Source organism: Myxocyprinus asiaticus, chromosome 10 (assembly GCF_019703515.2).
Source record: "Myxocyprinus asiaticus isolate MX2 ecotype Aquarium Trade chromosome 10, UBuf_Myxa_2, whole genome shotgun sequence".
NCBI classification, from domain to species: Eukaryota; Metazoa; Chordata; class Actinopteri; order Cypriniformes; family Catostomidae; genus Myxocyprinus; species Myxocyprinus asiaticus.
The window spans coordinates 30,625,127-30,769,305 of NC_059353.1; the positions used below are offsets into that span (position 1 = coordinate 30,625,127).

At 39.4% G+C, this 144,179-nt stretch overlaps 5 protein-coding genes and 1 pseudogene across 6 annotated transcripts; 2 read left to right on the plus strand and 4 right to left on the minus strand.

The window, feature by feature from the left end:
- Positions 1 to 5,688: 5,688 nt before the first annotated feature.
- On the minus strand, positions 5,689 to 67,866 carry sytl5 (synaptotagmin-like 5). The gene is made up of 17 exons (XM_051709625.1): positions 67,746 to 67,866; positions 40,036 to 40,402; positions 37,309 to 37,518; positions 36,325 to 36,440; positions 35,387 to 35,504; positions 34,701 to 34,803; positions 33,866 to 33,995; positions 31,587 to 31,687; positions 31,123 to 31,200; positions 28,576 to 28,641; positions 28,226 to 28,404; positions 27,249 to 27,351; positions 26,980 to 27,141; positions 25,992 to 26,100; positions 19,206 to 19,338; positions 18,916 to 19,124; positions 5,689 to 11,115 (listed from the first exon to the last, which is right to left on the minus strand). Exons 2-17 carry the CDS (start codon positions 40,158 to 40,160, stop codon positions 10,973 to 10,975), a joined length of 2,085 nt encoding a protein of 694 aa, XP_051565585.1. The 5' UTR covers positions 40,161 to 40,402; positions 67,746 to 67,866; the 3' UTR covers positions 5,689 to 10,972.
- A 2,715-nt stretch (positions 67,867 to 70,581) lies between these two features.
- asb11 (ankyrin repeat and SOCS box containing 11) lies at positions 70,582 to 76,967 on the minus strand. Its single transcript, XM_051709646.1, has 7 exons — positions 76,868 to 76,967; positions 75,986 to 76,065; positions 73,036 to 73,143; positions 72,788 to 72,938; positions 72,538 to 72,672; positions 71,377 to 71,562; positions 70,582 to 71,262 (listed from the first exon to the last, which is right to left on the minus strand). Exons 1-7 carry the CDS (start codon positions 76,962 to 76,964, stop codon positions 71,138 to 71,140), a joined length of 882 nt encoding a protein of 293 aa, XP_051565606.1. The 5' UTR covers positions 76,965 to 76,967; the 3' UTR covers positions 70,582 to 71,137.
- Positions 76,968 to 77,960: 993 nt separating this feature from the next.
- LOC127447667 (phosphatidylinositol N-acetylglucosaminyltransferase subunit A-like) lies at positions 77,961 to 93,984 on the minus strand (annotated as a pseudogene).
- Positions 93,985 to 94,139: 155 nt separating this feature from the next.
- si:dkey-18p12.4 (SPRY_PRY_C-I_1 domain-containing protein) lies at positions 94,140 to 98,220 on the plus strand. Its single transcript, XM_051709630.1, has 11 exons — positions 94,140 to 94,300; positions 94,626 to 94,744; positions 95,130 to 95,174; positions 95,260 to 95,361; positions 95,464 to 95,601; positions 95,790 to 95,897; positions 96,299 to 96,433; positions 96,806 to 96,857; positions 96,972 to 96,995; positions 97,144 to 97,170; positions 97,434 to 98,220. The coding sequence occupies exons 1-11, from the start codon at positions 94,279 to 94,281 to the stop codon at positions 97,952 to 97,954; spliced, it is 1,293 nt and encodes a 430-aa protein (XP_051565590.1). The 5' UTR covers positions 94,140 to 94,278; the 3' UTR covers positions 97,955 to 98,220.
- Positions 98,221 to 107,514: 9,294 nt separating this feature from the next.
- zgc:113314 (uncharacterized protein LOC619272 homolog) lies at positions 107,515 to 110,276 on the plus strand (the record flags this gene model as incomplete). Its single annotated transcript, XM_051709526.1, is given in 5 exon segments — positions 107,515 to 107,596; positions 107,709 to 107,770; positions 108,995 to 109,132; positions 109,260 to 109,388; positions 110,205 to 110,276. Coding segments are annotated over 5 exon segments (432 nt in total), but the record flags the coding sequence as incomplete, so codon positions are not given.
- A 628-nt stretch (positions 110,277 to 110,904) lies between these two features.
- Positions 110,905 to 114,777, minus strand: gja8a (gap junction protein alpha 8 paralog a). Of its 2 annotated transcripts, none has more exons than XM_051709622.1 (2): positions 114,654 to 114,777; positions 110,905 to 113,954 (listed from the first exon to the last, which is right to left on the minus strand). In XM_051709622.1, exon 2 carries the CDS (start codon positions 113,892 to 113,894, stop codon positions 111,603 to 111,605), a length of 2,292 nt encoding a protein of 763 aa, XP_051565582.1. In that variant the 5' UTR covers positions 113,895 to 113,954; positions 114,654 to 114,777; the 3' UTR covers positions 110,905 to 111,602. The 2 variants fall into 2 exon arrangements, with proteins under 2 accessions (XP_051565582.1, XP_051565581.1); XM_051709621.1 differs by having other exon boundaries at positions 110,905 to 114,210; positions 114,654 to 114,769.
- Between the last annotated feature and the right edge of the window lie 29,402 nt (positions 114,778 to 144,179).

Genomic DNA, 144,179 nt, shown 5'->3' on the forward strand with positions numbered 1-144,179 from the left:
ATATATGACCATATCATCAGCATACATCAGACAATTTACAATAGGTGGACAAACTTCAGGAAGGTCATTAATATACAAACTAAATAACAAAGGACCCAATGTTGAACCTTGAGGTACGCCAATGAATTTATCAACCATTTGTGAGGTTTTATGGTCTACCCGAACACTATCGGTAAGGTATGATTTTATCCATTTAATTATATTAGGTGAAAATTTTAACTTTGATAACTGTTAATTAGAACCTCATGATTAACTGTATCAAAGGCTTTCCTTAATCCAGGTAGCCAGCTCCTACCACACCTCCCTTGTCCAATTTAGCTTTAATATTTTCCAGAAGAAAACAATTTGCAGTTTATGTGGAATTATGTTTTTGAAACCCAAATTGCATTGGATGCAATGAGAATGAAGTACTATTCAAATGTGATATTCGTTCAGAGATCCAATTTTTGATACTGCCGGAAGGATACTGATGGGTCTGTAATTACTAATAAACTTGTGTTCACCTGATTTGAACACTGGTATAATTATTGTAGTTTTCCAAGCACTTGGAAACACTCCTTCATTAATGGACCAATTATCAATTTTTGAAATAGGAGGAATGAGTGCCTCCTTATGGGTTTTGATAGATACTGTATCCATCCCATATACATCCTATGCCCTTGAACAGTTGAGAGAGGAAATAATCATAAGTATTTTAGAGTTGTCACTTCTCTAAAAGTCATAATGGGAACATCAGTATTTAGGGGAGTGACTGAATAATTTGATATAAGGAACTTCTGAGTCAGAGATTTTGTAGAATCAATAAAATAATTATTAAATGCTGTTGCCAACTTACTTGGATTTTGGGCCACATTCCCCTCTATATTTAATTCTATTGTTTTATTTATGGTATTAGATTTCCCTGTCAATTTCTTTAAATTCTGCCAGATTTATTTGGAATTTCCCTTTGCTCCTCTAATAGCCTTAATGAAAAATGTTGCTTTTGCCTTTCTGAGCTCTTTTACAACCTTATTTCTTTGTGTGGTAAATAAATGTCTCTCATGTTCCATCTTATTCTTGAGAGCTATCTTGAGAGTGTGATCCCTTTGTTTCATGAGTAATCACATTTTTTCATTTAACCATGGTAGATAGTCTCTTTGACATGGTTTACGTTTCACTTTCCTCATAAAAATATGTATAGTTATTTGGAGTTCTGCCACAAAAGAATTGCAGTTATCATCCATACTTTTATGTACAAAGTGCTCATTCCAGTTTATTTCTTTAACTGCATTTTCAAACTTGGTTAACTAACTATTAGGAATTTTATACTCTTCTAGCTTCTTGTAGGCTGATAGATTAAATCTCCGTTTAGTGAGGTTTCTTACAAACAGAATCATACTTTCTGGTCTATTAGTGAAAGCCAAATCAATAACCGTATCTGAGGAACTAGTTATCCTAGTTGGTCCTCAATAATCTGTTGAAAATCAAAATTACTTTTTACACATTTTAGCTCTTTTTGCTTTGCCATTCCAATTTATATTAAAATCTCCTAGTAAAATGACCCCATTGTTAGTATCACACTCTTTCATAAGGGTATTTAATTTATCATAAAACACGGTTTTTGTAGATGGTAGTCTATAAATTCCAGTCACAGTGAATGACATTTGGACTGAAAGAGTTATTTTGAGACCAATATATTCAAAGTCATTAACATATATATATATATATATATATATATATATATATATATATATATATCCAAGTCATTAACACACACACACACACACACACACACACATATATATATATATATATTATAGCCATGCACATTTTCATGTAGTCATGTTTCAGCCATTCTTTCAAATTTGATTCATATAAAAGGTGCTGTAGTTGTTCACTTTGATGTCCACCTAACCCACTTGGATTTGCCCGGGATTCCCAGACCCTGGTTTACTGTTCTGAGAAGTCTAAAGCCACGGTGCTTTACAATTTCAAGATTTATCTTGCGTTTTGACTTGTTTGGTGATGCACTGTTAATCATTTGCACATGATTTGCCATGAAAGGTGGCATATTGCTTGGCAAGATAACTGCTTGTGATGTAGTTATTGGTATTGAATTAGTTGAAAGCTCACCCAGTCTGCTAGCTTCGATCTTAAGCAGATTGCTGTTAACAGAAAGTTCGTACCCCGGTGTAATATCATCCAATCCAGGATAGTGATGCACATTCTCTGCCAGTGCTGCTGGATGATGTCGAATTTGGGCCCATCACCAGCAGTTGGCCCGGGATTAATATGCACATCCCCCGCAAGCAGGTGTGTGACAAACAGGTATTCAGAAAGTTTCCTCAGCATTTTGGGAGACTTGCGTTTGGTCGTTTTGTTTTTGAAAGTTACTTTTAGGATAATCGCATTTCCATTATTAAGAACACTGCAGTATGAAAAAAATGTAGGTATATCCATAGAACAAAGGAAGCACTCGATGTTTGGGACAGGTGTTTTCATTCCCCGTGAGTTGAGCTCGATTAAATGTATTGGCCATACATGTCAGCACTGAGTTAGCAACAAGAATCACAATTAGGGGTGTAACGGTATGACGGTATGATGGTATACCGTGGTACTAAAAACAGACGGTTTCCATATCGTTGACTTTTCCTTAATGACGGTATTGTGTGAAAAAAATAATTTATATAAATTTAAAAAATCCCAAGTAAATTAATTATATTTCCATTTACTAATGGTTCATTTAATAATAAAAAAAATAAAATAAAAATCAATCAAAAAATGTTTAAATGAAAGATGAGAAAGTCGCATTCAACAGTTCATGTCACTCTGTCAGACCAACGGGGACTCGGAGGAGCCTCTTTACCCCTCACCTAAGCGGTTAAAGTCCGCTGTTTGGGAGTATTTCGGTTATTTAAAAGACACAAGAGGCAACATCAGTGTTAACGGACACCCTGTTTGCAAAATATGTCGGAGAAAATCTCGGCTCAGTCGGGAAGCACTTCAAACAGGAAGCACCATCTCCGAGAGCACCATCCCACAGAATTTGTGGACATGAATGTTAGCGAAAAACTCTGTGAATTGTCTGGTAATCAAATAAAAAATATAGATCCCCTTTCATAGAATACATAAGCAGATGCAATACACGTTTACAAGACTAGTTACCCATTATTTGGAATTGGTTTATAAGCTTACGTTGCGTTAGTACTTCTGCTTTTTAAGCGCTTATCTGTAACATTTTGAAAGACTAAGGCAATGATATATTTACAAAATAATAAAACCAACAGAAAGTCACATTTACTGTGGTAAAACATTAATATATTACCTACAAATGTGACCTGATCCATCATTTTGGGTTATTGTGCTCCCAAAACGCATTTTGAATGAACGAGAAAAGTCTCAGCCATCAATAACAGATTAAGAAAAAATATATAATTCACATATGCAAATTAATGCACAAATGTAATATTATATTTAACATTTTGGCAATATACTCCTCTCGAATGTATTGCTCTAGTCAAATAATGAACTACGGGCATTAGATGAGGTAAATGTCGCGCGATAGATGACAAGCTGACTCTCCGCGGTTGAAACACAGATTTGGCATGCAAATTAAACATTTTTGTAATGTATACTGTATCTTTTAAAATCTCTGATATTTTCCATTTTGTGCTACTTGTAATAATGTACATACAACAATACACCCGCGGGCCGCGAGTGTTGCTTAGTGACGCTGCTCGAACTTGAGTCAAAAACAGTGACTGGTGGTCATGACAAAGACTGTCAAAATAACATTTATTTTGTGAATTTCATGGTTTAAAAATAAAATGAAAATCCTTATGTCTCATTTTGTTGGAGCAGGTCACAAATGTATCTTGTTTGGCTCAATTTGATTTCATAAACTTTTTAAAATTACATCCATCATTATACACTGCAAAAAAAAAAAAAAAAAAAAAAAAAAAAAAAAATTCTCAAGATATATTAACTTGATTTCATTTACACAATATATTTCCACAATATAATATAATCTTGTGTTTTCAGGGCAATTTATCAAAATTCAACTAGGTTTATGTTTAAAACAAGGCTCCTGCCTCAGCACAGATAACATAAATATGCTTACTTTTTTTGCATCACAACCTACCCTGACTTGATATAGATATAGAGTATGAATCTGATTTGACATATTTTACATTTTTCAATTATATTAAAAACCATTTGACTTATTGCAAAAAAAAATTTTTTAACTTTTTTTTTTTAAACTTGTTTTATATGATTATCTTATGTTTGTCATGTGATTAAGAAATAAAAAATAAGGTTAAAGAACTTGTTATAACTAAAAAAAATGTTTCTGTGTGTTTATCAGACATGTGCCAAACCTAAAATTAAAGGTTTATATGATAAGCACCATAATACCGTGATTTTGTACCTTTTGTAGGCCAAATCAAAGTGCAGAACCAACATGCAGGAAGCCATTTTGTTGACAATATACCCATCAAATAGGAAATTATATACAGAGGACCCAGGTAGACCCTCACAACTGTGAGTCAAGGTCAGTAAGGCAAAGTACCTCATAATTTGAACTTTTATGCCATTGCAACGTTAGATGTCAAATGGTTTAACCCCAAGAAAATGTAATATTTGTGCAAAAAAAAAAAAAAAAAAAAAAAAAAATTGGGAAAAAAATGCAATGTAATTATTGAGTACACTCACATGTATTGAAGGTCTAAGTACTTTACCACATTTTTGTGGCCTTTCTACATTTTTAGAATCATTAAGGTCAAAACTTTTGTTTAAAATGTTATGAAAAGTTTTTCTAAATGTATGTAGCCAATGTGAAAACAAATTTCTATTGACTTTCTATGACTAAAATGCATTTTAAACGGTTTTCTTGGACATTCTTAATTGTCATTGACACAACTATATCTACAGTGCACACTTAACCCTATATATACACTACTGGTCAAAAGTTTTGAAACACTTGACTGAAATGTTTCTCATGATCTTAAAAATCTTTTGATCTGAAGGTGTATGCCTAAATGTTTTAAATTAGTTTTGTAGAAAAAAATATAATTGTGCCACCATATTAATTTATTTCATTATAAAACTAAAATTTAATTAAAAAAAAATAAATAAAAATAAAACATTTTTGAAATTGATGACTTGGACCAAATAATAAAGAAAAGCAGCCAATAAGTGTCCAACATAGATGGGAACTCCTTCAATACTGTTTAAAAAGCATCCCAGGGTGATACCTCAAGAAGTTGGTAGAGAAAATGTCAAGAGTACATGTCTGCAAATTCTAGGCAAAGGGTGACTACTTTGAAGATGCTAAAATATAACACAGTTTTGATTTATTTAGGATTTTGTTTAGTCACAACATAATTCCCATAGTTCCATTTATGTTATTCCATAGTTTTGATGACTTTACTATTATTCTAAAATGTGAAGAAAAAAAATTATAATAAAGAATGAGTAAGTGTTTCAAAACTTTTGACCGGCAGTGTGTATATAGTATATATATATATATATATATATATATATATATATATATATATATATATATATATTCTGTGAAAATGTTGTATACAGTCATCAGACAAAGCTTGGCACATAAAACATTTGTGCAATGTAGCCACAACACAAAATGTATATTCTGTTTTGTGGCCAGCCACACACACACACGGAAGAAAGGAATCTTTGTTAGCAACAACAGTAAATAATATTTATTCTATTTCTGAAGATGATAAAGTACAGTACAGAACAGTACATGTTTGGTAATCCTAAGCACAGTCTTCCTGATGCGAGTGGAAATGGCACACATACACTGAACTTGCTTTTGACAATACTGGACATTGTTTACAACAAGTAACACATGGAGGTCACACTTTGACATTGATAAAGCCGAATACGTGCCACAAAATATGTTATCACACCTGTTATTTATTTAAAAATGTCATATAATGTCTATTACACTTGATTGTAACTGATTCTAACAACAGTAATGGGTACAAAGAGGGGATGCACAAATTATTCATAGAGACCTCACAGTAACATAAGGCTTAGTATTGGGACTCTTGGTGTTGTGCTTCTATAGTCCCTGCGCATATGTACTGTACATATGTGCGTTGCGAGCACTGTATGCAGAGGCACAAAAAACATATATGCAAGGTATGCAATGCATAGGGGAGTGCCAGCGGCTCACTAAAGGTGGTGCAGTCATCACCCAACCCCCCCCACCCCCAAGCTTGACAGATACATGGGGCACAAACTGTAGTTTTGCATACCCACTCGGAAATGTGTAGTTGCGCCCCTGACTGTATGTATAATGATTCCAATACATACATTCATGTTCTATCCATTTTTCTGCAATAGATTCAGCTCCAACTACTATCCATACTTTTTTAGCAGACTATTTTAGTTTTAGGTCTGCTGTGTATTTTTTGGCTTTTTTAAAATTATAAATGTTACAAAATTTTGTAACATTAACTTTGACTATCTACCATTGTCTGAATTTTTGTCAATAGCATCTAACTGCCAGCGATGATGTCATAGTAATATCTGCATGCTGAATTGTGATTGTTCTTTATTTTAAACATCCAGGTAACATGTTTTGTTAATGGAAAGTGAAGTCAAATGAGAAAATGAGTTAATCGCTCTACAATTTTACCAAAAATATTATTCTTTTACTCGATTGCAAGCACTGGTATTTTCTGGAGGAACTGCAAATCTAGTTAAGGTAATGAACCACAGTGTCCATTAAAATGTTCTGTCACACCTTTTTCACATTGATTCGTAAGACTAGCTTAGAAATTTAACAGCCAGTCTCTCTTCAGCCAAAGTACATAATTACACACCAGGATATCTTCACACTTTTGTGCATGTCTGTATACATGTGCTTATAGAAAGCCAGAATGTGCTGTTCTGCATGAGTTTGCTATGTGTGCTAGGGTTGTGTGCAGATGCTATGGAGCTGTTCACTCATTATGTAAATTTGTAGACTAACCCAGAAGGCTAATTCAGCATGATTTCTCTCAGGAATATATAAAGGGTTTTTAGAATAGCGGTTTTCAATATATACAGTGCATTCAGAAAATATTCAGACCCCTTAATTTTTTCACATTTTGATAAGTTGCAGCCTTATGTTAAAATGCTTTAAATTATTTTTTTCCCACATAATGACAAAGCAAAAACCTGATTTTTGATAATTTTGCAAATTTATTACAAAAAAACCCTGAAATATCACATTGACAAAATTATTCAGACCCTTTGCTGTGACACTTGAAATTTAGCTCAGGTGCATCCCATTTCTTTGGATCATCTTTGAGATTTTTCTACACATTGATTGGAGTCCACCTGTGGCAAATTCAATTGATTGGACATGATTTGGAAAGGCACACACCTGTCTATATAAGGTCTCACAGCTGAAAATGCATATTAGAGCAAAAACCAAGTCATGAGGTCAAAGTAACTGCCTGCAGAGCTCAGAGACAGGATTGTGTCGAGGCACAGATCTGGGGAAGGCTACAAAACTATTTTGGCTGCATTCAAGAGCACAGTGGCCTCTATAACTCTTAAATGGAACAAGTTTGGAACAACCAGGACTCTTCCTAGAGCTGGCCGCCTGGCCAAACTCAGCAATTGGGGTAGAAGGACCTTGGTAATAGAGGTGACCAAGAACCCGATGGTCACTCTGGCTGAGCTCCAGAGATCATGTGTGGAGATGGGAGAAACTTGCAGAAGGACAACCATCACTGCAACACTCCACCGATCTGGGCTTTATGGCAGAGTGGCCAGACGGAAGCCTCTCCTCAGTGCAAGACACATAAAAATGCACCTAAATGACCCTCAGACTGTGAGAAACAAGATTCTCTGGTCTGATAAAATGAACATTGAATTGTTTGGCCTCAATTCCATTCCTCAATTCCTCATCACCTGTGCAATACCATCTCAACGGTGAAGCATGGTGGTGGTAGCATCATGCTGTAGGGGTGTTTATCAGCGGCAGGGACTGGGGGACTGGTCAGGGTTGAAGGAAAGCTGAATGCAGCAAAATACAGAGATATCCTTAACGTAAACCTGGTCCAGAACATTCAGGACCTCAGACTTGGCCGAAGGTTTACATTCTAACAGGACAATGACCCTAAGCACACAGCCAAGACAACGCAAGAGTGGCTTAGGGACAACTCTGTGAATGTCTTTGAGTGGCCCAGCCAGAGCCCGGACTTGAACCCAATTGAACATCTCTGGAGAGACCTTAAAACGGCTGTCCACCAACAGTCCCCATCAAACCTGACAGAGCTTGAGAGGAACTGCAGAGAAGGATGGATGAAAGTCCCCAAATCCAGGTGTGCAAGCTTGTCACATCATACCCGAAATGACTTGAGGCTGTAATTCAAAGGTGCTTCAACTAAGTACTGAGTTCAGGGTCTGACTACTTATGTCAATGAGATATTTTAATTTTTTCTCTTTAATACATTTGCAAAGTTATAAAAAATCTGTTTTTTGCTTTGTCATTATGTGGTATGGAGTGTAGATTGATGTAAAAAAATGATAATTTAAAGCATTTAACATAAGGCTGCAACATAACAAAATATGAAACAAATGAAGGGGTCTGAATAGTTTCTGAATGCGCTATAAGTCAAATAAGGTCTGTAAGGTTAACATTTCTTGAAGAATTTTTCATTTTTTTAAAATTAATATATAACATACTGTATAGCAGGGGTGTAAAGTAATTGAGTAAAAATACAGTACTTAAGTATTATCCTTAAGTATTATTTTTTGGTTTTGTACTTTACTTGAGTGAAATTTAAATGGAATACTTGTACTTTTACTTAATTACATTTCCAAAGAAAAAATAGTACGTTTTACTCCTTACAATTTTATTTAAACTTGATAATTTCTCTAAATTTTTGCAGATAATTTTCTTTCGACTTAATGGACTGAAGCCGCATTTTCACTGCATCCGACAAACGCATGGTGGCTGTGTGGAGTTCTGACCATCTGCAGAGGCGGAATTTTAAGCTTCTAATACATTTAAATATTTGTGCGACTAGACCGTATGTGACGGCCTGACTGAATGTGATGAACTCATTTAAAATTATGAGCACGAAGTGAGAAACACTGACGGTTTTTGTCCTAAACTCTATTGTAAACACATGCTACTTCTACAGACTGGACAGTTAAGAAGTAAGAAATTATCATTCATGTTGCAAATATATATATATATATATATATATATATATATATATATATATATATATATATACACACACACACAAAAGTCTTTTGTAATTAAATGTGCACGTTATTTATTTCTACAATTGCCATATTTAAATCATATCTATGAATTTTTACTTCCTATTTGCTGAATTATTGTTGTTGTTAGGCAACTATTAATTATAATAATAACTATAAAACCAGCAATGATAATGATGATAATAATGATAATAAAAATAATGGAATCTAAGTTAATATTAAATATGAATTATATTGAATTCATCCATCTGCTCAACAGCAAGGTTTGGTAGCAAACCTCAGAAAACAATTCACAAAACCAACAACATTACTAACTTTCTCCAAAGCTTATTTTGATTTTTTTTTTTATCTTTCTCTATGTCTCAAGGAGCTGGGTGCTCTGACATCACAATTCGTGAGTGTCTTCTCCCATGCGTGACTGTGACAACATTTTTGCTAAATAAAATTATGTGGTTCATTACATGTAATGCGCCAGTTCCAAAGTGAAATGTCCACTGTGTGACACTTAAAGTGAGTGAAATATTATCCCGAAAAGACTCATACCCCAGTTCTTTATGTCAAAAGTGCAACACTCTATCAGTTGAGCTACCACGCAGTTTGATCACACTTAAACAAGCTTGTAAATGTAGTTGGTTATGTAATGCAAACATTAAAATTAGTCATGTGCAATAGTTAAGGTGTTATATGTCATAAGATTGCATTATGTGAGGAACAGAGCAAAAAGTAAGTGTTTATGAAATGACAATCTGCCGTTTTACTCGTGATTTGAGTGAAAGGGGATAAAAGTCGTTGTTTTAGCACCTCTAGTGTACATTCCACCAGGAAATTGCCGTGTTACGTACAACAGACCACATAAAAATAATTTTTGCAAAAATGTTGTTATTGTAACAATTCTTTGACCAGGTTGCGAATGCCACTGGGGGAGAAGTCGTCAGAGACAGTAAAAAGGCGACTTTCAAACCAATCGAATTTAACAACATCCTCTCTTGCGTAATCTCCTCTCTTAATTTCATTCTAACTAGGAAAAGTTGCTTTTTACTTTTTTATTACTGAAGTACAATTTAATGTGAATACTTGTATATTTTGGCTAGATACTTGGACTTTTAATTGAGTACAATTTTCACTCAGTATCCATACATTCACTTAAGTATAATTTCTGAGTGCTTTTTACACCCCTGCTGTATAGTAAAAAAAACATTAACAATAACTAATACTAACAGTACATTTTTATTACAATAATTAAAAAAAAATCCATTGGAAATTCCAGAGGGAACCCACGACTCAAAAATGTTCTTCTGGATTCTTCTGGATTTTAAGCTCTATTTTTGCAAATTAAATTTAATATTTTATTTTTCAGTTTTTGCAGAGGAAGTGCTTTGTGCTTTGTTCTTTGTGGACAAAATTTGATCTTGGATTGTTGATACAGTAATGTTCACTGTGCTCTTTTTAGTTCTCATGTGCTATTCACAGTTATTGCCAATGTTTATATGTTTTTGAGTGTCTAACACACAGTTGCCTGTCACACCTGGGTTTGAGTCGAGTATGTTACAGGCTTTAATGCGTGTACATTTCTATGTAACACATGTGTTCGAAGAATTTAGCGTGCAGATGCACATTAGAATGGGCATGTGGGTAACACCAAAGCACATAAAGGGCACATGAAAGTGGCTAGAGGAGATCAGAATTTCAAAGGAAACACCCTCTTCTTCATTTTTTTTTTTTTTTTGTATCTTTTTCTCTATGTCTTTCTCTTGGCCATGCTGGATCGCAGCATCAGTGTGCACTCTTGCGGGACTTCGGGGTTGTCAACCATGCGCCGCCATAGCCTCTGCTCATCTCCATAGGAATCGTTCCAATCAACTTCCTTCCCATAACTCAGACCTGCAGGTCACAAACAGGTCAGTTACCTGCTCTGTGTGCAAGACCCAAACTTGGAGTTCCTAGCTATGTTACTTAAAGGGGCCACATTGTGGAAAACAGGATCTTTCTTGGTCTTTTAAAATAAAAGAGGTCAGTCTACTATGTAAACATTGTCTTATAGTTCACAACGCAAAGCTCCCACCTCATTGCACCCAGACCATTATTGAAACTAGCCTGCAAAAACGGCACAAAAATACATGACTGTCTAGATTCTGAAATGTTAGAATATACAAATAAAAACAGTAAAATGGACTAGAAATTTTAATACACAGTAAGTAACTATTTTCACATGTGAAGAGGTAAGCCAATCACAACAGAGGTAATTTCATATATAAGTGCTTAAAGTAAAGTAGAGTGGCAAAAACAGTCTGTTTAATTCTAAAACAAATGGGGTATTTACACTTGGTCACTTCATGCATTTTTACTGATCGGATTGCTATCCGATTGATTAAGCACATTCCAATTCCACATTCCATTCCACCAAACGGATATAAATCCTATCTTCAATTCCTGCGCTATATGCAAATAAAACAGGCTTCATATGTGATTATGCTCATTTCGGGCAGTGAATTTAAAAGATGTGTTCCCTATCTGTCACTCACTCGAAGTTGTGTCGATGTAGTGACACTAGGGGTCACTCTTGGGAGCCCGAGACACCTCTGGTCTTTGATAAAAGGCCAATGAAAATTGCCGAGTGGTATTTGCATGCCACTCCCCCGGACATACGGGTATAAAAGGAGCTGGTATGCAACCACTCATTCAGATTTTCTCTTTGGAGCTGAACGGTCATGCTCACTGAGCTGAATTCCCACAACTGTTCATTCACCTCTGCTGGATCTGATGCTGCATTTCAGCGGCTTCTCCCTCCTCTGCACTGGTGCACTGCAGAGAATGCCCCTGGGCCCTTCGGCAGAAATAAGAGTATATTTCTCTAAAAGAGCGGCACACACGGAACATCTTTTTAAAGACACGTCTTTTTAAAGATGCCTTTCCTTTGTGTGTTATTCCTGGTTGCGCTCGTTATCTCTCGCCTTCTGACGGTCACGATCACTGTCTTTCATGTCTGGGCACTGCTCATGCGGAGACAGCATTCGTGGATGGGTCATGTACTCATTGCGAGAACATGTCCATGGCAATAATGCGGTCACGGCTTACCTTCGAAAGAAAGCAGGCCACCCCAGAGGCTCCCCGCCTTGGTCCTTCTACCCACGGGTATGAGGCCAGCGCAGCTAGCACTGGGGGCGATTTGGGGACCCCAATGGGACAGCCTCCGCCGGGTAACCCTCCGCGGACCTCCCATTCCCCAGCACACTCGTCTGCCCCGATCGGGCTTCCGGATGAGTCCGCCGGCTCGTCTCGTTCGACCTCTTATTCGGAGCCCGCGAAAGTGATGAGCTCTCGAGCACAGCATCGGAGAGCGGGCTCATCCAGTCGGACGCAGAAGCCTCAGCTGGGCTCCTCCCTTTGGGTGTGGTCGCCCAGTCACAGGCTGACGCGGAGATGACGACATGCTTTCCCGGGCAGCCGCAAGCGTCGGGCTAGAGTGGAACCCTCTGCTCTCCCCTGAACCCTCGCGGCTCAATGATTGGTTCCTGGGCTCACCGCGCCACTCAAAGCCACGCCCCCATTCCTTTCTTTCCGGAAGTGCATGAAGAACTGACAAGGTCGTGGGAGGCACTTTTTACTGCCCGGTCCCGATCATTCAGCTTCCAAGGGCTATTCGGCAATCCCCCCGGTGGATAAAGGCGCTATGCCCGCAGAGCGCCGCCACCTGGCACGTGTGCCCAAAGCTCCCGTCCAAGGCCTGCAGGTTTACGTCATCTCTGATGGCCAAGGCCTACGGTGCCGCTGGACAAGCCGCCTCTGCCCTGCACTCCATGGCTCTCCTGCAAGTCCGCCAAGGCGCTAAAGGAACTACACAAGGGTAGTTCCGCCCCGGGATTGATGCAGGAGCTGCACTCTGTGACCGACCTCGTTCTCCGGGTGACGAAGGTCACGGTGCGGTCTCTCGGGCGGGCGATGTCCACCTTGGTGGTCCAGGAGTGCCACGTTTGTCTCAACCTGGTCGAGATGGGAGAGGCCGACAAGGCACGGTTCCTTGCTGCCCCCATTTCCCAAGTTGGCCAGTCCGACGACACCGAGGACTTTGCAGAGCAGTTCTCAGCAGCAGACGGAGGGTATCCGGCACATGCTGCCCCGGCGCGGCTCAAGATCCCAACCCCGTCTGCTCATCGCCAAGGGCGTCCCCCTGTGGTGACTGCACTGGCTCCGCCTCAGCCCGCCCCTGCGGCCCAGCCCCAGCGTGAAGCCCACCGCAGGAAGCAGACGCCACCCGTCTCGCGGCCACCAAGAACCGGCGAAAGGCTTCGAAGCGCCCCTGAGATGGGCGACCCAGGGACGATGAAACCTGCTGCTCTGGAGCTGGTAAGCAGACCACTCCATCCCCCGGTCGAGGGCCAGGAGGAGAATCTTTTGTTACCTTTGCATTTAATTGCGCTGCATGCTCAAGTGGCTGCAGTACCCAAGAGTTCAGCAAGAGCGGTTTCCTTGTTCCCTGGGTCACGTATTCGGTGTGCACAGCCATCATCATGACCACGTCCACCACTCTATTTGGCAGGTTTGGCGCTCCAGTGGCGGTCTCCCCGCCCCTGAACGCCCAGCTGTGGCACAAATCTGCCCCTGATGTGACAGTCTCTATAGGTCACGAGGACAGGCCTCTTCCTCCCCCATCCCAGGCTGTTCCAGGGGTGTCCACAAGGAGCCAGGTAAGTACTTCGATGTCCATGAACTCAACACGGCCACGCCATAGTGTGACACCTCAAGCTCCGCCCCGCCACGAGGCTCCACCTGCCGGTACGTCCTCCGACGTTGTCCCTTTGGTCCCCCTTGTGCGGAACTTGGATGCGTGGCTTGTGCTTTCCAATCCGTCGCGATGGCTGGTCCGGACCGTCCAACTCGGCTACGCGATTCAGTTCACCAGGCGTCCGCCCAGGTTCAACGGTATCCACTTCACCTTGGTGAAGGACGAAAACGCTGCTACCTTGCACGCGGAGATCGCCACCCTCCTACGGAATGGTGTGATAGAACCTGTCCCTCCGGCCGAGATGAAGAAGGGGTTTTACAGCCCTTACTTCATCATACCGAAAAAAGGCGGTGGGTTGCGGCCAATCATGGACCTGTGAGTACTGAGCCGGGCTTTTCACAGATTCCCGTTCAAGATGCTGACGCAAAAACGCATTTTGGCGAGCATCTGGCATCAAGATTGGTTTGCGGCAGTAGACCTGAAGGACGTGTACTTTCATGTCTCGATTCTACCTCGACACAGACCCTTCCTGCGGTTTGCTTCCTGCGAGGGTCAGGCGTATCAGTACAAGGTCCTCCCTTTCGGCCTGTCCTTGTCCCCTCGCGTCTTCACGAAGGTCGCAGAGGCAGCTCTTGCCCCATTAAGGGAAGTGGGCATTCGCATTCTCAACTATCTCGACGATTGGCTAATCCTAGCTCACTCTCGAGACATGTTGTGTGCACACAGGGACTTGGTGCTCTCGCACCTCAGCCGATTAGGGCTTCAGGTCAACTGGGAAAAGAGCAAGCTCCTCCTGGTTCAGAGCATCTCTTTTCTCGGTTTGGAGTTGGCCTCAGTCTCATTGACAGTGCACCTCACAAACAAGCACGCACAGTCGGTGCTGACCTGTTTGAAGGCATTCAAACAGAAAACAGTGGTTCCACTGAAACTCTTTCAGAGGCTCCTGGGGCATATGGCATCCTCAGCGGTGGCCACCCCACTCGGGTTGATGCATATGAGACTGCTTCAGCACTGGCTTCAGACTCGAGTCCCAAGATTGGCATGGCGCCACGGGACACATCGCTTGGCCATCACGCCGGTCTGTCACTGTCTCTTCAGCCCTTGGACCGACCTCTTGTTTCTATGGGCAGGTGTTCCCCTAGAGCAGGTCTCCAGGCGCGTCGTGGTCATGACAGATGCCTCCAAAACAGGCTGAGGCGCTGTTTGCAATGGGCCACCGGCTTATGGATGGGCCCGCGGCTGCGTTGACACATCAACTGCCTCGAGTTGTTGGCAATTCTGCTCACCCTGCGGAGGTTCCAGCCGTTGATCCAGGGTAAGCACGTGTTAGTTCGGATAGACAACACGGCAAGGGTAGCATATGTCAACTGCCAAGGCAGTCTGCTCTCTCCCAACTTGCCTGCCGTCTCCTCCTCTGGAGTAAGCAGCACTTCAAGTCGCTGTGAGCCACTCATATCCTGGGCGACCTCAACACTGCAGCGGACTCGCTGTCACGGCAGGTTACCCTCAGGGGAGAGTGGAGACTCCACCCTCAGGTGGTCCAGCTGATTTGGAGTGATTCGGACAGGCACAGGTAGACCTGTTCGCCTCCCAAGAATCCTCCCACTGCCCACTCTGGTACGCCCTGACCGAGGCAGCACTCGGCATAGATGCGCTGGCACACAGCTGGCCCCCTGCCCTGTGCAAATATGCATTTCCACCAGTGAGACTACATGCACAGACTCTGCACAAGGTCAGGGAGGACTGGTAGCACCCTACTGGCCCACCCAGATGTGGTTCTCGGACCTCACGCTCCTCGCGACAGCCCCCCCGGCGAATTCCCCTGAGGAAGGACCTTCTTTCTCAGGGACGGGGCACCATCTGGCACCCGCAACCAGACCTCTGGAAGCTCCATGTCTGGCCCCTGGATGGGACGCGAAAGACCTAAGCGGTCTGCCACCCGCGGTAGTAGACATGATCACTCAGGCTATGGCCCCCTCTACGAGGCGCCTGTATGCCTTTAAGTGGCATCTGTTCGCTAAGTGGTGTTCTTCCCAACGGGAAGACCCCCAGAGATGCGCAGTCGGATCGGTGCTTTCCTTCCTACAGGAGAGGTTGGAAGGGCAGCTGTCCCCTTCCACCTTGAAGGTGTACGTTGCTGCTAGAGCAGCACACCACGACACAGTGGACGGTAAGTCCTTAGGGAAGCACGACCTGATCATCAGGTTCCTGAGAGGCGCCAGGAGGCTGAACCCCTCCAGACCACGCCTTGCTCCCTCATGGGACCTCTCTGTAGTTCTTCAGGGTCTACAGAGAGCCCCCTTTGAGCCTTTGCAGTCAGCTGAGCTTAAGGAACTCTCCTTGAAGACTGCCCTCCTGACAGCGCTCACTTCCATCAAGAGAGTAGGAGACCTGCAAGCATTCTCTGTCAGCGAAACGTGCCTGGAGTTCGGTCCGAGCTACTCTCACGTGATCTTGAGACCCCGACCGGGCTATGTGTCCAAGGTTCCCACGACCACTTTTTAGGGACCAGGTGGTGAACCTGCGAGCGCTGCCCCAGGAGAAGGCAGACCCAGCCCTGTCGTTGCTGTGTCCGGTGCGTGCTTTACGCATCTATTTGGATCGCACGCAGAGCTTTAGGATCTCTGAGCAGCTCTTTGTCTGCTTTGGTGCACAGCAGAAAGGAAGCGCTGTCTCCAAGCAGAGGATCGCCCACTGGCTCATTGACGCCATAGCTATGGCATATCATGCCCAGGACGTGCCGCCCCCGGTAGGGCTAAGAGCCCATTCTACCAGGGGTGTAGCGGCCTCCTGGGCCCTGGCCAGGGGTGCCTCTCTAACAGACATTTGCAAAGCAGCGGGCTGGGCAACACCCAACACCTTTGCAAGGTTCTACAACCTCCGGGTGGAACCGGTTTCATCCCAGCTAGTGGCATGCAATACAAGCAGATAAGCCCGTGATAGCCGGCCGGGTGTATTGCTTGCACATAGTGCCTTTCACCTCTTCTGAGCTGAAGACGTGCACCATTAATTCCCAGTAGTGTTCACAAACTATGTTCCCTGGTTGACTTCCTCCGAGCCCTGTGGCAGTCAAGATTTTGGAGAGACTCGCTGCTGGCCCAATACATATGCTAACTAAGAGCCCTGTTCTGGGGTAGGTGCTCCGCATGTGGCGGTTCCCTGTAAGGTAACCCCATGCGATGTAAATCTTCCGCTAATTCGTTTCCCTGTTGGCAAACTACTTCCTTGGGCAGAGCCCCCTCTGCCACAGTCTCCATGTTTGTAGTAACTCCACCCCCGTTGGGTAGGATCTACCATGAGACTTCTCCACATGGTCGGCAAGACCATGTAACATATTTTCCACTTGAATATCCCCCAGTGTATGTTCTATGTTCCCTGGTTGACTTCCTCCGAGCCCTGTGGCAGTCGAGTTTTTGGAGAGACTCGCTGCTGGCCCAGTACACGTGCTAACTAAGAGCCCTGTTCTGGGGTAGTTGTCTGCCCGTCACACACCACCAGTTCATGTAACACAGTTCAGCCAGTTGCGGCGTTTTGTATAGGGACCCCTAGTGTCACTACATCGACACAATGTCGAGTGAGTGACAGATAGGGAACGTCATGGTTACCTGCTTAACCTCTGTTCCCTGATGGAGGGAAGGAGACGTTGTGTCCCTCCTGCCACAATGTTGAACTACCCGCTGAAATGGCCGGACCTTGTCTCGGCTCCTCAGCATAAAACCTGAATGAGTGGTTGCATACCAGCTCCTTTTATACCCGTATGTCCGGGGGAGTAGCATGCAAATACCACTTGCCAATTTTCATTGGCCTTTTATCAAAGACCAGAGGTGTCTCGGGCTCCCAAGAGTGACCCCTAGTGTCACTACATCGACACAACGTCTCGTTCCCTCCATCAGGGAATGGAGGTTACGCAAGTAACCATGACGTTGCCCCGTGCGGTTATCTGTGTGTGTGTGTGTGTGTGAGTGCATTTCCCCCTCTGGGCTTCTCGTAGTAGGTAAGGCATGAAGAGCTTCAGCTGCGCTTATTGTCAGTGTTTAGTTTCAGTTTCAGTCTCAAACCACCTCCGGAGGTAAGGGGTTTGAGTGATCGGATTTAAATTCATCTCGCTTCTATCTTGGAAGACATTTACACTTGGTCTTTTCATGATCGGATAGCTATCCGATCAGTGAAAACGCATGAAGTGACCAAGTGTAAATACCCCCAAAAGTATAACTGTTTTGGTCCAAGAAACCTTGACTAACATTATAAGTGAAAAATAAAAAAAAAATAAAATATATATATATATATATATATAAGTGTAGAACACGGCCCTTTTAAAGTGAAACAAATGACTTTGAGTTTTTCTTTATTTTCATTAAAGAAATTAATGAAAGGAGGAAAAAAGAAAAAAAGAGCTAATCATTCAGTGTATTTGTAATGGTAAATTAGTTTAGCCTGAATATAAAATCCTTTGTGCTGCACCAAATAATGCTTCGTGCATCATTGATGATTGTTTAAGGGAACAATTAAAAAGAACATTACAGTGGAAATAATATTCAAGTGCAATTGGGACAGAACGATTATCTTAATTTGATTTAAAGAACATTTAATTGTGAAGCACTGTGTCAGATCTTTCCTAGTAATGTGGAAATAAAATGTAAAATATATCTGCAAGCTGCAATTAGCGTAGTCCAGCGAGTACAGGAATTTACCCTAAAGAAGTAGATGAGATGGACATAGTGACTTCTGTGTTAATAATTGAAAGCTCATCCTCCAGCTTTTGCTTTGCTTTCTCTGTATTCTCACTACAATTTATCAGTAGACTTATCCCTGCTATAACTTGAGGATTATGTGTGGTTGACTTTTGTCAATTCATATTCCTTGGCCATTTTTCCCAGAGAAATATCTAGATTTGTAATGTGTAAGGGATGTCCTAACATGAACTGACAAACAGTAGAGAGAGAAAGAGAGGAGCTCACCTGTCCCTGCGCCAAGACGCACCCCACCTAGGAAGACATTGCTGGTGAATGGTTCTCTGTCCCACACGGTCAGTTCCAGACATACGCTGTCTAGATCGCTGTGCTGCAGGCCACAGTATGTGAAGGTGTGATTCCAGTGAGGGTTCACTGTGCGCTTCACCACAGCTGTCTTGTGCTTTGTGCTTTTCTTGTCATCAGGCAGCAGGTATCTGATGTGCAAACAGAAAACCAGGAGTGTGAGTCTGTTTTGTGTGTATGAATGAGCAATCCAAGCAAAGCAATCTGCTGACCCTTTGACAAACGAATCAGAAGACCCTCCTTTGACGGCCGTCAGGTTTTTGGCCTCTTTCACCAGCAGCTCCACCATTCCTCCATTAGGAAGAGTGATGGTCTTCTTCTTTCCTTTCAGAAAACCCTTCTTCACTAAGATGGACATAAGACCAGAGAGAGAGAGAGAGAGAGAGAGACAGAGAGAGAGAGAGAGAGAGAGCGCTTGATCATATGCTTCATTTGTTGATTTAGTCAAGTCATTTTTATTTGTATAGCGCCTTTCTCAACACACATCGTTTCAAGGCAGCTTTACAGAAAATCATGCATTAACAGTAAGCAGAAACAAGAAGCTTAAAAAAGCCTTTGTTGATATTCTGCACTTGACATTCTTGCGTTATAGTGACTTTATGGTGATTTTAGTGTGGTTCCAAACCCGTACAATTTTCTTTCTGCTGTGGAACACAAAAAGAGATAAAAAAAAAAATGAGATTATGGCAAGATGGCCAGTGAATAACAACTTAAATTTAGTTCTGTTTCTCACACAAAGCTATCTTATGGCTGGTCAAAAGATGTGGAATATAGTGCACAGGTCATAGGACTACATTTATGGTGTTTTTTTGTACATCTTGAAGCTTGACAACCACTGGTCACTATATGCTTTCATTAAGAGAGGAAAAGCAGTGTGAACATTTTTCTTAATTTCTCCTTTTTTGCCACAGAACAAAGCCATACAGGTTTGGAAAGACAAGAGGATAAGTAAATGATGACAGAATTTTATTTCTTCCTCAAAGTAAAATAGGAAATTAACCTAACTGTAAGCTGTTTACAGTTTCCAAGCAACATAATGGTCAAAGATTATTCAATAAATATTAGAATGTATATATATATATATATGACATATACAGTGATGTGAAAAAGTATTTGCTAATTTCTTGATTAACATTTTTATTGATTCATATATATAACAAAGAAAAGCAAAACATATATACACAGAATCAACATTTAACCCCCACTATTACCCCTCCCCCACCCAATCCCCAACCCCACCCTGACCCTCAACATCATCCCTGTGGTCACACATGATTATAGACACACAAAAAAACTAAAATATAAAAAACAAAAATATTATAATAATCACACATAATTAAAACTACTCTCTCAAGAGCCCTCCAAAAATGCCAAATAGCTGCCCCATTTCCCATCAAATGAATCCCAATTCTCCAGCCTTCTACATGACACTTCTTCGAAAGCTGCCACCCTCCCCATCTCCGTGCACCATTCTTGAAATGAGGGTGCTCCAGCGCACTTCCATCCCCTTAAAACAATTTGTCTGCCGATCATAACACTGGTTAGGACCCAATTTTTTATGTGTTTATCCCCTATATTGATGACCGCCTCATTGCCTAAAATACAGAGTCTGGGGCAAAATGAAATCTGAGTGCCCAATACATCACACATAAAACTCTTAACCTAAACCAAAATTCTTGGATCTTAACACACCACCAAAAAACATGGGTTGTGTCTCCATCTTCTGATTGGCATCGCCAGCAGGTGGGTGTGCCTTTAAGACCAAGCCTATACAATCTAGAGGGGGTCCAATAGAATCAATGTAAAATCTTGAATTGCATAAGGTGCACCCTTGCATCTCTAGATGCAGACTTGACATTTTTTAGAATCCTAGCCCACACTCCCTCCTCCAATACCAACTTTAAACCTTTCTCCCATAATCTCTTGACAGAAGTTAAAGCTCCGTCCCCCAGACACTGAATTAGCAGGGAGTAATACACTGATTCCTCATGACCTTTTCCAAAAGCTGTAATCACCACTCCAAGTATCTGCCGCTTTAGGGGGGTGTATGCTACTCCCAAAAATAGTACAGAGCAGGTGGCACAGCTGTAAATACCTAAAGAACTGAGATCTGGGAAACACAAAATGTTGAACCAAATTTCCAAAGGATCTCAACACTCCACTCTCATATAGGTCACAGAGTGTATTAACCTCCCTCACAATCCACTCTGACCAGCAGAAAGGGGACTTATTAATACATAATTTTGGGTTCCGCCATATGCTCGAGGAGATTTAAATAAATGTACGAATTAAACACTCTGGACACTTTTGTCCATACCGAATGCAAATGCGAGATAACGGGGTGTAACTTAACTTCTCCAATTAGTTTGATAGAAAGGCTTTGCAATGGCGAAATAGGGGCAAGAACTTCCTGTTCAATACAAAACCAGGGAGGGGCTCTCTCAGGTGAAAGCGACCAATGAGCCAAATGTCTGAGACCGAATGCATAATAATAAAACAAAATCTTGCGTAGGCCTATCCCACCTATGTCAATCGGCCTATGCAACTTACTGAAATGTAATCTGGGACGTTTACCATTCCAAATGAAGGGCTTCACTATGCTATCAAATTACTTGAAATAAGAGAGGGGGACATCTATAGGGAGAGACTGTAGCAGGTAGCTGAATTTTGGAATACAATTAATTTTAATAACATTAACCTTCTCAATCATAGATAAATGTAAACCGAAACGAAAACCTTTTTATTAAAATTTGCTGGGAATAAAATACCCAAATACTTAATGCCCTGTTTGGGCCACTGGAAGGCGCCCGGCTGAAAAGCCGTTACAGGCAGTACGCTGTCTTCGGATTTAGACCAATTAACTCTGTATCCTGAGAATTTAGAAAAGGAATTAATATTTCTGTGGAGGCAAGGCATAGATCTAGTAGGGTCAGAGACGAATAATAAAATATCATCTGCATAAAGCAAAAGCTTATGTGCAACACCTCCCGCCACCACCCCTGGAAAATCATCCTCATTTCTTATCGTGGCTGCTAATGGTTCCAGGCAAGACAGAACAATAATGGGGAAAGAGGGCAAACCTGCCGGGTGCCCCTATCCAGAGTAAAATAATCTGAAATTAATCCATTCATTGTACCGCCGCTACCGGGTGTCTATAAAGTAACTTAATCCAACCAATAAAAGTATTCCCGAACCCATACATTTCCAAAATCTTAAAAATACCATATCAAACGCCTTTTCAGCATCAAGTGAGATGGCAGCGACCGGAGTCTGATCATTCGGCACTGACCACATGATATTTATGAAACGCCTCATGTTATCAGAAGAGCTATGGCCCGAATAAACCCCACCTGATCTATATGTATAAGAAATGTCATAACTTTACTAAATTGGTTAGCCAAAATTTGACAATATTTTAACTTCTAGCTGGATCAGGGAAATTGGATGGACACTCGCTTGGATCTTTGTCCTTTTTAAGAATCAGACTGATCCGGGCTTGCGCCATGGTTGGCGGAAGCTTTCCATTCTTTTTTATTTGTATTTTTTTAAATAAATTGTTTTGCTTTAGGGGGCTTACACACTTTTGCTTCACTATGATCAAGGACTGAGTCCATCAAAAGATTAAAGTCTCCTCCCAATATTATATCATGAGGGGTGCCAGCAGCTTGCAACATCCCTTCGAGATCTATAAAACAGCCCTGATCATCAACGTTAGGTGTGTAAATATTAGCCAAAATAAGACTTTGCCCCTGAATTTCTGCTAAAACAATAATGACTCTTCCTAATTTACCTATAATCTGTTTGAGACATTTGAATTGTAGATGCTTATTGATATGCTTATCAGTGTAATGACTCCCCTGCTCTTACTTGAGCCAGCACTAAAGAAAACATGTCCACTCCATATCTTCCCAAATTTTTCAGCTTCCTGCGGGGAAAGATGTGTTTCTTGAAGAAACACTATATCATATTTCTTACGCTTAAGAAGAGAAATAGCCTTCCTTCTTTTTATAACAAACAGAAAAAAAAAACGTGCACATTAACCCTGCGCACGACAGCGCCAACTGGCGTCCATACCTCTAAACTCAAACAGTCCATGTACGCCTACGAGAGCCCCCGCAACAACTTTGCCGTCAGATTGCTCAAGTCCGGTGTTTCTATACAAATTTTGTGAGACTGAATTACACAATAAAAGATAATCTATAAAACAAACTCCAGCCAATAGGAGGCATAAGCACAAAGAACATGCAGATTCATCCACAAAACTGTCCTGAAGGAGTGTTACTCCTCAAAACAAACTCCAGCCGCTAGGCGGAACCAGCACAAAAAGAAACAAAAAAGGTGCTCAGTTTCCTTGTACAGTCAAGTGAATGTTCAGTGAGTCGGTCCACTTGGCTGCAATGTGAGTACCACAAAATTACTTACTCCATTGACTTTATGAAGGACATCGCTTGCTGGGGACATGTGAATGTTTTACGGCCATCCTTAGCATCTATTCTCAGTTTGGCTGGGAACATCAGTGCAAAAGCGAACTTCCGTTGATGTAAGAGTTTCTTGCATTCCTTGAATCGATCACGTTTCTCTCTTGTTGAATTCACAAATACTGGGAACAATAAAATGCTGTGGTTCTTCCAAGAAAGCCTTCCTTTACTCCTCGCCTCGCGTAACACGAGATCTTTATCGGATGATCTCAGGAATTTGGCCAGAATTTATCGGGGCCTGTCTCCCTCAGCGGATCGCCGAGCCAGAACCCTGTGAGCTCGCTTGATTTCTAGCTTATGGCCTGTTATGTCGAGCAGACTCGGAAAGAGCCCATCCAGGAATTTCACCATATCCTGACCCTCTTCGGCCTCAGAAATTCCAACAATACAGACGTTATTCCGCCGACTATGGTTCTCCAAGTCCTCCAACTTCTCCCAAACAAGCTCCAAATCCCCCTTAGTTGCTAGCGGATTAGCAGATAATACCCTTTCCGATGACTCCAGATAATCGATCCGTTTCTCAACATCCCCCAGTCTTGTAACCACCTCAGTGAATTTTACATCAATGGGAGTGATCGATCGACGTATTACAGCAAGATCCTCCAAGTCGTCAATGACCTTCATCAGCATTGCCGACATGTTCAACATTTCTCACCAAATTTCCCTAATTTCTCCGACCAAATCGACTCCCAGGCTCTGGGCCTCCACTGGGGTGTCAACTTGAGCACGTAAGTGTCTTTTAATGTCTCCAGAACCTGAGGATTTTGAATTCTTGGACATATTGTCCTCCTAGAACAGTTATGGAACAGAGTGTATCGAATCTCACCGGTTTATGATATTAATAGTGTTAAAACTAGCAAAGTGCGCAGAGCTCGCCATTCACATGACTGAACCTCGCATGACGTCACGTGACTCCCTCGATTTCTTCTATTTTTGTATATTTTTCATACTAAATTGTTTTAAATCTTCAAATGAGATATGACATAAAACAAAGCCAACCTGAGTAAACACAGAATACAGTTTGCAAATCTATATTTTTTTTATTGAAGCAAAAAAGTTAACCAACACCTATATCACCCATGTGAAAAACTAACTGGCCCCTTAAACTTAATAGCTGGTTGTGCCACCTTTAGCAGCAACAACTGCAACCAAATGCTTCCAATAACTGGAGATTAGTTGCTTTAGTTAAGCCATATTGGAGGGTTTTCAAGCATGAACTGCCCGTTTAAGGTCCTGCCACAGCATCTCAATCGGGTTCAAGTCAGGACATTGACTAGGCCACTCCAAAACTTTAATTTTCTTCTTTTGAGCCATTCAGAGATGGACTTACTCCTATGCTTTGGATCATTGACTTGCTGCATAATCCAGTTGCGCTTAAGCTTCAACTCATGGACTGATGACCAGACATTCTCCCTTAGGATTTTCTTGTAAAGAGCAGAATTAATGTTTCCCTCAATTATTGCAAGTTGCCCTGGCCCTGAAGCAGCAAAGCATCCCCATACCATCATACTACCACCACCATGCTTGACCGTAGGTATGATGTTCTTTTTGTGGAATTCTGTGTTTGATGTATGCCAGATGAACAGTTCCACTTTTGACTCATCAGTCCACAGAACATTCTCCCAAAAGGATTGGGGATCATCAAGGTGCGTTTTGGCAAAATTCAGACATGCCTTTATGTTTTTCTGGGTTAGCAGTGGTTTTTGCCTTGCCACTCTTGCATGGATGTCATTTTTGGCCATTGTCTTTCTGATAGTGGAGTCAGGAACAGTGACCTTTATTGATGTGAGAGAGGCCCGCAGTTCCTTGGATGTTGTCCTTGGCTTTTTTGTGACTTCCTGGATGAGTCGTCACTGTGCTCTTGGAGGAATTTGGAAGGTCAGCCACTTCTGGGAAGGTTCACTAATGTGCAGAGTTTTCTCCATTTGGAGATAATGGCTCTCACTGTGGTTCTTTGGATTCCAAGAGCCTTTGAAATAGCTTTGTAACCCTTCCCAGACTGATGTATTTCAATCATCTTTTTCCTCATCATTTCTGGAATTCTTTTGACCTTGGCATAATGTGCTACTGGGTGAGACCTTTTAGCCAACTTCATGCTGCTGAAAAAGTTATATTTAAGTGTTGATTTGATTGAACAGGGCTGGCAGTAGTCAGGCCTGTGTCTAGTATAGCTGAACCCCATTATGAAGGCAGTTTCATAGATTTGGGGATTTAGTAACTAAATACTTTTTCACACAGGCCCAGTTTTTGCTTCAATAAATAACATTATCATTTAAAAAGTGTAGTTTGGGTTTACTCTGATTGCCTTTGTTATATGTTAGATTTTGTTTGAATTTTGGAAACAATTTTGTATGATAAACAGGAGAATTCAGGATATATATATATATATTATAATTACCATAACAAATAAAAGTGTAAAATTAATTTCATTTAAAAAAAAAATTATTAATTAAAAATGGATTTTTTTAAGCTGTTTTTCAGTGTCTTTCCAATAGTTCTGATCATTTATATAAATCATACCTTGCACTTGGTCCAGAGGAAGGGAGACATTTCTCTCTGCAGGAATGTACTTCAAAACCACCGTCAGTTCCCCTTTATAATGCATCACTGAATCTTCACAAGACTCATTCTGACACACACACGCACACACACACATTTCAGAATAATTGTACACACATCAGCACATTTCTTAATCTCACTTATCGTAACTGTGTAAAAAATTGTGAAATACTTCTCTGTGTAAGCTGTTTTAGGTTGTTTACAGCATATGGAAAAGAAGTGGTTACCTCTATCCATAGTGATGTGTGAACTGTCATTTTATTAGAGGTAAGCTGATATTCACAATGTGATTATATTCTCTAGATGTACACTCACTGAGCACTTAATTAGGACTATGGTCCTAATAAAGTGCCTGACGTGGTCTTCTGCTGTTGTAGCCCAGCTGCCTCAAGTTTCGATGTGTTGTGCATTTTGAGATGCTATTCTACTCACTACAATTGTACAGAATGGTTATATGAGTCACTGTAGCCTTTCTGTCAGCTTGAACCAGTCTTGCTATTCTCCGTTGACCTCTCTCATCAACAAGGTGTTTCTGTCTGCAGAACTGCCACTCACTGGATGTTTTTTGTATTTGGCACAATTCTCAGTAAACACTACAGACTGTTGTGTGTAAAATCCCAGAAGATCACCAGTTACAGAAATACTCAAACCAGCCCGTCTGGCACCAACAATCATGCCATGGTCGAAATCACTGAGATCCCATTTTTCCCCATGCTGATGGTTGATGTGAACATTAACTGAAGCTCCTGACCCAAATATGCAGGATTTTATGCATTGCACTGCTGCCACACGATTGGATCATTAGATAATCGCATGAATATGTAGGTGTACAGGTGTTCCTAATAAAGTGCTCAGTGAGTATTTAATATTCCCAAAACAAATTTATCATGTCATATAATTGTAGTTCAAAATAAAGTATTTAAAATATATGCCTGTGTGTTCAGCTCACCCTGGGCTGCAGGGCGAACCACTCCTCAATCTGATTGTCAAACTCCCAGGAGTCAAATGTGAGCTCTGTCTCCCCCAGGAACTTATTGTGTCCAAAGCGATCATGATGCCAAACAGACACCTGCAGTGTGCGTGTCTCCAGCTGAGAGTGACTGACCACATACTGCATAAAAACAGAGAGAGACAAATGAGTGCCTTCTGAATCAATATCTAATTTGCAGATTTATCCTGATACAAATGCTTGTTATGCAGAGAGACGCCTCCTCTTACCCTCAGCTTTTCATTAAACACTGGGTTAGTGGTGTTGTTTTTGATGCTGGTTTTCCTCTTGCTTTGACGGGATTTGTCTGGCAGGAGATAGGTTTTAACATAGCTGCAAAACACACATATGTACACAAAGCCTAGTATTATTATAAGGGCTGTCAAAATAACCACGCTGAATTCAAAATATGAGATTAATTGCATTAAAGGAATAGTTCACCCAAAACAAAAACAAAATTATGGAAATCACCAGGTGGCTGTCAAGCTCTAAAAATTGACAAAGAATTGGCATCATGACTCATGAGCTATATTCGAAGTCTTCAGAAGCCACAGCTTTGTGTGAGCAATAGAGCTAAAATTGTAGCAGTTATTCACTGAAACACTTTGCCTCCACACCTCATTTACACATTTGCATATTAAAAATCCTGCCGCATCACGATCACAAATGCTGTTTGGCATAAAGGATGTCAGACCTGGTTCAAGACTGCAAGTTTGAATATGCACAAGCGCAAATAAGATTTGAAATCTATGGCAGAGGGAAAGATTTCAGAATTCATGTTCAGCCTGTTCCTCACACAAAGATATCATATGGCTTCAGAGGACTTGGAATATATTGCATGAGTTGTATGGACAAATGTTATTGTGCCTTTTGTCCTTTTTGAGCTTGATACCCCCTGGACATTTTCATTGAATGGAAAAAAGCAACATGAACATTCTCACAAAAGGACACAAAATCTCCTTTTGTGTTCCAAGAAGGAAATAAAGTCATAAAGGTTTGGAACAGCATGAGGATGAATTAAGGTTGACAGAATTTGTATTTTGGGTTAATTATTCCTTTAAACCAAAAATAAAAATATTAAGTACAATTAATTATTTTAATCTGCCCTAATAGTTATACAGCTAAGCATCTAATGCTCTGCCAGGGCTCCAAGTGAAGTGTAAAGTAGAGTGGATGTATCGTATGTGTATGTGGTGTGTGGTCTTACGAATCTGTGCGCTGTCTCCTCTCATCTCCGGTTGCTAGGCAGCGGCACTCACAGACTAGCACGTTGAGTGCTCCTGTTTTATAGCAGTAGGAAATGTTGAGCAGGATCTCCCCAGAAACCCGCACGCTGCCATAGTCCCCTGTCTCACTGTACACACTCGTCATACTGTTGATGCTGGTCTGAAGAGCATATAGGGAGAGTGTTAGGCTGTACATATTTTACGCTTGTGTTTGAGTCTATGTAGTATGCGAGCCTCTTCAGTGGTACAGAAAGATGAGTAGAAGCAAACAGAGGAACAGTCAGACAGACCGACAGACAGACCGACAGACAGACAGATACAAAGCACTCACAGTATCAGCATCTGAGTCAGGGACATTAAGGAAACCCCAGTTTCTTTCCGAGGCAGGTGTAGAAGACTAGAATAAAGAAGACAGGAGAAAGAAGAGAGGAGAGAAGATTGATAGCACAAAGGCAAAGCTGGAAAGGCAGTTGAAAAAACAGAGCAGAGAAGAAAAGAACACGAAAAACTTGGATTGTGTGAAAGAATAGAGATTGCTGAGGCCAAAAAGGATCTTTTTCACTTTTGATTATGTATAGTTGTTTAAAGCAATAGTTCATCCAAAAATCATTTACTCACCCTTTTGTTCTTTCAGATCTGTATGATTTTCCATCTTTAGTGGAACACAAAAGGAAATGTTCGGCATAATTTTCACACTGCTCTTTTCCATTCAACGGAAGTGAATGAGACTGAAGCGCTTCAAAAATGGCAAAAAAGAAAAAAGAAAAGAAATTACCATAAATAAAAATAGTCCATACGACTATATTCCAAGTCATCTGAAGCCATACAAAAGCTTTGCATGAGGAACAGGCTAAAATTTAAGTTGTTTTGCCAAAGCTCTCATATCTCATTCCTGCATGAACATATTTAAACTTGGCGTGTCACTTGAGGTTATGAAATGCTTAAGAACCAGTGGTCTTTGACGTTAAATACTATTCATATTTGAATGTATGCGAACATAAATTAGATTTGAGAGCTATGGCAGAGAAGAACATACTCAGCAAATAACGACTTAAATTTTGGTCTGTTCCTCACACAAATCTATTGTATTATTATATTATATTTCTGAAGACTTGGAATATAGTGCACGCAGAGTCATATGAACTATGTTTTTGGTACTTTTGTGGTTCTTTTTTGCCATTTTGGGAGCTTGACAGCCCCAGTAACTATTCACTTTCATTTTTTGGCAAAGAGCAGCGTGAAAATTCTTCAGAACATCTCCTTTTGTGTTCCACGGAGAAAGAAAGTCATAAAGGTTTAAAACAACATGATGGTGAGTAGATGATGACAGAATTTTCTTTTTTGGGTGAACTTTTCTGCAAAGTCCGCACAGCTGGCCCCCAGTTGGGCTAATCAGCCGAGGTAAGGGATAAGGCCGAGCAGGATGCGGCAGTTTGGGAGAGAGATCCATACGCAGCTGCCGTGTGTGTATTTGTGTTTTGTGCCTTTTTGTTTCATTAAATATTACTTTGACTGTTCAGCCAGTTCCTGCCACCTCCTTGCCCACATTACCTTGTTACAAAAATGAATATTCTCTCATCATTTACTCACACTCATGCCATCCTAGATGTTTTTGACTTCTTCTGCAGAACACAAAGTTTTTTTAGAAAAATATCTCAGCTCTGTAGGTCCAAACAATGCACAAGAATGGTGTCTAGACCTTGAAGGGGTCTACAGATCAATATTTACGTAAAACTTTATCATAAATCTCCACTTTCCCTTTTACTTTCAAAATGTTAAAGTGAAAGTGGAGATTTATAGTAAAAAGGACTTACATATAGATCTGTTTCTCACCCACACCTATCATATCACTTCTGAAGATATGAATTTAACTACTGGAATCTTATGGATTACTTTTATGCTGCCTTTATGTGCTTTTTGGAGCTTCAAAGATCTGGTCACCATTCACTTGTACTGTATGGACCTACAGAGCTGAAATATTCTTCTAAAAATCTTCGTTTGTGTTCTGCAGAAGAAAGAAAGTCATACTCATCTGATATGGCATGAGGGTGAATAAATAAGAGAATTTTCATTTTTGGATGAACTATCCCTTTAAGTCTTGTTTTCGGAGAAATCTAACAAAATTTTGTGAGTTTTAAGCTTAAAACAAGAAAAAACTGTTTGTCAATGAGGTAAGAGAAATAAACTTAATTCAAGGAAAAAAAGTTTCTTTTTGTTATCCCATTGGCAGATTTTATTTTCTTGTTTAAGCAAACAGAAAGTAGACTTAATATCTAATGTAATTTGTCTTGTCAAATAAATGTATCATTTTCTTTATCTTCAGTCCCTTTTCTTCACACTCTTCACATCTGCCAGTGTGGCATAATGACTCATCTAGCTCTTAGAGACTGTGTGTGAGCTTCGAGTTATGTCAGCTGTTTTAAAAGAGGGCACTTGTCTTCTTGTTCAGCTCAATTATCTTTCTTTGTTGTGTCTTAATGCACCACCTGTGTCTGTATGTGTGGGCAAGAACAGGCAAAATATAACTACGATGCAATTTTGCTTGGTAATGTATGCTTGATCTTGTGCTAAATTGTGTGTATGTGAGAGCGTGCAATATAACTGGATGTGTGGGTCTGCCAGGTGAGTCAACAAATTAAGTGAGCTCATGTAATTGGAGATTTTGTCAGAAGGAAATGTTAATATCTATAAGGCACACAAATATAAGCCTGTACAGTACTGTACAGTGCACACATGCAACACACACAAAAAACAGTCTGATCCTATCAGACATTTGTACAGGACTAGCAAACATACATTGCAGAAAAACACATCGTGGAACTGTGCCTTTGATTATAGTGTGTAAGTGTGTTTTTGTGTGTGTGTAAATTCACTTCACCATTGATTGCGCACTGCAGACGCTCCGGTTGGTTTTGTATTGGGCTGATAACAAAGAATCAATGTCCTCATCCGAGTCCTACAACACAAACACTAATTCAGCGAATATCACACTAAGAAAACTCAAACAATAACCAGACTAATCTCGTGGGAAATCGGTGACAGGAGGTTGAATGTTTTGTCTGCTAAATTCAGTCTCTGAAGTTTAAAACTTCTTGTTTTAAAGTAAAAGGTAACATTGATAATTTTTTTTCTTTGTTATTTAACAACTCTTGCATTAAATGGTTAAGATTTATGCAATCACTTCACAGTGGTCTGCTATCAGGAAATCACATTACAGAAGGCTGTCTCTTATATTTCAACCCAAGACCAAAAAAATCAATATCATATCCTGTACACAGGACAAAATTATGTGAGCAAGATTGCGGGCGAGAAATGGTTTAATAGATTGTAACTGAAATCTACCCCATCATTCAGTCCCGGAACTGAGCGGCACCAGCTAATCAATGAGCCTTCACTAATCCCCTCCACGGCATTACTGAGGTCAACCTCTGAGCGACTGCGGTCTGTGATTGGAGAGACATAGACAGAGAGAGAGAGAGAGAGAGAGAGAGAGAGAGAGAGCTGTTCTTAACTACCTCAATGTTTCGACTATTTTATATATTTTCATATATATATATATATATATATATATATATATATATATATATATATATATATATATATATATAAAGAAACTTCCTTTTTTCAGGACACTGTATTTTAAAGATAATTTTGTAAAAATCCAAATAACTTTACAGATCTTTATTGTAAAAGGTTTAAACAATGTTTTCCATGCTTGTTCAATGAACCATAAACAATTAATGAACATGCACCTGTGGAACAGTCGGTAAGACACTAACAGCTTACAGACGGTAGGCAATTAAGGTCACAGTTATAAAAACTTAGAACACTATAAAGACCTTTCTGCTTACTCTGAAAAACACTAAAAGAAAGATGCTCAGAGTCTCTGTTCATCTGTGTGAATGTGCCTTAGGCATGTTGCCTGGAGGCATGAGGACGGCAGATGTGGCCAGGGCAATAAATTGCAATGTCTGTACTGTGAGACGCCTAAGACAGCGCTACAGGGAGACAGGAAGGACAGCTGATCGTCCTCGCAGTGGCAGACTACGTGTAACAACACCTGCACAGGATTGGTACAAACGAATATCACACCTGTGGGACAACTACCCGAGTTACACTAGGAACGCACAATCCCTCCATCAGTGCTCAGACTGTCCGCAATAGGCTGAGAGAGGCTGGACTGAGGGCTTGTAGGCCTGTTGTAAGGCAGGTCCTTACCAGACATCACCGGCAACAACGTCGCCTATGGGCACAAACCCACCTTCTCTGGACCAGACAGGACTGACAAAAAGTGCTCTTCGCTGACGAGTCGCGGTTTTGCCTCACCATGGGTGATGGTCGGACTTACGTTTATCGTCAAAAGAATGAGTGTCCCCCGAGGCCTGTACTCTGGAGCGGGATCGATTTGTAGGTGGAGGGTCCGTCATGGTCTGGGGCGGTGTGTCACAGCATCATTGGACTGAGCTTGTTGTCATTGCAGGCAATCTCAAGGCTGTGCGCTACAGGTAAGATATCCTCCTCCCTCATGTGGTACCCTTCCTGCAGGCTCATCCTGACATGACCCTCCAGCATGACAATGCCACCAGCCATACTGCTCGTTCTGTACGTTATTTCCTGCAAGACAGGAATGTCAGTGTTCTGCCATGGCCAGTGAAGAGCCCGAATCTCAATCCCATTGAGCACGTCTGGGACCTGATGGATCGGAGGGTGAGGGCTAGGGCCATTCCCCCCAGAAATGTCCGGGAACTTGCAAGTGCCTTGGTGGAAGAGTGGGGTAATGTCTCACAGCAAGAACTGGCAAATCTGGTGCAGTCTATGAGGAGGAGATGCACTGCAGTACTTAATTCAGCTGGTGACCACACCAGATATTGACTGTTACTTTTGATTTTGACCCCCCCTTTGTTCAGGAACACATTATTCCATTTCTGTTAGTCACATTTCTGTGAAACTTTTTCAGTTTATGTCTTAGTTGTTGAATCTTTTTATGTTCATACAAATATATACACGTTAAGTTTGCTGAAAATAAAAGTAGTTGAAAGTGAGAGGACGTTTCTTTTTTTATATATATATTTGTCTTATGTTATGTTATTCTTCTAAAGACATATGATTCATATGTAAAACATTACATATTAATATATGACCAGTGGAAAATATCATTGCTCAAATGATGCTGTTTCAGAGCTCAGGAGACATAACTGAGTATCAACCATGTTTCTCCTATATGTTGTTAGGAAAACAAAAACTAGACATAAATGTGACATTTGTTGACACAGAATATTGAAATTTAAAATGAATGTGGATCGCATTGATCAGATAATTTTGTCTTGGAAGAATTTGATAAAAAATGTTTGAGTTCATTCTAAAATCTCAGAATTTTGATTGCAGACAATGATATCTTGGAAAATCTGAGCACAGTTTATGGTATTGCTCAGATCTCTTTAGTAACTCTAGAAGAGACACGCGTGAGATAACTAGGGTCTTTTCACAGAAAAAAAAAATCAGCCAACATGCATGTTCATTTGTTCTCCAGGACAAAGACAAACAATTGAAGGCAACTATTTTCACTGGTGTTATTTACAGCTTTAATATATACAGTATGTCATGTTGATGCCGTGTTATACCTGATGAGAGGGAGGCTCTGGATATGGCGATGGAGGGTGTGCTAAAATCTGTTTGTCTCCGCCCATCGGCTATCTTCTCAGGAGCACTGTCACTACTTTGTATACTAGACACGCTCTCTGCCCCATCCGGCTGAACAAACACATACAGACAGAATTAAACACTTCTTTCTTGCCATGCTTAAAGGAATATTCCGGTTTCATTGCAAGTTAAGCTCAATCGGTAGCTTTTGTGGCATAATGTTGATTATCACAAAAATTTATTTCATCTCATCCCTCCTTCTCTTTGAAAAAAGCAAATCTGGGTTACAGTGAGGCGCATAAAATTAAAGTGAATGGGGGCCAATCCGTAACCACTGAAATACTCACTGTATCAAAAGTACACCCACAAGACGTAAACAATATGCATGATAACATGATTTTAGTGTGAAAAAAATCGCTCACTAACCTTTTCTGTGTAAATTTATATCCAACTTTACAACTTTGTTGCTATGACGACAAAATGGCATAAACCCTGTAACCCGCAAAAATGACGATTTTCAGCTCAAATAATACATGAACAGAATTAATGTCATTGCTTTTATAAAATTATAAGCTTCACATTTCTGCCTTTAAACCCTCCAAAAATTGGCCCCATTAACTTCTATTGTGAGTGCCTTACTGTAACCTCTATTTTTGTATTTTTTTTAAGAAAAGGAGTGATGAGTCAAAAAAATTTTTTGTGGTAGTCAGCATTATGCTACAAATGCTGTTGATTGAGCTTAATTTGTATTGAACCCAGAATATTTCTTAAACGAATGTTTGTACATAGGAATGCAAATGTGCCATCATGTGTTACCCTGATTCTTGCCTCTGTTTGGGTCAGTGTTTTGGCCATTTCTGCTCGCATGTTATTGGGTATTGTTGGTAACCCTGAAGATTCCACTGCGACTGCTCTTTTGCTAATACGCAGACACAATCGTAATGAGGAGACAGGATATGTTTGTAATTGAATATTATAGTATATACTATTATGCTTACTATTTTAAATAATTTTAAAATAACTTGTTAACAGTTTGCATTAAGCAACAATAATCAACAGTATAATACATTATTGTGACATAACGCCATTACATCATATGTGTAATTCAGGGAGTGTCACTCAGTTATCGTCTAGGAAATAAAAAAACATATTTTGCATTTTTATCTAGTTTTGTGTAAAAATGTCTTCGGTCAAATGATGAGAAAGAGATGTTAACAACTGCAGATGATATTACACCAGGTTTCTTAGTAACACTGGAAATGGAAGCTCAAGCTAAGTGTATTGCATTCAATGGATATATACAGTGTTCTGTTGAATTCTGCACATTTTGGCAAATGTAGCATGTCATCCAGGTATTCCATGGATACTGAATATTTGCATAGTGTGCACAGTATATTTACTATACACTACAGAAAAAGTAATCATAGTATAGTAGTATGCTATTCCAAACACAGTCATCATCTAATACACATTTTTAATGGATTATAAATGACGCCCCTCACCCTTTTCTGTCCTTCCATGTGCTTTTCTGGGATTGGGGCGAGGCTGATTTCTCAGACCTGGGCGTGGCTGATGTCTCCAGCTCTGATGGAGGAGGTGTTCTGTGGGCGGAGCCTCCATCTCCAAATAAAAAACAGACATTAATTAGATAGAAATCAAATTGATACTATTTGATCTGCACTCAAGCCGACAAGGATATAGCTGCAGGCAAAGCTCCAAAAAGGTGTGGGAGATCCAAACCGCCAGCAAAAATATAGGAAGCCCCTAAACTAACCCCTTCCCTAACTTTAACCATGAGTGGAAGTGGCGCCCCATTTTGGAGTTGGCGCAATCCCCTTTTGGAGTTACCACGCCCCTTACTGGAGTAACACCGCCCTCTTTTGGAGATTGCGCCCCCATTTGGAGGTCTCCAGCCTGCAGATTTACCTACTTGCTCAAGCCTGCATTAACACTTTAACTATATTGGAAAATGTGGGGGGGGGGAACAAAAATTTGCATATTAATAAACCCTTACAGAACTGTACTTTTTAGCCCCTGTCATGCTTTAATTGTATGGAAAAGAGCAACATGAACTTTTAGATAAACAGCTCCTTTTGTGTTCCATACAAGAAGAAAATCATACGGATTTGGAATAACATGAGGGTGAGTAAATCATTTTCATTTTTGGGTGAACTATTCCTTTAATAAACTCCATGCTATAGTGGAAAGAAAATGCAATTTGTTTTATTACATCATGTATTATAGTAATATTTGCTTTAATGTTGTTTCCCTATAGTTTACTGCATGGCATTGCTATAATGCAGTGATTTTGTTATGTTTGTGTCAATTATTTTCTTTAATTAAAGACAATTTGCTCCATCATGTGTTAGTTGCTATAGTAATATTAAAACAGTTTTATCCACATTAAAGAGAAAAAAAAAAGCCTGTGAGTTGGTCTCACCTAGAGGACTGCTGAGGATAGACTGTTTGACTACATCACTGCTGGGAACACTGGCATGTTGAAACCTTTTGGATCTCTCTTCCAGAAACCATTCCCCCGTAACTACCTTCAGCTCCCTAAAACAGCCAGCCACACAAAGACAACACGGTGTAAACACCAATTATAGAAGCAACAATCACTGCTTCATTTGTTTATCTATTAAAGACTCCATGAAATGGATTGACGAACCCAATTTCTCTACTGTGCTGATGTATTTCCTTTTTAAACAATTAAACATTTTGAAGGGTTTTTCCTTTTTAAAACAGTTAAAAGCCTTTAAAGATACTTAACTAAAACATGATGTGCTACCAGCGGCATACCTACCCATTTAGGTTGGTGTATGTAATATCAACTTTGGCGCCATCTTGAAGTTTTGCCATCTGACGGGGTGCTCTGCGCGCCCCCCTTTGGGGTTGATTTGGCGCCCCCCTTTGTGTGGTGCCCCTATGCAACATATTTCTCTACTGAAAAATGCACCAAATATTGAAGATACAACCACTTAGGAGTACATTTAAATTAAAAGCACCTTAAATTTTGAATTATATATCTGTTTGTTCGGTCAATTTTTAGGAGTACACTGGCATATCAATGGCCTTAAAGCTAACAGACCTAGACTTAAAGCCACCAAACTTTGATTTCGATTTCATGGGGTCTTTAAAATCAGGGTTCTCACTCAGACAGAGCAATTTCTAGAGTAGAGCATAAATAGATTATATTATACTCACTTTAGAAATTTCCATTACTTTTTAAGAATTTATTAAGTTCCATGACATTTCCAGGCCTAGAAATCACAAATTTAAAGTTTTCTGTAATACCCAGGTTTTCCATGACCATGGGATCCCTGAAATACTGTTAAGCCATAAAGTAAAAGTTCTTTTAATCGATAAATGAAAGAATCTTATCTCCATTTCATTCCAGTGTGTATAGATGCTGTGTGTGACTCACGCAGTCTTTGCACACACAGTGCATTTGCACTGGTTTCTGCCTGGAGGCGTAGCAGTACAGAAGTTGCAGACGCGACGATGACAGTTGGTACACACATTCCCCCTATGCAGGATCAGACCCAGAGCACGCAAACATACAGCACACTCACGCTGATCCACCGAACTATGCCGCCCGGCTCGCTTTAGCTCCACAAGATCATTTTTCAATTTCCTGTACAAACACAAAGAACACCATTAACAAAATCAAAACATCTGCACTATAGAGACAAGTCTTGTAGCCATTTGATAAAATAAATAATTATCATGTTAATAGTGATAAGATTATTATTTCAATATTTATTATTATATTTTGTTCTAAAATAATGAATTTATATTGTTGATTTGCACATGTGACTGATTTGCCCCAGTTGACTATATACACATCGTGGCAGATGTTGGAATGTGGAGGTGGATTAATACAATATTCTGACTTCTTCATCTTTTAAAGTGAATTTCTGTTTCTGTTAAACTGGATTTTGGATTTACAATTTCTAAATTTGATTTACTTTTTTTAGGGATCAGATCAACAGAGTAATTTTTTGTGCTGCATGTAAAAAGTTGTGTAAAAACTTGCAACCACGATGCTAATCTGTTATGGGTGGTTGCCAGGACGTTATTAAGCAGTTGCTAAGATGTTCTGAATGATTTTAAGCACATTGCTGTGTGATGTGGTTGCTTATTGGCCCAAGTATAGACCACCTCCAGTGATATTCTGGTCCCTCGATATAGCTTAAGTACCTCCTTGAATGTAAATCTATGGGATTTTTTTTCTTTTTTTTTTTTTTTTTTTCAGTTTTCACATCCACCATGTGAAAATCATTAGCTCGATCACTTAGAAAAGTAATGATATGAGGTATGATTTGTTGCTGGGCTTCCCGAAGCTAAGTAGTACATAAAAACATTAGTAAAATAACAAGATCTTTCACTAGAGGTTTCTTCACTGATGACTTGTATAAGAGATTTGCTCTGGAGGTGTCAGCAAAATAACCACCAAATCTTCATCCGACAGCTTTAGCTCGGAAGGCAGATACAGTCCATCCGGAAAGTTTTCACAGCGCTTCGCTTTTTCCACATTTTGTTATGTTACATCCTTATTCCAAGATAGATTAAATTCATTATTTTCCTCAAAATTCTACAAACAATACCCCATAATGACAATGTGAAAGTTTGTTTGAAATCTTTGCAAATGTATTAAAAATAAAAAACGAAAAAAAATCACAGGTACATAAATATTCACAGCCTTTGCCATGACACTCAAAATTGAGCTCAGGTGCATCCTGTTTCCACTGATCATCCTTGAGATGTTTCTACAACTTGCTTGGAGTCCACCTGTGGTAAATTCAGTTGATTGGACATGATTTGGAAAGGCACACACCTGTCTATATAAGGTCCCACAGTTAACAGTGCATGTCAGAGCACAAACCAAGCCATGAAGTCCAAGAAATTGTCTGTAGACCTCCGAGACAGGATTGTATCGAGGCACAGATCTGGGGAAGGGTACAGAACATTTCTGCAGCATTGAAGGTCCCAATGAGCACAGTGGCCTCCATCATCCGTAAATGGAAGAAGTTTGGAACCACCAGGACTCTACCTAGAGCTGGCCGCCCGACCAAACTGAGCGATCGGGGGAGAAGGGCCTTAGTCAGGGAGGTGACCAAGAACCCGATGGTCACTATGACAGAGCTCCAGCATTTCTCTGTGGAGAGAGGAGAACCTTCCAGAAGAACAACCATCTCTGCAGCACTCCACCAATCAGGCCTGTATGGTAGAGTGGCCAGACGGAAGACACTCCTCAGTAAAAGGCACGTGACAGCCCGCCTGGAGTTTGCCAAAAGGCACCTGAAGGATTCTCAGACCATGAGAAACAAAATTCTCTGGTCTGATGAAACAAAGATTCAACTCTTTGGCCTGAATGGCAAGCGTCATGTCTGGAGGAAACCAGGCACTGCTCATCACCTGGCCAATACCATCCCTACAGTGAAACATGGTGGTGGCAGCATCATGCTGTGGGGATGTTTTTCAGCGGCAGGAACTGGGAGACTAGTCAGGATTGAGGGAAAGATGAATGCAGAGACATCCTTGATGAAAACCTGCTCCAGAGTGCTCTGGACCTCAGACTGGGGCGAAGGTTCATCTTTCAACAGGACAACGACCCTAAGCACACAGCCAAGATAACAAAGGAGTGGTTCCGGGACAACTCTGTGAATGTCCTTGAGTGGCCCAGCCAGAGCCCAGACTTGAACCCGATTGAACATCTCTGGAGAGATCTGAAAATGGCTGTGCTGCCCAAAAATAGGTGTGCCAAGTTTGTAGCATCATACTCAAAAAGACTTGAGGCTCTAATTGGTGACAAAGGTGCTTCATCAAAATATTGAGCAAAGGCTGATGTACAGGTGATTTTTTTTTATTTTTATAAATTTGCAAAGATTTCAAACAAACTTCTTTCACGTTGTCATTATGGGGTATTGTTTGTAGAATTGAGGAAAATAATGAATTTAATCCATTTTGGAATAAGGCTGTAACATAACAAAATGTGGAAAAAGTGAAGTGCTGTGAATACTTTCCGGATGCACTGTACATATCCAAATCCTGATTAAAACTGCTGGTGTTTTTGTCTTGATACAGTGCCAAAACAGAATTTAAAATACATAGTTAAAGGAGCAGATAGTGAGCGAATGGAAGACGCTACCTGATGCGTTTCTCCTCTCGTTTTCTGAGCTTCTCGTCTTTCTGGAGGACACTGAGGATCATCTGCCTTTCGTGCTCCAGGAGGAAGGACAGATTAAGGGACTGAGCCCTCTTCGCCATGACCATTTAAAGAACTACTTACAGAGCTCAAACAAACACTCCGCAAATAAAACAGGCCACAGACCAATCAGAAAAATGCTTCATGGATGCTGCTGGAATCCTCAGTCAGAGTGAAGGGCTGTTCATCTGCATATCCCCAGAAAGGTCAACTGCCTGGTCTCTCAGGAACTATGGCCAATCTTGTGGTCAGTGCATTGTTAATCTTTATCAGGATGATAATCAGGTAAATGTTATCACCAGTAGAAAGGCTGCAAGCATAATCAAATCAGGAACAATGATTAATGATGATCATTCAGCATAATTTAGGTCTGATACTTGCAGTATTACTGGTGAATGCTGACTTATGGCTATTAAAGTTAAAATGGGTCATATTTTGACAAATTGTTGTTGTTTTTATATTAATCTTTTGAAATTAAGTTTATTGTACAGTGAAAACATGCTGTAACTTTCAGAACTCAAAGCTTCCTCCCTAGTTAAAAATAGGCTGAAACTAAGCTAAATGCATAATATATATATAAAACTAAATTATGGCCCCAAAAACCTTGACTAAGATTATAAGTGGACCTTAAGGCAAAAATTAAAATGAAAACTATGATACAACCCCTTTAAAAATTGAATAATCATGCCATTTTGTCAGTACTTAATGTTTTCTGCAACTTCTCTTCTTTGGGTGTATACCCAAACATAAACTGTGAACAAGATATAATTGTTGAAAAGAAAGCATTTTAAAAAGGCAATATATTAGAGCACATACAGTACATATATGACACACTTCTTGCATGTTGAGCTTTTGGTTCAGCATGATGAACTTTATGGATTATAATGGTCTTCATTTTGTGCTTGGCAAATGGACTGACAGTCCAGATGTCAGTATGAGAGCTCATCCAAACAGTAGCTATTTAGTCACCATTTAGCTTTTTATCTAAAGTGACAAAACACTAAATTGTAGTGGCAGTCTGCCAGCAGCAATCTGGGGTGAAGTGCCTCTGTAGCATAAGAGTAATAAAATATGACAGTAATCACTAGTATATCAGGCCTACTTGGGACTTAACCTAAAACCATTGAGTAGCTGGCACTGTCCACAAATAGGATACATTATAGTGCTTGAAACTCTTAAAGAATGATGTCAAATACATAAGCAAATTAATGATATACTAGGTTAAAAGCTTTAATAAAATAAAAATAAGTCAAAATGGGTAACATGGATTTAATTTTAGCCTAAATTCAGCATCAAGCCTTTAAAGAGAAGCTAGTTTGGCACCAAATGTTGGCTTGCTCTTAATACATTTATGTTTCCCATAAAATAAAGAAAATAATGCTTTAAATATTTTATTATAAGAGAAAATGTTCTTACAATGACCTCGGAAACAGGGCTGAATGGTTGAGCCTGACGATTGCTGTCAACACTACAATTTGGCTAAAAAGAGATTATTTACTTGTCTTTCCACCATGTTGAAGAATGGGTTCAAATGATGTTACTTCTCAGGCAGTTTTATGGAATATTTCAGTTTTAATAAGGGGCACATTACGTCGTAACATGGTTACTCAAAAATTATGGGACAGCTAAATGTTTTATTTTTTTTTTTTATCAAAATTAGTTAATAATTAATTAAAATGTTTACAGCATTTTAGATGGGACATATAATTTTGGATGGGACATATCTCCTTGTTCATTGTCGCACACCCTTGAGCTGTCACAGAAACGCAAACAGACATACATATTAATTCAAATTTTAACTGTATTACACATAAATAATTTTTTTAGAAGTATTTGTAACCCAAGTAATGTACTTAAAAGTAATTTTAACTTCCATTGAAAGTCAGTAACTGTAATCTGATTACAAGAATTTAAAATGTAATGGGTTACACTACTTTTTGTGCTTAAAAGTGATTAGATTACAGTAACTTTTTACTTTGTAATCTGATTACACCTAACACTGAAGTTGAGTCAACAAAATTTTTGGTCTGTTCTCTCAGAAGAGAAAAACTGTACATTTTAAAGGCTTATATTTGCTAAAAATGTTAAGGGGGTGCACTAGCATAAAGATGGCCTCAAAGTTAATAGACTTTGCTCTAATCCATAATCATTTCAATCATGTTCAGTCAGTTTGCTTGTAAGCCACATGATGACTGAAGCATTGTACTGGCCTGAATAATGTCTGTACAGATCTATTAAAGCACTTTGGATTTATGGGTCTTGTTCAACACAAACATTTGTTTGTATGATATGGGTTCATATGTATGGGATGAAATTAGACTCAAAATGATTAACACATGCATGCATACTTATCCGTCAATTTGATAAATGTTGCAAATGTATTTTACAATCCACAGACAAATGCCCTTCAACTTGTGTCTGTGAAATTTGAAGAGCACCTATTATGGTTTTTCAAATATTACCTTTCATGTAGTGTGTTATATAACTGTTTGTGAATGTAAAAAACTCTTGGGAGTTATTGACTCCCAAAAGAAAGAACTGATTCTGAACACTTGAAACGAGTCATTAGTAATTCTAGACTTACTTCCTGTACTAACCTACGTAATTTGGTTACAATCAACCTACAAAAAACCCGCCTCTGGTCTTCAATGGCTGCTTGTGAACAGCTTTGACCTGCCCTTGAACACTACACTAAGCAGTAGACCAATCACAACAGACTGGGACATCTGACCGATCAGAGCAGAGTTGGCTCTCTGAAAGGAGGAATTTAGAATGAATCCTTTAGAACGGATCATTGAATGAGTCGTTTCTGACCCTTCGGGGATGACTGCCCAGTCACAGGCCGATGCTGAAATGACAGACATGCTTTCCCGAGCGGCCACGCGCGTCGGGTTAGAGTGGAACCCTCCGCTCTTCCCTGAACCCTCGCGGCTTGATGATTGGTTCCTGGGCTCGCGGCGCCGCTCAAAGCAGCCCCGCTCCAGTGCCATTCTTCCCGGAAGTGCACGAGGAGCTGACAAAGCCGTGGGAGGCACCATTTACTGCCCGGCCCCGATTCCGCAGTTCCCCCGCTCTCTCTACCCTCGATGGCGAGGCGGCCAGGGGCTATACGGCGATTCCCCCGGTGGATAAGGCGCTCGCAGTGCACCTATGCCCACAGAGCGCCGCCACCTGGCGCGGACGCTCTAAGCTCCCGCCCAAGCCCTGTAGGCTCACGTCGTCCCTGATGGCTAAAGCCTACAGCGCTGCTGGACAGATAGGGAATGTCAAGGTTACTTGTGTAACCTCCGTTCCCTGATGGAGGGAACGAGACGTTGTGTCCCTCCTGCCACAACCCTGAACTACCCGCTGAAATGGCCGGACCTTATATTGGCTCCTCAGCATAAAACCTGAATGAGTGGTTGCATACCAGCTCCTTTTATACCCATATGTCCGGGGGAGTGGCATGCAAATACCACTCGCCAATTTTCATTGGCCTTTTATCAAAGACCAGAGGTGTCTCGGGCTCCCAAGAGTGACCCCTAGTGTCACTACATCGACACAATGTCTCGTTCCCTCCATCAGGGAACGGAGTTTACACAAGTAACCATGACGTTTTTTTCCCATTGCGTCCGGTGCTGGAGCAGCTGGGAAGAGTCCTCTGTCATTATACAGTATGAGAGCGGCCTCTAGAGGCGAAATAAAAACTATCACTGCACTAATGCCTTGTGGTGTTTGTTTTGACACGTGATACTACACTCTGCATGGAACGGATCACTTCAGAAGCGGATTTAAAATATCAACAATGAAAAGGTATGTATACAGTACACTACAGTACACGTTGTCATATCATTATAAAGTAATTCATTCGAGAAATATATAAACAAATCAGAAACGCATCTGATTTCAATTCAATTTTTTTATCCTTACTGTAATACGATGACTTCAGATTTATCACATTCTTGCACTAAAAAAGGCAAGACACAGTGCAACAAATACAGTTAAACAGAAAGCAGGTGTCTCAATATGCTTTTAAAGTTTTTTAATTAGACACATCATCTAAAAAACAGTGCCTCTGCCCGAGATGCAGAATAAACAAATACAAAGGGAAACAAAGACGTTCGTCTAGTATGCGTTTACATAGAAAAACAATTGGATGGTTGCAAAAGCGTTTGGTGTGAACAGCCCCTTACTGTTGGTGGAGGTCTTTGGCCATTGCGTCTTGCTCACTTATAAGCATTTATCAAATTAAGCAATGAGATGTTTAAATGCTTTGTCAGGAAAGATGTTCAACTTGGAAATATGTGTCTCAAGATTCTCACGTTCGGTTCCAGTCTGTTGTGTTCCATCTGTTTGAACAGCCCCTGGCCTGGGTTCATAGTCTGAGCCGCTTCACCACCGAGATCAGTCGAATACCACAGATATCTGTGAATATTTCTACTCTACATACAACTGTACTGAATAAAAACCAATGTGGTATTTCGCTGTTATTATGAAGCTTGAGTTTGGAGTAGTAGGAATCAGTGCAAGTGTAACACCATGTGAATTGTCTATTGAAACGTTTTCCCTCCTCATTTGACTTTTGACGTAACATTTGAGAATATCGACCGACTAAAACTTTTTATTTATTTATTTTATGCACATTAGTTGAAAATAAAATGCTCTTTTTTAACAGCCAGGATAGGAATGTTCTATGCAATAATATAACGGTGTTGAATGGTTTATGTATTTATTGCGCCCTCTTGTGGACTAAGGAAACAACGTCAATTTAAAAATCATCTGACTTTAAAATTTGAATATTAGTTCATATATATTAATATTTATATATTTATTTCATTTAAAAAAGTGCAATACATTTTCATGGTTCATTCAGTACTATTTTACTTTGAGTGTTATATTTTCATTCAGTATCAATTGTAAAAACTACTGGTTGATTAATCGGTTATCTGACTTAGTTATCTGTATCAGTAAAATCCACTATCGGTCGACCTCTAATATGAATTCCATGATATAATATTTCAGATTTGGACAATGATCATTAACTCATTGCTTATATCTTTTCAGATTTTTCCTGTGCATTGCCCATCAACAACACTTGACTCACCTCCTCCCAAACTCACTTGTTCCATCTCCAGTACAGGATACATTTTAAAATGCTGTGGTAAAGGGATAGTTAACCCAAATATATAATATATAATAAAACTGTCATCGTTTACTCACATCCCATGAAAGAGGTTAGGAGGTATGTAAAGAGACTAGAGGAGGTATGTAAAGAGACTAGAGGAGTCATGGGTTTAGAATAACATGAGGGTGAGTAAATGATGACAACTTTCATTCTATTTTCATCTTCACAAAATGAAGTCCTGGCAAAAGAAGACAATGTTAATTATTTATGTAAATGTTCATTGCACTTTCATTTGAAGACATGGAAATATAACTTGGAGATACTGTACTGGAGATGGAACAAGTGAGTTTGGGAGCAGGTGAGTCAAGTGTTGTTGATGAGCAATGCACAGGAAAAATCTGAAAAGGTATAAGCAATGAGTTAATGATCACAGAATCTGAATCTGAAATAGTATATCATGGAATTCATACCTATTGCCTTATTGGGGAAAAAAGCATATTTATTATTTACATTTACATAATGTGGAAAGCAATTCTTACATCAGCAGATCTTGTCTAAACCTTAATGTAAAGTATTTATGGTATGTGTGCTTCAGTTTATCGTCTGTAAACATGATTCATGTTTTATAAAGGCACTTGTAGCTGTGCTGCTGTTCTTCTGCATTTATACCTTTTTTTCAATAACAATTTAAAAACAATAGAGTTCGAGTTGTACAGTCTAATTGTGTTACATGAGATCAAGAAGTAACGGCTTCTCAAAGTGAAACCTAAGAAAGGATGCAACAGTGCTAGATGTTTGGATACTACAACATTAAGAACTGTACTCATGCTTTGACAATTATGTAGACAAAAGTTTCAGGGTGGGTTGCACCAATAAGGATTAAATTAAGCAGAGTTTACAGCTAATCCAGGGTTTGTTGATCCAAATTTAATTTTAATTTGAGCTGTGTTGCGCCACTTAATTTTAAATACGGTTTAACAGATCAGAGATTAAATTTTTAACCCATGATTAAAACCTTCATCTTCGATTAATTTTGTCCATCCTGATGAATTCGGAACCTATCTGTAGATCGTTAGTACACAGGGCCGATCAAGCAGGTTAAGAAAATGTCTCAGCAGCATGTACAATGTCACAGGCCTTGAATATGGCAGCATAATTTAAGAAAAATGGACCGCACGGGTCTCAGATCGACCGCCTCCTCTTGCATCAGCGCTACTGTTGTGGTCAGAAATAAAGAGCGTGGGCTGCTGACTGAAGCAAGTATGAGAAATTTGGGAAGCAATAACGAACACTTGTCACTTGTAAGTGCTTTTGTTAAATGCTGAATTAACGCTCTCCTTCTGGTCGAGAGATCCGTCTGTCCCATGTCTCTGTATGTAAACAGTGGGGAAGCGGGTAATCGCGCTGCCAACAAGATCAGCCATCATCCTCGCAAATGTAACCATGATTATTTTTAAACAAGGTTTAAAGTTTAGTGCAACAGAATTATTAGATTCCTTGTTGGCGCAACCCACTGTCAGACTATACACTTTGTTAAGATTAAAACAGCAGACTTTAATGCTGACTGGTGCCAGAAACAATGACACAGTCAGTCAGGTGTTGGAATCCTATTAACTAGAAGCTACTGACATGTAACACAAACACATCGTCGCCAGGACTTGCACTCTAAAATTGGCTTTTTTTGCCTTTTAAAATATGATATTATCCTTGGTTATACAGTATATGACAGAAATTGAGGCAAAACTTTGATCCTCTCTGCTGATGTCAGCCTCTGTTTGCTTGAAGTGTGGAGCACTTGCTCATTGACCAAGTGAATAAACCATGCACCGCTAGATGGTATTTCTGTCAAATGAGACTGCCATTTAGTGGTAGCTGCTTTCCTCACACAAAGTTACATATGGATCGTGCAAGGCAAAACCAGCGGAAAGGAAGTCTCAAAATTCAAATGAATCAAAGGGAATCAACACAAATAGATGTCAATGAATGTGTGCGTGTTACTTGATCCATAAATGCACATTCAATACTTCACAAGACCATTTTGTGTTTGATTTGGAACATCTTCTTTTGGTTGCGTACACAAATTGTGATACATTTATACAAAAGGGAACATTTGTGTTCACAAATATGTCTCTATTTGAACAAATCCCAGCACATTCATTTAATTTTGAATTTCACAGACACAAGTTGAAAGGCATTTGTCTGTGGATTCTAAGATACATTTGCACCATTTATCAAATTGACGGATAAGTATACACACATTTGTTAATCATTTTGAGTCTAATTTCATCCCATACAAATGCAGTATTTACAGCAAGTGTATGTGTTTTTGAGCATGTGTGGGTATGTTATCTCATCTTTCTGGGAGATTTAAGAGATTGATAGTGAGTGTCAAATGGGGAGGACAATGTATATGAGTGTGTACACAATCTGATACAATATGTCTGAAAGGCCAGCCTACATAATCAGAACCTTCAAATGCTGTTATTCACACCATCATTCACACTTAGGAAAGCGTCTGCTTTTGGTGACATATCCACACACATACAGAAGACAACCGATTTATAATGTTTTCAAGCAGCAAAAAATACATATATTTTGGAATTTGCTTTCAGTTGAATTGCTGTGTGTGCATGTGGCAGCACATCTTTCTCTCTCAGTTGTGTCTGTGACAGTGTGCTCATGTGTAACTGAGGTTCCTTTTGCATTTAGTGTCTGACTCACCAGGAAGACCTGAGGCAAAATTAATTTCAATTTTCCATACAAGCACCTTTTAAAGGGGCAGACACACACACACACATACACACACATATACACCATCGTATCTGGAAGTGCAACTTGAGTACCTCAGCTGGAGAAGAAGGCAGATTGAGCCAGCGATGTCTGCCAGAACTAATTAAAACTATGTTCTTGCTCTTACTGCTGTCATCTTCAGACAGTTAGTATTAGTGCATGTTTGAATGTAAAACAGAATATGTTTTTTAGCTTTAATAAAATAAAAAAATAAAAATAAATAAACATTCCTCCAGGGTTACAGAAGGTGTGGTATCTCCCTGGTTCCCACCTTAAGTACACACATTGAATTGTGCACACTGCCCTTAGTAAACACACACTAACACAGTTATCTTCTGATGTTACACAGCTTAAAAAATTCCATTAGATGTTTTAAAGGATGCAGTTAACCAAAAATAAAAAATCTGTCATCATTTTCTCACCCCCATTTGTGTCCAATTGTGTTTCACACATTTTTGAAAAACATTTATAGCATTTTCTACAAAAAAAAACAAACAAACATTTAATGACTTAAAATTGTTTATATTATGTAACCATCAAGTAAAAGGTATTAAAATACTTTCCTGAATACATGACAGTGTACACAACTTAATCATTAATTTTCAAAGAAGTGAAGTTTCAAACATATTATTCAAGGTATATATACTGTATATACAAATATTATGTGTTTTTGAGTCAAGATTATCAAGATGCTTTCTCTGGGTTACTCCATATGACCTGAACAAATTGTGCCTTTAAAAATATATATATTTTTTTTTTCAAACTTCACACACAGTAATGAGAGTCTTATGGGGTCCTCTCTGTTTTTATGTTGGGGTTTTTTGTCACAAGAAAACAAAATGGCAACCAACACGTTGGTTACACCAAGGGTGTTTTCCAAACGGCATTTTTTCACCCTTGAAGGGCACTTCGGGAAGGGGACACCACTCGAAGTGTCGTTCCAAACAAAAGTAAGAAAGTACATTTTTTCACGAAGGCCCCTTTCACAAGTCTTTTAATGAAGGCTACATTTAGTGTAATTCCATGCTCCCTTCAGAGCGCCCACATCAAGAGCTCTGTCTTTTGTAGTGAATAGGGCATAGGGATGATCATTTGCAACTGGCATTTGCCCCAAATGACTTTTCCAATTAGTTTGTCAAATATTACTGTAATTATATATAAAAACATACAAACAAAGGTGTTTCACTTTAAGAAATAAAAACAAATTCTACACTACTCATGCCAACATTTCAAGGATTTCAAGAATTTTCAGGAATTACTTTTTTTTTTTTTACTGTCTCTGGACAGTAACACTACAATAACTTTAAGCCCCAGAAAAAATATCAAATTTACTTTGAACAGTGTGAATTGCATTTTTAATATATTTTTGAATAACTTTATAAATCCAGACAAAAAAACTAGCATCACCTTTGAATTTGGGTCAAAATGTTATTGTATTCATTGGCTTCAGAAGGCTTGGAATATAGTGCATGAGTCATATGGACTACTTTTATGATCCTTTTTCATTTTTGGAGCCTGAGATCGTCTGTCCCCATTCCTTTTTATTATATAGAAAAGAGCAGCGTGAACATTCTTCCTAGCATCTCCTTTTGTGTTCTCATGAGGAAAGTCATACAGATTGAAACAACATAATGGTGAGTAAATGATGACAACATTTTCCTCTTTGTTGGGATCTATCCCAGGCGTATATAATATAGACCATTTAATACTCTAATCCACTTCATACTGTGTATCTGTACTAATTAAAAGACACAATGACAATAGCACTCAAAAACACTACTAATTCATTGGTACACTAGACTCTAATGAACATAAAGACACCATACAAGACTAAAAGATGACAAGCATGTTGCAAGAGCCATGGGAAATGTAGTTCAATGGTTAAACCTTGAGGGAGCAAGTCAGCAAGCTGCCAGTCCAGACTTTCAGCACACAGTAATTACTCCTTTAATGATGGAGACACAATCACCAGCAACACCTGGCTTAATGGAGATTAGACTCATGAATATTTTATGCCTTTCAGAGAGGCTGCATTAACATAATAAAAAAAGGGCACAGAGCTATAAAATGTAGACAAGTCACAAATAGGTCTTGGGTAGTAAGCATAGTAGTGGTCGACCGATATGGGGTTTTCAGTGGACGATAAAGATCTCTATAGAGCAAGGGGGCTAATAGTCAATATATACAGTGTGGCTCAGGGGTGCTTCAAAGCCTTTTGTGGGTTCTTGGCGGCCGGCCGTGAGACGGGTGGCGTATGCTTCCTGCGATGTGCTCCACGCCAGGGCCGAGCCGAAGGGGTGGGCTGCGGCGGAGCCGGCGGGGTGTGGGATCTTGAGCCGCGCCGGGGCAGGATATGCCGGATAGCCTCCGTCTGCTGCTTCACCGTCGAGAACTGCTGGGCAAAGTCCTCGACGGTGAGACCAAATAGGCCAACCTGGGAGATAGGGGCAGCAAGAAACCATGCCTTGTCGGCCTCACCCATCTCGACCAGGTTGAGCCAAAGGTGGCGCTCCTGGACCACTAAGGTGGACATCGCCCGCCCGAGAGACCGCGCCATGACCTTCATCGCCCGGAGAGCGAGGTCGGTTACCAAGCACAGTTCCTGCATCAAATCTGGGGTGGAACTACCCTCGTGCAGTACGCCTTGGCTTGGTGGACCTGTAGGAGAGCCATGGTGTGCAGGGCAGAGGCGGCTTGTCCAGCAGCACTGTAGGCTTTGGCTGGCAGAGACGACGTGAACCTACAGGCCTTGGACGGAAGCTTTGGGCGTCCGCGCCAGGTGGCAGCGCTCTGCGGGCATAGGTGCACCGCGAGCGTCTTATCCACCGGGGGAATTGCCGAATAGCCCCTGGCTGCCCTGCCATCGAGGGTAGTGAGGGCGGGGGAGCTGAAAGATCGGGACCGGGCAGTAAAAGGTGCCTCCCACAATTTTGTCAGCTCCTCGTGCACTTCTGGGAAGAAAGGTACTGGAGCGGGTCGTGGCTGCTTTGAGCGGGCCGCAAGCCCAGGAACCAATCATCGAGCCGCGAGGGTTCAGGGGAGAGCGGAGGATTCCACTCTAGCCCGACTCTCGCGGCCGCCTGGGAAAGCATGTCCGTCATTTCCACATCAGCTTGTAACTGGGCGACCGTCCCCAAGGTGGGAGCTCAGCTGAGGCTTCTGCGTCTGACTGGACGAGCTCGCTCTCCGATGCTGCGCTCAAGAGCTCATCAGCTTCGCGGGCTCCGAACAAGAGGTCGAACTCGCTGTGAGACGAGCCACCGGACTCGTCCGGAAGCCCAATTGGGGCAGACGAGCATGCTGGGGAATGGGAGGTCCGTGGGGGAATACCCGGCAGAGGTGGTCCCATTGGGGTCCCCAAATCGCCCCCAATGCTAGCCACGCTGGCCTCATACCCGTAGGTAGAAGGACCGAGGCAGGGAGCCGCTGGGGTGGCTTGATCTCTTACGAAAGCAAGCCATGACCGCAACGTTGCCATGGTCATGTTCTTGCAGTGAGTACATGATCCAAATGGGTTGCGCCCAGAAATGAAAGACAGCGATCGTGACCGTCTGAAGTTGAGAGGTAACGACCGCAAACAGGAATAACACACAAATGGAAAGGCATCTTTAAAAAGATGCATCTTTAAAAAGACGTTCCGTGTGTGCCGCTCTTTTAGAGAAATATACTCTTTTTGAAAAATATACTCTCTTTTTTCTGCGGAAGCGCCCAGGGGCATTCTCTGCAGTACACCAATGCAGAAGAGGGAGAAGCCGCTGAAATGCGCCGTCAGATCCAGCAGAGGTGAATGAACAGTCAGCTCAGTAAACATCGACTGTTCAGCTCCGATGAGAAAATCTGAATGAGTGGTTGCATGCCAGCTCCTTTCATACCCGTATGTCCGGGGGAGTGGCATGCAAATACCACTCGCCAATTTTCATTGGCCTTTTATCAAAGACCTGAGGTGTCTCGGGCTCCCAAGAGTGACCTCTAGTGTCACTACATCGACACAACGTAGAGTGAGTGACAGATAGGTAACTATAGCTTCCTCAAAAAACATGGTTACTACAATATTACTATAGTAAAAACCATGGTTGATTTTATTTGGAAAAAAACTTTCCCTCAACTCTCAATGAACCTTTATATTAGTTTGTTGGACAAAATTATTTTGTCTGATTCTAACTCGGGTCATCTGCTTGAAAAAAAAAGCATGTTCAATGTTACACCCTACACCACTACAGTGACACTAGGGGCACAGTTTGTCTTAAATTTCTGTTTCCACCAGACTATTGGAGTGCAAACAGGTGCGCAGTGTGGCAGGTGATATTTACACCAAGTGCAAATAGTCACTCCGAAAAATGTTTGCCATATTTTTATGATTATTTAAAATATTTACATATTTTATTAAATATTTTCAGAATTATTAGTGAAGTGTACATCTACCTGTACTCTTTGTCCGCTTCTATTTTACATTGTAATCATTTTATTTTTTTAAATAGTTTTTTCATTACAAATTATACACTAAAAACAAAATACATTTTAATATTTACAAGTTTCAATTTCATAACAAAATTCCATCAAATTGAATTGTGTAATTGTTTAACAAAATTAAATTTATACAACTAAAAATATTTAGTTGTTAAAGATTACTCAATTTAATTTGATGGAATTTTGTTATGAAATTGAAACGCGTAAATATTAAAATAATTTTGTGTGTGTTGTGTATAATTTGTAATGAAAAATTTTTTTATTTAAAAAACATTAACCTCCTGAGACCCCCGTTTGACTGCTGTGTGCATATTCCATTTCCCTTTTTGATTTGTAACTAGTAGCACCTAATAAACAAGCAAAAAAATAAAAAATAAAATAAAATAAAAAACTCTAGAGCAAATAGTTTTCCTAAAAATGTATGTCCACATATGTGGATGGTGAGACTACAATAACACCAAGCTATAGAAAGGCAGATTTCTTTTTATCACATTGTTTATTATGCTTCCAGAAGTGTTGGTTATTCATGTTTTTGAGATGTTACAGACATTACAGTTGATTTTCTGTGAAGCTGAATAAATAATGTCCAGCATCATCCAATCAGTGCCAACCATGTTAAAATAAAATGTAGCATTATACATTTCTGAATCTATGTACTGATTACCATTGTCCCATAGTAGTTATAACCTACACTATGTGTCAAATAAATTGATTGATTTATGACATGTGATTTATGACCCCCCGTCACCCTTGATTGACAGGTATGTGCAAAACAGGATCCTCTTAAACAAGATCTCTAACGCTCCAGGTGCTGTGGATGATGTAGACTTTTCCGACGTTGAGGAAATTCAATTCCTGAACCATGCGAGTGGTACCTATACCTAATTATATACGTTACATGTCTACGTATAGTGTGTTGTGAATGTGTAGAATGATCATATTTTTAATATTTACCAGCAGGGCTGAATCTGGAGCATAGTTCAACATCAGAGCGTGCATCTCCGCGAGACAGTACGAACATCCCGCCGCTCAGTAAGTGTTTGTAATGCAGCATTATTTACATGATTTGTTGGATTTGTTTAAAACGTTCTTATGTGTTCTTTTTTTCCAGAAGATTTATCAAACCTTGTAAACAAGATCGGCGCATCTGGAAGCGAAAATCACACGGTGAGGGCTAGCGGCCATGGCGTTGCAACAAAGTCGAAAAGACATCAACAGGTGCATGCTCCGGTTGATGGGGGTGTGAGAAATATTAATTTCATACCACAGACACCAGAATGGAAACGGTCAAGACGTTCGCTCAGAGCATCATCTGGTGTGTATGTGTGTAACTAGATGCTAAAGTTTGTGAACAAACATTGATGTTGGCTTGAAGTCTTATATAGTATAACAATATGTACGACTTCTCAAAGCCTACATAAATAAATATGTTAAAAACATTATTTTATCTTTTTCCTAATTCATATATCCTCCCTAACTCTTTTTTTTTTTTCACAGAGTTGGTTGTGGATGACCATGCGGTACCCGATGTAAATGATGTTCGGAGCTGGGGAGATGGACTGATAGAATCGTGGGACGCATGTGCATTTTCCCAGGTACCTAAAGAAACACAACGGTGTGATCAATCCAACGAACGCATGGTGTCTGTGGCAGATTCCGACCCTGAGGCTCTGCCTTCAAAGCAGGAGGCTTACAGATGGGGATCACATCCCGTTATAGACAATCAACACATAATCGGACTGTTACAGGACGGTTTCAACACCATTGAGGGATGTTTTAACGCTATTGAGGGATGTATTAAAGCCATCGAGAGACGTTTCAACATCATTGAGGAGCGTTTGGATACCTTTGAGAAGAAGCAGGATTATTATAAACAGTCTGTGACGGCCACACTACAACAACAAGGTATCTGGATTAAACAAGTGATAGCGACGCAGCGTTTGCATGGTGGGGCGAGCCAACGAGCAGCCCACGATCAAAACCTGACAACGGACTTATTAAAGCAGGTTGTACTCATGCTTAAAAAGAAACTCGGGTGAGTTGTAAAAACTTTATTTTTTAACTGTGTATTTTTTTATACCATCTGTTTTTCAACATTTATCCCAAATGTATGTCATTTTAGTTTGGCTGTAACAGTTTTTGTAATAGTACTGTTTTTGTTTTTACTGTATGGGTCTAGTTTTATGTGTGGTTTAAATAAAAAAGATCTGATTTAAAAATGGCAAAACGTTGTCGGGAGTCAGATGGTTGTGATCAGGGGCCAGCAGCTAGGTTTAGACGATGCGACAACAGTGAGATCCCCCTTGAACTGTGCAGCAACACAGAAACATTGCTCTATTTAATTCAGACAATGGAGGAGATGAATAGATCTGATTCTACAACTGGTACATTGCTATAATTATTAAACATTGTGAGATCAATGTCAGACGATCAACCAGATCCAAATTCAGGATTAGACATTGTTTTCAATTCTCACCACATGGGCGAGGGTATAGATAACCATCCGTATCATTCATTTGATCCTACAGCACCAAATATGGGATTAACACCCACTGATATTGACATGCTTGTAAGAGAGGGTGGTGACATTGGTGGTTATACTGTGGTCCCGAGACCGTATGGAGATATGTCGGCGTATAAATCTGCGTGTGATATCTGCCACAGACTTAGCAGCCTATGCTATATTTTTGCATGATATTTTGTCCGAAATAGTGTCATTTTCCAGACTGTTGGCTGGGGATGATGGGTTAATTAACATAACATTGAGAGGTCCTAGTCTAATCACTGATGTTAACACTGTCTTGTCACCTAGCAACGATTACAGTGTGGATGTCTTCACAAATCAGATTGAAAAGATAATGCAAAGTAAATCTGAAGTGCGGGTTGATGATAGTTTGGATCTAAATGTGACTATAGCAAGGAGTAAACAAGGGGGTGTGTATCAAAAGATACGTGATCTTGCCCATAACGTGATCACCAGACACAGAATTAATCTGTTCTGCCCATCAACACATCAAATAATCTGTGTTTTGCAATCTGCATGGCACATTTTCTAAACCTTCAAAAACAACACAAAGATCTAGAACCTATAGCAGCGGCGATGCAGAAGATGGCGGGATATTCAGAACAGCATAAGATAGCCTTTAATGATATCACATGGTTTGAACGGATGTTACACATTAAAATAGTGGTCTTCCATAGGTCATGCACTGGTGCGTTGGAGAAGTATACGTCCATTGACGCTCATCATCATAAGACAGTGTTCTTGTACCAGCACAATGGCCACTATTTTATGATTAAGAAGTTGAATGCTTTCATAGGTATCTCCATATGTGTGTGACTACTGCTACCAGGGTTTTACTAACCGTAGAGATCATCGTTGCAAATATGTCTGCGATATCTGCAATGGTCCTGATTGTTATAAGTACCCCATCAAAACAAAGAAATGCAGCGACTGTTTGCGGTACTGCAAATCTGACTATTGTTATGACACGCATAAGCAACCGCCATTAGGTCAACAGTCTGCACAGTGTGCTGTTACAAAATACTGCCAAAAATGTAATAGATGTTATCATGTCAGTGCCACCAACCCCAAACCACACAAGTGTGCAGCTGATCGGTGTATCCATTGTGGCGAGGAATTGATTAATGACAGTGTACATCAATTCTTTATACAATCAATAAAGCTCAAGGCACCTAGCGACAAGTACATATTCTATGATTTTGAGACGCAATACGTAAATGGTAAACACGTTGCAAACTTCGTTTGCGCCATTACATTTAAAGGGGAGGAGTTCACAGCCACTGGTCCAGACTGTATAGAACGACCCGTTAAAAGGTTTATACATCCACGTTATCAGAATTTTGCATGGGTTTCCCACAATGCTTCTGGTTTTGATAACTTTATACTTTTGGAATATTTCACAAAAGCAGGGCTCACACTTAAAATCACAATGCAAGGATGTCGGATAATTTTAATGTATGACAACACATTCAAGCAGCACTTTATTGACAGTTATTCATTCATCCCTATGCATTTGTCCATGACATCTGCTGCGTTAAATCTAACCTGCGCAGAGAAAGGTTATTTTCTGCACAATTTCAACAGATTCGAAAATGAGAATTACATAGGCCCATACCCGGAAAGGCATTTCTACGGCTATGAGACAATGTCTGACAAAGAGAGGGCTCTGTTTGTCGAGTGGTATGTTACAGTATCAGGTAAAGTGTTTGATTCTAAAAAAGAACTTGCTATGTATGGCAAGAATGATGTCGTTTTGCTCAGGGAGGCTTGCATGAAGTACCGCGATGAATTCATACAGTGTACCAAACTTGATCCGTTTAGATGCACCACTTTAGCAGCATGGTGTATGGCAGTGTATAAAACCCACTTCCTACCAAAAGACACTCTAGCTCTGACCCATAACAACGCATACACCAGTCAGAACAAAACATACTCAAACATTTCCATTGAATGGCTTGAATATGTTAAATCAACAAGCGGCTTAGACATTCAGCATGCATTTAAACCGCGGCGAGATGGTTATTATGAAAAGGACGGTGTAAAAAAGTCAATTCAACGGCTGTATGTTTCACGGGCATGAATGTCGTTATAATTCTAACCATTTACACCTGTTATCAAAACTGCCCTATGACACACTCAGAAGAAAGTTTGATGATAAGGTTGAAATTTTAGAGCATGCATATGGGTTGGAGGTAGAAGTGATGTGGGAGTGTGCTTGGAACACTGCTAAACAGACTGATGCTGATGTGAAGGCATTTATGGCTACTTAAACACATCCTGAAAGATTGAAACCATGCAACGCTCTACTTGGTGGTCGTACTAATGCGTACAAGCTGTTTCATAAAGCTGACAATGGCGAAAAAATACGATACGTCGACTTTACAAGTTTGTACCCCTTTTGCCAGGCCAAGAAATGCTAACCCTTAGGACACCCCCAAATAATTTTCAAGGATTTTGAACCTCTTGAAAATTATTATGGATTTGTCAAAGCCACAGTACTGCACCCGTGAAAACTGCTTCACCCCGTCCTTCCCTATAGGACTGGTGGCAAGCTTATGTTTCCGCTCTGCCGTACATGTGTGGATCAGCAGAATCAGACCACCCCGTGTAGACACACTGATGAGGAAAGGGCTATTTCAGGCTGCTGGGTCAGTATCGAACTGTTAAAGGCTGTGGAGAAGGGTTATGATGTAACGAAGGTGGACGAGGTATGGCATTTCCCTCAACGATCAGAAACCTTGTTTTGTGATTATGTTAAAACATTTTTACAGTACAAACAAGAGGCCAGTGGATTCCCCACGCACGTTGTGACAGATGCAGACAAAGAATCTTACATTTGAAAAAGAGGGGATTAACTGAATCTTGACAAGATAAGTCTTAACCCTGCACGCCGGTCTATTAATAAACTTCTGCTGAACTCACTTTGGGGACAATTCTCTATGCGCGAAAATTTGATGTGTACGGAACTACTTTTAGACCCTGAACAGTTTGCCCAGCACATTTTTGGTGATGGTTATGACATTAAACACTTCTCATTCGTGTCAGACACTGTTGCACTAATTCAGTGGTGTTACGTGGATGGGAAAGGTGGTCAGACCCGTGACATTAATGTCTTTCTTGGTGCGTTTACAACTGCACATGCGCGTCTAGAACTGTATGAACTAATGGATAAGTTGGGGGATAGGCTGTTGTACAGTTGCACAGACAGCGTCATCTTTACTTCTAGAGACGGCGCCTGGGAGCCTCCATTGGGGCCTTACCTTGGTAATCTGACTGATGAGGTTGGGGATGGGGATCACATTGTAGAGTTTTGTTCAGGGGGCCCGAAAACATACGGCTACCGCACTGCTAAGGGTAAGGTCTGCATGAAAGCCAAGGGTATCACTCTCAATGATGTAAACTCAAAAGCCATTAGGTTAGACACTCTGATTGGACTTGTTGATCACTATGTCGTGGGGGAAGATAATAGTCGGCATATACTGGCATACACCGACACAATTGTGAGAAATAAAAAACAGTTCACACTACACAACAGGTCAGTCGTTAAAAAGTTTAAGGTGTTGTACAACAAACATGTGCTGCTCCCTGATTTCACCACGCTCCCATATGGATTCTGACAATCTTTTTGGACATAGGGGTGTGCGAGACACAGTTGGTTTTGATTTCAGATTACAGCATCCATTTTCATGTATGATAAGTGGCCCTTCAAACTCAGGAAAGTCATATTTTGTAAAAATGTTGTTGCAAAATGCTGTACGGTTGATTTCTAAAAAAACTGAAAATATTGTGTATATTTATGATTGTTGGCAACCATTGTATGATGAATTGTTGAAAATGTACAAAATTTAATTTGTTGAAGGACTACCACAGACTCTGAATGATGATGATTTGTTCCCCATCAACAAAACTAATTTACTGATCCTTGATGACCTGATGAAAGAGGCCAGCGGAAGCAATGAGTTGAAGAACGTGTTCACATAGTATGTTCACCACAGAAATCTTAGTGCTATTTATATTGTACAGAATTTATTTTGCCAGGGTAAATCCAGCAGGACCATCAGTTTAAACACAAATTATCTGATACCAAACCCCAGAGATACCAATCAGGTCAATGTACTAGGAAGGCAAATGTAACCCGGGAACACAAAAATGTTATGGAATGCTATCAAGATGCAGCCAACAAACCTTTCGGATACCTGATGATTGATTATAAAACAAAAACACCCGAACACTATTGGCTCAGAACAGATTTACTTTCAACACATCCTGTAGTATACCTCCAGAAAAAAGGTAGTGAAAAAAAACTGTTGGACAGTGAAAATATCAGCTAGACTTTGTAGAAACATGCCACTTTTAAAATTATTATTAAAAGCAACACCCAAACAGAGACGAGCTCATTGTGACATTGTGTGAAGTAGCTCTTAATGTGCTTTACGGCAATATACCACTCACGTCACAACAATACCAGAAGCTAAGAAGGAGGAAAAGCGAGATCAAATTTGCTGCAGATAAGAAGATTGGGGTTAAAAGAAAGAGACGACTGATAAACCAACAGGGTGGATTTCTTCTGCCCCTCTTAAGCGTCGCAATCCCTTTTATCTCCAGCTTGGTTGCTTCTAGATAACTTTGGGGATGGAGTATGCAGAGAAGATGTCTTTAGTTCCACAGCATCAACTGGATAAACTAAAGACTGGTACCCCCCGCGAGTCTATTCAACAGGTTGTGGAGAATGATTTGGACATGATTATAAGAAGTATTTGGCACAGATCTGATTTGGACAATTATGAAAAGGCAAAACTGTACACAAATACTTTACAGTGATTTTTAACACTTGCTAGACAAGGGGATAGGAAAACCAACACATTATCATTAACCCCTCCACAGCCTGACCACGTAGAAAAAGAAGACCCACCCGCGATGGTCAGTGTAAGTGTCCAGGATGTTTTAGATAATGTTGTGGATGACATTTTGAAGAATGTTCCACAGAGGAGTGTAAAAAACGTTCGTTACATTTTAGATAAAATGTCTAAAACTAAAGATGTCACTTCTTGGGCTGAGTCAGGCTGTGTTTAAAGGTAGAACAATCCCTGGTTCACACATGCTCGATTTACTTAAAGGTGTCACGGCTCCACAAAAGATTGCTGATGCACGGAGACCTGTTGGATAGAACGAGTTTCTGGAGCCTTTTGCTACTTTAAACATACCATACTCAACGGTACCAAATCATTATGTCAGACATGCAATTAACTCTTTCAAAACCAAATCGACACCGACTATAACCAGCTCATCTAAGAAGAGTAAAAAACAGAGAGTACACCCGAGTACACCATCAACACTTTCAAATTATTCAGATGGACATGTATTCATTTCACCCACTCATGACCAGAGTCAGTGGCTAAGTTTTGTATGTTCTGTGTTCTCATGTTTTGATCTTGTTATTATCTGTATTGTTGAATGTGTTGTATGTATAATAAAGAGTCAAAAGAAGAAATTTCTGATCTTTAGTTATTTTACTGAAAATATTAAGCATAAGACATAAACATTTCACCTGTCTGAACACACTTGAAATCATTTTCATTACAATGAGATTGATTTGTTTTAGTTTTTTCACAAAAGCTGACACCTTTTTGTCATTTTTAATAAAATCATTGGTATACAGCTTCAACACAAAAGCATAATCATACCCCTTTGCCAGGTGGTAGAGAAAGAACACACAATGCTGACCACAAGTCTCTGATGAAAAATCTTGGGACTTGCACTGATGAATGCTGTACCACACTAGAATTGCAGTTTAGAAAGTTTTTTATAAATGGCGGAAAACGGGGGTAATCTGGTTTATTGCCAAAGCTGTCGAAAAAACACCCCACACCATCCTCATTTATGGAGATGGTTAACCAGTGTTCACCTGGGAGTCCTGAAGGATGTGTGTTGATTATAACCATTGATGGTAATTTTCTTAAAAGGTCTTTTGGTAGATAGTCACACGGGAATACACAGAGAAAATGGATGTTGCATGAGATCTTATCCATGATAGTCGTAAGCTGGACAGTGTCCATTTTTACATATTAATAGTAATCAACCAGGATCTGTCGGCGATTTGACACTTTGATGATGCTATCGAATATGGCATAAACAATTAAGTTGATTGTTCGGGGTAGTGGTTGTCTAAACTGAGCTTCTAGTCTAATATTTCCAGACTTGATAAGCGATATATGCTGACTGCACTCCTCATCTGGTGTGAAATTGAATGCGTAGAGGGTATAGCCGTGTAGAAAGTCCTCCCAATCAATAGATAGAGCCTGATTTTTAAGATGATTTCCGGAAGCCAACGCTAACTGGTAGAATTTCCACACTGCAGAACCACTTTCATATTCAGGTTGCAGAGGCTTCGCTGGGTGTTGTTGTCGAAGTTATAACCTATACTATGTGTCAAAATGTCAAATTGATTGATTTATGACATGTGATTTATGACCCCCGCCCCCCCCCCGTCACCCCTGATTATCAGGTAGAAGATAGTCCGGACATGTTAAAGAACATGTTTGGACATGTTCTTCCTGGAGTGTACTGGCCAGTCGTCGGATGTCAATGATTGTTTATGGTGTGTTAATTTTAATGATGTCTTACCCCTCACCACTGTTCCTTCCTGGTATGCTTTTCACACCTACATCACTACCTACATCCTGAATTTCAACATTTTGTTTTTTCCTTGGTGCAAAAGTCAGTTCCTCTCTCATTTCAACAGGTCCTCTTGTTGGTGAGATACACATCATTCTTCTAGGGGTTTTAGGAGTTCTTGGAGCAGCCATTGTAGCAGAAGGTTGCAGAGTGTCTTCTGTGTTTTAACTATGGCATCTTAAACCATTATTTAAACAACAAATTCAGGATGTAGGTAGTGATGTAGGTGTGAAAAGCATACCAGGAAGGAACAGTGGTGAGGGGTAAGACATCATTAACATTAACACACCATAAACAATCACTGACATCCGACGACTGGCCAATACACTCCTCTTAAAGCAACATTTTCAGCTTTTGGATGAACTCATTTATTGTCAATGTGAAAATGCACAGTAAATATATAGGAATGCATTTACTAATGTTAAAGAATAGAATCGTATTGTACAGTGATAACAAAATAACCCACAGATAAGTTAGAGTTGAAAGTTATTCAAAATAACTAACATGTTTTTTCTACTTTTGAGGAAATGCAGTGCCAATTTCCACATATGTGAACATCATGTTTATCGGCACGATTTTTTAAAGCGGCATATCAAACAAAACTAGAGATGCTACTCTTTACAAACAAACAGGTTTCAATTAATACTTAACAAGAGGTTTCTTATCAGAGGCACTTTTGTTGGTGCTGCATCTGTAGGAGCGCTTCACGAAAATCGACAGCATGCTGTCGTGTCACGTGATTCGGTGCGGCAAAAGTTTAACCCTTAAATGACAGTCTAGAGTCTTGTTAACAGTACTCAGTAAGTGTTTATTAATTTAAATTATGCAAAGCAAAAATACAATGTCCACGCATGTAGGCGCGGGGCTGCATGAAATTATTACAATGTATGTAAAATAGAAACATTTTCACAAGTGGACAAAGACTTCTGAACTCCACTTTATATATTATAATTACAGAGTACAGGTAGATGTACACTTCACTAACAATTCTGAAAACAGAAACTGTTTATCATCCTTTAACAATGCTGTCAGTTTTTTGTAAAAGACACAAAAGGAAACAACTCAATCTCAAAATGGCCAAATATCGCTTGTTCATCATTGGCCAATCACTTGTACTGATAAAATGAGAAGGGAAATATTTTCAGCATAATGAACTACCACACTAATGAATTAATGAAACCGAATGTAATGTAATAGGCTAGTCCTTCTCTCCAGCTGTGCTCCTTTGAATCTTTAATACATCCCTCTTCTTTAAACACACATAGACACAAATCAATACATAATGTCAGTTATGAAAAAGTAAGACAGAGTGTTTAGAAGGACAACAGTAGCAGGCTGATCAGTACAATAAATCATCTGGTACAAGCACTTATACTGAGGTAGAGTCTGAACACAAGTTTTGAGCCCTTTTTCTGTGATGCCTATTCACCTTATTCAGCCCCGCCCCTTTTGTGCCCTCCGCTCTACCAAATTTTGTCATCTAACCTCCTGTTTGTATTGAAGCTACAAAGAAGAGTTGATCAAAAGGGATTACATGTGGGAGCACAGAAAGTATTTTTCACCAAGAGTTGATGGTGTGAGTGTACAGCATCCCTTTACTATGTTAAAATGCTTGTGAGGTGTTTTTTTCTGCCACTGAATGTTCGTTTTTCCAACAGTGACAACTCATATTATTACACATGCAAGTTCAACATAAAAGAAAATTACAATTGTACTTTTTAAAATTAATTTGTCACCCTACATTTTTTAGAGGCTTAAATGTGATTAAAATTTTTTGTAAACTTTCACATGCGTATGTGTGTATAAATATAGTTGCACCCCTCCCTCGTCCCGGTTCAACGCTCAAAAATTCTGCTTACCTTAACTATAACGTGATGGGTGAATGACATTAGAAGATGGTCAGAGATGTCGTACGAGATATTTTTAATGATTTTGTGTTGTCTCTTGGAGTTTTATGAGCACAGAGGCATATTAGTACGTCCACAGCATAAAGGAGGCTATTTAGTATTTATGAATAAAGTACTCTAAAATCTCCCCGCTCTGCTTCCAGTTGTTATTACATCCCCTGAACACTTTAAAATACTCATGATAGCTTTTGACAACTCTCTAACCTGTAAATCCACTTTGCTAGCTAATTACACTTTGACATCAACACCATAGGTATCTATATAAAACCGCTTGAACTGACGCATAAGGCGAATACTTTTCAAACCACTTTCTCTTTATTCAGGACCAGTACACAATTAAACCACAAACAGTCCTAAAATGTGATTAGGTTATGGAATTGTTGTTTGGTTTTGCTGTAAGAAATTTGACAAGATATTATGACCTTGTTTACTACTAACAAAAAGTACCATTGTAATACCATGTCTTTACAGACATGCACCAATACCATGTATTCACTGAAATACTTTGGAGTACCAATGTTAATACCATATCACATGTATATTGTAATTATTCAGTATCATGATCAAAGCACCATGGTATTACAATCAGAGTTGCTTTATGGTTGCTAAGGTGTTCCAAGTGGCTTTTAGCACACTGATATACGGTTGCCGGGGCATTGCTAGGGTGTTCTGTGTGGTTGCTTACTGGCCCAAGTCAATAGAGCACAACATTCTGGTTCCGGAAGTTAAAATCGCATTCATTTTTTCCATAGGCGAATTGATGTTTACTGATGGCTTTACATTTTGAAGGATTAAAGTCTGCCTCCTGTCTGTTTTCACCTATTTAAGTTAATCAATTCAATGTTTCTATCTTTCTTAGTGAGGAGAGGCATAATAAACCTCACATAAACCTAAATATGAGTTTCAGGAGGAAAAAACAACTGAAAGGACATTCACAAGAAAGAAAAATCACAAGATCTCTTTACTATCTTAATTGTTTCTCCTAGACAACAAATTTGGGAATAAATGGGGAGCAAATGAAGACGTAAGTCCCTGTTTCTTAAGTTTTTCTCATGAGAAAAAGACAATATCACGTGTGTCTCCTCTAAAGTTTCAGAAGATATGTCATCCATGTAAAAACTGTGCTCAGATTTGCCAAGATACCAAAGTCTGAAACAGTCAGAGATTTCAATGACCTTTCACAACAAACTCCTCAAAGACCGAATTATCTGAGCTATGCAATCCACGTTAACTTTATACTCTTAGTGCGTACTCACACAAGGCCCGGTTGCCTTGTACCTTGCCCAAGCACGACTGTACCCCCTCCCCACTCCCCCACTGGCCTGCACTCACATTGCACTTAAAGTTCTGGGCCTGAGCACGCTTACGTCATTAAGATGAGATTTTTTTTTTTTTTTTAAGAAAACAGGAAGAAAAGCGCTCTTGCACAGCAAAATGCAGTCCATCATTGTAACGTTACTTTGTGGCTTAATTGGAGTCGTTTGGGGCGCAGTGACACACGGCCCTCTCACATGCCTAATTGTTGAAGGCATCGTACCACTGGAATTTATCCTTTTGTCTGACGAGCTGCCAGATTTATGTAGTGCATTCTGTACCTTCAGATACTGAACCCGCAGTTTTTTCAGCTTGTCACGTCATTGCTCAATGGTTATTTGGTACCCACGAGCATGAAGATAGTCGCGAATTTGACCAAATATCTCAGAGTTCTTGTGTGTTCTTGTGGGTTGTATCCAGTTGTTCCTGTATACTCTCGTCTGCCCAAATTTCCAGTAAACACTGCACCTCTGTCGTAGACCAAAATGATCCCTTTGCCCACTCGCATCATTGACATCAGATTTTGAGCTCTGTCACGGTTAGCGATCACACTAGATGCATACCATGCCTAAGCCAATTGAACCGTGCCCAAGCCCACCTCTTCATGTGGAGCAAGGCATGGTTCAGCGTACCATGCCCGGGCACGGTACGGAGTGATCACACTAGTCAAACGAACTGGACGTTAGGGGTCAAACATGCTTGGGCACGGTACAGATTGCCTAGTGTGAGTACACCCTTACTGTTTCATTTGTATCTATTTTCATTTCTCCTTAGAAATTTGAGATGAAACATCTGAGACAAAGATACATTTGAGACTTAAATTAAACATAGGTAACTCCTCGGTGCAACCTCTAAGAATTAAAATGTCCCTCTAGGCAGGAAAACTGATTTGCTGTTCTTCCAGCTGCCTCTTATTTAGATTTTCCTCACAAGGGTTAAAATAGCTAGTGCTTAGAAAAACATAGGAGATCTACTGTATGTTGTTGATCAATGTATACAACAGATGAGACATAACATCTAAAATGGTAACTAGCTACTTGTGATACCTACGTGGCTTTTTGTCTGTCACTGGGTATGTCACCTCTGTGATAAGACAAATAATTAGGGCTCAAATCTGGGTGTGTAACCCATGTGAGTGGGCATAGGTCAGTCTGTACACTAGTAGGGAATGTGGGTTCCATGGCACACCATTAAGGGTTGTGGTTTTCAGTGTAAAATTACCATTGTAATACAGCATAAGTACTAAATGGTCTGAGTGAACATATCTTCACATAGATGTGAGCCACTTTATCATTTATGACATCATAATATCTCTAGACAGCTTTCCGCTTGATGTCATTCTAAAGGATAACTCCACAGCGTGTGCATGTAATGTGCATAAAGCATTTGAATGAGCATCTTACAGACAATCTCACAGAAACCTTTACCATACATCTACAGTATGTTCTAACTAGAGAAGGAATATATTTGCTTAATATACTTGCTTATCTTTTTGTGTCCGATATCCTATAATTGATGTATTGGGGAGACCAGGACAAGTTCAAGTAACAAGGCTATATCTTAGTAACACAAATTCCAATTACTCAAATGCATATTTTCTCTAGCCATTGTTTTGTACTTTGGTTTCGATCACCTAGTTAAATACTGTCATAAATTAGGAACTTTTGTGAAATGTATCCTCCAAACTAAAATTCTAATGCAATCATATTTTTGTAATAGCTCTTGTATAAACAAGTACACATTATACAGAACAAAATAACACACTGAGACACATTAATTCAAGGGCCGACCAAATAATGAAGCTACATTTTAACTGAAAAAATAATAATTGAAATGAAAAACTGAGGTATTTTTCCATAAATGTCAAATTGGGGGGTGTCACAATAATTTTGGGGCCAAATTTTCAAGTTGTTACATGTGTTATATATGTTGTAATTACATTTTTTGATGGCCAAAACAGTGATTTTATATTTTTAAATTTTTCGTGTTACCTATTCCATTTTCCAGTTTCATGAATAGTTTTTTTCTAGCATAATTGTCAAACTGTTTAAATTGTACTGAAAACCCATTAAAAAGCCTATACAATGATTTAAATAGAGATATGTTGTTGAAGATGGCTTGTTTTTACTTTATATAGTATTTCATATTTCCAAACAGGATTTCTCAAATCAGTGTCAATAAACAGCAAGATGCTGTTGAGACAATTTTCCCCATTAAGTGTGACAACATGCCCAACTCTCTTTTTTTCCTGGGCAATAATGGTGGAAATGTTCAGCAGATTTTTTGTCAACCAGTCTTTTTTTTAAAAAGTATGTGTCTATACATAAATTGACTTTCAATAATAAACCTATCCTGAGAAATATTCAAAAAGCGGGACAGCTAGCCCTGGTCTCCACTGTAACATTGACACAATGATATCTGTGTAAAATAAAAACCACCAAACAGGTGTTCTTTAACTCTTAAACCAGTAATCAGAGTGACACCGTTTAACTTAGAACAAATATTGCCAATGGAAATATGAAAACGACTTAGGGCAACCTCAGGAAATTAAATACAAAATAAATACATAAACTCTGCTGCATTGCACCTGTTCAAACACCTGGTGAGAGGACATTACATGTAATACCACAAAACAGCAGGAAATAACAGGCTTCATTGTAAAATGAAATTTTCTAATACTGACTTTTTTTGTGTTTTAGACTGTTTAAAGATTATGTTACCAATGTAGTACAGACTAACAGAATAGGAGCACTGAAGTTCCTGCTTCTTCAAATGAAATATCTCACATTATGCCTTCAACAACCGTGATGCGGGACAGCAAACAGAAAACATTCAGAAAAAAACACATCAGGATAGAAAACTGATTTCTTACCTGCCGCGACGTTCGTTAATTAATATCCTGTAAACTGCAGTGCGCTGTTACATGGCAAAGGCTGCTCTATAGTGGTTTGCTCCTTGCAGCCTGCGTTCCGATCTGACACTAGTCAAGCGCGAGGCAAACCCCGCCACGCACGCGCTCGCCCCTGGAGACGTTCATGGCGTGGGCGGAGTTTGTGCTCCCACGGATTCCCCGTGACCGTCCGCGCGCGCGCACGCGCACACACACACACACACACACACACGTTGGTGCAGCTATCCTTATGAGGACTCTCCATAGACATAATGATTTTTATACTGTACTATAGATCCTTTCCCCTACCCTTAAACTTAACCCTCACAAAACACTTTCTGCAAAACATCGTTTTCAATAAAACCACATTTATAGCATAACAGCCTTGTAATTACCCGTTTGTAACCTAAAAAAATTTCCTCGAAAACCACTCAACCCCCCCCCCAATGTGTCTGCATTACAGTCGTGGTACATCCTGCCTGAAGCGGTACAATCCTGCTATTAAGACTAGAGAGGACAATATCACCACGACATTTCTTAGCATAGATAGATAGATAGATAGATAGATAGATAGATAGATAGATAGATAGATAGATAGATAGATAGATAGATAGATAGATAGATAGATAGATAGATAGATAGATAGATAGATAGAAAGAAAGAAAGAAAGAAAGAAAGAAAGGAACTTAGTGACAGCAAGTGTTCAAATTTGTGTTTATAAAAAGTAAATATAGCATTCTGATTATTTAAACTCTTACAGGGTACAATGGGGTTTAATTTCATTTTCTCCCATAACACTAAACAGCCACAACAACTACCACAGTACTTTCCTTAATACTTTCCTAATATGAAATCATTGCATGCAATATCAAAAGTTTAGACTTGAGGTAATTGGATCTGATATTTAATCATTTTTTAAATATTGCAAATGTATGTGCTTAATGTGAATCCTTGAAATTATCACATTTATTTTAACCATGCTCCTCAGAGGCAGTTAATTGATTTAGTTAAAAAGGTAAGTGATCTTGATCAATCTTGATGCCTGAAAGTGATTGGTCAATGGAGGTCCACCTTGGCCAGCAACTGAAATGTACTTATGAGGTCACCATAACCTCCATAGTTCGGATGTAGTGTTATGGTCGGCATCAGTTAGAAAAGTCATAATGACTGAGCTTACTGTCCAATGGGAAGAGGGACTGGAGGCAGCCTATGAGAGGAAGAAGCTAAAATATGCTGACATGGCTGCCAAGTGCAGGGAAAATGAATGGAGGACTGCTACTTACTCTGTGGAGGACGGGTGTCGAGGATTTAAGGGAACATCACGCAGTACCTATTGAAAGACATTGGTATTGGTGGATCAGCGTTAAAGAAGTCTCTGAAGGAAATGGCAGAAGAAGCTGAGAAAAGGAGCTTCTGGTTATGGTAAAGAAGTGGGGCCTGGTTAGCTCAGCGAGTACTGATGCTGACTACCACCCCTGGAGTTCAAATCCAGGGTGTGCTTAGTAACTCCAGCCAGGTCCCCTAAGCAACCAAATTGGCCCGGTTGTTAGGGAGGGTACAGTCACATGGGGTATCCTCCTCGTGGTCGCGATTAGTGGTTCTCGCTCTCAATGGGGCACGTGGTAAGTTGTGCGTGGATCGCGGAGAGTAGCATGAGCCTCCACATGCTGGGAGTCTCTGTGGTGTCATGCACAATGAGCCACGTGATAAGATGCGTGGATTGACAGTCTCAGAGGCAACTGAGACTTGACCTCCACCCCCCGGATTGAGGTGAGTAACAGCGCCATCACGAGGACCTACTAAGTAGTGGGAATTGGGCATTCCAAATTGGGAGAAAACGGGATCGAAATTAATAATAATTTTTAAAAAAAGTAAATACAAAATGTGTGGTGTGCAGAATTAAAAAGTACGCATTACGGGCTAGCACAGAATAAGACAAAAATACTTATTTGTCATTTTCAGTTTTGTTCAAGGTCATTAAATCAAAAGTTTTAAAATAACTCTTAGAATAAGTGAAAGGATCGTATTTGTGGTAAAAAGCCCCATTGTTGCAGGGGCTAAAGGCCCCCATAAACCACACTGTTTTACTTAAATGGGGCAAATAAATTTGTTCTGAAAAATATTCAAAGTGGGCTAACACTGACTCATCCAGTTACAATGGAGATTCATTTTTTATAAAATACTTGATGTTATGAAATACTAAATGTGATTGAAATTAACATAAAATGGTGCACACTTTTCTGAAGTGGTTATTTTGAATAAGCAGTATCTTAATTTGTTTCTCAAAAAAAAAAAAAAAAGCATTTTCTGTCTCAAAAGTATTTGCCTAATTTGACAATTTTTGCCCTATAACTTTTGTCCCTATATTTCCACAGTATCACTATAACCCCCCTGGGGGCCTTTTACCTCAGGTCCACACACTCGAGGTAAAAGGCCTCCCTCACCACCGTAAAAACAACATTACGTTGCTATTTCTTTAGACACAAATGATGTTGCTCCATCAGTATTAAAAAAAAGAAATGTATTTCTTCAATGTTGATACACAGAAAAAAAAAGCACATTTTCCTTAAAGTGTGCCTTTAGCCCGGTTGTACCCTACAATTTATTTGTTGTATAAAATAAGTGACAAAAGTGTTGCCATTGTCTAACTTTTGTTACAAAGCTGCCATCTGCTGGGTAGTTCAGGAAATGCTGATCTACAGAATTAGAGTACATTTCTTTAGGAAACTGAATTATTTTTTATTATAATGGTGATTTAAATGATGATGTTTTCAGAAAATAGTGATTTAATGACACGTTCCACTTGGACCGTATAGTATGTGCAATGTGTGTGTGAGCATACAGCTTAGTTTGTGTGTGTGTGTGTTCAAAGTCATGTATTCTTAAACAATAGTCTTTGAATGTATAAAAATATTTATTACAAAAACAAATGCTTTGGGCTACACTTTTACAAAGGTTATATACAGATAAAAACTGTGTATTTAGTAAGCACACAAGATTATTTTGCAAGTTGTGTTAAAGGAATTGTTCACCCAAAAACTTGTTTTCTCTCATGATTTACTCATACTCATGCCATCTCAGATGTGTATGACTTTCTTCTGCTGAACACAAAGATTTTAAGAAAAATAATTCTGCTCCATACAAGTGAATGGTGGACAGAACTTTGAAGGTCCAAAAAGTACATAAAGGCAGCACAAAAGTAATCCATACAGATACGCATTCTTCTAAAAATATTTGTTTTGTTCAGCAGAAGAAAGAAAGCCATACACATCTGGGATGGCATGAGGGTGAGGAAATTATGAGAGAATTTTAATTTTTGGATGAACTTTTCCTTTAAGACACTAGACAGAGTTGTGTGTATGTTTGTGTGTGTTTTAATGATAGAGAAGATAATTGTGTATGGTATGTGGTAAGCAAAGCATCCTGGTTTTGCTGAGTCTTTTTTGGCCCAGGGAACGGCGAATACGCCATCTACACATCTGAGACAGCGAGCATGGATCTGCAGAACCAAAAACAAGCCAAAATCAGTTGCATAGTGCACAGGGGCATACTCAATGATGAGACACTGTTTATTTATATACTCTGTAGTTATATATTGTGTTTTCATATTTACCTAAAGTCTGCAGGAGATGTTTAAAGTTTTGATCTGTAGTTAAATCCAGTGGTTTCTTTCCCTCAGAGTTCCTTGATGTCCTATCAGCCCCATGCTCTAACAGTAGCTCCACCTCCGCTGCCCCACAAACTCTGGTTGCAGCATGTAAAGGTGTGTCAAGACCCCACCCACACTGCACATCAGCACCTAGAGACAAAAACAGGAGTGATTTAGAGATCATCACTCTCATTAAAGCTATGTTAAAAGTAATGTGGGTATACATGTGAATCTCACTAAAACTGTCTGTATTATACTTCTCCCAAATCAAATAAGAAATTATAATTTGTAGAAAGAAAATGTATTTTTGGGGACTACAAAGAGTTTTTGCATTGTGATATTTAAGCACATTTCCACCAATTTTCTTAAATGTAATGCAAAAAAAATAATAACATATTATTACATTTAAATAAGTATTTGTAGGGGCCTGGGTAGCTCAGCGAGTAGAGACGCTGACTACCACCCCTGGAGTCACGAGTTCGAATCAAGGGCGTGCTGAGTGACTCCAGCCAGGTCTCCTAAGCAAACAAATTGGCCTGGTTGCTAGGGAGGGTAGAGTCACATGGGGTAACCTCCACGTGGTCGCTATAATGTGGTTCTCGCACTCGGTGGAGTGCGTGGTGAGTTGTGCCTGGATACCGCAGAGAATAGCGTGGGCCTCAACACACGCTACATCTCTGCGGCAACACGCTCAACAAGTCACGTGATAAAATGCGCGGATTGAAGGTCTCAGACGCGGAGGCAACTGAGATTCATCCTCTGCCACCCAGATTGAGGCGAGTCACTATGCCACCATGAGGACTTAAGAGCGCGTTGGGAATTGGGCATTCTAAATTGGGGAGGGAAAAAAAAAGTATTTGTATATCATGGCAGTATTTGCTGTACAGCCTTTAATTATATCTATTAAAAAAAATTAAAACAAACTCCAGAAAAACATCCAGACACATAACAGTGTTGACAATGCAAATAAAGCACAAATGTTCTTAATTAAAATGAAAATAATGTAAAAATCCCCAAAATCTAAATGATCCTAAAATAAACTTTATTTTCTTCAAGCAGAATATAAATTCAATGATTTGTTTTCAATCTATAAGAATGTCTAGGGGTGAAGTGTGTGATTCTGACCTGACATAAGCAGGCTCCGTACACAATCTGTGCTCTTGGCTCCACATGCACAGTACAGCGCTGTTCCTATGCTTGGCACCTCCATGTCAACATTCACACCATGAGACAGCAGCAGTTCAACGCATGCTGTGTGACCTAAAATGTACATATAGATACACGGTTTATTTAAATCCCAAATGACTGATCTTAATATTTCTTATGTTTACAGTGTACTGTAAATTCACAATACAAATCACACAAACCCACATACCTCTCTTTGCTGCTTCATGAAGAGGTGACTTTAACAGATGAGCTGGATGGTGGGCAGAGCTGTACATCAAAATGAGGCTGACGAGGGTGGGGTTTCCATTATAACAAGCACTAAAGAGAGGAGTGGCTCCATCAACAGAGACAGCATTTGCCTGAAAACAAATATATATTGTAGCCATAAGTGTATGAATATGCAGAAACAGTGAGAAAACTTAATTTTTCACAAAGACAGTTATAAACAGTACATACATCAGCTCCATGCTCCAGCAGAATTTTAGCACAGGTAAAATGGCCTCCAACACATGCTTCATGCAGTGGAGTGATTCCATCCAGTGTAGCCATGCCCACACAATACCCCTGTGCACATGTAAAAATGCACAATTAATGAATGCATAGCCTCAATGTAAATCACATGTTATCGCATTAAAAATCAAACCAAGTGCATCTGCAAAACTGCATCTTTGAACTTAATATCTATAACTTGATATAATCTGAAACATTTCCAACTTCTTTTGGTAAATATTTTGCTTGAAAAGTGTTTGTACTTTCTTTAAAATAAAATGCCAGTTGGTTTGATTTTGGTTATCTAATACAATACAGTGACAGTCATACATTGTTATGTTAATTGTACATACAAGTAATAAATGTGTAATGGTGCAGTCGTGTGGTCTTACTGGTTAATTGTTAAACTTTATCTATGTAGATATCCATTCTGTGTAGTGTTATACAACAATGTTTGTAAAAGCAGACAAAGCACCTCAAATAAACCAGAACTTGAAGGAATATTTCGGTTTCAAGGTAACATCTATTGACAGCAGTCCTGTGTAGATTACTTCTGAATTGTAATCTGGTAATGATTACATAGGCTATTACATGACTAAAATTGTAGTCAGTAATGACATTTCTTGGGTTACATTTTAAAGTCATCTAATCTGATTGCTTTTGGATTCCTTCTGACCTAATTCTTGTTTGTTTGATGTCACATGCAATTGAGTGGGATAAGCTTGTATTATTTTGACAATGTTGCTTAAATTCATTAAAGAAAACCTACTTAATGGACCAAAATATGAGAACTGATATGATTTTTGTGTGTGTGCTTTCCTTGCTATTTGTCTGTTTTTGAGTGAAATAAAAAAGACACTTAAAATGTCCTTACTCCAGCAATTTTGGCATTACAAATGACATCCATGTGTGGCAACAGATCAGAGTTATATTTGTGAATCAACAACAACAAAATTCTCAAAAGCTGTCACAAAAGCAAAAGCACATTCATGTACATTTTTGAAGCCGAATACAAAAGCAATTTGCAAAATTAAATCTAACTTTACCGCACTAATGCAATCGGTTCAGCATTTATGTGTGGATGCTGATTAGGATCCATATTCAGTGTAAAATTTGCTGGTGGCTAGTACCAGGTATTTCTAAAGTATCTAAAACAATTAGAGGGATCAATAAATTATGAACAATAATACTTTGTTATTAAACCTTAATTAAACTTTGCCTGATTAACATGTAATCATTTAATCCATAAAACAGTAACTGTAATGTTTCTTTTTATGCAATTTAATCTAATTACAAGTACTTGATTTTTCTAATCTGATTATGTTATCCAGCTGACAAGTAATCTGTCACTACCCAGCACTGACTGACAGTATTTGTGGCATACTATTGATTACAACAAAAATAGTAATTTTGAATAGTTTATTTATTAAAAGCAAAAACTGCAGTTAAAGTAAGATACTTCCAGTGAACGTGAATAGGGCCAGTCCATAAACATTAAAATGCACACTGTATCAAATGTATAGCCATGAGACGTAAGCACTATACGTGTTAACGTGAATTCTGATAAAATTGCTAAATAACCTTATCTGTGTAAAGTTATATTCAATATTTACTTTATTGCCATGATAATGTTATGGCAGTAAACCAGGTAAATGCTGTAATGTCAGTAAACCCATGATATAACCATGTGACTAGGAGGAGGGTGGGGCCGGGCCATGAGGACACACCAGTGTGTTGTTTTAAGTTTATATCTGTCATTAAAGTTTACATTGACTGCTCTCCCAGTTCCCGCCTCCTCCTTGCCCATCCTTTACCTGTTACAAACCAATGTGTACATGATATGTAAATGCATAATCTTGTGGCTATACTTTTAAAACACTGTGCATTTTAGTATTTATGGACTAGCTGCATATACTCAGGGTTGTGGAGTAACAGAATACATGTAATAGGATTACGTATTTAAAATACAAAATATAAGTAACTGTATTTCACTACAGTTATAATTTAAATTATTGGTATTTAGAATACAGTTACATTCTAAAATGTAGTTTGATTACTGAAGAGATTACTTTGCATTTTATTGTCATTTGTTTCATTTAATATTTAGTTATTCCTTTCAGATGGAAAACATTTATACATATAAATGATGCAATCCAAAGTGCATTTGAACAGCAGTGAAACACTTTCTTATCATGTGTTACATTCATACGAGCAGACAGAGAAGTAAGTTTGAAGTAAGTTTGGAGCAGAAGAAATATAAATAAACCTTGTGTAAATTGTCAGCTTTACGCTAAGCTAAAATGCTATTTCTAGCCATTTTACATGCACGTAACCAGGCACGATCATATTTTTTTTATCAAGAAAATTCATGTTAGATCATAATTTCTTTTTCTAGTAAGACCTTTGATATTAGGGCAAAAATCATATTCTTGATAATAATTGTTGCATTGTTTTCCTGTAAAAATATCTAAAAATCCTTAAAACAAGATCAATTTGATTGATCTTGTTTTTAAAAAAAACACTGCATAAGATATTTAGGTTTTTCAGAGAATGTATTTTTAACATGTGTATTTTGTCTTACTGTACTGGCAGAGTTTTTATAGTCAAAACAAGTGAAAAAATCTACCAGTGCTGAAGAAGTAATCCAAAGTATTTAGAATACGTTACTGACCTTGAGTAATCTAATGGAATTCATTACAAATTACATTTTACAGCATGTATTCTCATTTCAAAAGTAACTCTCCCAACCCTGCATATACTTCCATTGTGCCTCACTGTAATCGTGAATTACACGATTTTTTTATTTTATTTGTATTTTTTATGTGGAAGTCAACATTATGCCACAAATGTTGTTGATTCATCTAAACTTGTATGGAACCTGGAACATTCCTTTAACATGTAATTCTTTCATCAATACCTGTGAAAGGAGTCTTCTCAGTAGCAGCAATCTTCCTTGCAGTGCAGCATCATGTAGAGGTGTTCTGTCATCCCAAGTGCCTGATAAAACAGAAATATTTTTACTTAGCTATTTAAATGAGCACATACTAGACCCTACACATTTCTATACAAAGCTAATTATAACCCAAATCCTACCCCTAAAAGAAAATGTTTTGCATTTTTAGAATTAAATATATATGAATCATTATTACATTTAAGGACAAAGGGAGGTCATATATTTAGCTACATCTATAAAGAAGTAATGCTCATCAAACCCACACACACTTATACACACTTAGCTGAGGATTGGCACAGACATGTCCACCCACGGTCCATTCTTTTTTTAATAAAGTTATCAATTTAAAGCTCTTTAAACTGAATAATTCAAAAATAGTCTGACTTTTTTCTTTTTCCATTGAATAAAATTGTACACTAAAAAATAACTTATTTAAAGATTTACCCATCTCATTATAAAATTCCATCAAAATAAATTGAGTGGTCATTAAAAAAAATCAAATTTAAAAACTACAAATATTGTAAGATTTATTTTGCTAAAAAATTGCACAATTCAATTTGATGGGATTTTGTTATGAAATTATAATGCGTATATCTTAAAAATAGGCTAAAATATTTTTTGAGTGTATAAAACTCAACACTGCTGGCTTGATGTTGTATGTTACTATCATGGCACATGGTGTTTATGGTACAATGGTGTAATATCACAAGCAGACAACTAATCAGTATTTTAGGTAGAGCAGATCACTTAAAAATACACTGAAGGTCCTTGTAGTCCGTTGTATAATTGACTACTGAAAGGATTCAAGAACAAAGGGAGCAGCAGAGGTAAAGAAGAAAAACTCACCTGCCATTAGTGTGTTACACACTTGTCCTCCGTACACGTGAAACCTGTGATCCCATAGCTTACTCCAGATGCTCACCTCAGTATGAACCAAAGCCATACTTAAACTTCACAATAAGAAACCTGAAGAGACCTCACGGAATAGAATAACTGAGATAGTGGAGCACAATGGATCTCTTCAGGGGAGTTTATATGGCCTTCAGAGATACAAGCACCCCCTTGGGCAAGAATGCACCTCCCACAGTTATCAGTGATATGTGCATACACCCCCACCTAACCAAACTCCCAGAGGTGAGTGTCCCCCACACAAACAATGGTCTCCCCAAAGTGAGTAAAGGGCCACAGAGGATAAAACATCTACATTTAGCCAGATTTGTTATGCAATTGAACTATTTTAGGCAATAAATGAAATGAATGAAACTTTGGTTATATAAATCAAATGCCCAAACAAGTCAGTGCAAATACAAAGCATTCCTCCTCTTGAACACAAACCTTTCAAAAACATTTGTTTTACAGCCTTAAAAATAGATATTTGCTATCATATATATACAGTATATGAAAAAATAAAGAAACATATAAATAATTCACACACACACAAGAAAAAAAACAATGAACCATTAACCAGAGTCATTGTAACTGCAAATGTAATTGGTGATACATTATCTGTCTCTCCAGCAAGTCATGATTTGCATCCAGTGTTATGCAGGAAAGGGACCAGTCTAGCTGGGTAGACAGGCTGTTGAATATGTTTGTGTGTGAAAGCAGTCAGACAGGCTGATAAGTGTGTGTAAACAGCTCCTAGTTGTAGCCTTGAATGAACGAGGGTGTGAATAATCTGCCTTTTGTGTGTTAGCATAAGATTCCTGAGCAGAAAGACCCTGACGGATATCTCAAACAAAAACAGCTACTTTACCTTATAGTAACATGCCTCATTATAGTCAAGAACAGTTGTCTATTGCAAGCAAACCTTTTTATCAGAATAAACTTTTAAGTTCTACTCTTAATATGTTCTATAAATTTTCCTTTATTTTTTTTGGCTTACTTTGATATAAAAAAAATTTAATAAAAAAAAACATTCTAAAAGAGTACATTCATTGTCTGGTAATAAAGTTTATTGCAGATTTTGTTAAAAAAAACAAAACAAAAAAATTAGAAAGACTATTAAACAGGAAGTATACAATCTTGTGGATTATGATCATGTTTATAATATTCACAGAGAAGGTCAGTATAAAGCAGGTATGAAAAGAGTGACCTAAAGAAGTGCAAAGCATCTGGAGTAAAAAAAAACAGCTCTACTTTAGAGCTAATTAGTTGTGTGTTTGGCATTAAAAATTCTGCTCGTATATGTCAGTTAAAATGAGAGAGAGGGTAAAACGGATATTGAAGTAAAACATACAGATACGCTGTGGTGTAAATATGTGATGTAGCGTTTAGAGGTGATACATGAAAGGATGGCACTGTTTGTTATTTGTCTTGAAGCTAAAAGCTCGACTGTCTGAGAACTAATTAGAATTAGATTATTTTTCTGATATGGATTCAGTTAAAGGCAGCCTTTAAATATTATAATTCACTGAAATCTGTACAAATGGTTATTTGTAGAGAGCATCTGCAAAAGCAGAAGCTGGAGTGGGTGAAGATTAAAAAAGAAAGGTGTATTAAAAGCTTTCTGTACACCTGAGGTCCTTGTTTTGCTCAAAAATGTAAACAGGTATAGTCAGTGCATGTTTTGGAATTCCTTTACTTACATCTGTTCCTCCATAAATATAGTTAATCATGAGCCTTATTTAAGGTCATGTTAGAGAATGGGTCAGGACACAGAGGTCAAAGCTGGGTTTGGTGTTTTACTTTTCTTCTTTCTAGCACTCTGGCCCAATTGGCTGTTGGGGCCAGATGCATCTATAGCCACATCAATCTGGTGATCTGGGCGGAGCCACTGCAGGAGAAGCAGGAAGAGGAAGTCTATTACAGCAAAAAAGGAGAAAATGGAGCCTGCCACAGCACCACAATGAGAGCCCAGTTTGTCCAATCGTGCAGAGAGCGGTAAAACTGGCTCCTTGCACACCCGGTTATACACCTAAAAAAAAGAGTTACACGAAGATGTTTAAAGTCCTAATCAAGTATTTACTTTCATAATAAAATTACTCCAAGAAATTATTTTTTCATTCAAGCATGATACTAAACTCACCTTTTCTGTGCGTTCAGCAATGTTTCTCCAGGTGTACAGGGTTTGAACCTTGCGGTGGATGGTAGTAGGAGATGCCACATTTCCTGAACGTATTCTATTAATTACAGTTTCTAAGCTGTCACACAATGAACGAAATGTTGGTTCACACAAAGTCACCAACTCATCAGGCAGGACCTCAGGTATACCTCCAACTCGAGTGCTTACCACCTACACATACACAGAGCAAAGGTTACCATTTAGAACTTAAATCTATTAGTACATGTTATTATCATATTAAAAACATCCTACATAGTTCAACCTTTAAAACAAGAAAAATGAAATGTTGACCAGTCAACAAACTGTCTACAACTCATATGTACCTATATAAATTATACTGTGCATACTGTCATGTGCTGTATGCCACACAGTATCATGCTGCACAGTTTAAGTCAACATAAAGTAGCATTTGCAACCTACTGTATTTTTCTTTCATAATGTGACATATTTCTGAGTGAAACTGTATATTCAATGAGAACAAAATGTAGGATGGGACATGTAGGATGGAAATGTATCCATCTGGGATTGACTGGATTGAGAAAAGTGGGTTTTTAATACCATAATGGAGCCAGCCCTGAATGCAAGTTTGTAGTTTGTGACCAAGTTCACCCTCAAGAGCATCTTGGCATATCCCAATGATGGTGCTTCTGTTTCAAATCTTTACAAACCTTTACTACATTAAAGCTGCACTACGAAAGATTTCTTTGGTTACAATGAACAAAAATCAATTATTGACTGAGTACATAAAAAGGCAACCCTGACCATGTCTTATTCTGACCTTGATTTTTATTTTGAGCTGTTGTGTCGGATTTGGCACAAAATCGCAGGCTTACATCATTCATCCTTACGGGTTTTCATCATGTCCGTAAGATCAGAAACGTGTGAGAAAGCTGGGAAAGCTATGGCGGTTCAGTCAATCACAGTTCAAGACAGCAGCGGCAGGGCATCAGTGTCTGGCTGGGTGTTTAATTGTTAACTGTTTGCAAAGTTGTTTATTTGCTATAACGCTTGGATATGTTGTCTAGTAGGACTGCTGAAGCTTATATTGGTTGTCATGCTTTAATGAATCAAACATTACTGGGGGGATATTGTGTTTACCAGTCACGATGTCTTTAGTAGGCTACGTTTACTTATATTCATGACATCATGACTTATAACATTGCTGCAATGTCAAGTTTCCCTAAGTGTGTATGCCTCTGTTTTCTCATTTCTTTCACCCCAGTTGCAGAAATGCATAAGTTGTTACTTTCCATTGCCCTTTTAAGTAGATAGCGTTTAAACAGAGTGGACAATTTCATCTAAAAGACACTACAGGTACAATATATTTCCCAATTAATATATACACTAGCCTGTCTGGCACCAAAAATCATGCCACGATCAAAATCACTGAGATCACATTTTTCCCCCATTCTGATGGTTGATGTGAACAATAAATGAAGATCCTGACCCGTATCTGCATGATCTTATGCACTGCAATGCCACACGATTGGCTGGTTAGATAACTGCATGAATAAGTAGGTGTACAGGTGTTCCTAATGAAGTGCTCAGTGAGCATAATTGTTCTATTGCATATTATTTTCATGACTTATTTTCTAAAATATATTTCATCCCCATCATTACTGAATCCTCCTTTTGTGCTTTTAAATTACAGTCTTGTTGCTTGCTTGTTGACCTACTATTTAGTATTACAGTTTACTTGCATTGTTCACTGAGACTGCAGATTGTAATATAAAAAATAAAGTGTTTTTAACTGAACTTATCAGCCATATCACGAGTTTCACCTCTTAAATTGAGGCTTAGTACACTACAACCATTAATGTGCAATGGAATAATCATATTACAATATGTAAATAAGTTTTTTTATATTCCTCAAAGCTAGTAATACCTTGGTTATAAATGTTTAAATGAATGACATAATATTAAATGTGTTGTAAGCAATCATTTTTATGGAAAGGTATGCAATCATTTTGCACGTTCTCATAACATTGTAGTTACAGCGAATTATTGAGACGTAATGCCATTTTTTATGCCATGCTGTTCGTAGCAGTTGTCAGCTGAGGGCACTATTTGCTGCTGGTATTTATTTTTTTTGACAACCGCTTCTGCTTGATATCGGTCTCAAAGCTAATTTGGTATCTTTGGAGTGCAGGAATTTGGAAAGAGGGGGCGTGGCTAATCCAATGGCTCATCTTGTGGAGATTATAGAATGGCCAAAATAACTAACAGCACCTTAAACATGAAAATAGCATATTATGACTCCAGCTCTGCTGGTGAATATCTCACAGGCAAAGCAGATAACCTCAAAACATGAGATTCATCCGTGCAGAAGAGCAGTGCCGAAACACAACTGACATAAAGGGGCAGATTCACTAAGAATGAACTTTGCCCGCTAAAAGCGCTGGTTATTTGCATGCACTAACTGTGCTCGTTTTAGCGCCTACTTTCATTTGGTGGTAATAGGTAATATGTAAATTTTTTGTAGTTTTTGTAAATGAAGCGCAATCTTTAATGTACCTAACTTATATAGAAAGGAGGTGTGTTTGTGCGGAAAGGAATGACAATGACTTCATTTAAATATTGAAAACGCAGTGCAATTTCAATGCTGACTGCGCCCGCTAAATGTGATTGAGGGTGGTTAGTGAATAGGACGCAGGTAATTGCGCTGGAATACCAAAAAAGTGGCGCAACTGTTTAGTGAATCTGCCCCGAAATGTTCCTCCGCGAATTACAATTTTAGGTTTTAATCACAGATGCCGCTAGAGAGCACAAATTTCCATAGTGCCGCTTTAACATTAACACAGTCATTTAATTCCAGTTAACAGTAGCCTAAATAGCTATTTGGCCATTGGTTAACATTTACCAAAAGCCCACACACCATTGATGATATCAGCTGAAAAGGAAAGTTACTGCAGAGGCAAAACAAGTAAATACATTCTGATTAAAGATTCTGAAGATTTTTTGGAATAAAATGCACTCATCTCCATGCACATTAAGACCAGGAACTTGTATTAAGATTAAATCATTCCCATTCCCAGTCCCAGTGTGACTGTTTCCAAACAGGCTTCCCAACCACTACCACCACCCCTTCTGTCCCACTCCACATCTTCCATTGTTCATAGAAAAAACACATACCTGCAAGCCACAACTGGCTCCTTCCACTATGGCCATACAAAATGCCTCAGTGAGAGAGGTGTTGAGAAAGATATGAGCCTGAACAAGAACATCCCTCACATCTTTATGATCCAGAGCTCCCAGCAGGTGGACCCTTCATATACATGAATCCAGATCATGAAATCACAGACAGTAAAAAGAAAGCATACACAAACAAACTTTTTTCAGACCCATTGGCCTTCATACCTGTCATGAAGGTGATATTTCTCTCTAACTTCTTCCAAAACAATTCTTTTGGGTCCCTCTCCACCAATCAAAAAGCAGAGATCTGGGTGCTTTCCACATAGTTCAGGAATGATTCCACTTAGTAAATCAATCCCTGCAAATTAAACAGCCTACAAATTTCTCACAACCTGAAAATATCATTGCATCATTCTGTAATACAAATAAACACACTACACTCTACCTAACCTTTCTATAAACCAGACGACTAATGACTACTATGGTGATCTTGATGTTGTCACGATGACAGGGGTCAGGGGTGAAGTCAATGGGGTCCACAGCATTGGGGATGACAGAGACAATCTCAGGGTCAAGGGCGGCCGCAGTACAGTGTTCTCTTTACTAGTGTAAGACACACACACAATGTGATTGGTATCGCATAAAGAGACGGTCAACAACTTATTGGTCAGTACAGAGCTGAGGTCTGCGAATCCAAAGAGAGAGTGATCTGTGAATACTCTGTTGAGTCCCATGGTCTTGGCATGGAACAGAGCATCATGGGCCACTGCGGAGAAGGAGTTGTGGGCGTGCACGATTGTGATGCGTTTACGCACAAACACACACCTAACTAGCGGCAAACTGTGGAAGCAGGTAGTGGCAGTGGACTGATTATACATGACCTGGAAGGAAGAGACAACAGAAAGAGTGATCAGTTTGATAGTAAAAAGGTAATAAATGAGGGATGCTAATTCTTAAAGAGGCCATATAACTAGAAAAAAAAAGTTTGTACCATGAAAACATACATTTAACTTTCAGAAATCAAAACATTCTGCCCAGTCCAAATAGACCAAATAATGAAACTAAGCCGCAAAATGTCTCATTCTGAAACATGTGACTTTCTGATGTCAAATAAATGCATATATGAAAAAAAGGAAAAATAAAATGATACAAAATTTAATGAACGAGAATCCTACAAATAAACGTAACACATTAATAAACAAACCTGCAGTGGTAGGTAATACACCTTTAGTCCATTGGTTAGGTAGCGAATCCCACAGCGGTCTCCATATGCATGTGTTGCTATGACAACCTTTTGGCCCTTTTCAATGAGGCATTGTGAGAACTGGTAGATGTGACTCTCCACTCCACCACTGTTAGGGTAGAAAAAGTCTGATACCATACATATTCTGTGTTTCACACACCCCTCCGTTTCAGAGTGTGTGGTGGAGGAGTGGGTGTCCAGGGATGAAGGTGTTTTAGCTGCGTGAGTGTGACCTCTCCTCCTGTGGCCCATAGTCATGCAAAATCCTCAGTGCTCTCTTATAAAATAGGACAGATGCACCTGCAAAAAGGTATTAAATAGTGTTACAATGTGTCATGCTACCCTGATGACAAAATATGTTAATTAAATCTATGAACGGAATATCTGGCTTTATACATCAGTCACATAATTCTGATCTCAGCAACACAAACTTTTTATTTAAAATGGTAAAAAAATAAATAAATAAATAAAAAGTAGTCAAGACAACTTAAATATATATATTCCCTAATATTTTAGTATAAATATTAACCTAAAATCTTGATGCTCAATAAAAAAAGTCAAAGGACACATTATGTCAACTACCATACATGGATATAAGTGTTGCAGAATTATAGACAGTTTTTTGACGCCCTTTCATACTAAACCGTTCACTATAATTTACATAATACTGTAAAGAATTAATGACAGGAATATAAATGTTACAAATTTAAAGCACTTTATTTATATTAATATTACGTGACATTATCGCATAATGTACGTTACATTTAAGTTATAAATCAACTTAAAAAGATGCTGAAAACACTTCCCTAGTCAATCACTGGATGCTAAAATATGAGATGAAACCCTGAACAAACAAATATTCCACACATGTGCTTGATCTGGGCAAATCTTTAGTACGTTTGAAATTCATTATTACCTCGTGTAGCATTACATTAATATCTCAAAATATTATTTTATTAGGCTACCATAATCAGACCATCTGCTTCATTGATGGGTTAAGAGCTATTTTTCTTCATGGTCATGCATATGAAGATACTGCCCTCTAGAGGAGTGGATGTCACATGATTTGCGACAACATCGAGGAAGGTATGGGTAGACTTGTATCAAATCAAAAGCTTTATCACATGCATAACAACAGAGCACATGTCAGTAACTGCTGGCAATGGAATGCAAAAATAGCAATTAGGAGTTAACAGTTAAAATTATATTACTGAGTGAGTTTTAAAATTACATTTTACAGAGGAAAAATATTTTTTTTTTAAAAAAGAGCAAAATAATTATTGAAATCCCCAAGACAAAGTAAACCTGGAGATATTGGAATTTAAAGAAAGTCATGGAAATTAATAAATTCTTGGTTATAGAAATATCTGTAATGAATAGGGCCTATACGTTTTTTTTTTTTTTAATTAATGCGCTGCTCCTTTATATTTCATCAGCTACAGTAGATACTGCTATTTGTAAGTGCTTGTTTATAGTACTAAAACTTGCTCATAATCTCTCCAGCATGATAAATCAACTATTACGTTTGAATGACTTTCCAGAAGAGGAAAAAAATAGAGTGTGGTGGATTAAGATGCCAAATTTATTGTCACTCTCCGCAGCTGTAATCGAACCCGCCTCGCAGCTGTGGTAATTAGTTTTTTTTTAAACTAATTCCAGGGTAATATAACACAAAGCATAATGTTATAAATTTACACTCAATATTTAAAAAAATTATAATATTAAAAAAAATTGCGAGATATACGCTGCTAAATAAGGCTGAAACGCGTCATCACAGTCTGTGGAAAAATTTCTTTTTATTTTATTTTATTAAATCCACTTTTTAAACAAACATATTCATTTTTAACAAAAGAGAATCCAATACAGAATTTAAACACTAGAGGGAGCTTAATACCAATCTACATAAAAATGTTTATAAATGTTCACTCTTTTGATTGCCTTTTGTTTCAAGGAATAACGGATTGAGTCAATATAATGTTCCATTTCCTTTCCTTTTTTTTTTTTTTTTTTTTTTTTTTGAAGAAATTTTACATTTGTGAATATGATATTTTGCCAATAAAAGAAAAAGATTTATAATATGTACGACCATCTTTGTCGTTTTGTTTCTTTAGAAGACCAAACAATACATGTTTCCATAATAAAACGAATTGAGCATCAATACACTTGACAATAAAATCTCACATTTTGCCAAAAAAAAAAAAAAAAAAAAAAAAAACCTTTACAAATGGGTAGTGCCAAAATAAATGAATCACAGTTTCAATGCAGCTGTCACAAAAAGCACAGCTTATATTAATACTATCTTTAAATTTGACAAGATAATATTTTGCTGTGTAAATCCTATGTATGAGTTTAAATGATACTTCCTTAACTTTGTTTGTAATTAGAAACTGATTAGGTATGAGCCAAGCCTTTTCTTCACAGACCGTGATGACGCGTTTCTGCCTTATTTAGCAGCGTAAATTTCGCTATATATATATATATAGATATATATATAGATATATAGATAGATAGATAGATAGATAGATAGATAGATAGATAGATAGATTATAATTTTTTTTTTTTAATATTGAGTGTCAATTTATAACATTATGCTTATAGTTATATTACCCAGGAATTAGTTTTAAAAACTAATTACCACAGCTGCGAGGGGGTTTCGATTATAGCTGCTGAGAGAGTGACAGTAAATTGGGCCTCTTCTCCCATTTTACTGTCTTAATCCACAGCTCTCTATTTTTTTTCCTCTTCTGGAAAGTCATTCAAACGTTTTTATTTTGGTCTTGGGGCAAATGGGTAAGTGAAAATAATATTTGCTGTGATCTCCCGTTCACCGCTGGCTGTGTCTCGTTTCGAAGGCTGTGCGCTAGGTAGGACGCGTCCTTTGAAGGCTGCAGTATACTGTGAGTGTCCTCCTTTAAATAAGCCTCGTTTAAACGAGACGGCCTTCGTAAGACAAACGGAAACGGAACATGGTTGCTATGACAGCACGCCACTCTTTAACAAGCGCGAGCGCTTTGAGTGAGAAGGGAACAAATTCCCTCTGGAAGGGACTGTATGAGGTACATTTTAGGAGAGTTATAATGATGTAAAGAGAGAAAAAAAATAGATTTTACAGGTGTACTTTTAGTTTAATACTTTATTTTAATTATATATTCATATAATTATACATATTATATACTCTGTACCCATCTACTGAGGTACTTCAACTTGGGAATTAACATTCCTTGTGTTTGAACATCATATTTACGGGCAAATTGGCGTCATTTTTTTAGACATTTCCTTTTAAGCAAATAATTGTGGGTTGTGAGTGCCCATGAAGGATACACCTCATGCATCCTCCGAATTCCCGTGAAAGAAGGTCACATTCGAAGGCTGCATTCGGAGTGTCCTACTCGCTTTTCTGAAACGAGACAGCCTCAATGACGTATGTGGCTGACACATGCGACCTCTGAAGGACGCAGCCTTCCATAGGAGACAGAGCCGCTGTCTAAGTTTACCCTGCAAACGTTAACTTCCACATTCCAAAGCCCGGAGTGTGAAAAAGGTCTTTATACCACAGGTCTGTTGAATTCTTGATTCTGATTGGTTCACGGATGTTCTAAGGCATAGACATACACTATATTGCCAAAAGTATTCGCTCATCTGCCTTTAGACACATATGAACTTAAGTGACATCCCATTCTTAATCCATAGGGTTTAATATGACGTCGGCCCACCCTTTGCAGCTATAACAGCTTCAACTCTTCTGGGAAGGCTTTCCACAAGGTTTAGGAGTGTGTTTATGGGAATTTTTGACCATTCTTCCAGAAGCGCATTTGTGAGGTCAGACACTGATGTTGGTTGCTCTAATTCATCCCAAAGGTGCTCTATCGGCTTGAGGCCAGGACTCTGTGCAGGCCAGTTAAGTTCTTCCACACCAAACTCGCTTTTCCATGTCTTTATGGACCTTGCTTTGTGCACTGGTGCGCAGTCATGTTGGAACAGGAAGGGGCCATCCCCAAATCTCTTGGTATGCTGAAGTATTCAGAGTTCCTTTCACTGGAACTAAGGGGCCAAGCCCAGCTCCTGAAAAACAACCCCACACCATAATCCCCCCTCCACCAAACTTCACAGTTGGCACAATGCAGTCAGACAAGTACCGTTCTCCTGGCAACCGCCAAACCCAGACTCGTCCATCAGATTGCCAGATGGAGAAGTGTGATTCGTCACTCCAGAGTACGCGTCTCCACTGCTCTAGAGTCCAGTGGCGGTGTGCTTTACACCACTGCATCCGACGCTTTGCATTGCACTTGGTGATGTATGGCTTGGATGCAGCTGCTTAGCCATGGAAACCCATTCCATGAAGCTCTCTACGCACTGTTCTTGAGTTAATCTGAAGGCCACATGAACTTTGGAGGTCTGTAGCGATTGACCCTGCAGAAAGTTGGCGACCTCTGCGCACTATGCGCCTCAGCATCCGCTGACCCCGCTCTGTCATTTTACGTGGCCTACCACTTCGTGGCTGAGTTGCTGTCATTCCCAATCGCTTCCACTTTGTTATAATACCACTGACAGTTGACTGTGGAATATTTAGTAGCGAGGAAATTTCACGACTGGACTTGTTGCACAGGTGGCATCCTATCACAGTACCACGCTGGAATTCACTGAGCTCCTGAGAGCGGCCCATTCTTTCACAAATGTTTGTAGAAGCAGTCTGCATGCCTAGGTGCTTCATTTTATACACCTGTGGCCATGGAAGTGATTGGAACACCTGAATTCAATTATTTGGATGGGTGAGCGAATACTTTTGGCAATATAGTGTATGTGTGTGCTTATTTTTCAAGGAAACGCACGGCTATAAATTAGTTCCAGGCCTGTTTGGTTCCATATCGCTTCGCCAAATTATTTCAGTTATTTCAAAGTGCCCTACAGACTACCACAACAAAATAACCAATTAAAAGTCATTGGTTAAAGTAAATCATTTAAGAACGTCAAAACAATGTCTAAAATATCCTACATTTATTTCAGTTTCAGTTAAAAAGAGCCCTCGCCCTCCCTCATCTCCCCTGCACTTACAAACGCTCACACACACACACACACACACACACACACACACACACACACACACACACACACACATACCTTCGCACTCGCACACACATACGCTCGCATACATACACACACACACACACTCGCGCACACACATACGTTCGCACACACACACACACAAACTTTTTACTCCAATGCCGAAAAGCAGCACATCCTCCGTTGCTAGTTCTAACGTGACGTTTTCGAATTAGCTACGAAAGCTTGAGCTGTATCAAAGCTAGATACACTTGATCAATACAACAGTTTATATATTATCTGAAATATCTGTGGGAAAGACCCTTGTGCTCCCCCTCTCACACACACACTCCCACACAGGTGGACATACATTATACCCCTAAGGCACACACTTAAGGCCCAAACATACTCTGAGAGAAAAACAGAGCCATCATGTCAGCGCACTCCTGCATTGCAGTGGGGATGAAAAAGTTATTAAGGTTTACAATGGGAATTTGGTGACACGCGTCTTGGCGATTTTGAAACAATGATACTTCTGACCAGAGCTGCAACAAAAAAAGGTACTCCCAGAGGCGAGATGTCTCATTTTCGGAGTTTATCTCTTTCGATCCCTCACAAACGCACTACATTATCAGAGCAAGCCTCTGTTGCTAGTTCTAACATGATGTTTTCGAATGAGCAAGGAAGGCTTGAGCTGTAGTAAAGACGCTGAATCTGTGGCGAAAGAAAGTAGTTCCTCTCATAAAAGCGTTTTAGGGACGAAAACCAGAAGATGTCTTGAGATAAAACCTTGAATGATGTCTTAAGGTGTGGTAACCGTGGTATAAACAGAATAATTGACTCTATGGGATTACTTTTATGCCAGTTGTTTTGAACGTAACTTTTCGAAAAACAAATAAAAATATAACCTGAGAATGAATAAAAGCAAATGGAAACTGAAAAAATAAATTCAAAGGCAAAATTTACACTTAGTCTTCAAATAAACTGCATACTTTGTTAATGAAATTATTTGCTAGTATCACTTGACATTTGGCCATAGTATGGGGTCATCTGATATTATTAAAGAGATCATACTGCCTTCTGTTGTTGTGGTGGTGATACTGCTATGGAGTGGTGTGGCCTCCTTCTCAATATGAGGTGTTGATGTGATGGAAGTACCTGGTGTTGTGGTACTGCTGATGGCACTGCTGGATGTGTGAATTGGTATGTCCTCTTCATGAGCAGAGCAGGGGGCTGCAGTGGAAGTTGATGGAACTGCTAAATAATTAAAATAAATAATTATATAAATTCAGACATTCATATATCAGATACATTTATCATAAATATTCTCATTCAGCATGAATATTCTCATTGTAACAAAATTAGGTAAAATCATTTTTGAGAGCAGGCCATATGAATTCACATTCAATGTATGTGCTTGTCTGTGGTGTTGTAAAGACTTCAGTAATGCTCTTAAAGAGGGAAAAGAAAGCATGGAGCATTTAAGCTACAATCTTTCCGTAACAATCAAACATTTTTGTTACATACAGTTTAGGTCCAAAAGCTGGCAATGCCATCTCACAACCACTGTTTTCATGAAAAATAAATGATCTAATCCATAGCAGAAGTTGCTAATCTAAACTTGACAGAAAAATTAACTAGTTATGATGTAAAAAAAAAAACAAACAAAAAAAACTCTCTTCTATGTGTGCTTCTCTCTCTTTCTGTATTTATGTAACACCATATGAGAAATAGTGCTCTTGCAATTCAGATCACATAATTTAGAGGAAAATGCTGAATGACAATCCAATCTTTTCTAAAGAAATGTGAAGTAAACACATGAGAATCCACAAAATGGTCTCTAAATGCACACATATTGGACTACAACTTCTAATGGACTTTGTTTACTGAAGCCTCGCAATGACAGAAAGACGAGAGCTTAATCGCTTTAATGGGCATGTATGTCTTTATTACATGTTTATGTCCGTAACACTCGTTTTGATTTTGCATGGAAGATGTGTACTCATAATATATATTTTATGTAACATATACATATGATATAAACATTTCTATCATAAAACAATGGCGAAATATCAAATCTGGAGTTTACGCCTTTCTAATGATGTATAGTTTGTCGCGATAAAATAAGAATTGTATGGCGAATATGTAAACAATACCGATCGTGACTCGCGCGGCCGTTGGCGATCTTTTCATGAGAAGGGATAATTCAGTAAACATTGCAGATTCTGTACCAGTCAGCACTGTCATGCTTCTACTTTCCCTCCTTTTTCTTTTTTCCTCTTCTGACTCCCAGACTGGTACGTCAGAATCAGACATCCTCTTAATGATGCCTGCATCCCACTCTTACTTGAATTCATAGCTAAAGGGATGGGGGCCCCTCTAGAGAGGTTTTTGAAAATTTCATTCTATTCTGCTAAGCATTGCCAATCATTGGTTTCAAGTGTCGATGAAGTGAACTACTGTAATTGCCACCCACGGGAACCCCCTCCCAGCTTTGGGCCCCAGGCAATTGCCTGGCTTGCCTGTCCCGTAGCTCCGCCTCTGTATATAGTACTTAGAATCGGACCGCAGGATTAGAATTGCATGTGCAAATTGCGTTCAACAGCAAGTTTGCGGGTGCGTTTGCGCAGTTGCCTGATCTGCATAATTTATTTTGTAAATCAGGTGCTAAACAAGCGCAGAAAGTGCGTGCAAAAAACAGGCACTTTTACCATGAGCAATTCATTCTTAGTGAATCTGCCCCTGAATGACAATCTAAACTTTTCTAAAGAAATTTGAAGTAAACATGAGTATCCATAAAATTGTCTCTAAATGCACACATGTTTGGACTACAACTTCTAATGGACGTTGTTTGCTAAAGCCTCGCAATGACAAAGAGATGAGAGCTCGCTTTAATTGGAATGTGTGTCTTTATTACATGTTTGTGTCCGTAACTCTCATTATGATTTTGCATGTCAGATGTGTACTCCTGATGTAAATTAAGGAATTACTCTCACTGTAACATCATAATACAGTGGTGAAAAATCAAAGCTGGAGATTATGCCTTTCTAATGATGTAGCTATATTTTGTCATGATTGAATAAGAATTGTTTGGAGAATAACATGCAGTGAATGTAAACAATACTCATTACGACTTGCGCGGCCTTTGTCAACTTTTTCGTGAGAAGGGTCAATTCAGTAAATATTACAGATTCTGTACCAGTCAGCACTCTGATGCTTCTTCTTCTCCTCTTTCTTTTTTCCTCTTCTGACTCCCAGATTAGTACATCAGATGTCATCTTCTTGATGCCTGCATCCCGCTCTTATTTGAATTCGATCATAGCTATAGGAATTAGGGCCCCCTAAGGTTTTTTCCCCCGAAAATGTCATTCTAGTCTTCTAAGCACTGCCAATCATTAGCTGCTTTTCCACTATCGGGCCAGTGCGGCCAGGGCCATAAACTGATCATCCGCGGTCAGTAGCCTCGGATCATGAGCTGCAAGACCAAAATCGCTCTGCATTCCCACCATCGGACCAAAAGCCCAGCAGTGAAACCCACCTTTAATACGCCGCCCTGCTGCAAACGTCACACTCCCCGCCCATTTCACAAGTCAAAACAAACACGCATGTTATCTAGTTATCTAGAATATCAAGTTTGTATTGTATGGAAACATTAGCTAGCTAGCAAGATAATTTAACGCTGACAACTCACCAACCTTAACTGCAATGGTGTCCCAAGTGGTCTCTCCACTAACAGCAGGACGATGTCCCAGCACACTGTCCGTGATCTCGAACCATGGAAAATTCTTCCTTTGGGCACCACTTTGTCCATTGTGCATCTTAACGGATTTGTAATGTGTCCGCAATTTTTTTCGCTGAGATGCAGGTGCGTGACGTCACACAAATATCTCGGCACCCAGAGATGTACAAAGTTAGTGATAAACCTTCACTTTTATTAAATGATATTGATCAATGAGTCAAAGTTCCTACATTACAATATATTAAAGCTTGTTTAACAAATGTTGGCAGAGACAACGCAGTAAATAAAACTCTCTTTTGAAGTATTTGTTTCTCAAAATAATCAATCATTTGCGTTCAGAAGAACTTCATTTGTTGACTGGAGTCGTGTGGATTATTTTGATGCACCCTAAAAGTGAAAAGTAAAAGCTAACCAAAGTAAAAAGTGCATGGTTTTAAAAGTACTGAAGTATCAAAGGTAAAACCAAAAACTGTAAATTCAAATAAATTAATCTTATAAAAAGTGACCCATCCAAATTATCTCTTTTTAAACCAAATAAGTGAGTCTCAGAAAGTGCAGTACAATAAGAAAAGCTTGAGTTGCAAATGGATAAGGACTAGAGGTATGCAACCCAACCCGGGCCTGACGGGACGGGACTGGTCGGGTTCGGGCTTAAAATATGACAGTATCGTTCAGGCCGGTTAGGGTCAGGCCGCACTGTCTAAGGTACAGGTTGGGTTTCATTTTAAGGCCCGTGCAGACCTCTAATAAGATATAAGTATGGGGCTTTTTTTTCTTTCTTTTTGTTTTTTTTTCTTCTCAGAAAATAAGCTATAGTTTATGGAATTGAGCATGAATATGGTAGATAGCTTGGTGCAGTTTGAGATCAGTTCTGTTACTTTTGATAAAAAACAGGAACATTTGATATATAAATATATATATATATATACCAACTGTATCTATATAGCATAAACCAAAAACTTCATTAGTAAAACCACATTCAGTTGAGTGCAAATACTTTGGAAGCGCGTTTAGGCTAAGTTCAAACCTTGTTCTCTAAATTTCTGCATAAAGATGGAGAAATGCACTGCGGATCAGACTCCATGAGTACACGTTGGGTGTCTGTGCTCGTGTGGCTATTTGTCAAGCATACTGGACTTTTGCGTTTTGTCTTTTGAGATTGTGGTGTTTGTAATGGTAAATGTCAATATATTGGTGTGGTATCTGTACTTTTACTTAGGTATGGAACTTCAGTACTTTTTCCACCAATGCACGCTCCTTTTCTCTATATACAAAGACATAGTTGGCTGCTGGAATGTTCAATGGACATATGCGCTGCATATATGTTGTTCCACTCAGCTCCCTTTTTGCAAATAATGAAACAAGCTTTTTAATCAGGATAACGAGTATCGAGAGGGTCTCATGCAGATTGTATTGGAGTATAAAGTATACATATAGCTTAGAAATGTAGTGAAGTAAAAGTTACATTAAATTAAAATATTAAAAAAGGTATTCATGTATTTGTACTTAACACAACTGTGAGTGTCTGTTCTTCTAAATTTCTTTGTATTTCACAGGAAAAAAATATAGGTTTGGAACTACACAATAGTGAGGAAATAATGACAGAAATTTTAGTTACTGGTAAACAATTATTTTATCTGACAAAATAAAATATGCACTAACTCTGATCAGATTAGCTACTGTAAGTGTAAAAAACTACATTTTTGTCCACGTACTTGAGGTCCAGTCTGTCCAGTCTGCATTTTTTCTTTTGTTTCAGTGATGTGGCAAACACATTTTTAAAAAAACTGTGTAGGGTAGAGGAGACAAGTGCAAACAACAGCAAAGGTCACAGACTTGAAATGGTGGTAGCAGTTGGATGTGAGTCATTTACAGAAACACAGAGTGATGTGTCAGCCTGCAGTTTCACTTTCTGCTTTTAGGGCGTAGTCTGATTGTGGTATGCTGTAAAAACAAAAACAACTCTTCTTTCGACTGCAGTGACAGTCAAAGATATATTGAACACAAATGCTCTCATTGGATTATGGTGAAAAAGGAACATGGCATTTGCAGTAAACACTGGTAAACATTTTTGAACTTTTATAGCTTATATTTGAAGTGCTAGTGACATTGAAGCATAATTATTTCTGTACATTTTTCTCAGATTTTCTTTTGTAAGGTAAGAATGTGTAATAATGCAATGTTTTCCTTAGTGCAGCTTTCCTTATATACCTCTTAATGTGTTAATAAAAGGCAGCTTTGTTGACACGGATATGTCTAACCAAGTTTTGTTTTATTGTTTAGAGAATTGCAGTAGTGTGACTGTGGCAATAGCAGCACTGTTTCAATTTCTGTACATTATATGTGCAGCTTATCAATTCACAAAGATTTTCTATCACTTTTGCAGAAGACCAAAGCACTAGAATTACCTTAAGTGAAGGCAGTCTCGTGGAGCCATACAGAAAGAAGACTGTCACTAGTTCGTTTCCATTTATAAAACCAGGTCTAAAGGTTGAGCCACTGCAGGTAATGACATTATAACATTCTTTACAGACAGTTCCTTCTTCTGCAGACATTTTCTTTATTATAAACATTAGCATTGTGTGGGTATTCCTAAAAAGAAAAAAATTCCAAGTTGATGGGTTGCACTTCAAATATAGCAAAAAACCCCAAACCCTATTTTGTAGTAAATACAAATCAATGATAGATGACAGATGACAGATGTTTCCTTGTTGTTGTTGTTGTTGTTGTTGTTGTTTGTTTTTATCTAGAACAGTTTTTTCTTATGCAGACAGTTTTAACTATTAACATAAGCATTGTGTGGGATAATGTACAGCAGCTTGGTATTTACAGGAATTTGTTTTAGAGGGAAGTGAAATCTAATTTTATGACCCTGCTTTTCCTCATTTAGGACTTGGTTAAAATAATAAAACAAATTGAGAAGGTCTATCACCAGGTAAACATATGCAATAAGTGTAAATTATTATTATTTTAGCCACTTGTGTCCAATAAAAAAATGAAATATAAAAATATATATGCAGGGATTTAAAAAATGTGTGGCTGGAGATAAAGACAATTTATCTTTGAATGAGTCCAAGTACAACATCAGAGAACTGGCTGCTGAACTGGACAGACTGGTACAGGTAAAATATAAGTTGTCATTATTTTGAGTTTAATTTTTTTAGTAACAGAATAACATTTCAAATCATATGCATTATTGTGATCTGAACCTGTGAAACCCACAGATCAAGAAGTTCTCCCTGATGTCTGGAAATATGAAAAATAAAGGATCTCAAGAGGAACAGCAATATTATATTCTGCAATGGGCTGAAGAGCTAGAAAACTTACAGAGAAAACAAACAGATACATCATCACAGGATGAGGTTTGGTTTTCACAAGTGATTAGTTTCACTGCAACAGTTTTGAAAAACAATTCTACATTTATTCTAATAAAAAACGTGGACAAGTGGGAAATAAAGCTTTGGATTCAAACCTTCATTTAACCCTACTTTTCAGAAGTGTTTGTTTACTTTTAATTTTTTTGTTCCTCTTTCTCTTTTGGCTGCTGTAGAGACCACAGACATTTTCTGAGAAGAGCATATCAGATACTGAAATGAAACTAAAACAGACTAAAAAACATTTGTCTCGGTTGACTTGGAAACTTAAAGATATGAAACAGGTATTTTTATATGTTATGAGAGATAAGCTATGTTTCTGTCACGCAAAGGCTGTGGAACAGGTAATTGCAGTATAGGGCCATTGCCGTGACCTATTTTGGCATGTGTCCAATGTAAAAGATGTTTGTGTTTTTCAAAGAGAAACATTCCAAACCATTTGTTTTCTACCACCAATTGAATAAAAGAAGTTAAAGGAAGACTTCAGTGAATACAAGCAATTCAGTGACAAATGATAGCAGTTTTCTTTGGAATTACACAAAGAAACATTTATAAGTAGCTTAAGTCTGTCTCAGCCCGACCTATTCAAAATGCTTTCCACAGTCCATGCGGTCATGCACAAAATGAAATTATTTCCAAAATATCTCATGAATCTCTTTCTGTTGGTTTACTTTTGTCCATCTAGAACTCAGTGTGTCCAAAGGGAGAATGTAGAGAAACACTGAGGGACCTCCACAAACAGTGGAGGCAGGGAGAGTCCAGTATACTTCCAGTAATGGACTGGATGATGAAGACTGTACTACAGCCAGAAAGCTCTGAGGTAAAGGCCAAAGCAACCATAATAATGATACATTGAGATAATAATCTAGCTGATGCCTTAATGTTTTAAATTTTATATATGAGATTTTAGGTAATGTTCAAACCTTTTAATAAATATAACAAGTAATAAATGTTAAGACTCATTTATGTGTATATGATCAGAGAAACATTCTTATATTTAGATTATTTTAATTTAACACATTGTATTAAAAAAATTCTATTTTTATATGTATTTCACACTAAAAATATCACACAATCACATGTCATGAACCCTCCTTATTTTCTTTATTAATCCTTATGGGTTGCAATAGTTTAAAAGGTAGAACTTTTTAAGTGGGTATTTCTGATAACAGTTTTCTCTTTTGAATGGAAGGATTTCGTCCCCAGAGAGTGGGTGAAAAATAAACAGAAATCTAAAAATATAGGTGAGGTTTTGCTTTGGTCTTTAAATGATTTATTATTTATAAGATAATTATTATAGAGATTGCATTCAAATGTATATGTAAAGTTATCTTAAATAGTTGTTTTCTTATTTGTAGTTGGATTACGCATTTCTAACGCAGGTATTTTCTTTCGTTTTACTGACTTTCATAATTGTATGGTTTTACATTTAAATACTTTTTAAATTGTTGGGTAAAAATAGAAAAGAATATAATAGATGTTGATCACTTTTCAGTCAGGTTTAATCCAATTTTACTTTTATTTTTGCAGTTTGGCATTGGATCACAAAGTCAAAAGGTCTTAGCTCAATCTATCTATCTATCTATCTATCTATCTATCTATCTATCTATCTATCTATCTATCTGTCTTTCTGTCTGTCTGTCTGTCTGTCTATCGATCTATTTATCTATCTATATGTATATATATATATATATATATATATATATATATATATATATATATATATATATATATATATATAAACATATATATATATATATAACTGGGGCTTTCATAATCAAGTTCCAGATTTTAATACATTTTCCTTTTTGTTCTTGTAGCTGTTATAATTTTGGATCCAAACACAGCCAACCCAGATCTCCTCATCTCAAAGAATGGAAAATCTGTGAGAGCAAAAAATTATGGCGAGCATTGGAAAGATTTCCAAAGAAACCATACAAAATTTGATGGTTGGACTTGTGTTCAAGCTAAAGTGGGATATAACACAGGTAGTCATTACTGGGAGGTAGATATAAGGAAGAAATGTGAATGGCGGTTGGGAGTCGTAAAGGAATCAGCCCCTCGCAATGGTTTTGTCACTATGAACACAAAAACAGGGTTCTGGAATCTGCGCCTGCAACTGGGAACTTTGATTGCTCTAACTGAGCCAGTCACTAAACTGAACATGCCAACACCTCATAAAATAGGGGTTTATCTGGACATAGAGGAGGGCCAGGTCTCCTTTTATGATGCAGAGAAAAGGAGACATATTTACACATTTAACACAGAGTTTAGTGGGACTGAAACCATTTATCCAATGTTTGGCACCATTGAGACAGACAGAGAGTTGGTGATTTCATAAAATATATTTCCTAATAATATGTGACACAATTACACAGCATGGCCATTACACAGCATGGGAGGGGGGTTACTAGATTGTAACTGGGCTCAATTTCAAAACAAAAAAATTGTCAGTGTAAATATTATGTAGATAAAAAGTGAATCTTTAAATTTGTATAAGTTTTGTTTAAACACAATCCTGCTACCATAAAATACCTTTCTAATAATAATTTTACATCAGTGTATAATATATTATTGTATAATTAAAAATGCTTAAAAAAACAAATATGTGCAAGTGTGACTTTTTTATATCATATGTTTTATTTTGGTCTTTTTTATGTATTCTATTGTGATATATCAGATTTCTGTATGGGTTTAACCTGGAAAAATGTATGGAAGCCCTGAACCGCAAGGTGAAAAATAAAATTCACTAGTTGAATTTATTTAGCCGTCTTAGTGCCTACCTATACGACAGCATTTTAGTGCCACATTTGTTTTTTGATCTAAGATTTCGATAATTTTTTGAGAATAAATTCAAAATTTCCCGTTACATTATAAGTACGAGAATAAAGTTGTAACGTTATGGGAAGTCATAATATTTTGAGAAAAAAGTAAAAATTCATAGCATTATGAAATTAAAGTCATAATATTTTGAGTATTAATCGTAAAGAAAGTAATATCAAAGTTATGTGGTGGACAACAGCAAAGAGTAGTGTCTGGTTCTTTGGATACAGTAAACGCCACTAACCATGGAGATAGCATTGGCTATGCAACTTTGTTGTCAAGTTAGCAGAGCTGAATTTGTGGGAAGTTTTTGTGAGTTCTCTGTTAATGAAGGAGGTGTGTATTAGTACAGGAGTTTTCAACCTGTGGGCTCCTGTCAAAGGAGGCGCGTGATACACTAAAGAAAAGCAAAAAATAACTGGAACTGCTGTGAATTATATAGGTCCATTTCAAGACATTGTATGTGGTAACATCCCCTCAGTTATAGTATTGTTTTGAGAGCAAATACCAAGAAAAAAGCAGAACAAGAACGAGCCGTGCAGGACTGCATGAATGTCTGTCTGGTTCTTTCTCCTGAATAAATTAAATTTCCTACATAACCACTGCAGTGTACGGATACTTCTAATAAATCTGTGCTGATGCACCAAAAGACCAAGGATTTCTTTAAGGCTAAATCCTGTCCTAAATAATGATTTAACTAAATCCTCCACATCCATTTCTTGCATTAATGAAGCTGCTGGCTTGGTGTCCGTTCTATCATTGGGATAATGATGAGTTGTTTAATATTGCTTTTTTTCTCTTTAAATATTTTTACTTTATTCACGCAATATACTCATAATGCTACAACTTTATTCTAATAAATTTGACTTTATTCTCAAAATATTACGACTTTAAACACATAATGCTAAGACTTTATTCTTGAAACTTTATGACTTGAAGTCCCTCTCCAGTCACTGGTTTAACCCACAAAAAATCATCAAATTTACATATTAAATTTTTGTTTTCCATGAAAATAACCCCTTCATGCCTTCAAATGGCTTAGATATAACTCTACACCTTTACCCATCTGTTTTGGGATAAAATTTTCAAAACAGTTCTCTAGAAAATGACTATTGCAAACCCGAGTTTTCTCTGGAAGTTTTGCTGGGATATTAAGATTTTTCCAAATAAACTGCACCCATTTATCTCGGATTTTCAGATCCTTTGGTGACACATGAAGGCTCACCATTTGTCCTTTTGCAATTTTGCATCTGAAAACAGAAAATGTATTGCAAAATACAGATATGTAACTATACCTGGCTTCTCCAGATACCCCTTACTTTGCCATAGCATATGCTATTGATATGGAAAGCCCCACCCCGCAAGTTGACAAGACTGGTTCCTTAGGTTTGTGACATATGAAACCCTGGCTGTCTGAATCCATGTTTTTGAGATTGCCTCTGGTAAACTGCAGTTCCAAGGCAAAAATGCTCAACCATGGCGTTAACTGCTGATTTTACTCATGATATGCCTTCTAGCATATAAAAAAAAACAACATATGGACATGTAAACAAGGTTAAAAACTTGATTTTCACTGGAGGGGGACTTTAATTCTCATAAAAGGCATGATATAAAATTAATCTCAAAACATTTTGACGTTACTCTCACAATACTATGACTTTATTCTCAATATTGTATTTTTATTTTATTTACTGGACATGGCACTAAAACAGCATCATGCTAGGAAGGCACATAGGAAGCTAAGTCAACTAAAAAAATTTATTTTTACCTTGTGGTTCAGGGCTTCCGTACTAATGGAACTGAAGTATGAAAAACCTTAGATGGCAATCTGCCTCATAATTTTAAAAGTCCACCATACGCCAATCAGTTTTAATCACCGTTCTACATTAATGCCCATACTCTGCATTCATTTAAATGTAATCGTACATTTTCTCTGTCTTTAGAATGGGCAGAAATTAGGACATGACCTGTAGATAAAGTTAACCATTATATTTAACCTTCCAATAAAAATCCTTCCCAATGACAGTTTCAACAAATTTTGCTAAATTGCTGGCAAGTGACCATGGTATAAACTTGATAGTTCACGGTTAGGTGTGTGCTAGGCTTCACGTGTGCTTGCCTCCATGTCATGCATTAAAATAGTTTAACACACACCTAGCCTTGGAGTGTAAAGTAATTGAGTTAAAATACTGAAGTATTATACTTCATTTTTAGGGATTTATACTTTTGAGTGCAATTTAAACAGAATACTTATTCTTTTACTTAACTACATTTCCAAAGACAAAATAGTACTTTTTACTCTGTACAAATTTATTTAAATTGAAAAGTACTTATTACACTTTTGTCTTACTGGACTGAAGCTACTTTTTCACTGACCAGAGGTCAGTAACTTCAAATGGAGTGTAGCACAGCAGCTGTGTGGATGTGACAAGACAGGAGAGGAATGAGGATCTAAATGCAGCCTTTTTAATAAAATAAAAGGTAAACCAGGTAACTCAGAACATAATGGAACAAAGCACAGCATATACAGATGAAGACTGACGAAGAAACCAGGGGAAAACAAGGGCTTAAATACACAAGGGAAAACAAGGGAATGAGGAACACCTGGGGAAACAATCAGGGGAAAACCAATCATGCAAAGAAATTACAAAGAACTACAAAACTAACAGGAAACAGGAACAGGGAACTAAACCAGAATTTCAACATAAAAGTCAAAATAAACAACAGGGAATATGTGACAGTGGAGTTCCAACCATCTGGAGAGGCTGAGAATCTGAGCTTCAGATATGTTAAAATATTTGTTTGACCTCCTGAATGAATGTGATGTATTCTATCAAAAGTGAGAAACACTGATGGTTTTTGTCCTAAATTATATTCTAAACGCCTGCTACTTCTACAGATTGGATAGTTAGTCAGAAATGGTCATTCACGTTGCAAATATACATATATTATAAAAACAAAAGGCTTTTGTAATTAAAAGTGTACATGTAATTTATTTCAACATTTGTCTTCATATTTAAACCATATCTATGAATTTTTACTCCCTATTTGCTGAATTATTATTATTGTTGTTGTTGTTGGCAATTATTAATTATAATACTAACTATAAAACCAGCAATGATAATAATGATAATACAATTTTTATTAAATTCTTCCATCTTGCCGACCATGTGGAGAGTCTCATGGTAGATCCTACCCAATGGGGGAGGAGTTACTACAAACATGGAGACTGTGGCAGAGGGGCTCTGCCCAAGGAAGACGCAGTTTGCCAACAGGGAAACGAATTAGCGGAAGATATACATCGCATGGGGTTACCTTACAGGGAACTGCCACATGCGGAGCACCTACCCCAGAACAGGGCTCTTAGTTAGCACATGTACTGGGCCAGCAGTGAGTCTCTCTGAAAACTCGACTGCTACAGGGCTCAGAGGAAGTCAACCAGGGAACATAGTTTGTGAACACTACTGGGAATTAATGGTGCACGTCTTCAGCTAAGAAGAGGTGAAAGGTGCTATGTGCAAGCGATACACCCGGCTCGCTATCCCAGGCTTATCCACTTGTATTGCATGCCACTACCTGGGACGAAACCGGTTCCACCTGGAGGTTGTAGAACCTTGCAAAGGTGTTGGGTGTTGCCCAGCCCGCTGCTCTGCAAATGTCTGTTAGAGAGGCACCCCTGGCCAGGGCCCAGGAGGCCGCTACACCCCTGGTAGAATGGGCTCCTAGCCCTACCGGGGGCGGCACATCCTGGGCATGATATGCCATAGCTATGGCGTCAATGAGGCAGTGGGCGATCCTCTGCTTGGAGACAGTGCTTCCTTTCTGCTGTGGCTGCCATATGCCCCAGGAGCCTCTGAAAAAGTTTCAGTGGAACCGCTGTTTTCTGTTTGAATGCCTTCAAACAGGCCAGCACCGACCGGGCACGCTCATTCGTGAGGCGCGCTGTCAAAGAGACTGAGTCCAACTCCAAACCGAGGATAGAGATGCTCTGAACCGGGAGGAGCTTGCTCTTTTCTCAGTTGACCCGAAGTCCTAGTCAGATGAGGTGTGAGAGCACCAAGTCCCTGTGTGCGCACAACATGTCCTGAGAGTGAGCTAAGATTAGACAGTCATCGAGATAGTTGAGAATGTGAATGCCCACTTCCCTTAACGGGGCAAGGGCTGCCTCTGCGACCTTTGTAAAGACACGAGGAGACAAGGACAGGCCGAAAGAGAGGACCTTGTTCTGATACGCCTGACCCTCGAATGCAAACCGCAGGAAGGGTCTGTGTCGAAGTAGAATCAAGATGTGGAAGACCGCAACGTGACCTTCGTCGCTCGGAGAGCGAGGTCGGTCGCCGAGCGCAGTTCCTGCATCAGATCTGGGGCGGAACTACCCTCGTGCAGTTCTTTTAGCGCCTTGGCTTGGTGGACCTGCAGGAGAGCCATGGCGTGCAGGGCAGAGGCGGCTTGTCCAGCAGCGCTATAGGCTTTAGCCGTCAGGAACGACGTGAACCTACAGGGCTTGGACGGGAGCTTTGGGCGTCCATGCCAGGTGGCGGCGCTCTGCGGGCATAGGTGCACCGCGAGCGCCTTATCCACCAGGGGAATCGCCGTATAGCCCCTGGCCGCCCCGCCATCGAGGGTAGTGAGGGCGGGGGAACTGAGAAATCGGGACCGGCAGTAAAAGGTGCCCCCCATGATTTCATCAGCTCCTCGTGCTCTTCCGGGAAGAAAGGCACTGAAGCGGGGCGTGGCTGCTTTGAGCGGCGCCGTGAGCCCAGGAACCAATCATCGAGCCACGAGGGTTCAGGGGAGAGCGGAGGGTTCCACACTAGCCCGACGCTCGCGGCAGCCCGGAAAAGCATGTCCATCATCTCTGCATCAGCCTGTGACTGGGCAATGGTCCCCAAAGGGGGGAGCCCAGCTGAGGCTTCTGCATCCGACTGGACAAGCCCGCTCTCCAATGCTGCGCTCGAGAGCTCATCATCTTCGCGGGCTCTGAACAAGAGGCCAGACTCACCATGAGACGAGCCGGTGGACTCATCTGGAAGCCCGACTGGGGCAGACAAGCGTGCTGGGGAATGGGAGGTCCGCGGGGGGTTACCCGGCGGAGGTGATCCCATTGGGGTCGAGAAGTTGAAGTTTCATCCCCCAGATTCTGAATTAGCAGGGAGTAAAACACTAAAACACTGGGCTCTCTCAGGTGGAAGTGACCAATGAGCCAAATGTCTGAGACCGAAAGCATAATAATAAAATAAAATCTTGGGTAGGCTTAGCCCACCTTTGTCAATCGGCCTATGTAACTTACTGAAATGTAATTTGGGACGGTTACCATTCCAAATGAAGGACTTCGCTATGCTATCAAATTGCTTGAAATAAGAGAGGGGGACATCTACAGGGAGAGACTGCAACAAGTAATTTAATTTTGGAATACAATTTATTTAATAACATTAACTTTCCCAATCATAGATAAATGTAAGGAAGCCCACCTGTCCACATCGCTCGAAAACCGTTTTATTAAGGGGTCAAAATTAACTCTATCTAAATCAGACAATTTTACTGGGAATAAGATGCCCAAATACTTAATGCCTTGTTTGGGCCACTGGAAAGCACCCGGCTGGAAAGCCATTTCTGAGCAGTACGCTGTCAGAGCCAAAGCTTCGGATTTAGACCAAATGACTTTATATCATGAAAATTTAGAAAAGGAATTAATAATTCTGTGGAGGCAAGGCATAGATCTAGTGGGGTCAGAGATGAATAATAAAATATCATCTGTGTATAGCAAAAGTTTATGCACCATACCTCCCGCCACCACCCCTGGAAAATCATCTTCCCTTCTTATCATGGCTGCTAATGGTTCCAGGGCAAAACAGAACAATAATGCGGAAAGAGGGCAACCCTGCCGAGTGCTCCTATTCAGAGTAAAATAATCTGAAATTAGTCCATTTGTTTGTACCGCCGCTACCGGGTGTCTATAAAGTAACTTAATCCATCCAATAAAAGTATTCCCGAAACCGTACATTTCCAAAATCTTAAAAAGATAATCCCATTCTACCATATCAAATGCCTTTTCAGCGTCAAGTGAGATGGCAGCGACCAGAGTCTGATCATTCGCTACTGACCACATGATATTGATGAAACGCCTAATGTTGTCAGAAGAGCTGCAGCCCCTAATAAAACCTACCTGATCTATATGTATAAGAGATGTCATAACTTTACTTAATCGGTTAGCCAAAATTTTTGACAACATTTTTACATCTAGCTGGATCAGGGAAATTGGACGGTAACTCTTACACTTGCTTGGATCTTTGTCCTTTTTAAGAGTCAGACTTATCCGGGCTTGCGTCATGGTTAGAGGAAGTTTTCCATTCTTTAATGATTCTGTATAAACTTCTAACAAAAGTGGAGCTAGTTCTGTAGCATAAGATCTAAAAAATTTAGTGGCAAAACCATCTGGCCCCGGAGCTTTGCCTGTAGGCAAGGCCTTAATTACCTCATCAAGCTCCTCCAAGGTTATCTCAGAATCAAAATAATTTTTTTGCTCTGTCGTCAGTTTAGGGAGTTTTAATGGTTCCACAAAGTCTCTAATATCCTCATCAGTAGACGAAGATGTGAAACTATAGAGATCAAGATAGAATTCTTTAAAAGCATTATTAATATCGATGGCTGAGGTAAATATTTCACCACCAGCATATTTCACTGAGGGAATGGTAGAAAAAGACTCTCTCTGTTTTATATATCTAGCCAAAACTTCCCTGCTTTGTCCCCCGACTTTGCCCTGAATAACCAAAACTCCACTTTCCGCGACAAAATAGCATTACATCTGTATTTCAATCGAGTCAATTATCTGAGGCCATTAGACGACATTCTGCACTTCAGCTCTGCCTCTGCACTTTTAATATTCTCTTGAAAAACCCAAAATTGCTTACTCACCCATTGTTTTTATAAAAGACATTGCTTGCTTTGGACACATAAATACCCTGCGACCATCCTTCATTTCTATTCTCAGTTTGGCTGGAAACATAATTTCAAAAGCGATCTTCCGTTGATGTAAGAGTTTCTTGCATTCCTTGAACCAATCACGTTTCTCTCTTGTCACATTCGTAAAGTCCAGGAACAAGAAAATATTGTGATTCTTCCAAGAAAGCTTTCCTTTACTCCTCGCCTGGTGCAACACGAGATCTTTATCGGATGATCTCAGAAATTTGGCCAGAATTGATCGGGGCCTGTCTCCCTCAGCAGATCTACGAGCCGGGACTCTGTGAGCTCGCTCGATTTCCAGTTTATGGCCTGTTATGTCGAGCAGACTCGGGAAGAGCTCGTCCAGGAATTTCACCATATCTCTGCCCTCTTCATGCTCAGGAATTCCAACAATTCGTAGATTGTTCCTTCGATTTCTATTTTCGAGATCTTCCAGTTTTTCCAAAACATGTTCAAAGTCTGTTTTGGATGCGGGCGGATTAGCGGATAATTTCCTTTCTGACGACTCCAAATAATCGATTAGCTTCTCAACGTCTGTGACTCTTGTGACCAACCCAGAGTTGTCCTTCCGGCCACACCTTTCAGGCTTTCCCTGCCTCTCGAGACCTGGAAGGGAGACAAGGGGAGGGAAAAGGGGAGAGGGAAAGAGCGAGGTGGAGCGACAGTGAGAGAAAGAGAGGAGAGAGATAAAAAAAAAATTGCTCAGAGGAGTCGCTGCCAGCCGCCAGAAGCGGTGGAGCCCGATTGGCTGATTAGCCCAATTGGGTGGGCGGCCGTACTCCTACTGCGTACTCACGGCCTGGCCCTACCCTCCTCCTGGTCACAACGTCCAATTCAGTACACCTCCTATCAGAAGCTAATTGTCTAAAGTCTTGACATAATTTTCTGGAATTTTCCAAGCTCCTTAAAGGCACAGTTAACTTAGTGAATGTAAACTTCTGACCCACTGGAATTGTGATAGAGTCTATTAAAAGCTAAACAATCTGTCTGTAAACAATTGTTGGAAAAACAAAGTAGATGTCCTAAACGACTTGCCAAAACTATAGTTTGCTCAAATTAAATCTGCGGAGTGGTTAAAAAATTAGTTTTAATGATTTCAACCTAAGTGTATGTAAACTTCTGACTTAAACTATATATATATATATATATATATATATATATATATATATATATATATATATATATATATATATATATATAATGTTAGAAAGTGCAATTCCTGTTTTAGCACAGTCTGTGGACTTTTTAGGCGGCCCTTTACCATGGTCAAAGTAGGCAAACATTTTTATTTTATTTTATATTATGCACCGTAGGCGAACATCCAACGAATACAGACTCTGAAACTACGCTGTTGATTTTCAAACACAAGAAGTTCCCGTAAATCATGTGACAACGACTACGACCAACACAACACAACACAAGTCTACAGGATTCGCCTAAAAACTGTAAATCAATAGGTAATGCAAGAAATAAGACTTTTATGTTGCTCTTTGTATTCACTTGATTGGTGTATATAAGGTTGTGATGGTGATGTGCAAAAGTAAACACTGATCTGTCATTTAATTGTCTTTAGTTGCACGTACTACGTTTAATTGTATGTATACATGTATAATTTTAACATATGTATAAATGTATAATATGTATTATTTACCCTGCATGTTTTTCAAGACACCTTTGCAACAATTTTTCACTATAATTCCAAAGGACAAGAGGCCATGTCTGCATGGAAAATGTATATTCTTTGGGAGAACGGTCAACGAGAATATGATTGTTCATCTGAACCTTACGTAAAACCAAGTCTGTCATCTGCATTGATAGGTTTTATTTTGAGTATTTATCTACATTCACACACCGATGTACAGTAACTGCAGTATCAACATACAGCTACCAGCAAACCATAACTTAAAGCTACAATTCACATGATTATGCTTTTTTTTTTATAATCACCTTATATTTTTAAATAGGGAAACAGGATGAAAAGGCTTAAATTTGGCTTCAGTTAATAATTTTAACAGGTAAACATAGATTCATTTCCAAAAGATTCACTCTCTAACATAACCGATTTGTTGACCTTTCATTTATTATTTCTGTCCTCATATCCACACACAAATCTCCTTGTACACTTGCAAATACATTATAAGAAACCTAGCAACACAGTTGGACAGAGTAACAACAAAGGTACTGTAAAATACTCTTTGTTTCATATTATAGACAGAAGAGGTTTAGTGTGCTTAATTAGGGGGAGTCTAACTCCTGACCCAGTTATAAGGCCTATATGTTTTAAATGATAAACTAAAAATTATCATTAGATTTTTTCTCTGTAAGTTGCAGAACAGCTTTATCTTTCTTTAAATACCTAGAGTATGAACAAGTGAGAAATCTTACATGTCCAGACACTATTATTGTACTTGCTGTATTTATTTATTCACTAGCATCCATGTTCATTGTTAAAGAACACTCGCTTATTCACAGCCTCGCTAAAAGTCCATCATAGATTATGTATTTTCTGTTTGTATTGTCGGGGACACATCAGCACCCATTTGCTGTTCACACTACAACTGGAATGTGGACATATGCATCCCTGACCACGTCCCAGGCCCAGTTCTATGGGGGTGCAAACGGATGTTAAAACACCCTCAGTTCAATAACGTTGGTGCTGGTGCATATTCACTTTAACTAATAGAGCAGCCCCACTAAATTCAGAAGCACCCACAAAGATTTTGATTTGGTACCAGGCCTGCCACCTCCAGATGTGGTTTTAGTGATCTAATCACAAAACCTTTTGGACCCCTTTTGCACCTGTATTTAGCACTGACCACTTGTGATTGGTTCACCTGAGACGAATGTTAAAGCCAGGTCTGAAGAGGTCCAATGAGTAACTCTTACTGATCTTTGCTGTTTCAGGTTACTGGCCAATCCCTAGCTCACACTGTAGTTGATGAATGAAGTTTGGAGGAGTGTAAACATTTTATTTTATTTACATTTTTAACATTTAACATTTTAGGAGCTGAAGTGTTTGGGTCCAAAAAAACAAGAGCCACATAGGCATAGAATCAGTGATGCAAGTAAGATCTGCGTTTAAACCTATCTCCAATTTTGGACCCTGTCTACAATTTCATGTTATTTTCATATTTGGTTTTTCCAGGAAGTGATGCAATATGCCATAACTAGTCCTTTGTTTCATCAGTGATCAGTATACTTTTTTGACTTTTTAGTGATTCCCATTCTCTATGATATTTATAAGTAATGCTTTACTTATGTTGATATCAGTCTGCTAAAGCTGGTGAACTCCATAAAGTGTAGAGAAGTGTTTCATGTACTTGGCAAATGTAAAACCCTTTTTTTCTTTTTCTTTTTTTTTTTTTTTTACATTTTAGAGCTATATGCAACATAGATCTAAACCAAATGCTAATAATAATAAGTGCTTAACTTTATAATAAATCAGCATCACCCCTATCTGTTTGAATATCTGACATACATAGTGTGATTACGGATTGCAGAATAATTATTGCAGATAATACATGTACTGTATTATTGTAGATACAAGAAAAAGATGAAAGGGGTGGTTCTCATTTAAATCTTGTTGTCTCAACAGATTTCCAATATTAAGAAATTCAGGAACAGTTCAGCAGGTCTCAACATCAGTAAAGATATCTCTCATGATCAGATACTCAAAGAAACTCAGCAAAGAAGCTTTCTGTGGTGGATAAATATACTGCAGTCACTTCCTAAGGTCAGTGAAAAAGCCATTATTTTTAGTGTAACATAATATATTATTCATTATTTAATAATTTGTGGGATAATAACTATTTAAATCCCTTATGTATGAAAATGGTTTTGTATTGTTGATTTTTGTACAGTCTTCAGTGTGTCAGGAAGGCCATGCTGGAGCTGAGTTGTTGGATCTGTACAGAGAGTGGAAGAAAGGGCAGCTGATCAACATGCTTCACATCATAGACTTTATAATGAGGACAATACTTAAGGAAAAGGTATAATACTGAGATCTTGATAGCACTGAGTACCAGGACAATCATGCTGGCAGAACATTTTGCATTAAGATTGTCAGAATGGAGGACATTTATATGTTCACTCATGATTTGAACTTGGAAGATCATGAAAACATGCTTGAACTGAAAACCATTGCAAATGGACATATACATTCCTCCTTTTTCTCATACATCCATCAGGATTTTCATTTTTATATGTATTTATTTTGTTTTTATATTAATAAACTCCTTTCAGCAATTCTCTGAGTGAGACAAATCTCACTCTGCAGACATTCTGTCTACTTGTAAACACATAACTGTGTTCATGTGTGCATAAACATTGCAAAAGTGTGACTGTGCAGCTGCAATGCAACAACTATACATCAAACTAGTGTCAAGTTTTTAAGCTGCATTCAGTAATTTTTTGTTTATATCTTCTTTGACTTACATCGACACCTAAGGATGAAGCATTATTGCAAACGCAAAAATGTTCAGTTACCAATGCCATAGTAGAAATTCACTAATTATTCGTGTCCAATTACAGGGCGGTCATGGAGATTAAGTGAGTAGATTTCAGCAGGTCATGTGATACTAAAATTGCAGCCCCCATGAGGGGACCCTCTCCATGTAGAATAAAACAACTTTTTAATGTTACTGATATGACTGGAGTCTTCAATATCATGTGATTGCTCATGGTTTTATACATATGTTACAACATTACAATTCATTTCTTAAAAAGTACAACTTTTAAAACAAATACTGAGTTCTCCTTTAACTTAGAATTGAGGAACTGATTCTGATGTCTTCTTTACTTTTCAGGTTGTAATGTTTGCTGGTTAGGCTGGTTAAATGCCACATTCAATCCAAGTAAAAAAATAAAATAAAATCAGGACAGTGAACACTTATTCATGTTTTGTTTTTAAGAAAACTAAGTGAAGAAGTCCCACTGCAAAACTTCTAAATTCCCAATCACACGATTAAAAGATTTTGACATATTTACTGATTTTCTCATGTAGGCCAAAAGGTGGTTTCAGTATGATTATCATAAAAAAAATAAATAAATAAAAATTCTCCTCCCACATCCGTCTTCGACTTGTTTACCACAGATGTGTACTTTCTCTTTTAATTTGGCATTGTTTGATTGCTGATCTTTGTGTGTATATGTTATTAAAATTAAGTGTATGCCTTTTTTTTATTAACTGAATAAGCAATGCATTTTTTTATATTCATAATTAAAAAAACATTTTAATTAGTAAAAAAAAAAAAAAAGAGCTATTATGTAGTTCACCGCTAGAGGTCCCACATGTTTCATTTCAGTCCATTGTGCTTGGCATTAATGCATTTTTATATTTTTCCTGCTGATACAATTTTACCATCCTAGTGCATGTGCCTCATTCTGTTGATGTAAAATAGAAGTCAATTAATGTCAAAGGTTGTGTGAAAATACTTTATGCTCACTTAAATTAATGTACTATAAATTGCACAACAGACAAAAACATGGCTCTTTGGTCATCAATCATAGTGGTAACTTTATTTAGGGTCCTCATAAATTTCTTGACATATAAACCAGGAAAACCATAATTGTACCTGATGAGTATTACACAGATAATAAAAATCCTTAATTTCAGTATTTAATGATACAATCACATCCAAAAGTTGCAAGTTGTAAAAACAACAACAACAACAACAACAACAGACCCTAACTAAATTATGGGAGTGTAACAATTGTCTGTTACTTTATTCAATTATCCTATTTAAAAAATGTAAAATGTTCTAAAATCATTTAAAACCCCACAATGCACTTGAAATCCATTTGTATAAGCAGTTCTGTAATAATGAAAATAATTCTATGGACCAGGATAAAAAATAAAATAAATAAAAAAAAAAAACAGCATATAATAACAATGTATAGATCAAAACAATAGACAGATAAGGCACACATTTACAATGTGAGACTGACTATCTTGCATGGGATTTGTGATAAATGGAGTAAAACAGCAGGGAATCGCTATTTTTTTTATTTTATTTTTTATTTTTTTTACATATTAAGTCTGGATTAAGATGAACCTTTAAAAATATGTTTCTTATAAATATTTATCAATCTTGTTAAAATGTAACACCTTGTCGAACTATGCTTGTCAGCTGGTTCTGCTGTGGCACTTTGGAATCAAAGATTTGTCTCTGTATATTTTTTGGCTAAGTTTTTTTTGTGGTCAATCATATTGTTAGATCATCTGACCTGGCTCTACTGCTCCCTTTGCTGAGACGACTTAATGATCTTGTTTCCTCAAGCCTCTCGGTTGTCTCTAGTTCCAAAGCTACAAATGAAGCATCCATCATCTCTTCTATGGCCTCCAAGTTTTGTGATTCTTGGAAACTCTCTTCCTTCCCGGATCCTCCACTTTCTACAAAATCCTCTTCTTTCCTTGACCCATCACACCCCCTAGAACTTTTATCCTCCTCTGCATCCTCCATCTCCAATGATACTCCCTCCTTCCCAAAGGTTTCCACCTGTGTTAAGTCCATTGCAACTTCTAGAGCTTTATCTAGAGCTTCCTCCTTACCTGAATCAACTACTTTTTCAAGAGCTCTATCCTCATCTGTACTGACCAGATTTCCTAAAGCTTGATGCTTACCTCCATCCACTCTGTTCTTTACAGCTCCGCCCACTCCTGTGTCTACTTCTTCCTCTAAAGCGCCATCCCTTCCTGCATTCACAACAGCTCCACCCAGTCCTGTGTCTACTTTATCCTCTAAAGCTCCACCCCCTTCCTCATCTACAACATCATCTACAGCTCCGCCCACTACTGTGTGCACTACATCCTCTAAAACCCCACCCCTTCCTGGAACCCCTACATCCGCTTGAGCTCCACCCCTTCCTGTATCGACAATATCCTTTACAGCTCCGCCCACTCCTGAATCTACTACATCCTCTAAAGCTCCACCCCTTTCTGCATCCTCAACATCCCCTACAGCTCTGCCCAGTCCTATGTCTACTTCATCCTCCAAAGCTCCACCACTTCCAGCATCTACAACAGCCTTTACAGCTTCACCAAATCCTGTGTCTACTAAGTCCTCTAAAGCCTCACCCTTACATGTCTCCACTAAGTTCTTTACAGCTCCGCCAACTCCTGGGTCTACTACATTCTCTTTAACTCTATCCCCTTCTTTATTTTCTACATCTCTATAAGCTTTGACCATGTCACATAGATTTTCTAATTCCTTTGACCCCACAACCTCCCCTAAAGCCTCTGGCTGTCGTGCACCCTCAGATATTTTGGACATGTCCAGATCCCCAGTAACATTCCCATTCTCTAAAGATTTCAACTCCTGTAGAACATACTCATTAATAAAAGGCTCTATCTGACATAGTTCTCTCTCTCCATCAGACTCCTCAACATCTGTTCCTTCCTCCACCACGTCAGGTAAACCCCCCTCTTCTCTCGACTCCTTGACCTTTAAGGTGTTCTCCTCTGTTCCACCAATTTCCTGTAATGTAAGTTGCTCTTTTCTAACATCTGAAAAGTTTTCCTCCTGTGTTAACTCACCCTCAACTAAGCTACTCTCTTTCACTAACTTTTCCTCAGTAAACTCTCCACTGGTTAATTCCCCTAGTTCTATTTCCAAACACTCCTCAAGTGAAATTAAATATGTTTCCTCCAGACTGTCACCCTCTGGTTGTTCCTCCAATACTTCTTGCAATGCTGTCATAGTCTTTAGGCTGTCTACCTCATCTCCCTCCCGACATGGCATCTTTTCCTCTTGTGGTAGCTTTGGGACTGTCTCTATGACCTGAATGAATGAGGGCTGAGTCTCATCGCATATGACTGTCTCCTCTACAGGGGGTGCTGTTGGAATAACTGCCTCCTGACTGCTTTTCTGTTCCTTCTCCACCTGAGTTTGAAAAAACTGTCCCTCTTCCATACCAACCTCTGTTAGTGGATAAATGTGTGCAACCTTGTCTTTCTTATCCTCTTCAAGGCGCCTATAGCCTCTGGCTTTTTGGACAGGGGTAGTGAGAAGAAATGGAAGGCTCCTCTCAGGTGGACCAAGAGGCTCCAACTGTGCTGGAGCTGGCCTATGGAATACAAAGCGAATCTTCTTCAAGCCAAGGTGGCTGATCTCCACGAAGTTGAGGAATAGTGAAACGCAAGCAACAGCAAGCATGAAGATGATGAAGATGGTCTTTTCTGTTGGCCGGGAGACATAGCAGTCCACAGTGTTAGGGCACGGCCAACGACTGCACCTGTACAGTGGCAGGATGCGGAACCCATACAAAAAGTATTGTCCAACCACGAAGCCTACTTCAAACAGAGATTTGAAGATGATATGGCAAATGTAGGTGCAAAGTAAGGTGCCCTCAAGTCTGAACTTTTTGCTACCTTTCGTGCTGATCTCCTTGGCAGTGCGAACACTTCCCTGATCAGTTGCTAGAGGTAGATGCTCCTCTGCTATTTCCTGTTGGTGGCTAATCTCAGCTTCTTCACGCTCCTTACGTTTCTCCTCCATGTGGATGTAATGGACAGCATGGCCAACGTACACAAGTGAAGGAGTGGATACAAAAATGATCTGTAAAACCCAGAGACGAATGTGGGATATTGGAAAGGCCTCATCATAGCACACATTCTCACAGCCTGGCTGCTGTGTGTTACACACGTAATCGGACTGCTCATCTCCCCAGACAAACTCGGCAGCTGTGCCCAGAATCAAAATGCGGAAAATGAACAGCACTGTGAGCCAAACACGGCCAATCACAGTGGAGTGTTCATTTACTTCCTCTAAAATATTACCCAAGAAGCTCCAATCTCCCATTGTTGTGTATTAGCTGTGTATAAGAAAGACAAATGGGAATTAGGGTGGAGGGGGGAAAAGATGATCCAACAGTATTTTACATGATGCAGATTGCAAATTAGATATCTGATGCATTCCATGTATGTTGCTGTTGTGTTTTTTAATCCAGAGATTTCCAAATGCAGTTTGTAAGAAGTTGACCTACTCACTAACTAAACATATTCACTAAAAAGGATGCAATCTTAATAATAAAATACCTGATATTGATTAGACTGATCATTTACAAGCATGACCAAGGTATGTGTAACACCCAGTTATGCCATTGCCAAAGCACATCATCAATGGGCTCACAATCAACAATATAAGCCTGCACATCTTTGACATAAAAGAAACCTCTTCTAAGTACAAAAACTACAATTGAATGTAAATGGCATTTAATTAAATGGGAGAGCCAAGGTGAATTGAGACCAAACAGACCTTTGCACAGTGGTGGTTCCAGTTCAGGCACTGCAGTCCGTTGCTTCTGATGCCCTGTGGGGCAAATTGAACTCCTCTTCCCAGTCACCCAGACTCAGTACTTGTCCTTGTCGCACCACTGAGCAGATGTGAGGGAATGGGTTATGATGGCTGCTTTTCATGCCTGCTGTAGAGTCTAAGCTGCTAACCAGATGCCCTTTATGCACCAGACCACGAGTGTTGATGCAGAAGACAATAGGTTCAACAGACCCACAGCCAGAGGGGCCAAAGAGACAGGACATCATCCAAAGTCCCAAACCCAGAGAACACATTTAAAAAACTGGTGCATAAGTTCCTGTTTACTATGATATCACAACAATACAAAAGCTGCAAAATTCATGTAAGGATCTATCAGATGATGAAAACCAATTGGTGGTTTGTTGTTAGACTGTTCTTTTGACTTGAAAGGGATAGTTCACCCAAAAATGAACATTAACCGTTCACTTTCATTGTATGGAAAAAAGATTAAATCAAAGTAAATGGTGACTGAGGTTAATATTGTTCCTAATATCTCCTTTTGTGTTCCACGGAAGAAAGAAAGTCACATGGGTTTGAAATAATATGAGGGTGATATTTAATATATTCAGTTATAATTAATTTATGGGTGAACTATCCATCCCTTTGAATTGTGTATGGTTGTCAGTGTACAGAATTATCAAACTATGGTCTTTTATAGTTTTATCAAAGTGTTATCAAAGTGAATGTTGACGGAAATAAATACAAATGTAAAATGTGAACTTTTTTTTTTTTTTTGGCCATTCTAGATTTATAGACTGTACAGCAATGGGAACAGGGCTAAACTTTTTTTTATTTCTGGTATACCTGTGCCACAAACCTCATGACATGGTTTCTACAGTCACGTGTAGCACTGCAATGTTACAGTGTCTGTTCTACTGTAGGATACAAAAAATAAATTATCCACCCACAGATCCAACAAGGACAAAAAGTGTTGGTGCATTCTAAGTCAAAAGACCTTGCTATGATAACAGTTATATTTAAAAATGGAGACAGCTTTAGGAAATGGTGATAAAGCATTTTGGGCACACACACACATGCAGGAAAGCTGGGTGTTAGAGGTAAGTTTAATGGTTTTGTGATAAAGGGGCAAAAGTGTAGAGCAATGGCATATTTATGATATTGGCCAGGAAGCTCAAACACATACACACATCGATAAACTTCAACAATACCCTGTTAAATCATTGGCCAGACACATTCTTGTCAGTGTTGGTTCACACCAAGATTTTTAAAGGAATACTTCACCCAAAAATGAAAATGATCTCATCACTCACCTTTGTGCCATCTCAAACTCATATGGCTTTCTTTCTTCTGCAGAACACAAACGAAGATATTTTAATGATGACATGAGGTGTTTTTGTCCATACGATGTATGTCATTGGGGTCCAACACTTTCAAGCTTCAAAAAAACATATCAACAGCATATAGGTAAACCATAAAACAGAAGATAGAATGTCACACAAGTTTGAGACGGCATAAGGTTGAGTAAATGACAGAAACGTTATTTTCTTTTGGGTGAACTTGTATAGGCAAGGCTATATGCAAAAGGTATATGTAGGTAATCAGTTATACACCAGTTACATATACAATGGAAGTCAAAAGTTTGGAATAATGTACAGATTTTGCTCTTATGGAAAGATATTGGTACTTTTATTCACCAAAGTGGCATTCAACTGATCACAATGTATAGTCAGCACATTAATAAAGGGAAAAATTACTATTACAATTTGAAAAAAAAGTTCAGAACTTCTTAAACTTCTTCAAAGAGTTCTCATCAAAAAAATCCTCCATGTGCAGCAATGACAGCTTTGCAGATCCTTGGCATTCCAGCTGTCAGTTTGTCCAGATACTCAGGTGACATTTCACCCCACGCTTTCTATAGCACTTGTCATAGATGTGGCTGTTTTGTCGGGCACTTCTCACGCACCTTACAGACTAGCTGATCCCACAAAAGCTCAATGGGGTTATGATCCATAACACTCTTTTCCAATTATCTGTTGTCCAATATCTGTGTTTCTTTGCCCACTCTAACCTTTTCTTTTTGTTTTTCTGTTTCAAAAGTGGCTTTTTCTTTGCAATTCTTCCCATAAGGCCTGCACCCCTGAGTCTTCTCTTTACTCTTGTACATGAAACTGGTGTTGAGCGGGTAGAATTCAATGAAGCTATCAGCTGAGGGCATGTGAGGTGTCTATTTCTCAAACTAGAGACTCTGATGTACTTATCCTCTTGTTTAGTTGTACATCTGGCCTTCCACATCTCTTTCTGTCCTTGTTAGAGCCAGTTATCCTTTGTCTTTGAAGACTGTAGTGTACACCTTTGTATGAAATATTCAGTTTTTTTTTTTTGCCAATTTCAAGCATTGTATAGCCTTCATTCCTCAAAACAATGATTGACTGACGAGTTTCTAGAGAAAGCCCTTTCTTTTTTTGCCATTTTTGACCTAATATTGACCTTAAGACATGCCAGTATATTGCATACCATGGCAACTCAAAAACAAGCACAAAGACAATGTTAAGCTTCATGTAACGAACCAAATAGCTTTCAGCTGTGTTTGATATAATGGCAAGTGATTTTCTAGTACCAAATTAGCAATTTAGCATGATTACTCAAGGATAAGGTGTTGGAGTGATGGCTGCTGGAAATGGGGCCTGTCTAGATTTGATCAAAAATGACTTTTTTCAAATAGTGATGGTGCTGTTTTTTACAGATAATAAGATTAATAAAGTGCAGTGCTGATGTATATTGATCGTGAGAGACCAAGAGTTCAGAAGTCTGATTGCTTGGGGGAAGAAGCTGTCATGAAATCGGCTGGTGTGGGTCCTGATGCTGCAATACCGCCTGCCTGATAGTAGCAGTGAGAGCAGCACATGGCTTGGGTGGCTGGAGTCTCTGATGATCCTCTGAGCTTTTTTCACACACCACCTGGTATAAATATCCTGGAGAGAGGGAAGCTCACCTCCGATGATGTGTCTGGCAGTTCGCACCACCCATTGCAGGGCTTTGCGGTTGTGGGCAGTGCTATTGCCGTATCAGGCAGTGATGCAGTCAGTCAGGATGCTCTCTACAGTGCTGGTGTAGAACTGTGTGAGGATGTGGCAGTTCATTCCAAACTTCCTCAGCCGTCTCAGGAAGAAGAGGTGCTGATGAGCCTTCTTCACAACGGCCTCAGTGTGGACGGACCATGTGAGTTCCTCAATGATGTGGACACCGAGGAACTTGAAGCTGCTGACTCTCTCCACCGGTGCTCCATTGATGATGATGGGACTGTGTTCTCTGTCGTTTCTCCTGAAGTCCACCACAAGCTCCTTTGTCTTGCTGACGTTGAGGGAGAGGTTGTGCTCCTGACACCAGTGTGTCAGAGTGAGCACCTCCTCTCTGTAGGCCGTTTCATCATTGTCAGTGATCAGACCTACCACTGTTGTATCATCAGCAAACTTGATGGCATTGGAGCTATGTGTTGCCACACAGTCATGTGTGTACAGAGAATACAAGAGTGGACTGAGAACACAGCCCTGTGGGGCTCCAGTGTTGAGGGTCAGTGATGAGGAGATGTTGCTGCCCATTCTAACCACCTGGCTTCTGCTTGACAGGAAGTCCAGGATCCAGCTGCACAGTGAGCTGTTTAAGCCCAGAGCCCGGAGTTTTACATAAAGCTTGGAGGGCACTATGGTGTTGAATGCTGAGCTGTAGTCTACAAACAGCATTCTCACATAAGTGTTCCTTTTTTCCAGGTGGGAGAGAGCAGTGTGTATTGTAGATGCAATGGCATCATCAGTGGAGCGGTTGTTGCGGTAAGCAAACTGCAATGGGTCCAGTGATGGAGGCAGCACAGAGCAGATGTTATCTCAGATTAGTCTCTCAAAGCATTTGCTGATGATGGGGGTCAGAGCAACAGGACACCAGTCATTTAAGCAAGTGATTTTGGATTGCTTTGTTACAGGCACAATGGTGAACATTTTAAAGCATGTAGGGACCACAGACAAGGAGAGGGAAAGGTTGAAAATGTCCGTAAAAACACCAGCCAGTTGGTTCACGCACGCTCTGATGACGTGGTCCGGAATGCCATCTGTACCTGTGTCTTTACGGATATTCATCCGTCGGAAGGATCAGGTTACATCCGCTACAGAGACGGAGAGTGAACTAACCTCTGTAGCTTCAGCCGTGAGAGCTCTCTCCACGAGGGCGGTGTTATTTCCCTCGAAAGGAGCAAAAAAAGTATTTAGCTCATCCGGGAGAGAGGCAGCAGAGATCATGGCGGAGTTTTTATTCCCTTTAAAGTCCGTGATGATATTAATTCCCTTCCACATGCTTCTAGAGTTGGTGGTGTTAAACTGTCCTTCAATCTTGTCCCTGTACTGGTGTTTGGCTGCTCTGATAGTTTTGTGGAGTGCATAATTGGCTTGTTTATGCTTCTACGCATTCCCGGAATTAAAAGCGGTGGTCCGCGCATCAAGTGCAGCGCGAACATCGCTATTTATCCATGGCTTCTGGTTGGGGTAGATCCGTATTGTTTTGGTCGGAACAACATCCTCTACGCACTTTCTGATGAAACACTTTACGCTATCAGCGTACACCTCGATGTCGTCATCAGAGGCGGACTGGAACATCTCCCAGTCCGCGTGATCAAAACAGTCTTGTAGCGTAGAATCTGACTGGTCCGACCAGCACTGGATCGTTCTGAGGGCGGGTGCTTCCTGTTTCAGTTTATGCCTGTAAGCGGGCAAAAGCAGAATGGAAGAGTGGTCTGATTTGCCAAATGCTGGGCAGGGGATTGATTTGTAGCCATCCCGGAAGGGAGAGTAGCAGTGGTCCAAAACCCGGTCCCCTCGTATGTTGAAACTGATGTGTTGGTGGAATTTTGGTGCAACTGATTTAAAATTGACTTTGTTAAAGTCCCTGGTCACAATGAACGCGGCCTCAGGGTGCGCGGTTTCCTGCTTGCTTATAATCCCGTACAGTTCCTTGAGTGCCCGGTCTGTGTCGGCTTGTGGGGGGATGTACACAGCTGTGATAATGACCGCTGTGAATTCCCTCGGTAGCCAGAATGGTCGACACAGAAGCATGAGAAATTCCAGATCAGGAGAGCAGAATGACTTGATCGAATGTATGTTCCTCTGATCACACCAGGATTTGTTGAGCATAAAACATACACCACCACCTCTGCTTTTACCTGAGAGGTCTTTCGCTCTGTCCACTCGGTGCAAGGAGAACCCCACGGGTTTGATAGCTGAATCTGGAATCTCAGCAGACATCCAAGTTTCCGTATGGCAGATAATGCAGCAGTCCCTCGTCTCTTGATGGAAAGAGATCCGCACTCTCAGCTCGCAGAGCTTGTTGTCCAGAGACTGAACATTTGCCAGCAGAATACTGGGTAGCGGGGGTCAATTTGCACGACGTCTTACTCTGATGAGAACGCCGGCTCTATTTCCCATTTTCCTTCTGCATTTCCGCGGCCGGGCTGCCCAGAAAAAGGGCTCCACTGGCGTGTTTGTAACAGCGGGTCAGCATTGAGGAATTTAAAGTCCGGTTTTCGGTGTGCTATTGCAGAACCAATGTCCAAAAGTGTTTGTCTGTCATAGATAATAAGGCAGACAACATCCAAGACAAAAAAATATAGAATTGTGAACAAAGCATACAAAAAACTGCAGTGTTGTGTCGGAGCTCGCAACGCAGCAGCCATACTCGGCACCATCTTGAGTCAACTATATATATATATACCGATCAGCCACAACATTAAAACCACCTGCTTGGAGCCTGGGTAGCTCAGTGGTAAAAGACGCTGGCTACCACCCCTGGAGTTCGCTAATTCGCTAGTTCAAATACCAGGGCATGCTGAGTGACTCCAGCCAGGCCTCCTAAGCAACCAAATTGGCCTGGTTGCTAGGGAGGGTACAGTCACATGGGGTAACCTCCTCGTGGTCACTACAATGTGGTTCGTTCTTGGTGGGGCGTGTGGTGAGTTGAGCACGGATGCCGCGGTGGATGGCGTGATGCCTCCACACGCGCTATGTCTCCGTGGCAACGCGCTCAACAAGCCACGTGATAAGATGCGCAGGTTGATGGTCTCAGACGCGGAGGCAACTGGGATTCACCCTCCGCCACTCGGATTGAGGCGAATCACTACGTGACCACGAGGACTTAAAAGCGCACTGGGAATTGGGCATTCCAAACTGGGTGAAAAAAAAACAAAAAAAAACACCTGCCTAATATTGTGTAGGTCCCTGTAAAAGATGATGCGAGAAGCAGTTTTCCTTCTTCAGGTGAGGCTTTATTTCCCCTCTTCCTCGACACCACTTTACAGTTTACCTTTATGCACTAACTAAACACTAACACACACTGTTTCCACAAATAAACTCTCACTATTAGAAAATCCTTTCTAATATCTGTCGTATCCAGTCTCTCTCTCGACTAAGCGTTGTGTCGCTCTATTTATGCCGCTCTCCCCGTGCTCACTGAAATTAGAGACAGGTGTTAGACATAATTTAGCTCAGGTGTAAGTGCCCTTACCGCTTTCTCTCTCTCCGGAGAGATGCTTGACCACGCCCCCGCTGCCACATATCCCCACCGCCCGACTCCGGCCGGGGCGGCATCCGGCCTGCCTACCACTCCCCCCCATTCCTGGAAAGGAAGTCGGCGACAGCCATCTGTGCCCCCGGTCTGTGGACCACCTTGAACTTAAATTGCTGAAGAGCCAGATACCAACGGGTGATCCGGGCATTAGTATCTTTCATGCGGTGGAGCCACTGGAGTGGGGCGTGATCTGAGCAGAGGGTGAAGGCCCGCCCCAGCAGGTAGTATCGGAGAGTGAGGACCGCCCACTTGATGGCGAGACACTCCTTTTCCACGGTGCTGTACTTAGTTTCCCTTAACGAGAGCTTACGGCTAATGTACAGCACCGGGCGCTCCTCCCCCTCCACCACCTGCGAGAGTACGGCCCCCAGCCCCCTGTCTGAAGCATCTGTCTGTAAAATAAAAGGGAGAGAGAAGTCAGGTGAGTGTAAAAGCGGCCCCCGCAAAGTGCAGCTTTAACTTGCGTAAACGCCTGTTGACACTGCTCCGTCCACTGGACCGGATCTGGAGCTCCCTTTTTAGTGAGATCAGTCAGCGGGCTGGTGACATCAGAATAATTAGGTACGAACCTTCTATAATAGCCAGCCAGCCCCAGGAACTGTCTCACCCCCTTTTTGGTCTTGGGTCTCGGGCAGGTCGCAATCGCTGCTGTCTTGTCAATTTGGGGACGCACCTGCCCGTGGCCCAAGTGGAACCCCAGATACCGTACCTCCACCCGTCCAATCGCGCACTTCTTCGGATTCGCTGTGAGTCCCGCTCGGCGCAACGATCTCAGAACCGCCCTCAGATGTTGCATATGCCGCTGCCAATCATTGCTATAAATGATGATGTCATCTAAATAGGCAGCGGCGTAGGTTGAATGCGGTCTGAGGAATCGGTCCATGAGACGCTGAAATGTAGTCGGGGCTCCAAACAAACCGAACGGAAGTGTAATCCAAACGGTGTGGAGAAGGCAGTTTTCTCATGGGAAATTGGTGTCAAGGGGATCTGCCAATAACCCTTCGTCAAATCCAATGTCGAATAAAAACGAGCAGTGCCCAACCGATCGAGCAGCTCATCAACGCGAGGCATTGGATATGCATCAAATTTAGACACCGCGTTGACTTTCCTGTAATCCACACAGAACCGTACAGACCCGTCGCTCTTAGGCACTAGAACGACTGGGCTGGACCAATCACTGTGGGATTCTTCTATTACCCCCATATCAAGCATCGCATCCAATTCTTCCCGAACAATTTTCTTTTTGTGTTCGGGTAATCGATAGGGGCGGCTATGTACCACCACTCCCGGCTCGGTCTTGATGTGGTGATGGATGAGGCTTGTGCATCCCAGTAGAGGGGAGAACACATCCGCAAACTCCTGTTGCAACCTAGCAACCTCCGCGAGTTGGCTCGGTGAGAGGTGGTCTCCGCAAATGACTGGGGTGAACTGTTTATGTTTTGAACTCACCTCCGGTCCAAGCTCCGCCTTCTCGGGGACTACCATGGCCAACGTCACGGGAACCGCCTCCCTCCATAATTTCAGGAGATTGAGGTGGTATATTTGACGAGCGTCCCCTCTATCGGTCCGTTTAACCACATAATCGAGATCTCCCACTCGTCGTGTGACCTCAAAGGGTCCTTGCCACTTGGCGAGTAATTTGGGGCTCGATGTGGGAAGCAATACAAGCACTTTGCATCTCCCGGTGCAAATTCCCTTAGCTGAGTTCCCCTGTCATACAGTCGGCGCTGTCGTTCTTGAGCTTGGAGCAAATTCTCCTGTGTTAGTTTTCCCAAAGTGTGGAGTTTTGCTCTAAGATCAAGAATGTACTGAATTTCATTTTTACTGTTTGAAGGTCCTTCCTCCCAGGCCTCTCGCAATACATCAAGCACGCCGCGTGGGCATCACCCATACAGCAGCTCGAATGGGGAGAAGCCAGTGGAGGCTTGCGGGACCTCTCGTACTGCAAATAACAGGGGGTCGAGCCATTTATCCCAATTTCTAGCATCATCGTGCACGAACTTACGAATCATGTTTTTGAGGGTTTTATTAAATCGTTCCACCAGGCCATCCGTTTGAGGATGGTATACGCTGGTGTGAATCGATTTAATATTTAACAACTCGTACAGTTCGCGTAGTGTCCCTGACATAAATGTTGTGCCCTGATCGGTGACAATTTCTTTCAGAATCCCCACCCGGGAGATTATTTTGAAGAGTGCCTCCGCAACACTGCATGCTGAGATGTTGCAAAGAGGCACTGCTTCCGGATATCGCGTTGCATAGTCCACTAGGACCAATACAAAGCGATGTCCGCGTGCTGACCGTTCTAATGGCCCGACAAGGTCCATTCCAATTCTCTCAAAAGGGACCTCGATCAGAGGGAGAGGGCACAATGGCACTTTTGGGGTGGCCGGTGGGTTAACCAGCTGGCATTCGCGGCATGCCGCACACCACCTGCGGACATCGCCGCCAATGCCCGGCCAATAGAAACGGGCTATTATATGGTTCAATGTTTTCCTTTCTCCAAGGTGACCCGCCATGGGATTATAATGAGCCGCCTGGAAAACCATTTCCCGGTGGCTCCTTGGAATCAAAAGTTGGGTTGTATCCTCTTTGGTCCGAGTGTCCTGTGTCACTCGATACAACCGCTCATTTATAATTGCAAAATAGGGGTATGAAAGGGCGATGTCAGGCTGGAGTCGTTGACCATCGATGACTCTCACTTGGTCAAAGGCGTGTTTGAGGGTTTCGTCTCATGACTGCTCCAAAGGGAAATCCCCGTCAGGGAATTCCCTGAGAAAGGGAGGGGCCGCAGCCTCTCCCCCTCTCTCGTCATCATGACGTGGAGCTGTCGAGGACGGCCCCGGCTCCGCCTCCCCTGCCAGAGCATCGCACATCACACATCTCCCTATTTTCATACAGGACCCATCCGCGCAAATTCCCTTTAATAAAATCCTAAAATCAGGCCAATCAGTCCCCAAAATCAGCAGATGGGTGAGGCGGGGGCTAACCGCGGCCTCCACTCTATGCATTTTCCCCCGAAATTTAATTGTCAGGGTCACCACTGGATACTTGTGAATATCCCCATGTACACATTTCACCTTCACCGTTTTGGATGTGACCAATGCCTCGGGTTGAACCAGGCGTTGGTGGATAGTGGTTTGATTACACCCGGTATCCACCAGCGCTTGGTGAGTACCCCCCTTGACACTTACCGGTATCCGGTACGCTCCGGCCTGGTCGGGGGCAGCCTGTGGGAGGTCAGAGACCCGCACCACCGTCCCCAGCTCCATCAGAGGGCACTGATCTCGGAAGTGGCTCGGGTCTCCGCACCTCCAGCAGGCCGGCCCAGGCGCTACACCCGCACTTGCATTGGTGGGCGCCCCCCCTGAGGGGGAGAGCGGCGGGGCATTGGAGTAGGGGAAGGTGTCGCCTCCCACACCCGGGGGACTGGTCTCAGGGACTGAGTTCCTCCTCGTCTGCGTGGGGCAGGAACGGGACCTGGAGAGAGAGCAGATGAGAGAGAGAGAGGGGAGGGGGAAGAAACAGAGGGAGGAGAGAAAACGTAGGAAGGATCTTCCGCCCTCGGGATCGCCGCCATGTGGTCCTCCGCAAGTTGGATAACTTCCTCCAATGACGCTGGGCGGTGGCACTGGACCCACTCCACCGTCCCTTTTGGCAGTCGAACTGTGAACTGTTCCAGTACCACCTGGTCGATAATTCCCTGGACGTCGCGATCCCCCGCTAGCAGCCATCTTCGGCAGGCATCATGGAGCCGCTAGGCAAAGGCAAACGGGCGGTCGGAGCTTTCCAACTTCAAGCTCCGGAAGAGTTGACGACTTTCCTTCGGAGTGCGACCAACCCGTTGCAAGATGGCTTTTTTTAGATCTCCATAGGCCAGGAGGCTCGACGCTGGCAGTTGTTGAGCCGCGAGCTGGGCTTCCCCGGACAATAGTGGGATCAATCGGGCTGCCCATTGGCCGAGCAGCCAGCCCCAGATCTCGGCGGTCCTCTCAAATAAATCCAGGAAGGCCTCGGGGTCGTCCGTCACCCCCATTTTCTGTAATGCTAGCGGGGGTAATGGCGTGGGTGTGTCCGGGGTCGCGGCTGAGGATGCCCCCTGGTTGAGGAGGCTCCGGATCGCCTGCCGGTCCTCGGCTTGAGCATGCATGAGCTTGACAAACCGGCGGTCTTGATCTTGTCGGAGCTCAAGCAGTGTTTGTTGGTGGTTCTGATGTAGGCTGGCGAGGGCTTGGAGGATCTCCGTCAACTGGGAGGACTCTACGGGACGACCTCCATCCATCTTCGACCCAAACTTCAATACCAGGTTTCGGCACCAGTGTAAAAGATGACGCGAGAAGCAGTTTTCCTTCTTCAGGTGAGGCTTTATTTCCCCTCTTCCTCGACACCACTTTACAGTTTACCTTTATGCACTAACTAAACACTAACACACACTGTTTCCACAAATAAACTCTCACCATTAGAAAATCCTTGCTCTGGCTCGGCTCTGTCGTATCCAGTCTCTCTCTCAATTAAGCGTTGTGTCGCTCTATTTATGCCGCTCTCCCCATGCTCACTGAAATTAGAGACAGGTGTTAGACATAATTTAGCTCAGGTGTAAGCGCCCTTACCGCTTTCTCTCTCTCCGGAGAGATGCTTGACCACGCCCCCGCTGCCACAGTCCCACTCGTGCCACCAAAACAGTGCCAACCCACATCTCAGAATACCATTCTGAGATGCTGTTCTTCTCACCACAGTTGTACAGAGTGGTTTCTGAGTTACCATAGACTTTGTCAGTTCGAACCAGTCTGGCCATTCTCTGTTGACCTCTCTCATCAACAAGGCGTTTCCATCTGCAGAACTGCCACTCACTAAAAGTTTTTTGTTTTTGGCACCATTCGGAGTAAATTCTAGAGATTGTTGTGCTTGAAAATCCCAGGAGATCAGCAGCCAATCGTGTGGCAACAGTGCATAAAATCATTCAGATATGGGTCAGGAGCTTCAGTTAAAGTTCACATCAACCATCAGAATGGGGAAAAAATGTGATCTCAGTGATTTGGACCGTGGCATGATTGTTGGTGCCAGATGGGCTGGTTTGAGTATTTCTGTAATTACTGTGTTTAGAATTTACTCAGAATGGTGCCAAAAACAAAAAACATTCAGTGAGCGGCAGTTCTGTGGATGGAAATGCCTTGCTGATGAGAGAGGTCAACAGAGAACGGCTAGACTGAACTGTCAAAGTCTACGGTAACTCAGATAACTGCTCTGTACAATTGTGGTGAGAAGAATAGCATCTCAGAATGCTATTCTGAGATGCGGTTTGGTGCTGTTTTGGCAGCACGAGGGGGACCTACATATATACACTGCCGTTCAAAAGTTTGGGGTCACTTGACTGAAATGTTTCTCATGATCTTAAAAACATTTTGATTTGAAGGCGTATGCTTAAATATTTGAAATTAGTTTTGTAGACAAAAATAAAATTGTGCCAACATATTAATTTATTTCATTACAAAACTAAAATTTTATTTTAAAAAAAAAAGTTTTTGAAATGGATGACTTGGACCGAATAATAAAGAAATGCAGCTAATAAGTGCCCAGTATTGATGGGAACTCCTTTAATACTGTTTAAAAAGCATCCCAGGGTGATACTTCAAGAAGCTGGTTGACAAAATGTCAAGAGTATGTTTCTGCTAATTCTATGCAAAGGGTGGCTACTTTGAAGATGCTAAAATATAACATAATTTTGATTTATTTTGGAATTATTTTAGTCACAACACAATTCCTATAGTTCCATTTCTGTTCTTCCATAGTTTTGATGACTTTACTATCATTCTTAAATGTGAAAAATAATAATAATAATAAAGAATGAGTAAGTGACCCTAAACCTTTGACTGGTAGTGTATGTGTAAATATATACATGTTTGTAGGTTTACAAAAAAAAGTGCAAAACTAAAGGTCTTGAAACAAAAATAAATTTTACTAAATCTAGACAAAGGGATCATATGAACAATGAAAATTCATACACATACACATACAAATGCATATATTATTCCACTATAAGTCTTGCATTTGCGATGGCAGTCCTGACCATGCAACAGTTGGCAAAAGCCTATCAGACTTGGGAATGGTTTATTTAAAGTTTGGGATTGTTTAGCACTTATCTAAACTGTTGAATTATTGTTGTCAGGAGAAACAGTTTGTATTACAATTTTCTTTGAGAAGGAAAAAGCATGACTGACAGTCAGTGGGAAATGTTTGAAGCAACGTAGACAGAGTTATTCCAAGTTACGCAATTAATTTCCCCATGCTGCACATTATCTCATCCACATTTGACTGGTTGCTGTGTACATTAGGACCAAACATCAAGATAGTGGGAACAGAACACTTCACTTTGAACAGCTTAATGGAAGACTGAAAAGTCTGTGTAACTCATAGTGTCTTTTTGTACAGTACGTGTGTTATATTTAAATAATAAACTTACCAGTGGACAAAGTCTAAAAATGTGTCATCATATAAAGACATTATAGGTTTGAGTGTCTGAGACAGGGGCGATTATATGATTTCAATCTTGGGGGGCTCAGCCCCCAATGACACTATGGCCACGTACACACTGCAGCTAAATTTGGTTGTCAGTTCACCTTTTAGTGCTTAATCCTGTTTTGTACTCACAGAGTTCGATAAAATACAGGAGTGACAACCACATTCTACAACCGAATTAACTCCCGAAAAATTCAGGTAGTGACAACCGCATTTTCAAAAATTACACGCAGTGTGTACGGAACTGAACTGAACAACTAGTTATTAATTACATGATTAATGGCACATGTGAGTTGTGTTTGTCTTCTCCTGGTGCAAATTACATAAAAAGAGGTGTGTCTTCATTCATTCATATATTCCAGTCTGTCTCTCTTTTCTGTAGTTTCTCTCATCAGCCCTGCTGTCCAGAGCACACGCACGCTGTTTAACAACAGCGTGTAACAATACACGGCAATTCTGTCGACGGCAGCTAACGAAACATTTTCAGATGATAATACATCTGTGTTGGATAATCAGAGGTGGGTAGAGTACCCAAAAACTGTCCTCAAGTAAAAGTACTAAGTCTTTTAAAAATGAATTACTCAAGTAGAAGTAAAAGTACAAATATTAATAATTGCTTGAGTAAGAGTAAATAGTATCGAATTAAAAGAATACTCAAGTAGCGAGTAACCAGTTACTTCTGAATGAATTATTATTATTAACACCTTGTGCATGAATCATGTGCAGTGATAGTTTAAAAATGAAAATAGTGATATCACCTATTCACCCTCATGTTCTGAAACTGTATGAACACAATGAACACAATTAAGGAGATGTTAGACAGAATTTTAGCCTCATTCACCATTCACTTCCATTTGTTTGTCATTTTTGAAAGTGAATGGTGACTAAGGATGTCAGTCCCTAACATTCTGCCTAACACCTTGTTTCTGGTTCCAGAGAAGACGAAGACACAAAGGTTTGAAACAATGAGAGTAAGTCTAAATGATGACAGAATATTCATTCATGGGTGGACTCTCACTTTAAGGATGCTTGACAGATCGGGTCTGAAAATCAGAAGAAAAGTTTGGAAACGTTCCAAGCAATGATTACAGAAATAAATTAAACAATGTCTCACAGGCTCAATTATATTATTATTTTATATTGTATATTTTTAGTTAAGAATCAAAGCAAGATTGTGCATTATTCATGCTTAATGTCACTATTTCACAACTTTTTAAAGTCCTGCATGTATTCTTAGTTCAGTATATTCTGTGGCTTACAGCAGTGGTTCTCAACCAGGGGGTCGGGACCCACTATGGGGCCTCAGCACACTTCCAGGGAGGCCTCAAGATCTCTTAAAATTATTTAAAATATGATAGATTATTATAATTTGTATATAATTATTATAATTCAACTTACTTAAAAAGCTAAAAATTTAATAACTCCCTTCAACAGATTGCTTTTTATGAAGAATATACAGTTCTAGACATTTCTGGAATCACAAGTTTTGAGGAAATATCTTATAATAGATATATCTTATAATATAAATATCTAATAGCCTACATGGGGGGCCTTCGAATATTTTGTCAGACAATGGGGGGCCTTGGAGTCAAAAAGGTTGAGAAACACTGGCTAACAGTATAAACACTGACAAAATGTTTTTAGATCATAAGTGTACAATGAAAAGTTAAGTTGCACCTTATCTCTGTGTTTAGAGGCGCGTTTAGGCTTATTTTAGTTCAGAGCTTGTTTCTGTTGTCCTTACGCCGGGTTTACATCCTCCGTGAGCAGGGCGTGAGCGGCATGTTTTAATTTCAGCGCCCATATTAACAGATGACACCTTTTACACTGCAAGCGTGAGTCACGAATTGACGTGTCCCAGAAGCGTCCCAGACGCGGCAGTTAGCGGATAGTTTTGGCGTTGAGCCTATTTTTGCCATGTGGCTCATGCTGAGCTCAGCACTTTGGGTGCAGTACAACACTAAAATAATCAGGAGATTATAGAAAAGACACAAAAGCCAATCAAAATTATTCAAACCGAACCTATAGTACACTACAATTTATATGTCTTCATGCAAGTAAACTGAATAAAATAACTTAATAAAGAAAAGAATTAATAAACTGCCGGACATTTTGCCATTCTGTGTATATAGGTGTAGGCCTACAGTATAGACAACATTAACCAATCACAACCAAGTGTGCTGATAAAGATGAAGTGCAAGTGACTGCCTGCTGTTGTCCCTGAAGCATCAATAACCTCAGCTTATTATGACCTTATTAAAGAAAAATATTGGAGCAGGACCCCATAGATAACTTTATGCTGTTTCTCACAGAAGATATGAAGGTAAATCAGTAGCAAAATGTTGCAAATAAAATAATTCCACTTGTGATTTACTGCTCCGACAAGTGTAATCGCCAGTTCCCGTTCAAACCAATGTCCCACGTTACCCTATGAAACCATTAAAATCGCTCTTAAACTGTGTCAAATTCATTAGAACAGACATCAATGAAACAAAGTGGGTTGATAATGATACCAGCATTGTTTTTATAATGTGCAAAACATCTTTTCTTTACTCTTGGCAATTCACATAGAAGGAATCTGCTGAAAAGGCAAATTAAATTAATCACATGCACGCGCACATCCCTAGCATCGGTGGCATTCATTGGCTAGGCATCAACCAATAAAATGACTTAATTAACCCCTCCCCTTCCCCGCCATAAACTAGTCTTGCTCTCTCGCATCAGGATTTTACAAGTGCCAAGTGAGTTTGCTACGAGTTTTTCACAAAAGTAGTTGCAAACATCAAGGTGTGAAGATTGAAAGTTGCAGTGCCAGATTTGAGAGGCTGTAAGTGCCGATTTGTGCCTGGGCAATTTGGCTTCAGAATTTATATCTCGATATTTTTCAGTAAATTGATGATATTCGATATATATCTTGATAATTATGTTTTTTCTCTGAATTAGCATGTGTTTTATTTTTTTTTAAATCAGAGGAACCATCATTTCATCTAAACAGCCATTGTAGCAATGTAGAATTAATATTTCAAAGGTATTAAATAAAAATCTATTTAAAAATGATGAAGGCGTGTTTCCCACAGTTTTTCAGTAAATTAACACAAGGGAGAGTAAAATGTAATAATTTTCATTGATATGCATGTTTATACTTATATTTAACATACAATCATATATGGAAGCTTAATAAAATCTTATTTACCTTCATATTTACCAGACAATCTTTTCCCAGTTTTTGAATATTCAGACATTTTGCTGGACATTTTAGTTGGAGGCGCGGCTGTGTTGTACAAGAGACGCAGGCGAGGGAGACGAGCATGCGTGCTGGTCAGGCTCCATCGGCGTGGTTTTCGAACAGCGCTGCCGAGTATTCATCTTGCGAATCTCCGCTCTCTTCCTAACAAAACTGACGAACTACATCTCCTCACCCGCACAAACAAGGACTTTTCAACCTCTGCTGCTTTGTGCTTCACAGAAACCTGGCTGAGTGAAGCCATTCCGGACAGTCGCGTTACATCTGCCGGGCTTCCAGCTGTTCAGAGCGGATCGCATTGCGGAGTTAACCGGGAAAACGAGAGGCGGTGGAACATGCTTTTACATCAGTGAAAGTTGGTGTACAGATGTAACAATGTTAAAGAAGATGTGCTGTCCTAATTTGGAAGTGCTCTTTATTAACTGTAAGCCTTTCTACTCGCCGCAGGAGTTTTCCTCGTTTATTCTGGTGAGTGTTTACATCGCTCCAAATGCGTGTTTGAATGCCGCACTGCAACAGCTGACTGATCAGATCACAGACACAGAACAACAATACCTAGACTCAGTTATTATTATTCTTGGGTATTTTAACAAAGCAAACCTCACACGTGAACTGCCCAAATACAAACAGCACATTACATGCCCAGCCAGAGACAGAAATATATTGGATCACTGCTACACAACAATAAAGGATGCATATCGCTCTGTCCCTAGAACAGCTTTGGGACTCTCTGATCACTGTCTGGTTCATCTTCTTCCAAACTATAGACAGAAACTAAAATCTGCTAAGCCTGTAGTAAGGTCTGTAGAGGGATGGACCAATGAAGCAGAGCTGGAACTACAAGCCTGCTGCTTCAAATGTTCAATCATCATTCCTGTCCCAAAGAAACCAAAAATCACAGGAATTAATGACTACAGACCTGTCGCCCTGAGTCATTTGAGAGACTGGTGTTGGCCCACCTGAAAGAAATCACTGGACCCTTTCTAGATCCCCTTAAATTTGCTTATCAAGCAAACAGGTCTGTGGATGATGCAGTCAACATGGGATTGCATCATATCCTGCAACATCTGGACAGACCAGGGACATATGCAAGGATCCTTTTAGTGGATTCAGTTTGGCTTTTAACACCATCACTGTGGCAGCTATTCTCCGGACTAAATTACACCAACTCTCTGTTCCCACGTCTATCTGTCAGTGGATTACCAGCTTTCTGACGGACAGGCAGCAGCTTGTGAGACAGGGGAAATTCACTTCCAGCACCTGTACAGGGATGTGTGCTCTCCCCACTACTCTTCTCCCTCTACACCAATGACTGCATTGCCAAGGACTCCTCTGTCAAGCTCCTGAAGTTTGCAGATGACACCACTGTCATCGGCCTCATCCGAGATGATGATGAGTCTGCATACAGAAGGGAGGTTAAACAGCTGGCTGTCTGGTGCAGTCAAAACAACCTTGAGATAAACACGCTCAAAATGGTGGAGATGATTGTGGACTTTAGGGGGAACACCACAACACTGTCCCCCCTCACCATTCTAAACAACACTGTGGCAGCAGTAGAGTCATTCAGGTTCCTGGGTACTACCATCTCACAGGACCTGAAGTGGGAGACCCACATTGACTTTGAAAAAGGCCCAGCAGAGGTTGTACTTCCTTCGCCAGTTTAGGAAGTTCAACCTGCCACAGGTGCTGCTGATACAGTTTTACACAGCAGTCACTGAGTCTGTCCTCTGCACTTCAATATTGGTCTGGTTTGGTTCAGCCACGAAATTGGATATCAGAAGACTACAAAGGACAGTTCGGACTGCTGAGAGGATTATTGGTTGCCCCCTGCCCTCCCTTCAAGAACTATACACTTCCAGAGTGAGGAAAAAGGCTGGAAAAATCACTCTGGACCCCACTCACCCTGCCCACTACCTTTTTGAACTGTTGCCTTCTGGCCGACACTTCAGAGCTCTGAGCACCAGAACCGTCAGGCACAGGAACAGTTTTTTCCCTCAGGCTATCCATCTCATGAACAGTTAAAACTGCCCCATTGAGCAATAATTAATGTGCAATATACAGCTTAGTCTTTTTATATTATCCAACACATCCAACTTCTTCTGCCATTACATTCCCTTGCACTGTATATATAACTGATTTGTATTTAGATTTGCACTACGTATGTGTATGTGTGTATGTATGTATGTGTGTGTCTGTGTATGTATGTATGTGTGTGTGTGTGTATATATATATATATATATATATATATATATATATATATATTGTCTGTTGTGTATTCTATATATACTTTATTTTCTTTTCAATATTTATTTATTTTTTATTCAATTTTTCAATATTTTTTAAAAGTCTTGTTGCTGTTTTGTATTGTTGTGTACTGGAAGCTCCTGTCACCTAGACAAATTCCTTGTACTATGTGTAAGCATACTTGGCAATAAATCTCAATTCAAATTCTGAATATATATTTTACTAAAACATTTTTATTTGTGAATGAACAAGGTGTGCAAAAAGTACTTCACAAATTTTTTGGAAACCAGATGAATATTGCATAGTACTAAATTATTACAGTGGAACCAAGTCAAGTTTATTATTATAGTATAATACTGAATTTTTTATTATTTTCAGGATAAGATTAGTTAAAGATAAATTAATATATTTCTGTCCTATTTACTTCACCCTAAACTGGGGTTTTTATTTTGACACTGCATGCAGTCGTGTTTATTTCACCTTCACCAGGAGCTTTTATTATGAAACGGAAAGGGCAATGTTTGTTTGACAGTTATGAGTTTTGCATCTTGCCAGCCGCTGTCAAACTCTCCTTTGCTGTTCCGCATTTGTAAATTTGTATAATAACTTAATAGTAGTTACTAATGTTTGGAATTGTGCCAATGCTTTAACCTGCAGTACTTCATAATGCAGGTGAACTGCGCTAAAAACACTAGCCCATGAACTCCGCAACCCCGCGCGTGCACACAGATTAGCGCGTCGCCGCCGGTTCATTCTAAAGCACACACAGACCATATTTATCTGTCTTTAATCGCAGTCTTTGGCAGTTAAATAGTCACATATGATCATATCTCCATTTTGATGTTATTTTGATTAATTGTACAGCCCTGAAAGATTGTCAAACTTGTCTACTGATGCACTCTATGAAACTTAATGACCAAATAAAAGGCTCATTAAAATCATTGTGATATTTACAATATTGTTGAATTTTACATCGTCAGCAAAATCATCGTGATTATATCGTGGGTATTCAATGTATTGCCCAGCCCTAGTTGTATTGCGAAAATGGATTAAAGTACAAAAGTTAATGTGTAATACAAGTTTGTGTCTGTAGTTGTATTTATGTGAATGTCATTTTACACATTTGTGACTACTTGTCTGCAATTGTGAATTCTAAACACAAGCTTTTAATTATTGTCTGTGAGAGCAGATTGCAACACAGTGACGGCAGATATTTATTGTACAAGTTCTCAAATCTAAATATGCAAGCTCTCAAGTTTTGCTACTGATTTAACTTCATAAAAAAGACACAATGAGAACATCCAACGCGACCGCCCCGCTCACGCCACACTCACAGAGGATGTGTGAACCCAGCGTTAAGAAAAACGCTACGCACGCGCGCGCACGCGACCAGCAGAGCAAAATAACACTCTGTCTACATCAGACACGAGCGGTGCGGCATGATGAATCAAAAACAAATCGCTCCCATTATAATCAATGAATCACAATGGATGTGTCCGCATAGCGTTGTGACATGACATCGCTCGCGTCCAATGTAGACTGTTTGCAACATGGATTTATAAGCACTGGTGTATTGCAGCACTGATATAAGAACATTTATAATTAAAAACTGAGGTAACTAGAGCCCGCAGGTACAGAATCACGCTGAAACTGACCATTACCACAGCAAACAACCCAGCTTTATCATCAGATTCATCACCACAACTTACCGCAACTTCATTTTCACTGTGTGGAAGTGTTTGTTTTGAGCGCATGCTGCTGAATGATGAGCAGTGGCGATATCTCAGGGCCAGCAAAGCCTTCTCTGCTGGCGTAACATGCCTAATAAATATATATTTTTTCATCCTTTCATTCTCACTGACCTTTTTGCCTATGTATTTTCAATCGCTTTCCACTCCTAATTCATCTACAAACGAATAGCAAAAAACAAAAAGTTTATCCAATCAGAATTTATTGCTCGATGCTTACAAGCAAAGTGTGACAATTGTTTCACAAATCGCATGCTCCTTAGCCGAATCAGCGTGAGTCTGAGCTCCACCCTGTCAGGCCTTCAGAATTTCCACAGAATCCCGCAACACTGTAGTTTCAGTATTTCAGTATTTCTTTTTTTCTTTTTTTATTCAAATGTTAATTATTTTTTAAAAGTTGTGTACTGGAAGCTCCTGTCACCAAGACAAATTCCTTGTATGTGCAAGCATACTTGGCAATAAAGCTCATTCTGATTCTGATTCTGAATAGGCACCTAAAGTCAGATTGTCAGTTTCTTCAGCCAATCAGATTGATTTATTTGTTCTTGTGGCTGTGGTCTTTAGGATATGTCCCAGTCCAGGCCTTCTAGCTGGCCTTGAGTGACGCAATCATGCTTTAAGTGATGTACGTAACTTGAAAGCAAAGAGTGTGAGATATTGCTGACGAGTCGGCTTTTATCACTGCTGTTATTGCCATTGAGAAAGAGATCCTTATGGATTTAAAAACCATTTTAATGTTCTGCATGATCATGCAACTGATTAATTAAACAGGAAAGGAGGACTGATTTTCAGTAAATTGGTAAGTGTTTTTTGCATTGTTATAGCAACATCAGGAGTTTTCTAAGTGTAAATTAGGTTGCTTGAGCATTCAGTGTCAGATCAAGTTATGAAAAGTAATCGAGTACCCTGATGAAACAAAATTTATTGCAAGCAAAATTTAAATCACAAATATTATTAGAGAGATTTTTCTTGGTATTAGACCTCCTTTGTTCTGGCTTTCATGCGTGGATGTGTTTTTAAAATGTCAATTGGTATTATTAGTTAACTGTCACGTAATGTCTTATTCATTGTGAAACTGTGTTTTCTTAATGGCATGAATCGCACTGAAGGCCTAGACTTAAAATGCATGGGCCGCGGCTGATGATGAGTGATGAACTTGACTCAAGTTACAGAGCGCCGCTGTAAAGTTCCAGTGCCATAAAAGACCCATTTATAAATATCTCAATAAATTACGCATTTATTAACACTTATTAAATTAAAACCAGCAATGTAACGACAGTAACGTCCCCCATTGTAACGAAGTAAGAGTACATTTTTTCATTAAAATTTCACTTGAGAAAGAGTAAAAAGTACCCATCATTAAGCCTACTCTTAAAAGTAAATTTTCTCCAAAAAGTTACTCAAGTAAATGTAGCACGTATCTACCCACCTTTGTGGATAATCTCTTTGCTCAAATACAGCAAACACAAAACAGGTTAAACTAGTTGCATTCATGTTTCACAGGCGCGAGACACTGCAGCATTATGGTTATCACTTTTCAGTCATCTCAACTGCAGGAGTCAGTCCTACACTGTATACACATGGAATGAAAATTTAGGGGATTTACTCCCGCATTTAAATGCAACACACTATCATGGCGAAATCGTAAGGATTCGTACAACATTTCTAAATTTGACTAATTTGTATGATATCATACGACTGCACTCATATGAATTCGTACAACCTTCACTACAGCCAATGACGTTGCTGGACATCGTTTTCATCTAATACGCGACAATTACATGCTTCTGTCACACATACAGTAACAGCTTCCTGTCATGTTTACACACTCTACTGATCGGTTAGGTTTAGATAAGGGGTTTGGGTAAGGGCATAATATTAATAAGCATGTCCATGACACCTCACGCGCAGAACTCGTGCTTACTTCCGCATTACACATCCGAGCATATGCATGTGATGAAATCGTACGAAATCATACGAAACAGCCAACTCCTAAAATATCTACGAATTTTTGTGAGATCGGGTTGTTTAAATGCGATTGTCACTCCCAAAATGTATTACTATTTGTAGTATGTACGTGGCTAATTAGATGTGTACATTTAATATATTTCACTCTTTAGCATTGATAGTGTTTTTATTTACTGTGTTTACATCATTCAAGATAGCCAGATAATATTCATTCAGAATATTGTTATTTTTTTTATAATAAACACACCTATAAAGTTATATAAAAAAATAACTGTAAAACCGTTTAAAGAAGCATTCAAATAATATATATATATATATATATATATATATTTTCCATTTAACAAATCTGTGTTTATTTTATAGAAAATCAATAATTTTGCAACTTCTATAGATTAAACTTGTACAAAACACCACAAAAACCTATTATTACAATAAATCTCACATCTAGCTTGGTTGATCTTCAGTGTAGTGAATTAACTCCAGATGATGTTTCTCTGTATTCAAAGGACTCGAGTCATTAATTAATGATGTCATTAGCTCCTTTCACACATGCAACCAGGTAAATTACAGGAAAATCAATGGGATGCCTTTACTGGTAAATGTACCACATGTGCTATTCACACATACCATCAAAACAGACATTTATAGGTACTGATGATACAACTTCTCATTAAGGGAAATTGCCAGAGCAAAGTTTACCAGTATTTAATGCCACACACCCACAGCCTGAAAAGTGTAACAGCACACAAATTACCCATAACAATGAATGTTACAAGTAAATTTTCTTACTGTGTTATGTGGAAGGAAACTTTATATATCTTAGCCAAGTCTACAAACAGGCAGTCATAATAGAACATTTTTCTATAGCTGTGGTTATGTAACTCTAATAATTAAAGGTGAAAGAGCAGTAACAATGGATGTTTAAATTTAAAGACCAAATGGAAACAAAATTAAAATTTTGTGGCTTTTAGTCCATATCTGTTAGCTTTAAGATCTTCGATAGCATACTCCTAGAAGTTAAGATTTATTTTAAAATTTAGAAGTTAACTTTCAGCAACTTTTCATCTGAGGAAATGGACTTAATTTTGATGACATTGTAGAAATAACAAACAATCATAAATCATATTTACTTATAAGCTAGAGTATTAATGTTTACATATTTGGATGTAGAATTTACTTCATATTTTCAAGTTCACGCTTAAACTAACTTATTCAATGTATAAAGTACTTAATCTTTTCTGCTATATTTACTACAAAAAAAAAAAAAAACAAACAAAAAAAACAAACAATCTGTATATTTGCCTGTTTGTTTGACTTCTTTATTAAGAAACCATTAGCCAACACAACTTGAGCAGGCTAGTACAAATTAACTTAAAAATGTAAAAAATAACTTTAAAACATTGGGATTTCCCAATGTAAGGGTGTGATAAACTCTCATGTCCCAAGGGAACAATAAAAGGTGGAACTAAAATACTCAATACGCGGCCCGCGGGCTGCATGCGGCCCTCGAAGTGATCTTTTGTGGCCCGCATTATCTCATCATCATCAGAAATACTTTATATTTATCAGCAGCCTGCAAGAATTTTAAGGTGTCCATTTTCATGAGGATTTACGCTAGTTCTCTACATTGCTGAATCAGGTTAGCGAGGGAATTCAAATGCATGAGTTGTTACCAATAAAATAATATCGGAGCATGGCTGAAGTTATGAGAGTGGCGGTAGGTCTGCCACAGAAGAACAAAACAGTTTTTCCTGCAGTGACGGCGTTTAGACGCCTTCACGCAAATCCTTTTTAGTGATATACTTCGGCGCAAAATGCTAAGGGGGGTAAACAAAACTTTTGTCACTGAAGAACTTTTGGTGCTAATTTTGAATATATCATTTTTGAACACATCTCTGGTGTATGTGATGTTGAACACTCATAGTGTTTGTTAGTTGACAATCACAGTGACAGCAGAACTGATCTAAATCTGAAAATTGAACTGTTACACACCTTATGTTTAAAATAATTATTAAAAGGGATAGTTGACCCAAAAATGAAAATTCTTTCATTATTTTCTCACTCTCATGCCATCCCAGATGTGTGACTTAATTTCTTTTGCAGAACACAAATTAAGATTTTTAGAAGAACATCTCAGTTCTGTTGGTCCATACAGTGCAAGTGAATGGTGGCCAGAACTTTGAAGCTCCAAAAAGCAAATAAAGGCAGCATAAAAGTAATCCATAAGACTCCAGTGGTTTAATCCATATCGTCTATTGCAGACCTTTTTTAAAAATTATAAATCTCTACTTTCACTGGCAGTTGGAGATTTATAGTAAAAAAGCCAAGGACTTAAAAATGGATCTGTCTCTCATCCACAGAGCTGAGATATATTTGTTTCTAAATAATCATCATTTGGGACAGCATGAAGGTGAGTAAATGATAAGAAAATTAAAAATGTTTACTTATAATTTTATATATATATATATATATATATATATATATATATATATATATACATATATATATATATATATATATATATGTATATATATATATATGTATATATATATATATATATATATATATATATATATATATATATATATATATATATATATATATACAGTATATTAATGTTGTGGCTGATCGGTGCGTGTGTATATATATATATATATATATATATATATATATATATATATATATATATATATATATATATATATATATATACATACACTGGCGGCCAAAAGTTTGGAATAATGTACAGATTTTGCTGTTTCGGAACGAAATTGGTACTTTAATTCACCAAAGTGGTATTCAGCTGATCACAAAGTATAGTCAGGTCATTACTGATGTAAAAAAAAACAGCACCATCACTATTTGAAAAAAGTCATTTTTGATCAAATCTAGACAGGCCCCATTTCCAGCAGTCATCACTCCAACACCTTATCCTTGAGTAATCATGCTAAATTGCTAATTTGGTACTAGAAAATCACTTGCCATTATATCAAACACTGCTGAAAGCTATCTGGTTCGTTAAATGAAGCTTAACATTGTCTTTGTGTTTGTTTTTGAGTTGCCACAGTATGCAATAGACTGGCATGTCTTAAGGTCAATATTAAGTCAAAATGGCAAAAACAGCTTTCTCTAGAAACTCATCTGTCAATCATTGTTTTGAGGAATGAAGGCTATACAATGCTTGAAATTCCCAAAAAACTGAAGATTTCATACAAAGGTGTACACAACAGTCTTCAAAGACAAAGGACAACTGGCTCTATCAAGGAAAAAAAGAGATGTGGAAGGCCAGATGTACAACTAAACAAGAGGATAAGTACATCAGAGTCTCTAGTTTGAGAAATAGACACCTCACATGCCCTCAGCTGATAGCTTCATTGAATTCTACCCGCTCAACACCAGTTTCATGTACAACAGTAGAGAGAAGACTCAGGGGTGCAGGCCTTATGGGAAGAATTGCAAAGAAAAAGCCACTTTTGAAACAGAAGAAGAAAAAGAAAAGGTTAGAGTGGGTAAAGAAATGCAGACATTGGACAACAGATAATTGGAAAAGAGTGTTATGGATCTTAAACCCACTGAGCTGTTGTGGGATCAGCTAGACTGTAAGGTGCGTGAGAAGTGCCCGACAAGACAGCCACATCTATTGCAAGTACTACAGGAAGTGTGGGGTGAAATGTCACCTGAGTATCTGGACAAACTGACAGCTGGAATGCCAAGGATCTGCAAAGCTATCATTGCTGCACGTGGAGGATTTTTTGATGAGAACTCTTTGAAGTAGTTTAAGAAGTTCTGAAATTTTTTTTTAAATTGTAATAGTAATTTTTACTATTTACAATTTAGTAAAAGTAATTTTTACTACACATTATGATCAGTTGAATGCCACTTTGGTGAATAAAAGTACAAATTTCTTTCCATAAGAGCAAAAATCTGTACATTATTCCAAACTTTTGGCCGCTAGTGTATATATCATCTCAAAAATTAAGAGTACAGCCCTCGAGGTTAAAGGGATCCAGCTTTGTGGCCCCTGACCTTTTCGAATTTGAGTAAATGAAAAGTAAAGTGAATCTAAAGTAAATGAAATGTTTAAAAATGTATAGCTCTATATGAAATTATAAGACAAGAAAAAATAATACATTCACAATCAAAAAATAAATATAATTTTTTAAACCTAAAAAACAAACGAATCTCTTTAAACTTAAAAATAACTTTTATAAGGCTGATAAAAACAAGTCTGTGTGTTGATACAGTGGACAGTAGCAGGATCAGCTACATAGTGCTGCCGCTGAATAGTGGTAGGATGACACAGAAAGACATGATGTCATTGTAAAGCATTGACTCTATACATGTGCAGTCAGGCGTGAGCTCACAATATGCCAATGCAGCAGACACTCATGAACCCATAAAACAATTTTCAAATGCTAATCTGCTCACAATAGATCTCCTGCTCACTTGACCAGTTTATGCTTAGATTTTATTTGTTGAAATTTGATTTATTCCAAACACTGGGTACTTAAGTGGAATGCTTAACCTTAAGTTTATGTTATTAACTTTTTATAAATTGAGCTTGGGCATTTTAAGCACTTGGAAACTTATATATATGGACTGTATGAGCCAGGGCAAACTCACAAGAAAAATGTCACTGTACCGACTTTTATCCATGCACCACCAAAATGACCATTCACCAAATATTTCAAAGAATGTGTTACAAGCACACTTTTCATGCAACACAAAATAAGTTGTATTTTTAATGGTTTAATAAAACAACCGATATGCTGTTCAAAATTAAGACCAAAAAGTGTTTGAACATTTTCTGAGAAAAGGTATAGCATAATATGTTGGCAGATGTCACTTGGTTTGATATTTTGCCACATAAATGACATTCATGCATAAATTTGGCTTGAGAGTCCAAAAACTTTTGGGGGCCACTTTTAAGCTAAAATCATTCAAAAGCAATGCAGTTTGTGTAATTCATATAATACCTACACAATCCAGCCTTTTCGCATATGAAGTTTAAAATGTACATTTTCACAATGTCTAATAGCATGCATATACTGAAATAGCTTTTAAATTTAAGTCACAGCAATTTCCCACTCTGTTTAACATGATTATTCCCTTTTAGCTAAGTGAATGTACAGACTTCAGCAAGCTATAGACACAAGGAGTCTTATTTTAAGGAAATAAAGGCATTTATATATGGAAATAAGAGTGTCTATGATGTATTTTATAAACTATTAAACTTTTACACTATTCTTAAACTTGAAGCCTTTTGTCCTATCTCAACCTTGTTCACACCTCCAGTGTGTCTCTTCATTTTTCCTTATTATTCCCAAACTGAACCTTACTTCCTGTGGGAACTAAAATTTCAGTCCTTTCCAATGATTGTTTGGTTATTTTAACAGAATATACAAAAGCATTCTCTTCACTTCCCCTAATGCACACACACACACACACTGTTCGCTCTGAACAACCAAACATGAGATGTTTATACACAGTTTTTTATCACCCCAAGTGGACATCAGCCCATGCCAACTTAAACTCCTAATTAGTGTGTGCATTTGAATGATTATTTTTGGCATGTTGAGATTAAGAGTGTTGACTGTAAGAGTTCATGAGTATATGGAGCAGGTAACTGTGTTGTTGTCATTGTGCCAGCCGACGGGTTGTGGTCGTAAAGAAAACCTTGATGGGCGTGAGGGCTGCCGCTGCCTAGCTGCAATTGTGTATACGAGAGGAACAAATGTTGATTTTGGACGGAGGTGAAAGACATGGCCTCTGAACAGACCTGTCACACCCTCACCTCTACTAACTTGTGCTTAATGCCAGACTGTCTGAGCAATGTACTTGACTGACCTTATTTTAAATATGGAACATGTGCCAACAATAGCTGTCCATTAGAAAAGCTTTGAGCATTTGGCCGAATAGTATTTAATTTACACAGTAAAAAAAAAGAAGAGAATTATAATAAAATAACAATAAAAATTACAAAACTATAATAAAACAAAAACAAAAGTGGAACAATGTTATCATGGGTTCTTTGGGAATAAAAAATGTTCTTTGTCTCTGTGTAGAATACTTTGTAGACCTGTGGTTATTAACTGGTGGGTTGCCACCCAAAATGGGTTGTAGATCTGTTCTGAAAGGGTCTTGGACAGCAGTGGGGAGAAAAAAACAAAACAATGCTAAATGTAAATAAAATGCAATTCACCATATCATCGTGCATACTGTAATTAAAAGAAAAGTTCACCCAAATATGAAAATTCTCTCATCATTTACTCACCCTCATGCCATACCAAACTCATATGACTTGAAGAATGAAGATATTTAGGAAAATATATGAGGTATTTTTGTCCATACAATGTAAGTCAAAGGGATCTAAAACTTTCAAGCTCCAAAAAGGACATAAATGTAGCATAAAATAACCCAAATGTCTCGAGTGGGGTAAACAAACCAGACATAGTGTTGCCTGATTCGCGTATTTCACTTCCAGTTGGGTTACTTTGAAAACCCAGACGTGAGTTAAAATGATAGAGGCATGAGTTGAATGAACTTTAAAATGTACCGCAGTCACTAAAAGGTTGATAGTAAACACTAGAAAATTTTAATCCAACATCGCATTGATGTACAGTGATAGCGGTATTGAGTACCTGGCAACCGCGTGTCAAAGCATTTCCCTCTTGAAGTCTGCACTCACTGTATTTCACTTGGGCTGGATGTCAAGATTTACAGTGAATAAGGACAAACATTTTGATCCTTTTCTAATCCAAAGTATTGCTTTGAATTTCTCAGAAGACATGGATTAAACTACTGGAGATGTATGGATTACTTTTATGCTGCATTTATGTCCTTTTTGGACTACATTGAATTAAATTCTACTGACAAAACTACATAATAAATCCTTCAAAATATCTTTGTTTTTGTTCTGCAGAAGAAAGAAAGTAATACATTAGTTTGGGAGGGCATGAGGGTGATTGAATGAATCTTCATATTTGGGTGACCTACCCCTTTAAGATAACAAAATAAATAGACTTTTCAACTTTTTAAAGAACATTTACATTTACTCATTTAGCAGATGCTTTTGCAAAGTGACTTACAAATGATGAGCATAGCAAGCAATTTGTCATATAATAGTCAACAATATCTGCAGTATCGAACTGCTAAGTTCTCAATGTGGCTGTAGTAGTATAG

Coding starts and splice junctions, on each gene's coding strand:
- sytl5 (XM_051709625.1), bottom strand. CDS start 40,160: ATGGTCATGGCGAAGAGGGCTCAGTCCCTTAATCTGTCCTTCCTCCTG. Junction 35,505..36,324: donor TATCCTCAGCAGTCCTCTAG/GTGAGACCAACT, acceptor TTTTATTTGGAG/ATGGAGGCTCCGCCCACAGA. Junction 31,688..33,865: donor CAGAGCCTCCCTCTCATCAG/GTATAACACGGC, acceptor CTCCAATCACAG/ACCGCAGTCGCTCAGAGGTT.
- asb11 (XM_051709646.1), bottom strand. CDS start 76,964: ATGGCTTTGGTTCATACTGAGGTGAGCATCTGGAGTAAGCTATGGGAT. Junction 72,939..73,035: donor TGCTGGAGCATGGAGCTGAT/GTATGTACTGTT, acceptor ATTTGTTTTCAG/GCAAATGCTGTCTCTGTTGA. Junction 71,263..71,376: donor ACATCTCCTGCAGACTTTAG/GTAAATATGAAA, acceptor TTGGTTCTGCAG/ATCCATGCTCGCTGTCTCAG.
- si:dkey-18p12.4 (XM_051709630.1), top strand. CDS start 94,279: ATGGCATTTGCAGTAAACACTG. Junction 95,362..95,463: donor AACTGGACAGACTGGTACAG/GTAAAATATAAG, acceptor TGAAACCCACAG/ATCAAGAAGTTCTCCCTGAT. Junction 95,898..96,298: donor AACTTAAAGATATGAAACAG/GTATTTTTATAT, acceptor TTGTCCATCTAG/AACTCAGTGTGTCCAAAGGG.
- gja8a (XM_051709621.1), bottom strand. CDS start 114,197: ATGGGAGATTGGAGCTTCTTGGGTAATATTTTAGAGGAAGTAAATGAA.